We start from the raw sequence: 131066 nt of genomic DNA on the forward strand, positions 1-131066 counted from the left end.
TATAATCCTGACTTTTCTGCACCCCCTCCTAGCTTTGTCAACAAAACAAAACACTGGCTGTCGGGTAGACAGTAGCGCTGTTTCCCCCTACTGCAGATTCCATCTTTAATGTCTCTGTTCTCCTTTAATGCGATGGCCAAAGGTTCCAGGCCCAGAACCAACAGCAAGGGAGAGAAAAATCCCTGCCTCGTCCCCCTGTGGAGCCTGAAGCCATACCATTGGTTCTTTAGAAGCCATATCATTGGTGATGACTGTGGCAGTGGCCCCAGAGAACAGGGTGTTAATTACTCCTGTGAAATAGGGACAGCACCCATATGCCTCCAGGACTACTTGCTCTAACTGTCTTCTTCTCACCTCTCACCTCTCCTACTAGGACCATATCTCGGTGTGGTACGAGCAGACCAACTGCTATGCCACAGAGCTGCGGGAGTTCAAGCAGCAGATGGTTGCCCAGATTGAGACCCTGGACAAGGAGACCCTGAGGACAGACCTGGACCGTGTGGGGACGCATGTGGAGCTCGAGATGGACTACCTGGAGACACAGAACGGGGCGCAGCTCTGCGTGGACCTTGACGACAAGCTGGTGGAGCAACAGGTGACTGTGGTGAAGGAGAAGAGCAAGGCCAAGTGCGACAAGTTGAGATGTGGCAGACATGGTGGCAGATGTGGTGACATACTGAGGGGACAAAGACACATGATTACTTAATAAGAGGATCATAGCAAGCCTGGTAATTAATTGCACCCACCTGGCTTCCCAGGTCTAAATCCCTAGAGGGGAAGAATTCATTGATAAAAATCAGCAGTGGATCTAGCTTCGAGGTCCATATTTGTATTTTCCTGGCATAGGCCTACTGAAAGGACAGATATATGAAGTAAACTCAGCAGTAGCGGTAATGCAAGGCCTTGTTTCCTTAACAAGTCTTCTTCTACATGATGAGTGGAGATATAGTGGGCCACAGGTATGAGATGTTGAGAAACGTGTATGCAGGCCAAGTGTCTCAGCTGCTGTACTGTCATGTAACTAAGTTAGAAAATCAATCTACCCTCATATCAGGATTCTACTCTCAGAGGCCCTTATTAAATAATTTAAGTGGCTTTCATTCAATGTTGTGCTTAATATTCCTTGTTCTGCTCTAAAACATTAAGGTTAGGGTTGATAACATATAGAACACCATCTGGTTTTGTTGGCGGGCATAATTATAAATCTAGAGCAGGTATTCAGGAAACTATTTACACTTGGTTGTTGAAGTACAGGAAGTGGGAGGACAGTTACTGAGTTCCTGTATGAGAGCATGCTGATGAAGCACATACTGTAGATGAAGGACTGACTGAAGATGAGATGCTGATTTAAATATCATTCTCTAAATTATGCACCACTTTAATTGTAATATCTGGTTTCAGTTGCACTAGAGCAAAAATGTGTAGGCAGTGACTAATTAGATTTAATAGCCTGTGATCTTTATAAACGTTGCCATGAAATAGTTTTTTAATTTAGCCAGTAATGAAATCAGATGAGTGCTGTTGCCTACTAAGTAGGCAGTTTCTTCTGACACAATCAGGTTGAACATCTGAACATACTTCAGATCATTTGAAAGGTGTGAAAATTTGCTAAAACATTTTTCTTTAAACGTAACTATCCCTTGAACTTTACTTAGTCCCTTAGTATCACTTTTGTTTGATTTATCAATATGGTATGCTGTAGTTTGTCTCATGATATTGGTATAATAGATATCACAGTTGGACTGTAACAATGTCTACATTGTAATTACACTGAACCTGCTGTGTAATGTTAACTACCATGTAAAAAACATGATACTAAACTAAATTTAAAGTGGGACCAGGAAGGGTCATGTACCTCTCTTCTCCCCTCGCAGACTGCAGGGACATGATATCCAGCATCAAATCCATAAAGATTTTTAAGTGAGTTGGAGGCCCAAAGACGTGGGCAGCAGCTTGGGAAAGGTTTACGTCTTCAACGGCACAGATGAGGGCACCCTCTATGAGATTGGCTCCATCAGGGACTTCACCGTCTCCTTGGGCACATCTATGGCCAAGACCATGAAGCTGCCATCCCCTTGGCAAGGTAGCGGCCACACCGTTTACAACAACCACACGTACTACCTGAAGGAGGGCAAGGAGCCACGGCTGGTCAAGTACGACCTGTGGCAGACAACGCTGTCTTCCCTGTCCAGGACCACGTTCCCGTATATGGCCTAACCCTGGAGACGGTCATTGACCTGGAGGCAGACGAGGAGGGCCTCTGGGCCATGTAAGTGCATGCCACCAAGGAGACTGAGAGGCACATCTCTCTGGACAAAATGGATGACAACACGCTGGACATCGAACAGATGTGGGACACGCCGTGTCCGAGGGAGCCTTCATCTGGGGCACGGTGTACATGGTCTACAACACTGCGGAGCCCAGACGCTCGCGTGTCCAGTGCGTATTTGATGTCAGTAATATGGTGACCAACGACGACGCACCGCTAGTGTACTTTCCCAAGTACAATCTACTGGAGCTGCGGATCTACGCCTGGGGATGGCTACCAGATCCTTTAGAAGCTGGCCATGAAGAAGAAACTGGAGGTATGAGCTCAGCAACGCTGCCTAGTGTTGAGATTTCATCATCTGTACTGAGTAAAAGCCCAGAAAAGTCTGTGTAGATGAAAATAAAACATTTTCATCATCATATTCAGGTTTGTTCAACTACAGATGCCGTGTCTGCATTTGATCATGCTGTTGCAGGAATTTGCCTGCACTACAAGAAATGCAATCTTGAGGTTAGAAAGGCTTCCAATTTCCACTTTAAACTTGATTTGCCTGAACACATTTACCAACCCCTACAAATTTGTAAATGTATTATAATCCACATGTCCTGTTGTTGCAGGATAATTTTTATGCTGTAGCAAACTGGCTCAAATTAAGATCCTACATCTGCAGTTACGATTTTGAACAGTCCTAAATGTAATCAGATCATTGTCATAGTCTTTCCTGTCTTACTAACAGAAAAACAGTTCAGTAACAAAACCATCAATTTACTTTAGATATTGCTTGTTATTAAATATTTATATGATAATAAAGATCTAGGAGCACGTGGACGGAGAATCTGAAGTGAAAACAGTACAGTTGTATAATATTTTTGTTTTCTGTTTAGCACTTTTGAAAACCACATTTTACCTTTCACTGGCTATGCCTTGATGTTGAATAAAAACATAGTTGGATGAAAGTGTGTAAGTTATTTTTCTTCCATGTTACATTAAAAGAGGAACATATATCTGCACTCAATTTGGAATGTTAGAACCAGAATAAACAACTTTATTGTAATTTCTTTAAAATACAAGGGATGCCTGGAAACAGTTGTTACAAATACAAATGTTCAATAGAAAAGTGGAAAGTTACTCTAAATTGCTTGGAAAAAACAGGAGAGTCCTTATTTTAAACACTTATCACAAGGCTGATGATGCAAATGAGTCATGGATCAAGCCAAGTCCCTCCAGGTACATGACATTGCCTGAACAGGAGACTATTGGAAAATACTTCACAGGTAATAGGAAAACAGAGCAGTGAAGCTGTAGTCACTGTGAAATTGAAACAGAAAAGTAAATTCAGGGAGATAGTCATGTGGATAATATAATAAATATGTGATTCTAAATTCAGTGCTATTATTGATGTCAGTATCAAAGGGCATTATATACATATACTGTTGTACATTAAGTCCATACCTACAGTGTAATTTTAACAGTACCGCCACAAACCAAACAACATTGTTTGCAATGATGCTAGCTACCTATTTAGCACGTAATGCAGCTACACTTAAGACGTAAAAAGTATATGATAGCCAGGTATGGTGTATGTTGTGTACATGAAACAAATAGAAATAAAGTAGAGGGATGAAACACTTGTCATCCTGGAACATCTACTGTAGTAAACCAACAATTATTTAAGTAACAATACAAATGTGTATAAAATGGTTCACTTCATAATACCCTGTTGATTGTTTTGGACTTGCTGTAAGAGGGAACTTACTGTAAGTCGTAGGGTACTTCAAGAACATCCTGCACTCAACAGCAGCAACTATAACATTTGACCTATTTAATATGATGTTGTATCGTATGTTCACAAGACTGCCATTATGCCCTGACCACACTTCAGACAGATACACATAGATGTTAACCTCAGATGTATAAAAACACCAGGCTAAGCTCAACTGCAAAAATATTGTTGCAATAATACTGATCCCACCAGACCCAGTACACACTATACATTCCATGACAAAGTGGCTGTCCAAGAGGGCACAAGAGAAGTGTGTGAGTGTTTGTCTGTATTTCTGTGTCTGTGTGCTGGGGAGATAATGTCCAGTGTAAACCGACTGTTCTTCCAGAATAACTTACTGCACTTTACTTATTTTGAGCCACAGAATTTATGGGTCTGGGACACTCCAATATTTCAGGCCTTGCTGCAGGGCAGGCTTCGTAGAGTAGTGTAGTATAAATTCTGGCTCCTCCCTCATGGACTAGACAGAAGTTTTGGAGAGGGGCAGGAGCCTTGGCTGTCAAAGCTTGCATTGCGGGTTTTCCACTGTAGGAGACATTTCACATGGTAAGATTAGTGTACCAACATGGAAATTGCTGTCACTTAAGAGTTTACCTACCATCAGAAATCCTAAACATAGATGGATATATATATATACAGTGCATTGGGAAGGTATTCAGAACCCTTGACATTTTCCACATTTTGTTACTTTACAGCCTTATTCTAAAATGGATTAAATTGTCCCTCCCCCCATCAATCTACAGACAATACCCCATAATGACAAAGCAAAAACACTTAGACATTTTTTCAAATATGTATTAAAAATAAACAACTTAAATATTAAATTCATAGACACTTTACTCAGTACTTTGTTGAAGCACCTTTGGCAGCAATTACAGTCTCAAGTCTTCAAGCCATCGCCGATCCACTTTTCATTTTCCATTTGTTTTGTCTTTGTTTTACACACCTGGTTTCAATTCCCCAATTACATGTTCATTATTTAACCCTCTGTTTTACCCATGGTTTTTGTGCGTGATTGTTTTATGTATATTCGGTCTGTTATTGTGGGCTCGGTATTAAGAAATGTTATTGGAATATTTGAGTAAAGTTACTTGTGTTACTCATCTCTGCTGTCCTCTGCACCAGCTACACCCAGACCATTACAGGTGGAGTGCTGCAGAGATTGTTGTCCTTCTGGAAGGTTCTCCCATCTCCACAGAGGAACTCTAGAGCTCTGTCAGAGTGACCATAGGGTTCTTGGTCACCTCCCTGACCAAGACCCTTCACCCCCGATTGCGCAGTTTGGCTGGGCGGCCAGCTCTAGCAACAATCTTGATGGTTCCAAACTTTTTCCATTTATGAATTATGGAGGCCACTGTGTTCTTGGGGACCTTCAATGCTGCAGAAATATTTTGGTACCCTTCCCCAAATCTTTGCTTTGGCACAATTCTTTCAACCTCATGGCTTGGTTTATGCTCTGACATGCACTGTAAACCTTATATAGACAGGTGTGTGCCTTTCAAAATCATGTCCAATCAACTGAATTTACCACAGGTGGACTCCAATCAAATTGTAGAAAAATCTCAAGAATGATCAATGGAAACAGGAGGCACCTGAGCTCAATTTTGAGTCTCATAGCAAAGGGTAAGAATACTTATGTAAATAAGGTATTTCTGTTTTTTTTATTTTTAATACATTTGCAAAGATTTCTACCATTATGGGTTATTGTGTGTAAATTGATTGTCACGCCCTGGTCGAAGTATTTTGTGTTTATCTTTATTTATTTGGTCAGGGTGTGGCATGGGTTTTGTATGTGGTGTGTATGTATGGGGATTGTAGCTAGTGGGGTGTTCTAGTTAAGTCTATGGCTGTCTGAAGTGGTTCTCAATCAGAGGCAGGTGTTTATCGTTGTCTCTGATTGGGAACCATATTTAGGCAGCCATATTCTTTGAGTTTGTCGTGGGTGATTGTCCTTAGTGTCAGTTTGCACCAGTTTAGGCTGTTTCGGTTTTCACATTACGTTTATTGTTTTTTTTTTGTAAAGTTCGTGTTTCTTTATTATTAAATAAACATGGATTGCAATAGCCACGCTGCATTTTGGTCCGATCCTTGCTACACCTCCTCGTCCGAGGAGGAGATAGAAGAAAGCCGTTACATTGATGAGGATTTTTCATTTTATTTAATCCATTGTAGAATAATGCTGTAACATAACAAAATGTGGAAAAAGGGAAATGGTCTTAATACTTTCCAATGCGCTGTATATACTGAACAAGATAGAAATGCAACAAGCAACAATTTTAAAGATTTTACTGAGTTACAGTTCATATAAGGAAATCAGTCAATTGAAAAAATTAAATAGGCCCTAATCTATGGATGTCACATGACTGGAAATACAGTCAGGTGGTCACAGATACCAGGTTGGGGCGTGGATCAGAAAACCAGTCAGTATCTGGTGTGACCATCATTTTGCCTCATGCAAAAAAACACAACTGCTTCCCGTAGAGTTGATCAGGCTGTTGATTGTGGCCTGTGGAATGTTGTCCCACTGCTCTTCAATGGCTGTGCGAAGTTGTTGCATATTTTGGTGGGAACTGGAACATGCTGTCGTACACGTCAATCCAGAGCATCCCAAACATGCTCAATGGGTGACATGTCTGGTGAGTATACAGGCCATGGATGAACGGGGACATTTTCAGCTTCCAGGAATTGTGTACATAATTTGCAATATGATGGAGGTGGATAAATGGCACTCTAATGGGCCTTAGGATCTCATCACGGTATCTCTGTGCATTCAAATTGCCATTGTGTTCATTGTCCATACCATAACCCCACCGCCACCATGGGGCACTCTGTTCACAACCGCTCACTCACACTGCGCCATACACGTGGTCTCCGGTTGTGAAGCCTTTTGGAGGTACAGGAAAATGATCTAAAAGGATGTTGGAGGTGGCTTATGGTAGAGAAACTAACATAAAATTCTCTGGCAACAGCTTTGGTGGACATTCCTGCAGTCAGCATGCCAATTGCACGCTCCCTCAACTTGTGCCATTGTGTTGTGACAAAACTGCACATTCTAGAGTAGCCTTTTATTGTCCCCTGCACAAGGTTCACCTGTGTAATGATCATGCTGTTTAATCAACTTCTTGATATGCCACACCTGTCAGGTGGATGGATTATCTTGACAAAAGAGAAATGCTCACTAACAGGGATGTAAACAAATTTGTGTACAACATTTGAGAGAAAGAAGCTTTTTATGCGTATGAAACATTTCTGGGATCTTTTATTTGAGCTCATGAAACATGGGACCAACGCTCTACATGTTGCATTGATATTTTTGTTCCGTGTACATACATTTACATTTTGATAATTTGGCAGATTCTCTTATCCAAAGCGACACACAGTCAGTGCATCCAACTAAGGTAGGTAAGAGAACCACATCACAGTCATTGCAAGTTATACCTTCCTTAATAAAGCAGCTATCAGGGAAACAGAGTAACCGACCTACCTCTTTCTGAGACTCGGTGGCCTCCAGTAGAGGGTGCCAGTGAGCGATGGGCTTGCGGGGATAGGCCAACATCTCGTTCCAGTGGTCTCTACCCAGTCCCTCTGCATGACTGCCGACTCTGTTCACACCTATGATCTCATTGTGTCCCACCCTGTGTATAAAAAAAGGTAAAAGGCACCCATTAACACTTCAGCCACATCTGGCATGTAACTTCACATTTTCTCTTCTACTATTAGCAGAACCGACAGTATTAGTTGGAATCTCATGGTTGTAGCATAAACAAACCAGACCTAGGTTCAAACACTATTTCCAATATCAAAATTACTTTCACCTACATTCTGTAGTAAGTATTCAGATAACCTTTATTTGAAAGCAAAGTAGTTGAATATTGGAATGCATTTGGAAATACAATAACAATATGAATATACACGGACTCAAATACATTCCCATATTTAACCCAGGTATTTGAAAATAGTATTTCACATAAGTATTTGAAAATACTTCCAAATACAATTTGGAAGACTATTTGGTTTTTACAAATAACCGTTCAAATACTCAAATAAAGGTACTTGTTTTGGGCTGCGTATTTGAAAATACTGAAATACACAGAAACAGTATTTCAAAATCATAAATAAAAGCCCAGGTCTAACACAAACAGATCAATAACAATAATTTACTGATTATTCTTGATAATAATAAGGGCAAATATAACAATTGATATGGCAATACAAACAACTATATATATATTATGATAATGGCATACAAGTCATAGTCCATGACGGATATATGCAGGCTGACTTGGTCCATGTTCTCAGGGGGGATGTCGAAGATGATAGCTTCGTTATAGGTGGGGTTCAAAGTGTTCCTCTTGATGGTGGTTTTCCTCTTTTTTAAGCGCCGTCCGTCACTCTCCAGGGAGACTTTGACATATGGGTCTGCCAATAAACAAGAAAAAAATATGATTTGATTTCTTTAAAATTAAAAGTGCTTAGCTACTTAAAGGATCAAGCTGACCTGGCTCTAGCTACATTATGTGATATGTAAATGAGCTAAGTATGGCTCTTGTGTTACGAAACCAGATATATGATACCAAATCAGATGACATTTTTGTCTTGTAATTTAGCATAGGCCTACACTCTTTTACCATAGAGATGGCCAAATCAATGCGTAGAACAAGAGTGAACAACCGTGTTTAAGGTAAAACAAGCACAACACCTTTTAAAGTGAACCCACTGACTCAACTATACCTGAGTATCCTGTGATGTCCATGGCCTTGAGGTTCCTGCACTTGATGATGGTCATGGTGAGTCGGCCTGCGGTCGGCAGGTAACAGAGAGAGAACATGATCTCCCCCAGGTCTACACTCTCCTGTGTTCAAGGCCACAGACAAAACACATCAGAACAGAAGGAAACAGTTATCACACATTACAATGCCACTAATATTGTTAAAAGTATAGTTGAATGATTTACATGTTTAGATATTTGTTTCATTACTTTGAAAGCAGTCTATGTACAATGTCTGATGTAAAAAGGGCTTTATCAAAAACATTTGATTGGATAATTGATTGACTTACAGAGGTGGCGTACTGAATGTCCTTCCAGATGGCCGTCTCGCGAGAGAGGTCCGACACCTCAAACAGGTTCTCTAGGATGACCTCGCCGATCATGTCGTGGCTGGAGAAGCGGTCAAAGTCAAAGATGCTCAGGTGCAGCTTCCTGCTGCCCAGCTCCTCATAGGGCACTGTGAACTGGAAGGACTCGTCAAACATGGGGTTGAGAGTCTTGCGATGGACGCGGGTCTGGAACTTGCGCTTGCGGTCAGGCAAGAGGTAGATTTTGACGTAGGGGTCGGAGCTGCCGCATAAGTCCTTGGCAGGCAGGTCGAAGGCCTTGAGGATGTTGACGAGGAGAGCCTCGGACTCATAGTCGTACTTGAGGGAGAAGTTGATCTTGCCACAGGTCTTGGAGGACTCGTCGGCCTCCAGGGGGCTCTGTTTGTAGAGCTCTGGCTGGATGCGACCCAAACTGGCCAGGCTGGTGGGTTGGTCCTCTGCATAGGGGAAGTCGCTGCCTCGGTCAAGGCTGGTGACATGGTGAATTTGTCGGGGGAGGTGCTTCTTAAAGGAGCTGTGCCTGGAGACATGGAGACATGGAGACGCGGAGACGCGGAGACATGGAGACATGGAGACATGGAGACACGGAGACACGGAGACACGGAGACACGGAAACACGGAGACATGGAGACATGGAAACATGGAGACATGGAGACATGGAGACATGGAGACATTTTTGCCAGTTGAATCATTGTCTTGGACAATTTACACACTCAAGCAGTGAAATAATGCTAGTACCATATGGCATGCCTGGGAAATCTGTGCCCTCGCATCCCTTCAGAATAATGTCAGATTCCAATTTAGAGTAAATGGAATCACTTTTTCTTTCTGATATTAGATGATTTTGTTTTTTCTTCATTTAGCGCAATAGGAGCGACACGGCAGTAGGGGCATTCAACTGACAACCTCATTGCTTTTTTTTATCTATCTCATCTTAAAGGTCGCAAACGGAGATATTACAGGGGTGGATATGATGCGTAATGAATCATATCTCTGTACCACTATGATACACTATAAATAGCCACTTCCTGACAACATCACATACTATTACCTCAATACTAAAACATGGCCTTGGCATAAACTGGACCTCAGAGGAGCCCTGTCTAACCTATTTAAGTAGGATGCCCATAGACACGGATATTAGGTCAGTTTTGTGTTACTCCACCCAAATGGTTAGGATTTGGGAAGGATATACTAATAAGCTGATACTAGGGATGCCTCCTAAATGGCACCCTATTACCTGTACAGTATATTGTACTAGTTTTGAAAAAGGCCCAAGTCAAAAGTAGTGCACTATGTAAGGAATAGGGTGCTGTTTGGGACACAGCCTAGGTCTGTGTTTAAGGGCAACTTCCTCCCGGAGCCTGACCTATTGGAGGAGGCAGGCTCGGTGGTCTGCCTGGCCATGCGCGTGCGGCGTAGGAAGTGGTCTTTCATGGACAGCTGCACCTCGGCAGGGATGTTAGGTGACGTGTGGCTGATCTTCACCGCAGCCTCCAGGAAACTCGCCGGATCCGAAGGATTCAGCTTGTCAGATGCCATGGCGTGCACGTGCGTGTGTGCGCGTACGAGTGTAGGCCTGTGGGCATGTGCTGAGAAGGCTCTGTCGTAGGGTCTGTCAGAGGCAGAGGAGGGGGGGGCGGCGGCGGGGGCAAGGGCGGTGGCACTGGAGGAGAGGTCCTTGGTGCGCCAGGGCAGCCAGCACAGCTTCCAGGAGGCAAAGACGATGACGCCCAGCAGGGCCAGGCCACAGGCCACGAACCCCAGGAGCAGGAAGCTGAAGGAGAGATCTGGAGGAGGCAATAGAGGGATGGAAGAAGGGATGGAGGTGGAAGAGAAGAAAGAAAAGGGGAGGGGATAGGTCAAATAAGCTATTTGTTTTGCCAAGTCTGTGCTCACCTAAAGGGCAGGGCCCTAAATTGGTGCTAATTCAGGTGTCATGCTCTGGCACGATTTAGCTTGAACCCTGAATAATACAAGTCTGGAATGAGTTACATGTCTTTGACTACAAATAATCCATGCAGGAATTTAAAGTAATGAGAAACAAGCCCTCTCTCTCTCTCTTTCTCTCTCTCTCTCTCTCTCTCTCTATGTCACTCTCACACACACAGATGCAGAGTGCAAGTGCTCACTGTTTGACTTGCAAATGAGCTAAATGTAATTTCAGTTTTATCCAGAAACAGTCCCACAATACATTTGACCAAGGAGCAAAGCCCCACTCATAACCAGACAATTTTTCTATAAACCTAGTTGAACAAATAATATCTCAAATTATTGTTTGACCATAATCTCAGAAGTGAGATTTTAAATTAAGATTTTTTTTTCCTGAGGCAGAGATAAAGCAAGTAGCACAAAGGGTGGAGCTTTAACGCTGAATCTTGGTCTGATGGTGGTTTAATAAGCTCTGTTCATCATAAGGGAGTGTGCTGAGCCTGCTGCTGTGGCACAGGATCTGGGCTGTGTCCCAAATGGTACCCCCATTCTCTGCATAGTGCACTAGTGTACTCATAGGGAATAGGGTGCCATTTGGGACTCAAGCCTGGATTTGGGAGACACATTTTCCCTCAACAGTCCACTCAGCACATGTATTTATTTATTTATTTTTTTATTTCACCTTTATTTAACCAGGTAGACCAGATCACCTTTATTTAACCAGGTAGACCAGATCACCTTTATTTAACCAGGTAGACCAGATCACCTTTATTTAACCAGGTAGACCAGTTGAGAACAAGTTCTCATTTACAACTGCGACCTGGCCAAGATAAAGCAAAGCAACAACAACACAGAGTTACACATGGGATAAACAAACGTACAGTCAATAACACAATAGAAAAATCTGTATACAGTGTGTGCAAATAAAGTAAGGAGGTAAGGCAATAAATAGGCCAATAGTGGCGAAGTAATTACAATTTAGCAATTTACATTGGAGTGATATATGTGCATCCTCCTGGTGGAGAGAATTTAGGACAACTGGTAATCCCTGTATACTCGAAAATAAAAAGTTGGAATTTCACAGTCACTCAAAATTCTGTGGCTTACTTACACCCTGATTATCTTTTGGGATATTGAAATGATCTGAGTGGGTGGTTGGGTGACTAACCCACTATGAAGTTTAATGTACCTTCAATAAGTGATATAGCTAAGTGCTTCTAAGTATCACCTCCCGCCGCCGGTGCTCAAAAGCCTAAACAAAAACCATCAGAACAATTTTGCCCTTTGAGTGTATTTATGTTTAGTGTTTTTTTTTCTGTAATACAGAGTTGTATTGCTGTAATACATTTTTAAGTACCAGCAGTTTATTGAGATGTACGTTAATTGGTCTCCTAGGCACACACACACAGACTTCAAATCAAATATTGATGTGAGAGCAATGCAAGCTTGTACAATTACTACACATCTCACACCTTTGACATCTCAGCCTAATGCAAAACCCAAAGCCAAGAGATGGTAATAGGTGGTATTCAGTGTTCATACAGTCATTTAATCTAGCGTGTGTCTTTTTAAATCAGTAGATGTCAGAGAGTAAGCCTACTGTGTTCATGATATTGTACTTGCAGTTTTTATTCATCATAAAATTGTTGAAACTTATGTATAAAAAAGAACAAATGTATTTAGTGAAAAATGACTGGACATAAAGGCATGATGCAGTACAATTGGATCTTACTGTCTGTAAAATGGGGGAAACGACCACATTTAATGTATCTGCTGCACTGCTCTGGCTGAAAGAACATGCAGTGAGACCAGACCAGTAGAGCTTTTTCAGGTACTCATACATCTAATTAAACCTTTCTTTGAAGCAGAGACACAGAGAGAAACCAAAGCCCCAGGGTTTGTTCTCTTTGTCAAGTGCCCTCATATACAACCTGGTCTCAAAAGAATCCTTGCCATTCGACATTTCCACTCCCACTCTCCCCAACCCCTTAATTCTGAGAGTCTCAAACACAACATGCCAGGTAAACAGTCAGGTCCAACATTATTGGCACTCTTGATAAAGATGACCAGAAAAGACTGTAGAAAATAAATAATACAAATACTGAGCTATATTGTACGCAATAAAAAAAAGGAAACATTTGTCTCTGGACTAATTGAAAACTTGTAGTTTGAATTGAAGAGGGCAGTCCATAAGCACAGACAAAGGATATCAAGGATCTGGAAAGATTCTGTATGTAGGAATGGTCTATGATCCCTCCCAATGTGTTCTCCAATCTCATAAACATTTTAGAAAAAGGCTCAGTGCTGTTATCCTCACAAGGTGAGCTATTGAAAGGTGTTGAAAACAGGGGTGTCAATCATTTTGAGAGAAAAAAAAGTAGTACTTGTTAAACATAATAGATTTGTTTTTAAAATTGTGTTAGAATATCATATTTAATTTCCCCCCTTATCTCAGCTCGCTGGTCACCATAGCATCTCCCACCTGTAGCACACGCTCCAGCAGGTATATCTCTCTAGTCACCCCCAAAACCAATTCTTTCTTTGGCCGCCTCTCCTTCCAGTTCTCTGCTGCCAATGACTGGAACGAACTACAAAAATCTCTGAAACTGGAAACACTTATTTCCCTCACTAGCTTTAAGCACCAACTGTCAGAGCAGCTCACAGATTACTGCACCTGTACATAGCCCACCTATAATTTAGCCCAAACAACTACCTCTTTCCCTACTGTATTTAATTAATTTATTTATTTTGCTCCTTTTTATTTCTAATTTGCACATTCTTCCATTGCAAATCTACCATTCCAGTGTTTTCTTGCTATATTGTATTTACTTTGCCACCATGGCCTTATTTTGCCTTTACCTCCCTTATCTCACCTCATTTGCTCACATCGTATATAGACTTGTTTATACTGTATTATTGACTGTATGTTTGTTTTACTCCATGTGTAACTCTGTGTCGTTGTATGTGTCGAACTGCTTTGCTTTATCTTGGCCAGGTCGCAATTGTAAATGAGAACTTGTTCTCAACTTGCCTACCTGGTTAAATAAAGGTGAAATAAATAAATAAAAATTATTTGTATTCTTTATTTTTTCTCATCTTTATGAAGGGTGCCAATAACTTGGGACCTGACTGTATGTAAGCAATCGAGAACATTCATTATTTTTTCTTTTTTTAACCAGGCAAGTCAGTTAAGAACAAATTCTTATTTACAATGACAGCCTAAGAACTACCTTGGTCAGGGGTAGAATGACAGATTTTTACTTTGTCAGCTCAGGGATTTCATCTAGCAACCTTTAGCTTACTGGCCCAATGCTCTAACCACTAGGCAACCTGCCACCCCAACTTCCCAGTTCTTACACTAATTCTCTATGTCTTGGTGGATGATGTGCGATAAAAAGCTCAAAAATAACAACTAATCACCCTTGACTGGGACGATTGTCTCATCAGGAGTCAAGTGGCAGCAAGATGGCTCCTCTTAAATAATCTTTAAGCAATTTCCCCAGCAGCCTCCTCGGCTAGTTATAGGCCTCAGCCGTCTCACACATTGGCCACTTTATCATTCTCCCCACTCAATCCTTTGCACCTGGGATTTACCCACAGAGATTATATTTATGAGGGATCGGCCAGTTAACTAATTTATTATTGGACAAAAATGTAATCGGTATGGGATCATCCCTTCATCTGCAATGACCACATGATTAGGGCTGACAATACACAGGAAATGGGCTACCTGTCTGAAAAAGAAATATACATTATCCAGCTGGTTATAGTGGTTCTGTTGGAGAAAACACAGCCCATCAAAAGGCAAGACAAGAGCACAGAAACATTATTTTCCCATTGCATTGTCAAGTAAAGGGTATAACAATATTATATATAATGTATGTCATTAAAGGGATACTTTGGAATTTTGGCAATGAGGCCCTTTACTTCCTCAGAGTAACTTTTTTTTATTTAACTAGGCAAATCAGTTAAGAACAAATTCTTATTTAAAATGACAGCCTAGGAACAGTGGGTAAACTGCCTTGTTCAGGAACAGAACAACATATTTTTACCTTGTCAACTTGGGGATTTGATCTTCCAACCTTTCGGTTACTGGACCAACACGCTAACCATTAGGCTACCTGCCACCCCCTATGGATACCATTTTTTTGTTTCTGTGTCCAGGAAGTAAGGGAGTTAGATGTAGTTTTGCAAGCCAATGCTAACTAGCATTAGTGCAATGACTGTAAGTTTATGGGTATCTGATAGCATGCTAACAGTTACCATAGATGTCCAGTCATTGCGCTAACGCTAGTTAGCAATTGCGCTAACACTTGTTAGCAACTTCCTTCAAACTGCACGCAGAGACACAACAATGGTATCCACGAGTTCATCTGACTCTGGGGAATGTTATCGGTTTTGGTTTTCCATTTATATTTCGAGGTAGCATGTTAGCACAAAGGGCGCACCAATTGGTGTCACCTCGTTAGTAAGTATGTGGTATATCTGTGCTGGCTTGTCCATCTCAGTAGTCAGAAGTGTTTGTTTTGCTCCATATTCTTTTACTCTCAATCCTAAATTGTGGATTTTTCTTTTTGTTTGTCTTTTCGGAGGCAAACCTAGTGGGAATCCATGGTGGGTGTCTTTCAGAACCCCTTTTGAACCCCTTTCTGTTTTGTTTTCATTGTCAGAGATTTTTTGCTTTGTTAGTTCCCTTTGTTGTGAGCAATATTTTGAGTTTGTCAGGTGGGAAAGTAACAGGAAGTAGATAAAAGGTCTCATTGCCAAATCCTGAAGTATTTCTTTAAGCAGATCTGCATATACACTGAGTGTACAAAACATCAAGGACACCTGCTCTTTCCATGACGTACACTGACCAGTTGAAAGCTATGATCCCTTATTGATGTCACTTGTTAAATCCACTAAAATCAGTATAGATGAAGGGGTGTGCGAAGAGTTAAAGAAAGATTTTTGTGGGTGCCATTCAGAGGGTGAATGGGTAAGAAAACATCGGTTTGGGTCAAGAACTGAAACACTGCTGGGTTTTTCACGCACAACAGTTTCCAGTGTGTATCAAAAATGGTCCATCACCCAAAGGACATCGAGCCAATTTGACACAACTGTGGGTGGGAAACATGGGCCAGCATCCCTGTTGAATGCTTTTGACACCTTATAGAGTCCATGCACTGACAAATTGAGGCTGTTCTGAGAACAAAAAAGGTAGGAGGTGCAACTCAATGTTAGGAAGTTGTTCTTAATGTTTTGGAGACTCAAGTTATTTTATGTATGGGTGGTCCTGGGAATCAAACCCACTACCCTGGCATTACAAAATCCATGCTCTACCAACTGAGCTACAAAGGATGACAAAACAAAATAAATATGTTTTACTGTTATAGTATAGCCTCCATCCTATAGCTCCTCCCAACTGTGCAGCGCAGCCTCCACATAAACTGACATTTAGGTTAAGTGCATCAGAAAAATTGCAGGCAACATTTTCCCTAAGCTGCAGCCCTGGTGACCCTGTGTACAGTATAGTATGGAGGAAAGAAAGGCACACTTCTTCAGTGTGAGGATATTTACAGACAAGCAATTACTGGGATTGCCATGTGGAAACTCACCACAACCCTTGAGGTATAGGCCTACCTACTCCCAACAATCCCCTATTTAAAAGGGGCTATTACTGAACTGTTGCCAAACGAAAAACATTAAAATAGCCCTATTGTAAACAAAGCAAGGTTATTACAAATAATCAGTTTAGTTTCAGTTAGTTTTCAGACTTATTTGGTTTCAGTTTGATGAAAACATTTCTATTTCGTTTTTATATTATTTAGTTTCAGTTTTAGTTGTAGTGTTAGGGACAGAAAGTAGCCAATGTGTGGGAGGCTAGGAGCCATTTTTGTGTTGTAGGCCTATAGTTTGTTCACTTCTTGCCACTAGGGGGCTGGCTGTAAGGTGATAGGCCAGGACCATAGACTTGGATAGACATAACATATCTACATCTCTGTCATGTGTGTGTCTGTGAGAGCAAGGGCAGCGCCATTGAGGCCATCTCCATCTTCAAATCATCAATTTTCTTCTTCACAAGTAAAATTCATTGGCTGATGCCTCCTGATGACCCCGGCTGTCACGACTCCAACCGGGTCATCAGGTCATGCCAACTGGGTCATCAGGAGAGATCAGCCAATAAAGTTGACTAAATCAAAATGGAAAAAGTCCTCAATGGTGCTGCACGTTCTAACACAGGCTTTAGGGCACTAGAGGACTCCATACAACGGACATGCTGTAGGTTTGGTTAGGTTTAAAATATAAATAAACCCTAATGTGACTGGTGCAATAAATATGAAACTCTCTTGCCCATGTTTTTTACTTCAGTAGTAGATGTAAGAAGAGTCAAGTACCTTTACAGTACCTTTTTCTGACAGAAAGAGAGAGAGGAAAAAACTACAAATGAAGTCATGACACATTTGGCGTGTTATGTTTATGTAATTGTAACAGTTTAGCTTTCGTCCGTCCCTTTGCCCTGACCCGGGCTCGAACCAGGGACACTGCACACACAGACAACTGACACCCACGAAGCATCGTTACCCATCGCGCCACAAAAGCCGGGGAACAACTACTTCAGGTCTCAGAGCGAGTGACGTCACCGATTGAAACGCTATTAGCGCACACCACCGCTAACTAGCTAGCCATTTCACATCGGTTACATAATATTAAACATGTATCACTGACTAACCCCTTCAAATAGGGTTAATAAAAACAGCTGCAACAACAGCAAAAACATAAGCAATACAACACTTCCTCATTTTCTGGTTTATCTTCTCGTTCCAGAGAGGTGGCCGTTCTGTTTCTCCATGAATACTTGGGATGCAGGGCAGAAACCAGATCCAGTACCACAGTGCACAGCTTTGGACAAACAGCCATCCTTGCCTGCCAAAACTGGTGAGGGGACTCTGTGAACATGCCCCCATTTACTTCTTCTAGGTATTTCTGCAGCACGGGGCACTTAATGCCCTGCCAGGTTGACCCTCTGGCTTGACAGTGACTTCAGACACAATCTTCAAAGCGAGGAAGCTATATTTCTAAAGCACTGTGGTTGAGATTCTTGCTAGATTTATTGTGCTGGCATCTTCCTGGGGTCCTGCTGCTTCATGGCTGTACTCTGATTTGCTGAAGTACAAAATACTTTGATTCCCTCATCAGGGGCTCCATCTCAGTTGAGCGAAGTGCCAGAGACACACTTGGATCCATCAGACAAGCTGCTGCAGGGATTGGATCGAAGTTGGCTGCAAAGGATTCAGTATGCGTAAGAAGTGCTCACGCAGTGACTTCAGGAGGACCTGTGCCAACTGTTTTGCAACAGTAGTTGACTTCAAGTTTGCCTCAAGGTTGAGAAGACACGGCACCACATCAGACAGCGACTGGCTGTCAGTTTGAAGTTGGTCGGTGTGGATTCTGAACTGCTGCAGCAACTTCACAAGCTGTTCTAGCTTGGCACAGTCACACTCCATGCTTCCCTGTTAGCTAGTAATAGCTAGAGATAGTGAGAAAGAGAGAGACAGACACAGAGAGAGAGAGAGAGAGAGTGAGAGAGAGAGCGATCCTCAAAAAGTGTGTGGATTCCGAACTACTGCAGCATCTTCACAAGCTGTTCTAGCTTGGTCCAGTCACACTCCATGCTTCCCTGTTAGCTAGTAAGAGCTAGGGATAGTGAGAGAGAGAGAGAGAGAGAGAGAGAGAGAGAGAGAGAGAGAGAGAGAGCGAGCGCGAGAGATGAACCTGGAGATGAACTACAGAGAGATGAACCTGGAGAAGAGTCCCCTAAGCAAGCTGGTCCTGGGGCTCTGTTCACAAACAGACCCCACAGAGCCCCAGGACAGCCACACAATTAGACCCAACCAAATCATGAGAAAACAAAAAGATAATTACTTGACACATTGGATAGAATTAACAAAAAAACAGAGCAAACTAGAATGCTATTTGGCCCTAAACAGAGAGTACACAGTGGCAGAATGCCTGACCACTGTGAATGACCCAAACTTAAAGAAAGCTTTGACGATGTACAGACTCAGTGAGCATAGCCCTGCTATTGAGAAAGGCCACCATGACTCTCAAGAGAAGACAGGCTATGTGCACACATATTTCCCTCAGATTACACAGATCCACAAAGAAATCGAAAACATACCCAATTTTGAGAAACTCCCATATCTACTGGGTGAAATTCCACAGTGTGCCATCACAGCAGCAAGATTTGTGACCTGTTGCCACAAGAAAAGAGCATCCAGTGAAGAACAAACACCATTGTAAATACAACCCACATTTACAGTGCCTTGCAAAAGTATTCGGCCCCCTTAAACTTTGCGACCTTTTGCCACATTTCAGGCTTCAAACATAAAGATATAAAACTGTATTTTTTTGTGAAGAATCAACAACAAGTGGGACACAATCATGAAGTGGAACGACATTTATTGGATATTTCAAACTTTTTTAACAAATCAAAAACTGAAAAATTGGGAGTGCAAAATTATTCAGCCCCCTTAAGTTAATACTTTGTAGCGCCACCTATTGCTGCGATTATAGCTGTAAGTCGCTTGGGGTATGTCTCTATCAGTTTTGCACATCGAGAGACTGACATTTTTTCCCATTCCTCCTTGCAAAACAGCTCGAGCTCAGTGAGGTTGGATGGAGAGCATTTGTGAACAGCAGTTTTCAGTTCTTTCCACAGATTCTCGATTGGATTCAGGTCTGGACTTTGACTTGGCCATTCTAACACCTGGATATGTTTATTTTTGAACCATTCCATTGTAGATTTTGCTTTATGTTTTGGATCATTGTCTTGTTGGAAGACAAATCTCCGTCCCAGTCTCAGGTCTTTTGCAGACTCCATCAGGTTTTCTTCCAGAATGGTCCTGTATTTGGCTCCATCCATCTTCCCATCAATTTTAACCATCTTCCCTGTCCCTGCTGAAGAAAAGCAGGCCCAAACCATGATGCTGCCACCACCATGTTTGACAGTGGGGATGGTGTGTTCAGCTGTGTTGCTTTTACGCCAAACATAACATTTTGCATTGTTGCCAAAAAGTTTAATTTTGGTTTCATCTGACCAGAGCACCTTCTTCCACATGTTTGGTGTGTCTCCCAGGTGGCTTGTGGCAAACTTTAAACGACACTTTTTATGGATATCTTTAAGAAATGGCTTTCTTCTTGCCACTCTTCCATAAAGGCCAGATTTGTGCAATATACGACTGATTGTTGTCCTATGGACAGAGTCTCCCACCTCAGCTGTAGATCTCTGCAGTTCATCCAGAGTGATCATGGGCCTCTTGGCTGCATCTCTGATCAGTCTTCTCCTTGTATGAGCTGAAAGTTTAGAGGGACGGCCAGGTCTTGGTAGATTTGCAGTGGTCTGATACTCCTTCCATTTCAATATTATCGCTTGCACAGTGCTCCTTGGGATGTTTAAAGCTTGGGAAATCTTTTTGTATCCAAATCCGGCTTTAAACTTCTTCACAACAGTATCTCGGACCTGCCTGGTGTGTTCCTTGTTCTTCATGATGCTCTCTGCGCTTTTAACGGACCTCTGAGACTATCACAGTGCAGGTGCATTTATACGGAGACTTGATTACACACAGGTGGATTGTATTTATCATCATTAGTCATTTAGGTCAACATTGGATCATTCAGAGATCCTCACTGAACTTCTGGAGAGAGTTTGCTGCACTGAAAGTAAAGGGGCTGAATAATTTTGCACGCCCAATTTTTCAGTTTTTGATTTGTTAAAAAAGTTTGAAATATCCAATAAATGTCGTTCCACTTCATGATTGTGTCCCACTTGTTGTTGATTCTTCACAAAAAAATACAGTTTTATATCTTTATGTTTAAAGACTGAAATGTGGCAAAAGGTCGCAAAGTTCAAGGGGGCTGAATACTTTCGCAAGGCACTGTATGCTTATTTATTTTCCCTTGTGTACTTTAACCATTTGTACATTGTTACAATACTGTATATATACATAATATGACATTTGTAATTGATGACATTTGTAATGATAACAAGTTCAAACAGGTGCCATTAATACAGGTAACGAGTGGAGGACAGAGGAGCCAGTTACAGGTCTGTGAGAGCCAGAAATCTTGCTTGTTTGTAGGTGACCAAATACTTATTTTCTACCATAATTTGCAAATGAATTCATTAAAAATCCTACAATGTGATTTTCTGGATTTTTTTCTTCTCATTTTGTCTGTCATAGTTGAAGTGTACCTATGATGAAAATTACAGGCCTCTCTCATCTTTTTAAGTGGGAGAACTTGCACAATAGGTGGCTGACTAAATACTTTTTTGCCCCACTTTATATATATATATATATATATATAACAATTTTACAAATATTAAAATTGCATTGTTGGTTAAGTGCTTGTAAGTAAGCATTTCACTGTAAGGTCGACATCTGTTGTATTCGGCACATGTGACAAATACAATTAGATTTGATTTGACTTGACAGAGAGAGAGAGAGCGACAAGGAGAGACAGACAGAGAGAGTGAGAAATAGAGAGCTCCACTTCACTATCACTTTGATAGGACTCAACAAAATAACAAGGTAGAAAATGGACATTATTTTCCAATGTCTAGACACAATGCTGAATTGTTATGTATCAGAGAGAGAAATGTTATGTCTGCCTATTGATTTAGTCAATTCCATGAAACATCTGGTACAAAAACAAAACGTATCATCATTATAATAGAGACCAAACAGAACAAAATATATTATCATATGAATAAACAAAACAGTAAACTCAAAAGGGCACTTTTGAGAGTGCCAATGTTATATACTTTCATGCAATACAATTACAATTACATTTGAATTTGACATTTGTCTCAAGATAATAACAATGCTAAGAAATAATGTGGCGTTTAGTTGAATTTTTTAAAGATTTGTGTGAATAAAACATTTAATAAAAATTAAACACGCCAAAAAAGCAGTTTACAGCAGGGAATATAAATTGAACTCCAGAGTTGGTGTTCAGCAATTAATTTCCATAATTGGTCTAGCCACCCAGAGGATGATAATGTGGGACTGAGTTGTTGAGGCTAGTAATTAAACAAGGCTGAGAATCCTACAGCGTGATTCGTGAACACATTATTAGCATGTTTCTCGACAAGAACGCTCCCCCAAACCAAATGAGAGCTCAGTCGGTAGGATTCGAGCAGGAAATGCACACCGGATCCTTTTACAAATACAGCTCATTATGTGAAAACCTACAGCAACCTACATTTGATTTGATTTGATATACAGAAGAATATACATAACTGTCTTATGATTTATATTATCTTGGTTGATGTTGTACATTTAATTGTCACCAACCCCTGGGTTATATAAATAAGAAGTATCATTGAGGCACACACACACACACACACACACACACACACACACAACAGACAAGTGTCCTTGCAGATAAAGCAGAGGGGCAGGGGGATGACGCAAGTATCCTGTCCCTTTCCTGTCCCTTTCCTGTCCCTTTCCTGTCCCTTTCCTGTCCCTTTCTTATGTGTGTGAAAGTGGGTTAGATTAGTATTTGTTGGGCTGGAGACTGAGGAGAGTGTGGACGGGAGATAAGAGAGAGAAAGGCCAGGCTTGCAGGTTTTGATGGACATAGCCGGTCATTCTGAAGAGAAGCTGCCGAGAGGTAGCCAATAAGAGCGCTTGGCTGAGCAAATGTCCCTAAACCTGACCAAGACTGTTATAAAAAAACAAAAAAAGTCATTATCAAGTTATTCAAAACTGTCTGTTGGGGGGTGAGTGTTGGAGAATGAAACCATGTGATTTTAACCAAGAATGGACTCTGAAACATTGCCTTAGGCTAGCCTTGTCTCACTTACCAAGCTGGAAAGCAAAGACTATTAAACTAGTAGAGCCCAAACAATGGTATGCTACCTGATGAATGTCCTGTCCAACCAACCAGGGAAAGATCCTGAAGTCAACACTGTGACTCTGCAGACTTGTCTCTGGGTCCTAAAGCGCCTTATGCAAATTCCAAACCCAACTCCAACAGCCTACACAACATATGCCAGGCAAAGTCAAAAATAGAGCATTATAAAAATAAAGCTTTTAACAGTAGCCTGGATAAAAAGTGACTACTCTCACATTATGCTCTTGTGAAAAGTAATGGAGAGATCAGTTTTGGATGAATTGTAATGTGTTTTTTATTTATTGTCAAACTCTACTACACCTTAAAAAAAATTGCATGCTACAGAACTCACGATAACATATTGAGTGGTGAGTTACTGTTTGAAAGAAATGATGTACTATACAATACTATACTATAAAAAATCTTGTGTTTTAGGTGGCTGAGAGCTAAACGTGGCCAATCCTGTTCATGGAGCTCTTACTCCATCTCCTCCATAGATTAATCAGCCATAAACATCTAATTCGTCAACACCTGGACCCTTGGGGGGACTGACTTCCAAATTAATCATTCAAATCAATACAAATCAATTTGGGTGCTGCTTTTTTATAAAGTCATTCATCATGTGAGGCTAGACAAAAGACCACGACCCAACCTTCCCTTTCAGAGGAACAAGAAAAGGGCAACAGTGGCAAAGAAAATCTCCCAAGAGTGACAGATTGAGGGTGAGCACCAGATAGCGAGTTATCTTCTGCTCGGCACAATGCAGGAGTTTGCATGACCGTCACAGCTGGTCAGTTATGGCCAATCTCCTGTCAAAAAGGCTTTGGTTGATCAAATGCTGACTTGAATAAAGGGTAAACCCATTTGAATTCAATCACTTCTTGACAGCACCCATTTTGAAGCAGTCATACATATTTGCCCATGGTAAAAGTGCTCAGAAAGTGACTTTATGGATCTGAATGCCAAAACATTCAAAAGATAGAGATGCTCAAGGTTGACCCATTTTGCATACCCCACCATACCATGAGACATCATGTCTTCATCACTGGAAAATATAAACGGTTGAGTTTGATATCATTTATGGTCCAAAAAAAGTCACTTTCTGACCTCTTCTTCCATGGACAAACATGTATGTAAAGTTTTGTTTAAATCAAAAGTGATTGAGTTCAAATGGATTTGCTTGGATGACTGGATCCTGAATGTGAAGACGTCCATGGCTCACATGATCAAGGCTCAGGCTTGAGATTTTGATGCAGAATAGATCCAGTCCTACAGTGCACCCATCGGGCCCTGTTCAAAATCAGTGCTCTATATAGGGAATAGGGTGCCATTTGGGATGCAGACTTACTCTGTGTGGTTCTGTCCAGTACCTGGGGGATGATAGAGGCACACTGTATAACAGGCCCAATCTCCGCACTGACCAATGGGTGCTCACACTCACCTCCTGACACATTGCTATTCATGCCCTGATGGGTTGAATGAATGGTTGCCTGGTATTGGTTGATGCTGTCCAGATTCCCCTTCATTGCACCTTAAGAATTTTCACGTGCATGGGCAAATTCTGTTACACTTTGTTAATGCACTTACGTGCCCATCGTAAATACCCAAAGTGCACAAAAAGAAATCACCAATGAAATCCTAATTACATTACATTGACCACAATGTTGAATGAATCAGACGTTACCGGGGCCTTATCTGGAGTGGTAGCTGTCACCAGTCATACAGGTCCAAAGGAGACTCACGAGTCACTGCACACCATATCAACATGCTGTCATGGTAACAGTTGCAGGAGCCCTTCAAATAAGTATGCATAAAACATAATGAGGAGTCTTCCAAAATGTTACACCACAAAGCACTATATACAGTGCATTCAGAAAGTATTTTTCCACATTTTGTTACATTACAGCCTTATTCTAAAATTGATTAAATTACTTTTTTCCTCATCAGTCTACACACAACACCCCATAATGACAAAGCGAAAACAGGTTTTTAGAAATGTTAAAGATAAAAAAAACAGAAATACCTTATTTACATAAGTATTCAGACCCTTTGCGATGAGACTCGAAATTGAACTCCGGTGCATCCTGTTTCCCTTGATCATCCTTGAGATGTTTCTACAACTTGATTGGAGTCCATCTGTGATAAATTAAAATGATTGGACATGATTTGGAAAGGCACACACCTGTCTATTTAAGATCCCACTGTTGACATTGCATGTCAGAGCATAAACCAAGCCATGAGGTCAAAGGAATTGTCCGTAGAGGTCCGAGACAGGATTGCGTCGAGGCCCAGACCTGGGGAAGCGTACCAAAACATTTCTGCAGCATTGAAGGTCCCAAAAAACACAGTGGCCTCCATCTTTCTTAAATGGTTTGGAACCACCAAGACTCTTCCTAGAGTTGTCTGCCCGGCCAAACTGAGCAATCGGGGGAGAAGGGCCTTGGTCTGGGGGGTGATCAAGAACCCGATGGTCACTCTGACAGAGCTCCAGAGTTCCACTGTGGAGATGGGAGAACCTTCCAGAAGGACAACCATCTCTGCAGCATGCCACCAATCAGGCCTTTATGGTAGAGTGGCCAGATGGAAGCCACTCCTCAGTAAAAGGCACATGACAGCCCACTTGGAGTTTGCCAAAAGGCACCTGAAACACTCTCAGACCATGAGAAACAAGATTCTCTGGTCTGATGAAACCAAGATTGAACTCTTTGGCCTCAATGCCAAGCGTCACGTCTGGAGGACGTGAAGCATGGTGGTGGCTGCATCATGCTGTGGGGATGTTTTTAGGCAGCATGGACTGAGAAAGGATAGATGAATGGAGTAAAGTACAGAGAGATCCTTGATGAAAACCTGCTCTAGAGAGCTCAGGACCTCAGACTGGAGCGAAGGTTCACCTTCCAACAGGACAACGACCCTAAGCACACAGCCAAGACAACGCAGGAGTGGCTTCAGGACAAGTCTCTGAATGTCCTTGAGTGGCCCAGCCAGAGCCTGGACTTGAACCTGATCGAACATCTCTGGAGAGCAATAGCTGTGCAGCAACGCACCCCATCCAACCTGACAGAGATTGAGAGGATCTGCAGAGAAGAATGGGATAAACTACCCAAATACAGGTGTGCCAAGCTTATAGCATCATACCCAAGAGGACACGAGGCTGTAATCACTGCCAAATGTGCTTCAACAAAGTACTGATTAAACGGTCTGAATTCTTATACTTAAATCTGCTTTTTTTTGTATCATAATTATACATTTGCAAACATTTCTTAAAACATGTTTTAGCCTTGTAATGATGGGTTATTGTGTGTAGATTGATGAGTGGCAAAACTGTTTAATTCATTTTAAAATAAGGCTGTAATGTAACAAAATGTGGAAAACATCAAGAAGTCTGAATCCTTTCCAAATGCACTGTACTAATTCACTCTGCTTTTTGTCTGTCTCTTTCTTTAAGTATTCCTCTTGTCCATGAGGCACTCTCTCTGGTCTGAGACAATAGTTACTATTATATCCCTTTCTAACATGGTATTGGTGTATCTTTCTGTGTTCTTTGGGTTGGATCCCATTCTTCCACAGTGTCTACAGGAAACAACAGGCCATCTAAGCTAGTTAGCGAACCAACTCTCTCTCATCTTATCTATACCCGCCTGCCCTTAGCTTCCCATTTCAGTGAAACCTTTCCCTTAGAACTGCCCTCCAGTACATCGCCAGTATACTAACCACAGGTCCTGGGATCGGGGTGAAAACAGAACCACGGCCCAAACGGCCATGTCAGTCACCACCATTGGATCCCGGCCAGCAACATGTCACAGGGCCAGCCTTATTAATCAGACCGTGTGGCCTGAGTGCCTCAAAAACACTCACACACTCCTGCAAGTAGAGCTGCGGTCACTGAGAATGTGGATTTTTCTTGTGGGTTTGTTTGCGATAGTGTATTCACAGCACATAGATCCCACTGGGGCTGAGGCTTTTATCTGGAGGTTCATTCGTGAGTGGGTTGGAACCAGACCCATGCAGACTGACTGCAATCCTGTAATTGTGAATGAACTAGGCACAAACACAAACGCACACACAAACATGAAATGCAATTGTCTCGTTCTAAACAGCCCTTGAGAAGGAATGTAAGAATTGCTCATCTGACTGCAATATGTTTAATGCACTTGAAGGGTAATGGATTGAGACACAGCTCAGTACAGTGAGATCAATACTAACACAGTATGCAAGATAATATCAAATGGACTTCTTACAGTACACTACACCAATAAGGCTTTGCTTAGAGATGTTTCAAAGCAAAACACCAAAGAGCTTCGGAGGAACATTGAAAAATCAATGCCTTACCCTATTTCTTTATCTAGGTTTTCACATTTCAAGTAAAAAAAAGAAAAGTTAGAAAGATCTGAGATAAGATTGATTAAGGGCTCTGACTCCCACAGGTGCGACACACGACAGGCAACAGTGGAAAAGGGCAGATTAACTCTGCATTTCTTCTAAGTCACAAATTGTCCTGTTTCCATTTGAAATTAGATTTTGAACCAGTCGTACTACTATATGCCCCCAATTTATCAACATTGTTATAATATTACATCAACAAGCAGCTAATATCATTCAAAGTGATAGCACTCACCGGTGACCAACACTCTCCTCTCTCTTCCCTTTGTGAATCTCTGTACAAGTGCTCTCTCTTTCTCTTTTTCTAGCTCTCTTTCTTTTATCACTCTCACTCTGTTTCTCTCTCTTTTTCTCTGCCACTCTTACTTTCTCTTTCTCTCTCATTCAGAGGATGCTCTCCTTACCCTTCCTCCACACCGAATGAGCTTTCAACTGGGACCCCGTTTCTATGGAGCTGTGAGCCATACAGTCAGTCAGCCAACCAACCAGCCAGTCATCCAGACAGTGTGCAGTACTAAATGCTGTATAACCTACTGCAACTGTCCAGGGGAAGGTACTTCAGCCAAGCCTGGAGAGCAGTTACCAACCTTTTATAAATAAGACCTACAGCTGATCCATAATGCCATTAAATATGGACCGGCTCCCTTTATTTATAATAATAATAATAATAATATTAACTGCCAGTGTGCAGCGCTAGCAGTTATTAGCCCTCTTAATTAGCCTATTGAGGTTCTCCATCTCTCCTCCTGTTCCTTTTTTGTGGCGAGCAGAGAAAACACATTTTCATTCCTTTTATGTCCTAAAGAGAAAGAGGCTAACAGAGGAGGAGGGTGAACATGTTGGACTGCATGCATATTAATGAAATAATCTTATGAATATCAGACACATGTGTGAGAGGGTGCCTTGGATATTACACCAGGACTGATAAAAAAGACTGGGAGGAGGAATAATCAAATACAGAAATAGGGAGCAACTTGGAGGAGAGCAGGAGAGATAACCTTATCAATTGTATACAAAGGCTTATATAATCAGTAATGGGCAGATGGACCAATGGGGACAATGTGTGCGCGGTCCATGTACTGTATGTAGTCTGGTCTGTGAAGCGTGTATCTGATGATGGACATGATTTGTGTCATATACCTCTACCGGTGCCCAGCCCAAATGGGCTTACAAGACACTACAGAACAAAAAAAATGTTTCACAAATGATACCCATACAATAAGCATTGCAAGTACAGCTACCATCTAGCCACACAACACAAACAGTACATTTCTCCTTCTCCAGGCGTTGTGAACAAACTGAGCAATTTCAAACACGCTCTGTCTGAAACAAAATTCAAGCCTCTGCTAGAACACATCAGGTTTATCACCAAAAACAAAGGTCTCAGATTGTCATACAGAGGGCAATAAAACACAAAATGGATTTGATTTCGATTTCCCCAAGATCACACAGAAGGCAAAATCTCTCCTCTTGACACTGTTGAATCTACCCATCTCTATAGCCAGAGGAAGGGTGCCGGACCTGAGTTGTGTACAAGCTGACCTTTAGCTTTTTGTTAGGTTCAAGCGAACATATGGTTCAGGGCTGTAGTTCTCTTTGATGAGAGTGTTTAGGTTTAAACCAAACATCAACTGTCCATTATTCCTTGTGGTTCAGAAAAAGTGTGTCGTTGATTTGGTTAACACCACATGGTAATTTGTTCCTGAATATATACTGCAAATCAGTTTCACAAAAAATAAATAACAATTATTTTGCCCACAGATAGTTATGACCAGGGTTGGGTACAGTAGGTTACTTTCTAAATGTAATCAGTTACTAGTTAATTGTCCAAAATTGTAGTCAGTAATGTACCTTTTGGATTACCCAAACTCAGTAACGTAATCAGATTACATTCTGTTACTTTTAGATTACTTTCCCCTTAAGAGGCACTAGAAGAAGACAAGAATGTATGTTACCAATTGAACCACATCTATTGCAGGACGAATCAATGTTAAAGTTTACATAGCTGGCCATATATGGATGTCAAATGTTACTTTACGGGTTGGTTATGTAGAATTCTTCTAACCAACTGCTTTCTACTGAATGTAATAATACCATTAAATTATAATTTTACATTAAAAAACCAAGTCTATCAGAATTCCAGTCATTCCAACAAATGATATACCCCTTGATCTTCAAAAATAGGACTTGGAAATATGGAAGTACAGATTAGCCAAATTGTTTTACCTGAGCATGACCCCAAAACTAAGGAGTTATTAGCCAGCCCTACTCTGTTGTTTCTGATTTTGTTGTCATGGAGGACTGATTAGGCTCATTCATTCGAGTTGAAAAATAAATGCTGTGCTCATGGAATGTTATGCCTTGAGCACTAATGAAAAGTGCTATTTACGTGTGAAAAATGAATGCCATATGCTGCATTTGCTATAGGCCTATTGTTTACCTTTTTGTTGGTGACACTTTGATATCTTGATAATAATATGCAGCTGTTTAAAGGGAAAATTCACAGATGACACAATAACAAAACGGTCGACCCACCTCTGTTTTGGTAAAAAGCTGTGGGACGGGCCTGGAGAAATGTACCCACTCTCAGATTAATAGAAAGAGCTATGGATGCAAGGACTGACCATCCATGATGTAATAATATTGTTTTAACCATGTAATGAGGCTATACGGTGATTGTTTACATTTACAATGTTTACAAACACTGGAGAAAAACAAGCTTATATTTTGGGTTGTCATGGATTGTGACAGTTGAACTGAGCTCATGAGGCATTTACAAGTTAAATTCTTCAAGAATTGATGGAGTACCAGTCAAAAGTTTGGACACACCTAGTCATTCAAGGGTTTTTCTTTATTTTTACTATTTTCTACATTGTAGAATAATAGTGAAGACATCAAAACTATGAAATAACACCTATGGAATCATGTCGTAACCCAAAAAGTACATTTGATATTTTTCAAAGTAGCCACCCATAGCCTTTTATTTAACTAGGCAAGTCAGTTAAGAACAAATTCTTATTTTCAATGACAGCCTAGGAACAGTGGGTTAACTGCCTTGTTCAGGGGCAGAACAACAGATTTTTACCTTGTCAGCTCGAGGATTTAGATCTTGCAACCTTTCGGTTACTAGTCCAACGCTCTAACCGTTGCAAACTCTTGGCATTGTCTCAACCAGCTTCATGAGGTAGTCACCTGGAATGCATTTCAATTAACAGGTGTTCCTAGTTAAAAGTTCATTTGTGGAATTTCTTTCCTTCTTAGTGCTTTTGAACTTATCTGTCACACCCTGACCATAGTTTGCTTTGTAGGTTTCTATGTTTTGGTTGGTCAGGGTGTGAGCTGGGTGGGCATTCTATGTTACATGTCTAGTTTGTCTAGTTCTATGTTTGGCCTGATATGGTTCTCAATCAGAGGCAGGTGTTCGTCATTGTCTCTGATTGGGAACCATATTTAGGTAGCCTGTTTGGTGTTGGGTTTTGTGGGTGATTGTCCTTGTAACTGTCTTGTGTTAGTTTGCACCAGTTTAGGCTGTTTTTGGTTTTCAAGTTCCGTTTATTGTTTTTGTATTGATTCGTGTTTACGTTATTTTATTAAACATGAATCACGCCGCATTTTGGTCCGACTCTCTTTCCCATACAGAAAACCGTGACACTATCATTAGTGATGTGACAATGTAGGGGTGGTGTACAGATAGCCCTAATTGGTAAAAGACCAAGTACATATTACGGCGAGGACAGCTCAGATAAGCAAAGAGAAATGATACTCCATCATTACTTTAAGACACGAAGGTCAGTCAATCTGGAACATTTCAAGAACTTTTAAAGTTTGTCAAGTGCAGTTGCAAAAAACATCAAGTGCTATGATGAAACTGGCTCTCATGAGGACAGTCACAGGAAAGGAAGACCTAGAGTTACCTCTGCTGCAGAGGATAAGTTTATTAGAGTTATCAGCCTCAGAAATTGCAGTCCAAATAAATTCTTTACAGAGTTCAAGTAACAGACACATCTCAACATCAACTGTTCAGAGGAGACTGCATGAATCAGACCTTCATGGTCAAATTCCTGCTAAAGGACAAAAATAATAATAAGATGAGACTGGTAACACTGTCAGTGATTTATTTAGAATTCAAGGCACACTTAACCAGCATGTTTATCATAGCATTCTGCAGCGATACGCCATCCCATCTGGTTTGCGTTATGGTGATTTTTCAGTAGTATATTGTGAAAAATTAATGTAATTGTCACGACTTCCGCCGAAGTCGGCCCTTCTCCTTGTTCGGGTGGTGTTCGGTGGTCGACGTCACCGGCTTTCTAGTCACCACTGATCCATGTTTCAGTTTAGTTTTGTTTTGTCTGTATTACACACACCTGGTTTCAATTCCCATATCATGTTCCTTATTTAACCCTCTGGCATACATTTCTGTTCTGTCCATGATTGTTGGTGTCTTTAGTGGTTGTTGTATGTGCTAGTGTGTATGTATGTTCCTATTTGGAATTTTTGCTTGGCTTTTTGAGTAAACTCTGTTGTGTTGCTCAAAACCTGTGTCCTGTGCCGGACTCCGCTACATATCTGCACCCAATCGCTGACAGTAATAAAACATAATCATTAAAAGCTTTAATGGAACCTGTAGCCACACCTGTATAGCATTAGATGTACAAAATGTACAAAATAAATAGACAAATATTGTAATCCAGTTGCATGCCTGGATAAGAAATGTCATAATCAATGTAATGAATGTACTTATGACTATAGCCTGGTGGGTGCTGATATAATCTATACAATGAATGTACTTGTGACTGCAGCCTGGTAGGGGCCCCTATTATTTTTTAACCAAACTGTCGCAGTTGAGCCACCAATATAATCGGTTCAGTGATTTGTAGAGGGTTAAATGATTTGTAGAGGCGGGGAAAAGCCTGCCTCAAAGAAAGAACTTAGGGTGGGAAACAATAGTGGCGCAAAGCCAAAAACAGTTGATCATTTACATAGAGAGGAGTGACTCTGTATGTGATGTAAAGATGAAACTGTATAAAAGGAGTGTGCTGAGGCTGGGAAAAACAGTTGGTCTATGGACCAGCTCGGCTTGTTACTTTGTAATAAAGTTTATTTGAATTCACAAGTTCCGGTTTCTGAGAAATATTATTGGACCAATATTTCTACGACAGCGCTTAGCAGGATTATCATTTGTTTTGTCTCCTCGTTGTCGGTGATGAGGTCAACCACTGTTGTGTCATCGGCAAACTTGATAATGGTGTTGGAGTCGTGCCTGGCCATGCAGTCATGAGTGAACAGGGAGTACAGGAGGGGACAGTGCACACACCCCTGAGGGGTTGAGAGAATGCTGGTTGAGAGAATGCCAAGAGCGTACAAAGCTATTATCAAGGCAAAGGGTGGATACTTTGAAGAATCTAAAATATAACATATATTTTGATTTCTTTAACACTTTTTTGGTTACTACATGATTCCTTATGTGTTATTTCATAGTTTTGATGTCTTCACTGTTATTCTAAAACATAGAAAATAGTAAAACTAAAGAATTACCCTTGAATGAGGTGTGTCCAAACTATATATACATATAATTTATAAGTCCAAAAATGGATGTAGCAACTACAGATTGCCCCTTTAAGTCTATCAAAGTGTGCATTAGGCTTGTGGATTTTTTTTTTATCAGCATGATTTCGATTGAGCAATAAAAGCCCTACTTTTATTCCATAGGCTTGGATCCACACTGTGCAGCTGTTGAAAGAACACATTTTTCACTGGCTGTCCACTGGTTTCAAAAACAAGGATGAATAGGCAGCTTATATGTATTGAATTCAACCATTATTGTGTTCAAATACACATTTTGATTTGTCAACAGACATCCACAACAACCACAATCTGAAAGGGGCAAATAGCTAAATGAGAGAGCAGCAGTGTGATTCAATGCGCTATGTAGATATCAATAATAAGTGATATCCATATCGCTGTAGACTACACCACTGCTCTCATCCTTACCCCCAAGAGTTTATTCAAGTCAGATAATCTTTGGATGCCGACAGCAGTCACACCATTGGAAGACAACTTGGATTGTAGCCTACAAAAGCCTATCCCTGCTCTTTTCCCACGATCCATCAAAGACATTTGGTGTGTGATCATAGTGGTCTCTGACTTGTGGTCAGACTCGCTCAGGTGGAACAAATTTTAACTTTTGCCTTTTTTCAATGCTGATTTGAATGTCATTGAGAAAACATAGAAGTGTCAAAGATTTGTTTTCGCAAACATCCTTTCTGAATTTGAAAGGAATCCTCAAAGTAATCATCTAGTTTTTCAAAAGTATCTGTAATCTAATTACAATATCTTTGCTGGTAACGTAACGGATTACAGTTACGTTTTTTTGTAATCTGTTACTCTCCAACCCTGGTTATGAGTAACTATCAATCTCTCCCTTGTCCAGTCTGCTGACCCCATTTGTTTCAAGAAAGCAAAGGTAATTGAATTAAATGACTAGTAGCACTCACTTCTGTTACCATGAAATGCTTTGAGAGGGTAGTTAAGGATCATATCACCTCTACCTGACACCCTAGACCCACTTCAATTTGCTTACCGCCCTAATAGATCTGCAAATGATGCCATCTCCAGCGCACTGCACACACTGGAACGAACTGCAAAAATCACAGAAGCTGGAGACTCATACCCCCCCCACTAGCTTTAAGCACCAGCTGTCAGAGCTGCTCACAGATCACTGCACCTGTACATAGCCCATCTGTAAACAACCCATCCATCTACCTCATCCCCATACTGTATATATTTATTTATCTTGCTCCTTTGCACCCCAGTATCTCTATTTGTACATTCATCTTCTGCACATCTACCATTCCAGTGTTTAATTGCTATACTGCAATTACTTCGCCACCATGGCCTATTTATTGCCTAAACTCCCTTATCTTACCTCATTTGCATTCACTGTATATAGACTTTTTGTTTTATTTTTTCAACTGTATTATAAACTGTATGTTTTGTTTATTCCATGTGTAACTCTGTGTTGTTGTATGTGTTCGCAGTTGCAAATGAGAACTTGTTCACAAATTGCCTACCTGGTTAAATAAAGGTTAAATAAATAAAAACTGCCCTATCCCATATGGACAAGAGGAATACCTATGTAAGAATGCTGTTCATTGACTACAGCTCAGCGTTCAATACCATAGTACCCTCCAAGCTTAACATTAAGCTCGGGCCCTGGGTCTGAACCCCCGTCCTGTGCAACTGGGTCCTGGACTTCTCAACAGGAAGGTGATGAAGGTAGTAAACAACACCTCCACTTCGCTGCTCCTCAACACAGGGGCCCCACAACGGTGTGTGCTCAGCCCCCTTCTGTACTCTCTGTTCACCCATGACTGCGTGGCCACGCATGCCTCCAACTCAATCATCAAGTTTGCAGACAACACAATGGTAGCAGGCCTGAATACCAACAATGATGAGGCAGCCTACAGGGAGGAGGTGGCAGGAAAATAACCTCTCACTCACCGTCAACAAAACGAAGGAACTGATCGTGGACTTCAGGAAACAGCAGAGGGTACACTCCCCTATCCACGTTGACGGGACCTTAGTGGAGAAGGTGGAAAGCTTCAATGGAGCAACAGTGCCTCTTCAACATCAGGAGGCTGAAGAAATTTGGCTTGGCCCCTAAAATCCTCACAAACTTTTACAGACGCACAATTGAGAGCATCCTGTCGGCCTGTATAACTACACCGCCCACAGGACACCTACAGTACCTGATGTCACAGGAAGGCCAAAAAGATCATCAAGAACATCAACCACTCGAGCCACGGCCTATTCACCCTGCTATCATCAGGAAGGCGAGGTCAGTACAGGTGCATCAAAGCGGGGACCGAGAGACTGAAAAACAGCTTCTATCTCAAGGCCATCAGACTGTTAAATAGCCATCACTAGACAGCTACCACCCAGTTACGCAACTCTGCATCTTAGTGGCTGCTGCCCTATATACATAGACTTGGAATCACTGGCCACTTTAATAATGGAACACTCGTCACTTTAATAATGTTTAAAATGATGTTTACATACTGCTTTACTCATCTCATATGTATATACTGTATTCTATTCTACTGTATTTTAGTCAAAGCCACTCTGACATTGCTCAAGCTAATATTTATATATTGATTAATTATATTATTTTACTTTTGTGTATATTTGTGTATATTGTTGTGAATTGTTAGATACTACTGCACTGTTGGAGCTAGGAACAAAAGCATTTAGCTACATCCGCAATAATACCTGCTAAATATGTGTATGTGACCAATAACATTTGATTTGATTTTAATTTGATTGTTAAGGTCCCAGTCAAATTTTTTGGGGGGGTGATTCTGTGTTCTGGCATTTTTATCAGTCTGTTCCACAGACGTCACCTTTTTGCCTAACCACACATGGTTCCCAACCCATATTTCCACAGATGGCCAGTTTTGAAGTCAGTTTGCGCACACCAAGAAAGCAGGGGATTGCTCTGTTTTGAACAATATTACAATTGTGTATCATTGCATTGATATGCCTCTGAGCAGCTGCCTTCATCCTCAGTCTTCTGAAGTTATTGTTATGTATAGTAGTAGATTCCACTGCCATGCGATGTTCCTGCTTTGCCTCTGCCTGCCTTTCTCTGTGTAGTGGAGATGTAGCTGTCCCTTGTAGACTACTTCTGGACAGATTAGCATCAGTGTGCATTAAAGATGGGGAAGTGCCCAGTGTTGGGGGAAGGGAAGCCTCCAAGTCCCCTCTCTGCCTTCTCAAGAGCCACAGTGTAATTTGTGGTAAATTTATACAGTTCACCGACTTGGGGTAGCCAGCTGTCGACCCACAGCAGTTATTGGGGTGATTAGTGAGATTGGAAGGGGGAAAGAGAGTCATGATTCATTGGAATTCGTAATAGATGAACTGATGGTGTCAGAAATGTTTGTTTAAAATCATCTTTTTGCATCAGCACGCAGGGAGACACATGGTTGGAAGACTTCATCTCCTGCTCTCTCAACGCATTTGGAACATTTCACTTCAGAAGTGTATAACTGTAATGAAACACTGTCTGATTACGTGTGACTATACCCTGAGGAAAATGATCAAAAAGTATTCACCTTATGCTTCACTATTTTCTTCCCAGCTGTGGCTGTTAGTTTCTCATGTCAAGCCTGAGCCTTAATCTCACAAAGATCTGGAGGTGAGACACATGATAGCTGCTGTGATGTGACTAATATCTGCCTGGCAGAGTGAAAGAGTGATGCATTGCACCTAAAGCCAAGCTCACGGTCTCACAGAGAGAGAAGCCTAACTACAGTATCTAGCTATCTGCCAGATGAAGGTCATGGCTCGTGCTGAGCTGTAGTTGTACCTCCCAGAGAGGATCTTGTACAACAAGGCTTATTTTGATGTAAATCAATGTGTAATTATGCATGTACTCATTTACATATTCCAGGCTTTCCTATGCTGGGTTGATCCAGATGGCTGTTAGTAGAATAGTATGAAAGAATATACTGCTATGGGATTTACATTTTTAAGCAGTGTCACTTGGCCTTGGGCCTGAACATGTCCACAGAATACTGATCGATCGGATGAGAGGAGGAAGTACCTTTGAATTGGCACCCAGAGATCTCGCATTGTTACTGTGATCTTTGTTTCTGAGGAGCACTGTCTATGTTATAAAGTAAATCTCTCCCGCAGAGATGGGAGGTAGTGCAGAGATACAGTATTTGGAGGGTATCGACTACCCCACAGGAGAAGATTATTTTCATTTCTCCAACACTCCTCAGTTTCCAATATTCTTTATTTCTACTGTCTTTACTTTTATTCTATCATTCAGTCGGTTGGACATCTCCCCATCTTCCGTTTGCCCTTGCCTCTATGATTTCCAGTAATGGAAATTCCATGGTAACAGAATGATCCTGAGACTCAGATTTTTCACTTTAAAATGTATGCCAAACAAAACCCAATGATTGCAAAGTTAAACAAACCATCCCAGCTAGCACATTTTGTTCCTTGGAAGTTGTGGGAACGTATGTTTTTGGTTTCACATTCACAATTATTCCTGCACAATAACGTAATATACAATTGAACAATAATTCATGCTTCAGGAATTATTTTCTTGTCCATCCACCCACCTTTAACCCCACCACTCACCCAATTTCCAATATACCCTCTCCCTCCCTCCCTCACCCTCCCTCCCACCAACCCATATCTTCCCATGGAGGGAAAAAAAGCAGACAAATCATAACAGCAAGTGATAAACATAAATAATAATAACACAAGAAACCAAGCAAAACCAAACAAATAATTATAATAAAAGCAAACAAAGAAGATAGAAGTTCAAGTATTCAAACATTGGTATTAAATAAGTTGAAGTACATTTAGTGGTACATTTCAATGTATTTATTTATGTTATTTATCATGATCCTTTCCTAAGTAATTCCATCTGAAAGACATCATCGTCTTATTTCCTCACCTGCAGAGTTATTTATTAATCCGAGCCCCCCGTCCCACTCCACATACCGATCCAACCCGACACCAGCACAACAGACCACGCAGGTCAAAGTCTTTCTGGTTCAATAGTTGGATCTGGTGTGTTAGAGCCAGAACGGACCAAGCACGAAAAATCTCTGGGACACTGCAGTGTCCACTCATTCAGAGTGGTCTTACTCTCTCATTTTTCAGAATACAAGCCTGAGACAATTTCTAAAGACTGTTGACATCTAGCGGAAGCCATAGGAATTGCAATTTGAGTCCTAAGTCAATGGATACTGTAATGGCATTCAATAGAAAACTACAAACATGAAAAAATCCCACTTCCTGGATGGATTTTTCTCAGGTTTTCGCCTGCCAAATCAGTTCTGTTATACTCCCAGACATTATTTTAACAGTTTTGGAAACTTTGGAGTGTTTTCGATCCAAATCGACTAATTATATGCATATCCTAGCTTCTGTGCCTGAGTAGCAGACAGTTTACTTTGGGAAGGCTTGTTTACTTTGGGCAGGTGTGGCCAATTAGGGTGCACGGGTGCACGGCCGACATACCTGAACACACTTAACAAGATAGAGAAGTTTTGTTGATGCTGAGAAAGGAATGTATACGTTTTTCTCTGACCACTACTAAAGTGTTCTTGTGTTTTTTATGGAAAGTTTTCTTAAAGTTCTCAGAAGAATTTGAGAACATGACTTTAAATATAACCACGAGGAAACCTTTAGGAAACGTTATACCGAAGTACTGAAATTCCCACAGAAGAACATTGTTTAAAGCTGCAATATGTAACTTTTTTGACGACCCGACCAAAGTCACATAGAAATGTGAATAATAGATCTATCCTTCTCATTGAAAGCAAGTCTAAGAAATGGGAGATCTGTTCTTTCTGCCTTATTCTATGCTTCCCGTTCTTAAGTTTCATTTTCCATAAATATATTTCACAGAGGTTTAGATGGTACATTGATTCTCTACACAATAAGTGCTTGTTTTGTCACATAAACAGAAATTAGGCAAACCATTCGAGTTTTAGCAACCAGGAATGTCAGAGCAATTTCTGCAAAGTGCAGCTTTAACCTTCTCTGAACTATTTGAGAACATTCCCAATGTCAAATCAGTTGGATACATTTCCTAGAGCATGATCAACTTTTAGGAAACGTTTTGTTCAAGTAATGAAATACCAAGTTCCTTAAATGTGCTGAGAATGTTCCAAAGCCATGCAACTATACTGTACCATTCCCTGAAAGTTGTGGCAAGGTTGTGTACAAAATATAACCTTAGGACAACCATGCTCTCACCAAGCTCTAAGAAACATATCATTCTCAGAACTTTAAGTGCTAGCTGGGATCCAACTACAGTGCATTCGGGCTCAGGTGCATCTTGTTTCCATTGATCCTCCTTGAGATGTTTCTACAACTTAACCTGTGGTAAATTAAATTGATTGGACATGATTTGGAAAGGCGCACACCTGTCTATATAAGGTCCCACAGTTGAAAGTGCATGTCAGAGCAAATACCAGGGCATGAGGTCGAAGGAATTGTCCATAGAGCTCCGAGACAACGCAGGAGTGGCTTCGGGGGACTGAATGTCCTTGAGTGGCCCAGCCAGAGCCCGGTTTGAACCTGATTGAACATCTCTGGAGAGACCTGAAAGTAGCTGTGCGGCGACACTCCCCATCCAACCTGACAGAGCTTGAGAGGATCTGCAGAGAGGAATGGGAGAATCTCCCCAAATACAGCTGTGCCAAGCTTGTAGAATCATACCCAAGAAGACTTGAGGCTGTAATCGCTGCCAAAGGTGCTTCAACAAAGTACTGAGTAAAGGGTCTGAATACTTATATAAATGTGATTTCAGTTTTCTATTTTTTATACATTTGCAAAAATTTATAAAAACCTGTTTTTGCTTTGTCATTGTGGGGTATTTATTGTGTGTAGATTGGTGAGGGGAAAAAACTACTGAATCTATTTTAGAATAAGGCTGTAACGTAGCAAAATGTGGAAAAAGTCAAGGGGTCTGAATACTTTACGAATGCACTGTATATGCACAGATGACTTTTAACATTTACAAAAACAGATTTCCTTGTTAAATGTAATCATTGATTTTTGTGAAAGTGAAAGATCTGAGTCTTAGAATCATTCTGTGAGCTTGGAATTGCACTAATTTATACTTAACAAAAACATAAATGCAACATGTAAAGTGTCTGTCCCATGTTTCATGAGTCAAAATAAAAGATCCAAGAAATGTTACATACACAGAAAAAGCTGATTTCTCTCAATTTTGTGCACAAATTTCTTTACATCCCTGTTAGTAAGCATTTCTCCTTTGCCAAGATAATCCATCCACCTGACAGGTGTGGCATATCAAGAAGCTGATGAAACAGCATCATCATTACACAGGTGCACCTTGTGCTGTTGACAATAAAAGGCCACTCTAAAATGTGCAGTTTTGTCACACAATGTCACAGATGTCTCAAGTTTTGAGGGAGTGTCTAATTGCCATGCTGATTGCAGGAATGTCCACCAGAGCTTTTGCCAGATAATTGAATGTTCATTTCTCTACCATAAGCCGAGAATTTGGCAGTTTGTTCAACCGGCCTCACAACCAGATTATGTGTAACCGCGCCAGCCCAGGACCTCCACATCCGTCTTTTTTACCTGTGGGATCATCTGAGACCAGCCACCCGAACAGCTGATGAAACCGAGGAGTATTTCTGTCTGTAATAAAGCCCCTTTGTGAAGAAATGATCATTTTGATTGGCTAGGCCCGGCTCCCAAGTGGGTGGGCCTATTCCCTCACAGGCCTACCCATGGCTGCGCCCTTGCACAGTCATGTGAAATCCATAGATTAGGGTCTAATGAATTTATTTCAATTGATTGAGTTCCTTGTATGAACTGTACATCAGTAAAATTGTGGAAATTGTTCCATGTTGTGTTTATATTTATGTTCAGTATAATTACTGACAAGGTGTTCGCATGACAACGAGGAATAAAACACATGGCTCCTTTCAGGATCAGAATACACACACATATCATTGAGGATCACTTTGATAGAGAATAAGGGAAGTTGCCTAATGTCACATTTATATTAATAATCAGGGTTGGGTAGGTTACTTTCTAAATGTAATCCGTTACAGTTAATAGTTACCTGTCCAAAATTGTAATCAGTAATGTACTTTTGGACTACCCAAACTCAGTAACATAATCAGATTACATTAAGTTACTTTTAGATGACTTCTTCCTTTAAGAGGTATTAGAAGAAGACAAAACCTATTGAACAACATCTATTGCAGGATAAATCAATGTTAATGTTTACATAGCTGGCCATAAATAGATGTAAAATTTCACTTTATGGGTTGGTAATGTAGGCTTCTTCTAACCCATTGCTTTCTACTATATATAATAATAATAATACCATTCAATTATATCTTTACATTAAAAAGCAAAGTCTATCAGAATTCCAGTCATTCTAATACATGTTATACCCCTTGATCTTCAAAAATAGGACTTGGAAATATGGAAGTATAGATTAGCCAAATTGTTTTACCTGAGCATGACCCCAAAACTAAGGAGTTATTAGCCAGCCCTACTCTGTTGTTTCTGATTTTGTTGTCATGGAGGACTGATTAGGCTCATTTATTCGAGTTGAAAAATAAATGCTGTGCTCATGGAATGGCATGATTTGAGCACTAATGAAAAGTGCTATTTACATGTGAAAAATGAATGCCATATGCTGCATTTGCTATAGGCCTATTGTTTACCTTTTTGTTGCTGACACTTTGATATCTTGATAATAATATGCAGCCGTTTAAAGGGCAAATTCACAGATGAAACAATAACAAAACGGTCGCCCCGCCTCTGTTTTAGTAAAAAACTGTGGGACTGGCCTGGAGAAATGTACCCACTCTCAGATTAATAGACAGAGCTATGGATGCAAGGACTGACCATCCATGATGTAAAAATTATTGTTTTAAACAAACTCAAAAAAGTTCTGGGACACTGTAAAGTCCATGGAGAATAAGAACACCTCCTCCCAGCTGCCCACTGCACTGAGGATAGGAAACACTGTCACCACCGATTAATCCACTATAATTGAGAATTTCAATAAGCATTTTTCTACTGCTGGCCATGCTTTCCACCTGGCTACCCCTACCCCGGTCAACAGTACTGCACCCCCCACAGCAACTCGCCCAAGTCTTCCCCATTTCTCCTTCTCCTAAATCCAGTCAGCTGATGTTCTGAAAGCGCTCCAAAATCAGGATCCCTACAAATGCTGGACAATCTGGACTCTTTCTTTCTAAAATTATCTGCCGAAATTGTTGCAACCCCTATTACTAGCCTGTTCAACCTCTCTTTCGTGTCGTCTGAGATTCCCAAAGATTGGAATGCAGCTGCGGTCATCCCCCTCTTCAAAGGGAGGGACACTCTTGACCCAAACTGCTACAGACCTATATCTATCCTACCATGCCTTTCTAAGGTCTTCAAAAGCCAAGTCAACAAACAGATTACCGACCATTTCGAATCCCACCATACCTTCTCCGCTATGCAATCTGGTTTCAGAGCTGGTCATGGGTGCACCTCAGCCATGCTCAAGGTCCTAAATATTATCATAACCGCCATCGATAAGAAACAATACTGTGCAGCCGTATTCATTGACCTGGCCAAGGCTTTCGACTCTGTCAATCACCACATCCTCATCGGCAGACTCGATGGCCTTGGTTTCTCAAATGATTGCCTCGCCTGGTTCACCAACTACTTCTCTGATAGAGTTCAGTGTGTCAAATCGGAGGGCCTGTTGTCTGGGCCTCTGGCAGTCTCTATGGGGGTGCCACAGGGTTCAAATATTGGACCGACTCTATTCTCTGTATACATCAATGATGTCGCTCCTGCTGCTGGTGAGTCTCTGATCCACCTCTACGCAGACGACACCATTCTGTATACTTCTGGCCCTTCTTTGGACACTGTGTTAACAACCCTCCAGACGAGCTTCAATGCGAAAGTATTCGGCCCCCTTGAACTTTGCGACCTTTTGCCACATTTCAGGCTTCAAACATAAAGATATAAAACTGTATTTTTTTGTGAAGAATCAACAACAAGTGGGACACAATCATGAAGTGGAACGACATTTATCGGATATTTCAAACTTTTTTAACAAATCAAAAACTGAGAAATTGGGCGTGCAAAATTATTTCTGCCCCCTTAAGTTAATACTTTGTAGCGCCACCTTTTGCTGCGATTACAGCTGTAAGTCGCTTGGGGTATGTCTCTATCAGTTTTGCACATCGAGAGACTGAAATTTTTTCCCATTCCTCCTTGCAAAACAGCTCGAGCTCAGTGAGGTTGGATGGAGAGCATTTGTGAACAGCAGTTTTCAGTTCTTTCCACAGATTCTCGATTGGATTCAGGTCTGGACTTTGACTTGGCCATTCTAACACCTGGATATGTTTATTTTTGAACCATTCCATTGTAGATTTTGCTTTATGTTTTGGATCATTGTCTTATTGGAAGACAAATCTCCGTCCCAGTCTCAGGTCTTTTGCAGACTCCATCAGGTTTTCTTCCAGAATGGTCCTGTATTTGGCTCCATCCATCTTCCCATCAATTTTAACCATCTTCCCTGTCCCTGCTGAAGAAAAGCAGGCCCAAACCATGATGCTGCCACCACCATGTTTGACAGTGGGGATGGTGTGTTCAGTGTGATGAGCTGTGTTGCTTTTACGCCAAACATAACGTTTTGCATTGTTGCCAAAAAGTTCAATTTTGGTTTCATCTGACCAGAGCACCTTCTTCCACATGTTTGGTGTGTCTCCCAGGTGGCTTGAGGCAAACTTTAAACAACACTTTTTAAGGATATCTTTAAGAAATGGCTTTCTTCTTGCCACTCTTCCATAAAGGCCAGATTTGTGCAATATACGACTGATTGTTGTCCTATGGACAGAGTCTCCCACCTCAGCTGTAGATCTCTGCAGTTCATCCAGAGTGATCATGGGCCTCTTGGCTGCATCTCTGATCAGTCTTCTCCTTGTATGAGTTGAAAGTTTAGAGGGACGGCCAGGTCTTGGTAGATTTGCAGTGGTCTGATACTCTTTCCATTTCAATATTATCGCTTGCACAGTGCTCCTTGGGATGTTTAAAGCTTGGGAAATCTTTTTGTATCCAAATCCGGCTTTAAACTTCTTCACAACAGTATCTCGGACCTGCCTGGTGTGTTCCTTGTTCTTCATGATGCTCTCTGCGCTTTTAACGGACCTCTGAGACTATCACAGTGCAGGTGCATTTATACGGAGACTTGATTACACACAGGTGGATTGTATTTATCATCATTATTCATTTAGGTCAACATTGGATCATTCAGAGATCCTCACTGAACTTCTGGAGAGAGTTTGCTGCACTGAAAGTAAAGGGGCTGAATAATTTTGCACGCCCAATTTTTCAGTTTTTGTTTTGTTGAAAAAGTTTGAAATATCCAATAAATGTCGTTCCACTTCATGATTGTGTCCCACTTGTTGTTGATTCTTCTAAAAAAAATACAGTTTTATATCTTTATGTTTTAAGCCTGAAATGTGGCAAAAGGTTGCAAAGTTCAAGGGGGCCGAATACTTTCGCAAGGCACTGTATGTCCGGTCTAAATTTTATTTGTACTGTGTGGAAAGGCATCTCCATTGTCCAGAAAATACTTCCGGGGCCGACAGAGATGGCCGCCTCGCTTCGCGTTCCAAGCTAAGCGTCAGTATAGAGACAAAATAGAGTCGCTATTCAACGGCTCAGACACGAGAGGTATGTGGCAGGGTCTACAGTCAATCACGGACTACAAAAGAAAAACCAGCCCCGCCGCGGACCACGATGTCTTGCTCCCAGACAGACTAAACAACTTCTTTGCTTGCTTTGAGGACAATACAGTGCCACTGACACGGCCCGCTACCAAAACCTGTGGGCTCTCCTTCACTGCAGCCAACGTGAGTAAAACATTTAAACGTGTTAACCCTCGCAAGGCTGCAGGCCCAGACGGCATCCTCAGAGCATGCGCAGACCAGCTGGCTGGTGTGTTTACGGACATATTCAATCAATCCTTATCCCAGTCTGCTATTCCCACATGCTTCAAGAGGGACACCATTGTTCCTGTTCCCAAGAAATCTAAGGTAACTGAGCTAAATGACTATCGCCCCGTAGCACTCAATTCCGTCATCATGAAGTGCTTTGAGAGACTAGTCAAGGACCATATCACCTTCACCCTACCTGACACCCTAGACCCACTCCAATTTGCTTACCGCCCCAATAGGTCCACAGACGACGCAATCACAATCACACTGCACACTGCCCTAACCCATCTGGACAAGAGGAATACCTATGTAAGAATGCTGTTCATTGACTACAGCTCAGCATCTAACACTATAGTACCCTCCAAAATCATCATTAAGCTCGAGACCCTGGGTCTCGACACCGCCCTGTGCAACTGGGTCCTGGACTTCCTGACGGGCCGCCCCCAGGTGGTGAGGGTAGGTAACAACATCTCCACCCCGCTGATCCTCAACACTGGGGCCCCACAAGGGTGTGTTCTCAGCCCTCTCCTGTACTCCCTGTTCACCCACGACTGCGTGGCCACACACGCCTCCAATTCAATCATCAAGTTTGCAGACGACACTACAGTGGTAGGCTTGATTACCAACAACGACGAGGCGGCCTACAGGGAGGAGGTGAGGGCCCTCGGAGTGTGGTGTCAGGAAAATAACCTCACACTCAATGTTAACAAAACAAAGGAGATGATCGTGTACTTCAGGAAAGAGGCAGAGGGAGCAGTCCCCTATCCACATCGACGAGACAGTAGTGGAGAGGTTGGAAAGTTTTAAGTTTCTCGGCGTACACATCACAGAAAAACTGAAATGGTCCATCCACACAGACAGCGTGGTGAAGAAGGTGCAGCAGCGCCTCTTCAACCTCAGGAGCCTGAAGAAATTAGGCTTGTCACCAAAAACACTCACAAACCTTTACAGATGCACAATCGAGAGCATCCTGTCGGGCTGTATCACCGTCTGATACGGCAACTGCTCTGCCCATAACCGTAAGGCTCTCCAGAGGGTAGTGAGGTCTGCACTATCACTGGGGGCAAACTACCTGCTCTCCAGGACACCTACACCACCTGATGTCACAGGAAGGCCAAAAAGATCATCAAGGACAACAACCACCCGACCCACTGCCTGTTTACCCTGCTATCATCCAGAAGGCGAGGTCAGTACAGGTGCATCAAAGCGGGGACCGAGAGACTGAAAAACAGCTTCTATCTCAAGGCCATCAGACTGTTAAACAGCCATCACTAACATTGAGTGGCTGCTGCCAACATACTGACTCAACTCTAGCCACTTTAATACTGGAAAAATTGATGTAATAAATGTATCGCTAGCCACTTTAAACAATGGCACTTTATATAATGTTTACATACCCTATATTACTCATCTCATATGTATATACTGTACTCTATACCATTTACTGCATCTTGACTGTGTCGTTAGGCCATCACTTATTCATATATTTTTATGTACATATTCTTATTCATTCCTTTACACTTGTGTGTATAAGGTAGTTGTTGTGAAATTGTTAGGTTAGATTACTTGTTAGATATTACTGCATGGTCGGAACTAGAAGCACAAGCATTTCGCTACACTCGCATTAACATCTGCTAACCATGTATGTGTATGTGACAAATAACATTTGATTTGATTTGATTTACATATTAATACATTAATACATTACATAACTAAAACATATAACAATACAATACAACAACATGATCCAGCCTAAAAAAATTATTTACACTCCTATTACAGGTCTCGTCCCATATAATGTTATTACGGGTCTCGTCTCACTCTTTGTTTGGGTTACAGCCCAGTGTTATATATATACGTGTTTGTTTTGGGCTTCGTCACCGTCATGTTCATGACGTACGCTATTTTGGGTAGAGAAATAAACAAAAAAATGTTGTATTCCTGCGCCTGTCTCCTATCACTATACAACGTGACAACGTTGCTCCATACACACTCAGTAGTTGATGAAAACACTGGGAAATATTTTCTCTCTTATTGAGCTGACTGGCTTTCGAGGCAATAAAAGTGTCACAATTCCCATCTCCTCCACAGGCTTGTCAATGTCTATGATCCTTGTTAACCTCTGTCTGTTGCAGTTTAGTTTAGCAGAGGAGAAATGTTAGGCATTTGCCAGGCAGCCCTTGGCTGAAAATTAGATTTCGGGAATCAGCCAATGTGGGTGTACCTCCTCCACCCTGCTGTACCCCCGTTCCTCTCATCTTCTGTCCCCTCCCTAGTCATTCCCCCCTTGTCTCCCCTCCTTCCCTTGCTCCATCCATCCCTCGCCTTACATCAGGAAAGGCTTATTATTGAATTTTCAATTGTCCTTTTGCTTGTTTCCCCAGGATAACCTCAGGCCTTAAGTGGTGTTTTTGAAAAACAAAGCACAATATTTTACTGGAAATTGGAGTGAGGTACAATTTAACGGTCATCAGGGGCTAATGTTCTTGTGCTAAGATGCTTCAAGGCTCGCCTGTGAATACTGAGCGCTGTTGTCTCATTCTCATCACTGATTTGTCTGTGAGACATAATGCTTTCACAATGACCCAGAACTCCCTGGCCGGTCTGGGTATCTGAACAGAGGCCTGTCTAATATCTGACGTATTTATTTATGACATTACACATCCCCATCCCTTCCTCTAAGCATTACACATCCCCATCCCTTCATATGAGCATTACACATCCCCATCCCTTCATATGAGCATTACACATCCCTATCCCTTCATATGAACATTACACATCCCCATCCCTTCATATGAACATTACAAATCCCCATCCCTTCATATGAACATTACACATCCCCATCCCTTCATATGAGCATTACACATCCCCATCCCTTCATATGAACATTACACATCCCCATCCCTTCATATGAACATTACACATCCCCATCCCTTCATATGAACATTACACATCCCCATCCCTTCCTCTAAGCATTACACATCCCCATCCCTTCCTCTAAGCATTACACATCCCCATCCCTTCATATGAACATTACACATCCCCATCCCTTCATATGAGCATTACACATCCCCATCCCTTCATATGAGCATTACACATCCCCATAACTTCCTCTAAGCATTACACATCCCCATCCCTTCATATGAGCATTACACATCCCCATCCCTTCATATGAGCATTACACATCCCCATCCCTTCCTCTGAGCATTACACATCCCCATCCCTTCCTCTAAGCATTACACATCCCCATCCCTTCCTCTGAGCATTACACATCCCCATCCCTTCCTCTGAGCATTACACATCCCCATCCCTTCCTCTAAGCATTACACATCCCCATCCCTTCCTATGAACATTACACATCCCCATCACATCCTCTAAGCATTGCACATCCCCATCCCATCCTCTAAGCATTACACATCCCCATCCCTTCCTCTAAGCATTACACATCCCCATCCCTTCATATGAACATTACACATCCCCATCCCTTCATATGAGCATTACACATCCCCATCCCTTCCTCTGAGCATTACACATCCCCATCCCTTCATATGAGCATTACACATCCCCATCCCTTCCTCTAAGCATTACACATCCCCATCCCTTCCTCTAAGCATTACACATCCCCATCCCTTCATATGAACATTACACATCCCCAACCCTTCATATGAGCATTACACATCCCCATCCCTTCATATGAGCATTACACATCCCCATCCCTTCCTCTGAGCATTACACATCCCATCCCTTCATATGAGCATTACACATCCCCATCCCTTCCTCTAAGCATTACACATCCCCATCCCTTCCTCTAAGCAATACACATCCCCATCCCTTCCTCTAAGCATTGCACATCCCCATCCCTTCATATGAGCATTACACATCCCCATCCCTTCCTCTGAGCATTACACATCCCCATCCCTTCATATGATCATTACACATCCCCATCCCTTCATATGAGCATTACACATCCCCATCCCTTCCTCTAAGCATTACACATCCCCATCCCTTCCTCTAAGCAATACACATCCCCATCCCTTCCTCTAAGCATTACACATCCCCATCCCTTCATATGAGCATTACACATCCCCATCCCTTCCTCTGAGCATTACACATCCCCATCCCTTCATATGAGCATTACACATCCCCATCCCTTCCTCTAAGCATTACACATCCCCATCCCTTCCTCTGAGCATTACACATCCCCATCCCTTCATATGAATATTACACATCCCCATCCCTTCCTATGAACATTACACATCCCCATCCCATCCTCTAAGCATTGCACATCCCCATCCCATCCTCTAAGCATTACACATCCCCATCCCTTCCTATGAACATTACACATCCCCATCCCTTCCTCTAAGCATTACACATCCCCATCCCTTCCTCTAAGCATTACACATCCCCATCCCTTCATATGAACATTACACATCCCCATCCCTTCATATGAACATTACACATCCCCATCCCTTCATATGAGCATTACACATCCCCAACACTTCATATGAGCATTACAAATCCCCATCCCTTCCTCTAAGCATTACACATCCCCATCCCTTCATATGAACATTACACATCCCCATCCCTTCATATGAGCATTACACATCCCCATCCCTTCCTCTAAGCATTACACATCCCCATCCCTTCCTATGAACATTACACATCCCCATCCCTTCATATGAGCATTACACATCCCCATCCCTTCCTCTAAGCATTACACATCCCCATCCCTTCCTCTAAGCATTACACATCCCCATCCCATCATATGAACATTACACATCCCCATCCCTTCAAATGAACATTACACATCCCCATCCCTTCATATGAGCATTACACATCCCCAACACTTCATATGAGCATTACAAATCCCCATCCCTTCCTCTAAGCATTACACATCCCCATCCCTTCATATGAACATTACACATCCCCATCCCTTCATATGAGCATTACACATCCCCATCCCTTCCTCTAAGCATTACACATCCCCATCCCTTCCTCTAAGCATTACACATCCCCATCCCTTCCTATGAACATTACACATCCCCATCCCTTCATATGAGCATTACACATCCCCATCCCTTCCTCTAAGCGTTACACATCCCCATCCCTTCCTCTAAGCATTACACATCCCCATCCCTTCATATGAGCATTACACATCCCCATCCCTTCCTCTAAAGATTACACATCCACATCCCTTCCTATGAACATTACACATTCCCATCCCTTCATATGAGCATTACACATCCCCATCCCTTCATATGAGCATTACACATCCCCATCCCTTCCTCTGAGCATTACACATCCCCATCCCTTCATATGAGCATTACACATCCCCATCCCTTCCTCTAAGCATTACACATCCCCATCCCTTCCTATGAACATTACACATCCCCATCCCTTCATATGAGCATTACACATCCCCATCCCTTCCTCTAAGCATTACACATCCCCATCCCTTCATATGAGCATTACACATCCCCATCCGTTCCTCTAAGCATTACACATCCCCATCCCTTCCTATGAACATTACACATCCCCATCCCTTCCTCTAAGCATTACACATCCCCATCCATTCATATGAGCATTACACATCCCCATCCCTTCATATGAACATTACACATCCCCATCCCTTCCTCTAAGCATTACACATCCCCATCCCTTCCTATGAACATTACACATCCCCATCCCTTCATATGAGCATTACACATCCCCATCCCTTCCTCTAAGCATTACACATCCCATCCCTTCCTCTAAGCATTACACATCCCCATCCCATCCTCTAAGCATTACACATCCCCATCCCTTCATATGAGCATTACACATCCCCATCCCTTCCTCTAAGCATTACACATCCCCATCCCTTCCTCTAAGCATTACACATCCCATCCCTTCCTCTAAGCATTACACATCCCCATCCCTTCCTCTAAGCATTACACATCCCCATCCCTTCATATGAACATGACACATCCCCATCCCTTCATATGAACATTACACATCCCCATCCCTTCATATGAGCATTACACATCCCCATCCCTTCATATGAGCATTACACATCCCCATCCCTTCATATGAGCATTACACATCCCCATCCCTTCCTCTAAGCATTACACATCCCCATCCCTTCATATGAACATTACACATCCCCATCCCTTCATATGAGCATTACACATCCCCATCCCTTCCTCTAAGCATTACACATCCCCATCCCTTCCTCTAAGCATTACACATCCCCATCCCTTCATATGAACATTACACATCCCCATCCCTTCCTATGAACATTACACATCCCCATCCCTTCATATGAGCATTACACATCCCCATCCCTTCATATGAGCATTACACATCCCCATCCCTTCCTCTAAGCATTACACATCCCCATCCCTTCCTATGAACATTACACATCCCCATCCCTTCATATGAGCATTACACATCCCCATCCCTTCCTCTAAGCATTACACATCCCATCCCTTCCTCTAAGCATTACACATCCCCATCCCATCCTCTAAGCATTACACATCCCCAACACTTCATATGAGCATTACAAATCCCCATCCCTTCCTCTAAGCATTACACAGCCCCATCCCTTCCTCTAAGCATTACACATCCCCATCCCATCCTCTAAGCATTACACATCCCCATCCCTTCATATGAGCATTACACATCCCCATCCCTTCCTCTAAGCATTACACATCCCCATCCCTTCCTATGAGCATTACACATCCCCACCCCTTCCTCTGAGCATTACACATCCCCATCCCTTCATATGAGCATTACACATCCCCATCCCTTCCTCTGAGCATTACACATCCCCATCCCTTCCTATGAGCATTACACATCCCCATCTTTTCCTCTGAGCAGTACACATCCCCATCCCTTCCTCTGAGCATTACACATCCCCATCCCTTCCTATGAGCATTACACATCCCCACCCCTTCCTCTGAGCATTACACATCCCCATCCCTTCATATGAGCATTACACATCCCCATCCCTTCATATGAGCATTACACATCCCCATCCCTTCATATGAGCATTACACATCCCCATCCCTTCATATGAGCATTATACATCCCCATCCCTTCATATGAGCATTACACATCCCCAACACTTCATATGAGCATTACACATCCCCATCCCTTCCTCTGTAAGGATTCAGCATTTCCTTTTATAATCCAATTCACAACACAAGGTATCATATGATATCAAAGCCTAGAAGTTTGGGCACCTGCCAGCAACAATAAAGCATTCATTGTGGCACTCCACACACACCTCTAGTCTCTGGGTTTTAGAACAACATCAGATACATGTTTTACATAACTGGGCTTTTACCCACTGGGATTTTGTGTCAACTCAGTCAAAGCCCCTCTGAAATCCATACCTGGCTTACAAAAGTAGCTAACCATCAGCTTAGAGAGCCCAACCTGGTGCGAGCCTTAAGTCTACAATCCATGCTATTGACATTGCTGGAAAACAGTGCAACAGTCAGCTGAATTATTTACATGTGGCTCAATAGGACTGCTGCCTAACATCGCTGTAATAATCCCCCATAGGTTACAGAGACTAGACAACTCCACAACACTCTCCCACGACCTGTACATGCTGTATTAATGCTATTTTCTCAGCCCCACTCCTTTATTTATTCATGTTCACATATTGCAGCAGCAGACGCAGCGTGGTGGTGGTGGTGGGCAGCACGCTGCACAGTTCTGCTGCTATTCCTCTAGATGACAAAGATAAGACTTCAGCCTTATGTAATATTTGCTGTTTCCAGATGAGGTTTACAACCAAAATTGGAAAACTAACAGTAAGAGGTGACTGTGGCAGTGCAGAGATGTCCTGATAAGAGTGCTGGTGTTTGTTTTTAGTTTCCTCTCGTTGTCCATAACAATTTTCATATAAACCCAGGCCTATTTTCTCCTCCTCAATTTCCCTCCTTCTCCACTCTTGGTTATCCCTCCTCAGTGACATGAAGTGAATGATCTAATGCTCATAACGCTGGATAAAACCATGCCCTAATTTCACTGCCTGCACACACTCAAGTAATGATGCAACCTCAGGACCTTTATTCAATCAAGAGTAGTTATGGTAAACCCTACCATATCCATACAATAACAGCTAATGCAATAGAACAAAATACAGATACCCCTGAAGATATCGTGAAGCATCATTGAATTATTGAACAATCTCAATTATTGAGAAGACGTGCTGTAGCGGGAATTCGATTTGATCTGCACCAAGATATACGTCTATTCATCCAAACTGGCACAAAATCGAATACATTCAAAACAAGGAGAGAGAGAGAGAGAGCGAGAGAGAGAACAGCCTGGGTCCTCATGGTAACTTTTTGGTAAGAAGAGACAGACAACTCCATGAAAGAATTTCTATAAACCTAAACATTTCCGCTTCACATAGCAGTAATCGAAAATGAGAATAGACAAAGGCTGTCTATCTTTTAGTTGTACAGAGCTATTCGGCATCATAGCACTACTTGTACTGCACCTACAACAACTACCTATACCAACACTACACCATGAGCTACAAAAACTACCTATACTAACACTACACTATGAGCTACAAAAACTACCTATACTAACACTACACTATGAGCTAAAACAACTACCTATACTAACACTACGGAGTGAGCTACAACAACTACAGTACCTATACTAACACAACACAATGAGCTACAACAACTACCAATACTAACACTACACAATGAGCTACAATAACTACAGTACTTATACCAACACTACACTATGAGAACAACAACTACCTATACTAAAACTACACAATGAGCTACAACAACTACAGTACTTATACTAACACTACACTATGAGAACAACAACTACCTATACTAACACTCCACTATGAGAACAACAACTACCTTTACTAACACTACACCATGAGAACAACAACTACCTATACGAACACTACTCAATGAGCTACAATAACTACAGTACTTATACTAACACTACACTATGAGAACAACAACTACCTATACTAACACTACACCATGAGAACAACAACTACCTATACTAACACTACACATTGAGCTACAACAACTACCTATACAAAAACTACACAATGAGCTACAATAACTACAGTACTTATACTAACAATAAATTATGAGAACAACAACTACCTATATAAACACTACACAATGAGCTACAACAACAACCTGTACTAACACTACACAGTGAGCTACAACAACTACAATACCTATACTAACACTACACAATGAGCCACAACTACCTATACTAACACACTATGAGCCACAACAACTACCTATACTAACACTACACAGTGAGCTTCAACAACTACAGTACCTATACTAACACCACACAATGAGCCACAACAACTACCTATACTAACACTACACAGTGAGCTACAACAACTACAGTACCTATACTAACACTACACAGTGAGCTACAACAACTACAGTACCTATACTAACACTACACAGTGAGCTACAACAACTACAGTACCTATACTAACACTACACAATGAGCTACAACAACAACCTATACTAACACTACACTATGAGCTACAACAACTACCTATATTAACACTACACTATGAGCTACAATAACTACAGCACCTATACCAACACCACACAATGAGCCACAACAACTACCTCTACTAACACTACACAGTGAGCTACAACAACTACAGTACCTATACTAACACTACACAATGAGCTACAACAACAACCTATACTAACACTACACAATGAGCTACAACAGCTACAGTACCTATACTAACACTACACAATGAGCTACAACAACAACCTATACTAACACTACACTATGAGCTACAACAACTACAGTACCTATACTAACACCAAACATGGAATTGTTGTTCAATTAAATGTTTGAATATGAAATTATTTGTGATGGGATGTAATGTGATTTTAGCTTCTAAAATGTGACATTTGGGTTTTCAAAAGATAGGGCTCTGCTCAATCAGTGTCCCGCCCGTGTGAAGGGACATGGGCTATAAAACTTTTCAAACACGCCCTCCTCCCCCTTCCTATATACGCCCTTGACGACAATATAACCTCCTGTTCCGAGGACGTGAGGACGACGGTCCAATGTCAGAATAGTTCAGATAATAACTACAGAACGAAGCCAACATCAGCGTGAGCTTTGGTTGCGAATGGTATGAACTTTGAACTCTTATTCACTACAGAAGTGATACCTCCTAGCCGTTGAGTTAGCAACAGCTGCTACAAACGAGGGTTAGGAAGGAACAGACAGAGTATCCCGTTTACCACACAACGACGTTACTACAAAGTATTCAATTTACCAGCAGAGACATTCTTCAAAGGACGAAGGACGAGGTTCAGAGTAAGCGCAGCTCAGAGTAAATATTTATTGCATTTTCCTTTTCCAAATGGGCGGTAATTTAGAATGCTTAAGATACTGTATTTACGGTAGCACAGCTTCGCCCTTTGTTCCTCAGTCTTCCCGCTCTTTCACTCAAACCCAGCCCCTTTTCTTTTGTGTAACAAGCTGTCATATCTGTTCCACCGGCTAGGGACGTTTTCCTTTATGACGTAATTTGTAATCAAGTTATGATTTAATTATGTATATGTGTAATTCTGTGTGATTAGTTAGGTATTTAGTAAATAAATAATTAAACCCAATTTTGTATTGCTGGTTCAACTTGTTAGCCAGGGTTCGTGCAGATAACCAAGAATTTACAACTTTCAGATGAGACTGAATTAAGATGACGATTAATATTGACTGCTATTGATGTAAAATATTACTAGGTCTTTAAGAGTTTATTCGGAAGATAACAGCTCTATAAATATTGTTTTGTGTTGCCCGACTCTCTAGTTAATTACATTTACATGATTAGCTCAATCGGGTAATATTAATTACGGAGAAATTATTTTATAGAATAGCATGTCACTTAATCCGGCATAGCCAAAGACACAACACTACACTATCAGCAACAACAACTACCTATACTAACACTACACAATGAGCTACAACAATTACCTATACTAACATTACACAATGAGCTACAACAATTACCTATACTAACACTACACGATGAGATACAACAAGTAACTACACTAACACTACACTATGAACTACAACAACTACCTATACTAACACTACACTATGAGCTACAACAATTACCTATACTAACACTACACTATCAACTACTACAACTACCTATACTAACATTACACTATGAGATACAACAACTACCTATACTAACACTACGCTATGAACTACAACAACTACCTATACTAACACTACACTATCAACTACTACAACTACCTATACTAACATTACACTATGAGATACAACAACTACCTATACTAACACTACACTATGAACTACAACAACTACCTATACTAACACTACACTATCAACTACTACAACTACCTATACTAACATTACACTATGAGATACAACAACTACCTATACTAACATTACACTATGAGATACAACAACTACCTATACTAACACTACACTATGAGCTACAACAATTACCTATACTAACACTACACTATCAACTACTACAACTACCTATACTAACATTACACTATGAGATACAACAACTACCTATACTAACACTACACTATGAACTACAACAACTACCTATACTAACACTACACAATCAGCTACAACAAGTACAGTACCTAAACAAACACTACACTATGAGCTAAAACATCTACAGTACCTATACCAACACTACACAATGACTTTCAACAACTACAGTACCTATACTAACACCACACAATGAGCCACAACAACTACCTATACTAACACTACACAGTGAGCTACAACAACTACAGTACCTATACTAACACTACACAGTGAGCTACAACAACAACCTATACTAACACTACACTATGAGCTACAACAACTACCTATACTAACACTACACTATCAACTACAACAACTACCTATACTAACACTACACTATGAGATACAACAACTACCTATACTAACACTACACTATGAGATACAACAACTACCTATACTAACACTACACTATGAGATACAACAACTACCTATACTAACACTACACTATGAGATACAACAACTACCTATACTAACACTACACTATCAACTACTACAACTACCTATACTAACACTACACTATGAGAACAACAACTACCTATACTAACACTACACTATGAGATACAACAACTACCTATACTAACACTACACTATGAGATACAACAACTACCTATACTAACACTACGGAGTGAGCTACAACAACTACAGTACTAACATTACACTATGAGATACAACAACTACCTATACTAACACTACACTATGAGCTACAACAACTACAGTACCAAGACTAACACTACACAATGAGCTACAACAACTACCTATGCTAACACTACACTGTGAGCTACAACAACTACCTATACTAACACTACACTATCAGCTACAACAACTACCTATACTAACACTACACTATGAACTACAACAACTACCTATACTAACATTACACTATGAGATACAACAACTACCTATACTAACATTACACTATGAGATACAACAACTACCTATACTAACACTACACAATGAGCTACAACAGCTACAGTACCTATACTAACAATACACAATGAGCTACAACAACTACCTATACTAACACTACACAATGAGCTACAACAACTACAGTACCTATACTAGCACTACACTATGGCTACAACAACTACCTATACTAACACCACACAATGAGCTACAACAACTACAGTACCTATACTAACAATACACAATGAGCTACAACAACTACCTATACTAACACTACACAATGAGCTACAACAACTACAGTACCTATACTAGCACTACACTATGGCTACAACAACTACCTATACTAACACCACACAATGAGCTACAACAACTACATATACTAACACTACACTATGAGCTACAACAGCTACAGTACCTATACTAACACTACAATATGAGCTACAACAACTACAGTACCTATACTAACACTACAATATGAGCTACAACAACTACAGTACCTATACTAACACTACACAATGAGCTACAACAACAACCTATACTAACACTACACAGTGAGCTACAACAACTACAGTACCAATACTAACACCACACAATGTTCCACAACAACTACCTATACTAACACTACACAATGAGCTACATGTAACGGTCGTCGTTGGAATGAGGCGTAGCGCAGCGTAGTAAGTGTTCATCATATATTTATTAAACCGAGAACACTAAACAAAATAACAAAGGAGAAACGAAACGAAACAGTTCTGAAAGGTGACATACACATAACAGAAAATAATCACCCATGAAACACAAGTGGGAAAAGGCTGCCTAAGTATGATTCTCAATCAGAGACAACTAACGACAACTGCCTCTGATTGAGAACCATACCAGGCCAAACGCAAAACACAACATAGAAAAAGGAACATAGACAACCCACCCAACTCACCATAATAAAACAAAGACAAAACAAAAGGTCAGAACGTGACAGCAACCCCCCCCCCCCCCCCCCCCCCCCAAAGGTGAGGACTCCGGCCGCAAAACCTGAACCTATAGGGGAGGGTCTGGGTGGGTGTCTGTCCGCGGTGGCGGCTCTGGCGCGGGACGTGGACCCCACTCCACCATAGTCTTTGTCCGCCTCCTAACCTGCCTCCGTGGTCTCTTTAGAGCGGTGACCCTCGCCGCCGACCTCGGACTGGGGACCCTAGCTACGGGTCACGAATGAACGGGAGATTCCGGCAGCACCGGACAGGCGGGAGACTTCGGCGTGAAGGGCGATTCCGGCAGCTCCGGAGTGACGGGCGATTCCGGCAGCTCCGGCGTGAAGGGCGATTCTGGCCGCTCCTGACTGACGGGCGGTTCTGGCCGCTCCTGACTGACGGGCGGCTCTGGCCGCTACTGACTGACGGGAAGGCTCTGGCCGCTCCTGACTGACGGGAAGGCTCTGGCCGCTCCTGACTGACGGGCGGCTCTGGCCGCTCCTGACTGACGGGAAGGCTCTGGCCGCTCCTGACTGACGGGAAGGCTCTGGCCGCTCCTGACTGACGGGCGGCTCTGGCCGCTCCTGACTGACGGGAAGGCTCTGGCCGCTCCTGACTGACGGGCGGCTCTGGCTGCGCTGGACAGGAGGGAGACTGGCAGCTCTGGACAGGAGGGAGACTCTGGCAGCGCTGGACAGGAGGGAGACTGGCAGCGCTGGACAGGAGGGAGACTTTGGCAGCGCTGGACAGACGGGAGACTCTGGCAGCGCTGGACAGACGGGAGACTCTGGCAGCTCAGGACAGACGGGAGACTCTGGCAGCTCAGGACAGACGGGAGACTCTGGCAGCTCAGGACAGACGGGAGACTCTGGCAGCTCAGGACCGACGGGAGATTCTGGCAGCGCAGGACAGACGGGAGACTCTGGCAGCTCAGGACAGACGGGAGACTCTGGCAGCTCAGGACAGACGGGAGACTCTGGCAGCTCAGGACAGACGGGAGACTCTGGCAGTGCTGAGCAGGCGGGAGCACCTGTAGGGAGGAGACGACCGGACCGTGGAGGCGCACTGGAGCTCTCAAGCACCAAGCCTGAATAACCCTACCTGGCTGGATGCTCCCCGTAGCTACAACAACTACAGTACCTATACTAACAATACACAATGAGCCAAAACAACTACCTATACTAACACTAAACAGTGAGCTACAACAACTACAGTACCTATACTAACACTACACAATGAGCTTCAACAACTACAGTACCTATACTAACACTACACAATGAGCTACAACAACTACCTATACTAACACTACACAATGAGCTACAACAACTATAGTACCTATACTAACACTACACAATGAGCTACAACAACCTCCTATACTAACACTACACAATGAGCTACAACAACTACGGTATCTGCACTAACACTACACCATGAGATACAGCAACTACCTATACTAACACTACACAATGAGCTACAACAACTACAGTACCTATACTAACACTACACTATGAGCTACAACAACCACCAAATAATCATTGTTATTGCTAACCCTTCTACTACCAACTACACTCCCCTCCCATATGCTATCAGTGTGTGTGTGTGTGTGTGTGTGTGTGTGTGTGTGTGTGTGTGTGTGTGTGTGTGTGTCTGAAAGGCAGAACAAACCAATCCAGCCAGTTTGGTTTCGAGAAACTCATCCACAGCCAACTTTGACATTCGCCTCAGCACAAACGGTCGCCCAACCTGCCACTCCAAATCTGTGACCTTTGGTTTTTGGAAGCCGGTGTACAGCGCTCTGCAGGGGCGTATGCGTCCGCAGTGGCAGTCTTCTATTCATGTGGTATTACTGCCTGTGGACTGGTGCACACTGGTCTCTTCCTGGCCGTGCTGCGGGCGCTCCCTCTGACAGACACAGCACAGCTCTTTAATTGGAGCACAATCAGCGTGAGCTGATGCCACTTCAATTACCTGCCAATAAACCCCACGGTTAAGACAGCAGGTAGCCTACCGTTTTAGAGTAACTGGGCCAGTAACTGAAAGGTTTCTGGTTTGAATCCCCGAGCCGACTAGTGGGGAAAATCTGTCAATATGCCCTTGAGCAAGGCACTTAACCCTAATTGCTCCTGTAAGTCACTCTGGATAAGAGTGTCTGCGAAATGACTAAAATGTAAAGACGGAGCAGAGCTATGGAGCCCACACCTGACAGAAAGAGAGAAGAGAGTGACAGTGGATGTCTGTGTGAGACCAATGTAAAGTAATACAGTGTGATACTTTGAAAAGTGAAAGGCAAGGCCACCCCCATGATGACTAATGGGGTGTTGTCAGTCAGTCAGTTTCCCCTTGGCTGGCACATCATTAAAGGCTTCCTTGAGTTGAATAGGAGGAAAAGTGTGTTGTAAGGAGAAAGTGGCCCAAAGCTTAGTTCAGGGAAACATCTTCTTGTATGATACAGGATACAATTATGGCACAGAGGATTTCCAGATGACCTCCCTCACATATCTGAGAAACACACACAAGTGGGAGGAGAATATGGTAGAGAAAAACAGCATTTTTCCTTTGACTAACAGGGGTTTCTGTCATCAAAACTGCATCTGCAATCGAGGAATGTTCAACATTATGACAAGGGAGTCCTATTGAGAGCCAATAGTTAACACAATGATGTAAAAAACCTATTTCATCAGCTAAAATTCAATTTTATGTTATCTATTTCCCTGGGGAATACATTATCTATCAATCCACATATATTCTGCCACTACCCTGAAAACATTTTTCTCTCTCTCTCTTTTCATTCCAGGAACCAAGCCTATCGTTCAAGGCACCTATCTTTTTGATTTCAACAACTTTGCATTTTCTTTAAATAAATCACCCTAGCAACCGACATATTTGATTTTCTTTCTTGCCATGTTACAGAAATAAGTACTTAAGTCTAAGAAAGTACACTAGCTAAATTAGCCAAACAAGCCCACCATATTTTCCAGTGGTTAGATTGTTGTCCAGTATCCGAAAGGTTGCTATATCAAATCCCCGAGCTGACAAGGTAAAACTATGTGGTTCTGCCCCTGAACAAGACAGTTAACCCACTGTTTCTAGGCCGTCATTGTAAATAAGAATTTGTTCTTAACTTACTTGCCTAGGTAAATAAAGGTTAAATAAAAAAATATCCTATCTGGCAGGAATGATACATTACCTGTACTGGACCACTACAAAAAACATAGCAGTTAGCATGTTCAACACATCATGTGACCCCAGTCATTCACCACACAAACAAACAGTGGTGACCAGAGGGAGGCTGTTGGGCTGTGGAGCATACCTGACCATGCAGAGTTTGGGTTGGTGGCCAGCAGTGTGATGAAGTCCTGGCAGGTGTTGGGCTGCAACAGAGGGCTGTCGTCCAGACAGAGGTCAATGATGAGGGCCACCGCCTTCTCACAGTGCATGTCATGGTCCTTTCTCTCCTCCGCAGAACTCATCCTCCTTTGTGAGTCCCACACAGTCTCTAGCTTTCATCCAGGACTGGAGAAAGTGCAGGAGGGATGGTGGTGGTGCTGCATAAAAAAATGTATGCAACTTGCCGCTTTCCTCTTGTTATAACTCACTCTGGCTCTCTCTGCCTCTCAGGCTCCTGGATGTACAGCCAGTCAGTATCAATATGTGTGTCTGTGTGTGCATAAGACAGAATGTGTGGGAGGGGGTTTGATGAAGCAGTGGGACCCCCCAGGTATTCCTGGAGCAGGAGTGTTGCATCATGCCATATCCATGCTTAGAAAGAGAGAGACAGAAGGTGGAGACAGACAGAGGGTGGAGAGAGACAGAGGGTGGAGAGAGAGACAGAGGGTGGAGAGAGACAGAGGGTAGAGAGAGAGACAGAGGGTGGAGAGAGACAGAGGGTGGAGAGAGAGAGAGGATGGAGAGAGACAGAGGGTGGAGACAGAGGGTGGAGAGAGACAGAGGGTGGAGAGAGACAGAGAGAGAGAGGTCTTCCTACAGACTGAGTATATTTATCTTATGCACTCACTCGTGTGTACGTAAATGTGTATAATGTAGAAGACTGTACATGTTACTTTGACTAGGGATGATAGGAGTCGCTGTATTTCAAAAATTCAACTCAAATCTGTTTAAATACTCTACTCAAACACTGTACATGTATTTTTTTTTTACCATGCAGGTGTGACCCATGAAAATGAGTTCTACATTATTCCAAATGTTAAAAAAAATACATAAATGGAAGGTTCCCAAATGAAAAAAATGCCTTTGTTTACTATAGAATACTACAGTACATAGTATTGTAGTCCACTGTAGTATACTGTTGAATACTATACTACACACTGTAGTATCCCTTGATCATGTGTATTATTAACTATAAAATGGTGTAGTATATTGTAGAATACTATAGTAAACACTCAGTATACTACAGTCCGCAAAAACCCTACAGTAAATATTACAGTAATGTCCACAAAAACACTACAGTCCACAAAAAGTTTTTTAACTGTAGTTGTCATGTACTGTCATGTTGTGTCTTGTTTCTGTCCTTTCCTTTCACCCTGTCTCCCTCTGCTGGTCGTACTAGGTTACCGTTTCTGTCCCTCTTTCCCCCAGCTGTTCCTTGTCTTCTCTGACTACCTCATTCACCCCTTTTCCCACCTGTTCCCTTTTTTCCCTCTGATTAGGTCCCTATATCTCTCTCTGTTTCTGCTCCTGTCTTTGTCGGATTCTTGTTTGTGTGTCTCATGCCTGAACCAGACTATCATCGTGTTTGCTGCAACCTTGTCCTGTCCTGTCGGAATCTACCTGTCCATCTGAGCCCACGTGTGTTCATCATTAAAGAAACTCTGTTTGTTAATTCGCTTTTGGGTCCTCATTCACGCACCTGACAGAAGAATCCGACCAAGAATGGACCCAGCGACTTCGGATCCTCTCCACTCAGCCGTCGAGATCCAGGGAGCCATGCTAGGCAGACACAAGCAGGAATTGTCTGCTGCTCGACATGCCGTTGAGACCCTGGCCACCCAAGTCTCCAACCTCACAGAACAGGTTCACCATCTCCGCCTCGATCCACCGGCCACTTCCAGGGCTTTCGAATCTCCGGAGCCCAGAATCAATAACCCGCCGTGTTACTCTGGGGAGCCCACTGAATGCCGCTCGTTCCTCACCCAGTGTGATATTGTGTTTTCTCTCCAGGCCAACACTTACGCCAGGAGCACTGCTCGTGTCGCCTACGTCATATCTCTCCTTACTGGACGGGCTCGTGAGTGGGGCACGGCAATCTGGGAGGCAAGGGCTGAGTGTACTAACCAGTATCAGGACTTTAAGGAAGAGATGATACGGGTTTTTGATCGATCTGTTTTTGGGGAGGAGGCTTCCAGGGCCCTGTCTTCCCTATGTCAAGGTAATCGATCCATAACAGACTACTCTATTGAGTTTCGCACTCTTGCTGCCTCCAGTGGCTGGAACGAGCCGGCTTTGCTCGCTCGTTTTCTGGAGGGTCTCCGCGCAGAGGTAAAGGATGAGATTCTCTCCCGGGAGGTTCCTTCCAGCGTGGATTCCTTGATTGAACTCGCTATTCGCATTGAGCGACGGGTTGATCTTCGTCACCGAGCTCGTGGAAAGGAGCTCGCGTTCTCCGTTGCCCCCCTCTCCGCATCACTACCATCTTCCTCTGCCGGCTCGGGTGCTGAGCCTATGCAGCTGGGAGGTATCCGCATCTCGACTAAGGAGAGGGAACGGAGAATCACCAACCGCCTCTGTCTCTATTGCGGTTCTGCTGGTCATTTTGTCACTTCATGTCCAGTAAAAGCCAGAGCTCATCAGTAAGCGGAGGGCTACTGGTGAGCGCTACTACTCCTGTCTCTCCTTCAAGATCCTGCACTACCTTGTCGGTCCATCTACGCTGGACCGGTTCGTCAGCTTCCTGCAGTGCCTTAATAGACTCTGGGGCGGAGGGCTGTTTTATGGACGAGACCTGGGCTCGGGAACATGACATTCCTCTCAGACAGTTAAGGGAGTCCACGGCCTTGTTCGCCCTGGATGGTAGTCCTCTCCCCAGGATTCAGCGTGAGACGCTACCTTTAACCCTCACTGTTTCTGGTAATCATAGCGAAACCATTTCTTTTTTAATTTTTCGTTCACCTTTTACACCTGTTGTTTTGGGCCATCCCTGGCTAGTTTGTCATAATCCTTCCATTAATTGGTCTAGTAATTCTATCCTCTCCTGGAACGTCTCTTGTCATGTGAAATGTTTAATGTCTGCTATCCCTCCTGTTTCCTCTGTCTCTTCTTCACAGGAGGAGCCTGGTGATTTGACAGGGGTGCCGGAGGAATATCACGATCTGCGCACGGTGTTCAGTCGGTCCAGGGCCACCTCTCTTCCTCCACACCGGTCGTATGATTGTAGTATTGATCTCCTTCCGGGAACCACTCCCCCCCGGGGTAGACTATACTCTCTGTCGGCTCCCGAACGTAAGGCTCTCGAAGATTATTTGTCTGTAGCTCTTGCCGCCGGTACCATAGTCCCCTCCTCCTCTCCCGCCGGAGCGGGGTTTTTTTTTGTTAAGAAGAAGGACGGGTCCCTGCGCCCCTGCATAGATTATCGAGGGCTGAATGACATAACAGTGAAGAATCGTTATCCGCTTCCTCTTATGTCTTCAGCCTTCGAGATCCTGCAGGGAGCCAGGTTTTTCACTAAGTTGGACCTTCGTAACGCTTACCATCTCGTGCGCATCAGGGAGGGGGACGAGTGGAAGACGGCGTTTAACACTCCGTTAGGGCACTTTGAATACCGGGTTCTTCCTTTCGGCCTCGCTAACGCTCCAGCTGTCTTTCAGGCATTAGTCAATGATGTCCTGAGAGACATGCTGAACATCTTTGTTTTCGTTTACCTTGACGATATCCTGATTTTTTCACCGTCACTCCAGATTCATGTTCAGCACGTTCGACGTGTCCTCCAGCGCCTTTTAGAGAATTGTCTTTTTGTGAAGGCTGAGAAGTGCTCTTTTCATGCCTCCTCCGTCACATTTCTCGGTTCTGTTATTTCCGCTGAAGGCATTAAGATGGATCCCGCTAAGGTCCAAGCTGTCATTGATTGGCCCGTCCCTAAGTCACGCGTCGAGCTGCAGCGCTTTCTCGGCTTCGCGAACTTCTATCGTCGTTTCATCCGCAATTTCGGTCAGGTGGCAGCTCCTCTCACAGCCCTTACTTCTGTCAAGACGTGCTTTAAGTGGTCCGTTTCCGCCCAGGGAGCTTTTGATCTCCTCAAGAATCGTTTTACATCCGCACCTATCCTTGTTACACCTGACGTCACTAGACAGTTCGTTGTCGAGGTTGACGCGTCAGAGGTGGGCGTGGGAGCCATTCTTTCTCAGCGCTCCCTCTCTGACGACAAGGTCCACCCATGCGCGTATTTTTCTCATCGCCTGTCGCCGTCGGAACGTAACTATGATGTGGGAAACCGCGAACTGCTCGCCATCCGGTTAGCCCTAGGCGAATGGCGACAGTGGTTGGAGGGGGCGACCGTTCCTTTTGTCGTTTGGACTGACCATAGGAACCTTGAGTACATCCGTTCTGCCAAACGACTTAATGCGCGTCAGGCGCGTTGGGCGCTGTTTTTCGCTCGTTTCGAGTTGGTGATTTCTTATCGCCCGGGCTCTAAGAACACCAAGCCTGATGCTTTATCTCGTCTCTTCAGTTCTTCAGTAGCCTCCACTGACCCCGAGGGGATTCTCCCTGAGGGGCGTGTTGTCGGGTTGACTGTCTGGGGAATTGAGAGGCAGGTAAAGCAAGCGCTCACTCACACTCCGTCGCCGCGCGCTTGTCCTAGGAACCTTCTTTTCGTTCCCGTTCCTACTCGTCTGGCCGTTCTTCAGTGGGCTCACTCTGCCAAGTTAGCCGGCCACCCTGGCGTTCGGGGTACGCTTGCTTCCATTCGCCAGCGTTTTTGGTGGCCCACCCGGGAGCATGACACGCGTCGTTTCGTGGCTGCTTGTTCGGTCTGCGCGCAGACTAAGTCCGGTAACTCCCCTCCTGCCGGCCGTCTCAGGCCGCTTCCCATTCCCTCTCGACCGTGGTCTCACATCGCCTTAGATTTTGTCACCGGACTGCCTTCGTCAGCGGGGAAGACTGTTATTCTTACGGTTGTCGATAGGTTCTCTAAGGCGGCTCATTTCATTCCCCTTGCTAAGCTTCCTTCTGCTAAAGAGACGGCACAAATCATCATCGAGAATGTTTTCAGAATTCATGGCCTTCCGTCAGACGTCGTTTCGGACAGAGGTCCGCAATTCACGTCTCAATTTTGGAGGGAGTTTTGCCGTTTGATTGGGGCTTCCGTCAGTCTCTCTTCCGGCTTTCACCCCCAGTCTAACGGTCAAGCAGAACGGGCCAATCAGACTATTGGTCGCATCTTACGCAGTCTTTCTTTTCGCAACCCTGCGTCTTGGTCAGAACAGCTCCCCTGGGCAGAATACGCCCACAACTCGCTGCCTTCGTCTGCGACCGGGCTATCTCCTTTTCAGAGTAGCCTCGGGTACCAGCCTCCGCTGTTCTCATCTCAGTTCGCCGAGTCCAGCGTCCCCTCCGCTCAGGCTTTTGTCCAACGTTGCGAGCGCACCTGGAAGAGGGTCAGGTCTGCACTTTGCCGTTATAGGACGCAGACTGTGAGGGCTGCTAATAAGCGTAGAACTAAGAGTCCTAGATATTGTCGCGGTCAGAGAGTTTGGCTCTCCACTCAGAACCTTCCCCTTAAGACGGCTTCTCGCAAGTTGACCCCGCGGTTCATTGGTCCGTTCCGTATTTCTCGGGTCATTAATCCTGTCGCAGTTCGACTTCTTCTTCCGCGATACCTTCGTCGCGTCCACCCGGTCTTCCATGTCTCCTGTATCAAGCCCGTTCTTCGCGCCCCCGCTCGTCTTCCCCCCCCCCCCCCCCCCCATCCTTGTCGAGTGCGCACCCATCTACAGGGTCCGTAGGATTTTGGACATGCGTCCTCGGGGCCGTGGTCACCAGTACCTCGTAGATTGGGAGGGGTACGGTCCTGAGGAGAGGAGTTGGGTTCCCTCTCGGGACGTGCTGGACCGTGCGCTGATCGATGATTTCCTCCGTTGCCGCCAGGCTTCCTCCTCGAGTGCGCCAGGAGGCGCTCGGTGAGTGGGGGGGTACTGTCATGTACTGTCATGTTGTGTCTTGTTTCTGTCCTTTCCTTTCACCCTGTCTCCCTCTGCTGGTCGTACTAGGTTACCGTTTCTGTCCCTCTTTCCCCCAGCTGTTCCTTGTCTTCTCTGACTACCTCATTCACCCCTTTTCCCACCTGTTCCCTTTTTTCCCTCTGATTAGGTCCCTATATCTCTCTCTGTTTCTGCTCCTGTCTTTGTCGGATTCTTGTTTGTGTGTCTCATGCCTGAACCAGACTATCATCGTGTTTGCTGCAACCTTGTCCTGTCCTGTCGGAATCTACCTGTCCATCTGAGCCCACGTGTGTTCATCATTAAAGAAACTCTGTTTGTTAATTCGCTTTTGGGTCCTCATTCACGCACCTGACAGTAGTAATACTACAGCAATTCATTTGAATATACTTTGCCAATTGTCCTTCCCCTTATCCCAATTTGTGCCACCCATAAGTTAGAAACCTACATGCCAAGTATAGACCATATATTGTGTTCAATACAGGTTACAGAAAAGAGCAGAAGCTCTGAACTATCCACTCAGACTGTAGTATACTACTATAGTATACTATAGTAATATCTGAACAACACTGTAGTTAATTCTACAGTATACTACAAACACTGCCAGTTTTTTTAACTATAGTTTTACTACAGATTTTATACTATAGTAAACTATAGTATTTTTTTAATGTGGGTATTAATGGAAATAAGTATTTAAGTGTGAGAAATATGCATTTGAATGGTGGTACATGGGCTGAATCACATGTGATATATAAACAAATTAATCAATTTGGTGTTGCTTTATTACGTAATCTATTTATTTCCAAAACTGATAGTGATATCAAATACAGCTGCTAACCCACTCATGCTGCACCCTGCTGGTGACATAATACAGTGTGAAAGCAAAGAGAGAGAAAGAAAGAAAGAAAGAAAGAAAGAGAGAGAGAGAGAGAGAGAGAGAGAGAGAAAAAGAAAGAGAAATAGAGACAGAAAGAGAGGCTCCAGCCACAGAGGTTGGATTTTTAGTATTCCGTAATCTGAGCCAGGATTATGAAATCGGAGTCCAGATTAGGAATATATAGATTTATCGACAACTATCGCAAAGATGATCTTCACCACTCAGCAAAACATGCCCTCTGACATGGTAAAGTCACTTTACACACATTTTAATGAATTATTATATTCAATAGTATTGTTTATAAAACACTGTACATAGGAATCATCCATCTGTCTGAATTGAGAAGTCATACAGGAGAACTATCCAGGATCGATTTCCTCAGGAGGTATACAATTCAGTTATGACTGTCTAGTCTTGTGTTTTTCATGTTAAAGTCACGTTTCTGCTCAAATCTGTCTCCAAAGGTCTGTACGCTACCCATGTGCATAGATCTATACACTCTTAGAAAAAAGGTACCCTCTAGAACCTAAAAGGGTTCTTCGGCTGTCCCCATAGCAGAACCCTTTGAAGAACCCTTTCCACAGAGGGTTCTACCTGGGACCAAAAATGGGTTTACCTGGAACCAAAAAGGGCTCTCCTATGGGGACAGCAGAAGAACTCTTTTGGAACCTTTTTTTCTAAGCGTGTAGACAACAATACTTTATTTAAGTGTCTATGTGCTGCTGTTCCTTTCTTGTCTTCAGATATTGTGGTGATGTTGATCTTAACTTGTTGGCAGGCTTATGCATTTCTGGCATCCAAACAAATGTAAAAATAAAAAACCTGTCAAACTCATAACGTTTACGACTGACTACATGCTGTAGAAAAAGTTATCGTTCAAGAGAAAATTGCAATTTTAATGATCATTATAAGTTATCAATAAGGTGTTTCTCCTCTTTTAAACTCTCCTCCATCTCTGTAGCGTATAACTGTATTTTAATTAGTGAGAATTACTGTAACTTCCCAATGGGATCTGATCTATGTCAGTTCTTCCTTATCTACTATGACTGCCTTTATCCAAGGCAGGGTCTCAGGGTTATCCAGTGAAGCGTTACTTTGAATCACATTCATTGACATGGATGCTTTACTCAGCAGTGCTTCTAATTTGAACTATACCTAATGAAGTGCCACTGATAACTTTGTTCAAGTCCTTGATGACTTATTTTGTTGTCTATTGTGCTAATGACATCTATGGTGCAATCTCCACTTTATTTTGTAACTCGACCTACATACATCTGAAGTTAGAACCTAACTACTGTAGTGGGTGTGTGTGTGTTTGTGTGTGTGTGTATAAGTGAGTGCATGCGTGTGTGTGTGTGTGTGTGTGTGTGTGTGTGTGTGTGTGTGTGTGTGTGTGTGTGCGTGCGTGCTTGCCTGCGTGCGTGTGTGTGTGTAAGTTTGCATACTGGTATATGTGTTTTCTCCATCAGAATGGTGTGGCCTACCGTGGTCCTCCACGTAACTGGAGAGGCATTAGGAAAGTGTTGATGGTGATCCTGATGATCATAACACTGGTCATCCTGTCTGTCATCATGGTCACTTCTGGTAAAAGGAAAACAAGCTAGGCTCGGAGACAGATGCTAGACACATTTTGGGTGTTCAAAAATGATGAGACTACTGTCCCTCCCAATACCCCCACAAAAACATGCCTACTACTTAAAACAAAGCAATACATTTGGCATGCATTCTAAGTACGGAAGCAGATTCATGTAAAGTTTTTGGGGGTTTTGTTTGGCATGAATCTGCTTCCGTATCAGAGTGGTATACTGTAGTACTATGGACATTTGTACCATTTCCTCCTACATTTGTCCCTTTCCTCCTGCTACTCACCCCTCTCGGTCTCCATCTTTGTTGCAGATGAGTCTCTCCTGTTCCAGCGCTCCCGTCTCACTCTGAAGGACGTGGACAAAAAATGGTTTAAAGTTCATGACCCCTATGTGACCAGGCTCAACAGTCAGCGAGCCAGGTTTCCATGTCAGAGATTTAATTTACCAAACACGCATGTCAAGCCTTAGGCAGCCACCAATGCCTAGGCAGCCACCAATGCCTAGGCAGCCACCAATGCCTAGGCAGCCACCAATGCCTTAGGTAGCCACCAATGCCTAGGCAGCCACCAATGCCTGTTCAATAATAGAACAGTTTCCAATTCAAAACAAAACCATGTGAGGCATTGACAAAAGGTTGAAAAAATCTAGTCACATAAATCAAATACATGTATATTTGTCATAAGTTCAATGGCTTCTTATTACATTTGACAGTTTATTTGTTTAGCAGACACTCTTATGCTGACCGATTCTCAATAAGATAGTGTATATTTTCTTTTACTTCAGGAAAATCAGGATGCTTTCCTGGACCTAGATTAAGACTGGACCTCCATAACTGGATAAAACATAATTCTCAATAAAAAATCTTCAACAAAAGTGTTTTTTAAGTCCACATCTAGGCTTAATCTTAACCCAGCTTTTCATATATAAACCACAACATTGTTTTCTGTCTATTTTTTCTGTCTGTCTCACCACTACTTGGCTTCTACTCTATCTACTCTCTGTGGATGATGTGGTGGCCTTTCGCACCAGGGAAGGGTGCATCCTGAAACACAACCTGAGTTAAACATTAACCGTCTCTCTGCTGGATGGCAGCATCCTAGTGAGTACAGATGCCACAAACAAAAGGCCCGCTCTAGAGTGATTGATTGACAGACTGATGGATCTTGTAGCTTGGATGGCTTATATGCTTTATCATACATATCCATACCCCCAGTCTCCCACAGGTGTCATCTTGTATTTGAAAGAATAATCACTCCTACTGACGTTCTTTATTTTCATTTTAATCTTTTTTTGTTTTTAAAGAATCTGCAGGACACAAAGTTTCAGGTGTCACCAGACCAGAAGTATATTCTGCTGGGGTACAACGTGCATCCGGTTGCTAAAATTTAACATTCAGTGTATTTATTGAGGAATATTTAAAGAAAAATCTGGGAACATACTTCTGATTTGTATCCATACCTCCACCCCTTGTTGAATGGACTGATTTCATTCTGCTCTAAGAAATATATTTGATCTATTAACAGGATGTTTTAATTCAGATGGGACTGAGCTAAGCCAAACAAATCAAAACACTTATGCTCCTGAAGGGCATTTTCCACCCAATCTAAAATCTGGCACAGTTTCTCTTTAGGGTATGTGTGTTTTACTCTTAAATACTTGAAAACGCTACAATGCATCTCTTCTATTTAAAGAATATCAAATATGTGTCACCAGCCGCTAACTAACTGAGTTATCATTCTATCCATGCTAACTATAAATGGAAACTATTTGGACTGACATACTGCGTAGTGTCCTTTATTGTTGATTTGATTGCCCTTGACAGGTGTTCTCAAAATCCTTTTCAGCCTCCGATGCCATTTACAGTGAGGGGACGGGATAATTATTATTGATAGCATGGTAATATATTCCTATATCGTGAATATGAAGCCATCTGCTTTTCAGTACGCTGTCTGGGGTCCCCGTGGAAATCAACTGGTGAGGCCCTAAGGCAGGGGTGCACAACATACAGCCAACGGCCCAAATGCAGCCCAAAAAATGCAATTTTTTGGCCCATGGTTCAGTGGATCCTCTACTACTGTATATTAATAGGTGTATGTTGAATTCACATTGACTAACATAGGCACTGTTATTTTGGCAGATCTACATCTTTCAGAATAATCTCTACTACCAGGCGGGTGTGTACAGCGGTCCTGTACGTCTCACCACTACAGGCAGTGGACCTGTTATCAACGGGCTGTCAGACTGAACATATGAGGGTGAGAGAGACGCTGCCTCTGTAAAGTAAAATCATGCTTACTTACTTATAGGCCGCAACAATCTTCTACCAATGGAGTCTGTCTTTGGCCACAACTTGCACCCTATCCCATGAGAGACCCATCTCTTCCAGCTCAGCCACAACTGTTCGTCGCCATGTCATTTTTAGCCTGCCTCGTTTGTGCTTTCCTGTTGGTGTCTACCTGACAAAACAACAACATAGACATTGCTTATATATATTTTGTCATATACAGTGCCTTGCGAAAGTATTCGGCCCCCTTGAACTTTGCGACCTTTTGCCACATTTCAGGCTTCAAACATAAAGATATAAAACTGTATTTTTTTGTGAAGAATCAACAACAAGGGGGACACAATCATGAAGTGGAACGACATTTATTGGATATTTCAAACTTTTTTAACAAATCAAAAACTGAAAAATTGGGCGTGCAAAATGATTCAGCCCCTTTACTTTCAGTGCAGCAAACTCTCTCCAGAAGTTCAGTGAGGATCTCTGAATGATCCAATGTTGACCTAAATGACTAATGATGATAAATACAATCCACCTGTGTGTAATCAAGTCTCCGTATAAATGCACCTGCACTGTGATAGTCTCAGAGGTCCGTTAAAAGCGCAGAGAGCATCATGAAGAACAAGGAACACACCAGGCAGGTCCGAGATACTGTTGTGAAGAAGTTTAAAGCCGGATTTGGATACAAAAAGATTTCCCAAGCTTTAAACATCCCAAGGAGCACTGTGCAAGCGATAATATTGAAATGGAAAGAGTATCAGACCACTGCAAATCTACCAAGACCTGGCCGTCCCTCTAAACTTTCAGCTCATACAAGGAGAAGACTGATCAGAGATGCAGCCAAGAGGCCCATGATCCCTCTGGATGAACTGCAGAGATCTACAGCTGAGGTGGGAGACTCTGTCCATAGGACAACAATCAGTCGTATATTGCACAAATCTGGCCTTTATGGAAGAGTGGCAAGAAGAAAGCCATTTCTTAAAGATATCCATAAAAAGTGTCGTTTAAAGTTTGCCACAAGCCACCTGGGAGACACACCAAACATGTGGAAGAAGGTGCTCTGGTCAGATGAAACCAAAATTGAACTTTTTGGCAACAATGCAAAACGTTATGTTTGGCGTAAAAGCTACACAGCCCATCACCCTGAACACAGCATCCCCACTGTCAAACATGGTGGTGGCAGCATCATGGTTTGGGCCTGCTTTTCTTCAGCAAGGACAGGGAAGATGGTTAAAATTGATGGGAAGATGGATGGAGCCAAATACAGGACCATTCTGGAAGAAAACCTGATGGAGTCTGCAAAAGACCTGAGACTGGGACGGAGATTTGTCTTCCAACAAGACAATGATCCAAAACATAAAGCAAAATCTACAATGGAATGGTTCAAAAATAAACATATCCAGGTGTTAGAATGGCCAAGTCAAAGTCCAGACCTGAATCCAATCGAGAATCTGTGGAAAGAACTGAAAACTGCTGTTCACAAATGCTCTCCATCCAACCTCACTGAGCTCGAGCTGTTTTGCAAGGAGGAATGGGAAAACATTTCAGTCTCTCGATGTGCAAAACTGATAGAGACATACCCCAAGCGACTTACAGCTGTAATCGCAGCAAAAGGTGGCGCTACAAAGTATTAACTTAAGGGGGCTGAATAATTTTGCACGCCCAATTTTTCAGTTTTTGATTTGTTAAAAAAGTTTGAAATATCCAATAAATGTCGTTCCACTTCATGATTGTGTCCCACTTGTTGTTGATTCTTCACAAAAAAATACAGTTTTATATCTTTATGTTTGAAGCCTGAAATGTGGCAAAAGGTCGCAAAGTTCAAGGGGGCCGAATACTTTCGCAAGGCACTGTACTATACTACAACTCATAAATAATAATCAATCTATAATATGCAATGTAAATGAATGTGGTGTACTTGAAAGTGCCTGACATCACAAATGAAGTTCCCATGTAGAGACATGACATTCTTATCCCAATCTATACTAAGAACTGGTGTCTGTATACAACACAGATGGGCCCATTACACCTGGTACTGTATGTTAACTTGTTATGTCATGTGTTTCCAGAGGAGATCCTCCAGGCGTACCCTGCTTACTGGTGGTCATGTCTTTCACGAGGAGATCCTCCAGGCGTAACCTGCTTACTGGTGGTTGGACACGGGGTCCGTCTAGCGTACTTGTCCATCAACCACACACACCCACCCTATGTGGGGATCCCTCATTTCACTGGAGGGGCATACCACTCAGGAGCCTACTATCCATACCCCAAGGTGAAACTTACAATAATAATGTAAACAAAGACTACTTCTGTACACTTTAACTTTGATTTCAAGGACATCTCCTGTGCCATAAACCTCTTGACAGAGGCTACACTAAGATGAATTGAGGTCAATACAGAATGTCTTTGGACAATGTGATTATTTGAGATAATATCCCAGTAGTTACTCTTTACATGGTGAACGTCTTCAGCCCTACTCACACTCTGAGGATGACTAATCCAGTCTCACTCAAAAGCAGGTACTGTATGTACTAGTTTACATATGTGTGCTTTATCTCTCAATAGGTACAGCGTTTTTCAGACTTACATCTTTGTGTTTCTCGTCTGTCTGTCTGTCTGTCTGTCTGTCTGTCTGTCTGTCTGTCTGTCTGTCTGTTTGTTTGTAGTCTGTCTGTCTGACTGTGTTTTTGTCTGTCTGTCTGTCAGAGGTCCTTACGTCTCCATAGTGAAGTGGACCAGTTGGACCTGGCTGGCTGTGTGTTGGTTAAACCAGGTCCAGAACCATTCTATTGTCTCTGTGTGTGAGGCAACCACTGGAGTCTGCTCACAGGTGATACACTGATCCGTTATATAGGGATTAGATCCACATCAATTTCTAGCAGCTCTATGTGGATGCATGACTGTTTATTGGTTGTCACTGATATAAAGTGTATGAGTGAATAAATCAGCGATTCCCTTAAAATGTTGAATTAAGTTTTATTCATGGAGGACTGTAAGATGCAATGTAATTCTTTTTTTCTGTTGCAACCCCCACAGAAGTGCAAAATGACCATGGAGGTCTGGTAAACACAGCCACAAGTAAAGTCAGTCTACTGATTACTTTAACCAAGATCAACCAAAAGGCTGAATTTATTGACAGACATTTTATAAGAAATGTGAAAACTTCCTGTGTTTCAGCACAGTATGCAACCTTCATTATATGTAGAGACTTTAGTCTGTATAAAAGCATTGAGAACACTTCTCAATTCTCATCTCCTGGTTTTGGTTTCGCTGGACAAGTAAGAACCCTGAGGGGGAGAAATGGCCTATTCTAATCATTAAGTGATTATATTCAATTAAATGAATGTGGCTGAATGAAAACTGAATACATTTATTCCAATGGGACTTGGAGGGAGACAGGGGAGTACTGTACTGAACAAAAATATAAACGCATTAAACATTAAAAGTGTTGGTCCCATGTTTTATAAGCTGAAATAAAAGAAATGTCCATATGCACAAAAATATTATTTCTCTCAAATGTTGTGCACAAATCTGTTTACATTGCTGTTCGTGAGCATTTATCCTTTGCCAAGAGAATCCACCTGACAGGTGTGGCATATCAAGAATCTGATTAAACAGCATCATGATTACACAGGTGCTGGGGACAATAAAAGGTCACTCTTAAATGTGCAGTTTTGTCACACAACACAATGCCACAGATGTCTCAATTTTGAGGGAGCTTGCAATTGGAATGCTGACTGCAGGAATGTCCACCAGAGCTGTTGCCAGAGAATTGTATGTTAATTTCTCTACCATGAGCCGCCTCCAACTTCGTTTTCAAGAATTTGGCATTATGTTCAACCGGCCTGACAACCGCAGACCACGTGTAACCACCCCAGCCCAGGACCTCCACATCCGGCTTCTTCCCCTGTGGGATCATCTGAGACCAGCCACCCAGACAGTTGATGAAACTGAGGAGTATTTATGTCTGTAATAAAGCCCTTTTGTGGGGAAAAACCAATTCTGATTGGCAGGGCCTGGCTACCCAGTGAGTGGGCCTGGCTCCCAAGTGGGTGGTCCTATGCCCTCCCAGGCCCACCCAAGGTCCTATGCCCTCCCAGGCCCACCCAAGGCTGCGCCCCTGCCCAGTCATGTGAAATCCATAGATTACGCCTAATGAATGTATTTCAATTGACCGATTTCCTTATATGAACTGTAACTCAGTAAAACCGTTTAAATTGTTGTATGTTGCGTTTATAGATTTGTAAAATAGGTAGTGTTAAGTAATGGGAATGAGTCGAGATGATTAGGGTCCACAGTTTCTCTCCTGACCACGTGGCTTGACCAGGAAAACTCTGGGCCCCTTTGGGTGTGGTCAGGTCACGTTGACAAGAAAGCCGCTAGGCCCTATGACAAACAATAACTGTGAAAGTTACTCTTTCCGGCCAACAGGAGCTGCCTCTCTTCTCTAGAGCTGGTTCTGTGTTCTATGTCACTCTGCCGCAGTACAAGGGGGGTGCAGAGAGTATCAACACATAGCTGTCCTCCTTGCTCAGGTCAGAGTTGTTTCAACCTTATCTACCCTGCTTTATCTCCCATGGTCTCTGTGTCCTTGGCTTGTCCCCCCTTCTCTCTCTCTAACTCAATTTCCCTCTTCCTGAAGCCTTTGACTTCTCCCATATCTCCACGGTTCCTGACATCAGGGCACTGGGATTGATGTCACTTTGTGGATTAGATAAAGATGCAGAGAAAATGTAGGAGGAGTAAAGGGTTTTGCAAATCACTAACATCTGCTGGTGAGACTGCAGCTGGCATTTATGTATCCACAGCACATTGATTAATTAATTATACCACAATCCATAAATATATCCATATGTTTTTTCCTGAACATGAGACCTGACCAGGGAAAACTCTAGGCACAAGTCCAGAATGTATCCTGGTAAAGTCTCTTTTGGTCGGGAGCTGTGGCAACCCGTCATTCAGGGCTGGTGTATTTTTGTTGGGGGGGCATGCCTGTTTGCGTGCTATTTTGGCATTAATACTTGTCACATATCAGTTTGCAAACAATGTAAAAAAAATATATATATAGATAATTTAGTTAATAAAGCTGCATACAAACATGGTCTCTTTTTTGTTTTCTTGAGTAAGGCAGCTTCAAAATGCAGTTTTTTTCAGCCTAGTTCAGTGCTTTCTATGGTGGTGGGGCAGGCCAGCAGAAAATAAGAGCATTGCGCTGGGATTGGTTCAGTATTCTGTCACTCATGGGGACCTTGCGCAATCGCCAAGCTTAAATCCTTAGAAAGGGTAGACGTTCAACATTTCAGCACTTTGGATCCTGCCATAGAGTTATATTACAAGTGCCCTTCCAATAAAGCTCAAGGTCATTGGCCACAGAAATTACGTCAACTCACGTTATACTATGTACAGTAGCTTTGATTGGACTGATCATGTCAACATCTTATTTTCACAATCTTAGCTATCAGTCATCATCATGAAACAAGTCTACTGGCAAATCCTTTTTAATCCTTGTCATATGAAGAGAAAATATAGATAAAACGTATCGGTGCTTATCGGCCATAAACATTACACAACAATTTGGAGATCGCAAATTCAACAATGAGTGGTTTGTAAGGAATCGGTGACAGTGGCTTACTGCAAGCATTGCACCTGGGAATTCGGGAATAAACAGCTCAAACTGGGAAATATGTTTTGAACGGTTATTTAACTCGGAATTGTAAATCCGGCATCTTTCTCTTTGATTACAAATTTTGCCCACGAAGGACCGCCGCGCAACTTTCCTGTTAAAGCACATCACAGTCCAAAAATGTCTTAAGCTGCTTCATCAATTATGTAGGTAGATATGTCTCCTGTAGCTAAAAAGTAATACTTAGTGCATGTTGTGTAGTAAGCTGTTAGTAGCCCATGTGCCTCACCCTAATAACTTGGTCTATTTTCACCAACGCAGTATTGCAAACACATCGTTCCTGGCAGGTGTGTGCTTGTTTACTAACTTTATTTGTACATCTTTAACAGTGCTACTGACAGTAGTGGTGGCGCCTGGCTTGCACGTGAAAATTCAGCACACACATTCTAGAATTGAATTGTGTTATTTGACGTGTCAAATTAAAATCTTAATTAACGCGTAAAAAAAAAAAAAGCCAGCTGTAGCATTGACAAGGTTTTAGGAGTGCTGTTGGGATTCTGCTGTTGGGACAGCTTAATGTAGGCCCTAACAGTTTGTTGGCACCGTTTGTCACCATTATAGTGCAATTATTGTATTGTTTAGTGTTGTGGCTTTGCTGGCATGCCTCCCACATTTTTTATTTTGCACCACCAAGATTTACATGCTAAAATTGCCACTGGTGGGGAGTAACTCAGGTCCATAAGAAATGTTTACATAGTTCAGTCTAAATGCTTTCTATTCACTGTTCCTTTCCCTCAGTGTGAACGTCTGGGAATTCTCCCAAAGACACTGTCTTACCTGCACTCTCTCAGAGACCTACCGCTTCTACAGGCCACAGTTCAACCCCAGCCACATGCACTTTATTCTCCACCGCTTGGGTGAATCTCTTTCTCTCCATCTATCTCTTTTTCTCTTTCTTTAGTTTTTCTGTCAATCTTGATGTCTCTTTGTTGTTGGCCCTGGCATATCCAGAGTGACTGTCCACAGCACCATAGAACATTTCAGTGAGCACTGCTCAGGTTGTTTTTTTTATGTCTCAATATTTCCACTAGATGTCATCATTGAGCTATATATACATGCTTCCAAGATGTCCCGCCCCACATTCTATTTTTACTCAATTCATCTGAACAAATGGAATGGGCAGGTCTAGCTAGGAAGGAGTATATGTGTTTGTGGCAGATAACATTGAACACTGTTTGACTATAGTCTTCCTACTGTCCTTTACTCCATGTACAAAGGGAATTAGCTACTTGACAATATATTGTCTGAGCAAAGAGGTTGGGATTGAGCACAATCGAGTATGTGTAGATGTCTTACATTGTCGGCAGCTGTAGCCCTTGAACACTTGAATGGTTGTTAGTTCAGCCAGATGTTTCATGTTCAGTATTCAGTCATTGTGAAGATGCGTCCCAAACGGTACACTTTTCCCTATATAGTGCACCGTAAAGGGAATAAGGTGCCATGTGGGATGCAAACTGAGTGTTGTTCTCTCAGGGTACACAGCTCTGGAAGACAACAGGCCTCTGTCTCTGGCCCTGGTAGGCAAACAGCTCCCCATCATATGCTACAAAACCCTCACAGCTGACCACTGTGGTTCGGTAAACACTGGGGAAAACACCCTTTTCTTAGAAAACACATTATGACTTACCATAATATGAGAGCAGCTGTGGGATCCATGTTGCAGATGTGCATCTAAAGCTGGGTCTACCACAGGGGTATGAAGAAAGCCTACATCCTCTCCTCATCATCATGTAAAAACATTAAGCACTAATGTAAACTTTAAAGGGATAGTTCAAATTATGCCACATTGGTTTCCTTACCCTTTATGCACTGTATGGACAAGGTATGACAGCAATCGATGCATTGGTTTTGTTTCCTCGCCACTGTTTCCAAATGCTAACGTTTTATGATTTGAACATGATGCGTGAAAAATGCTGATATCGGTCGCATGACTTGAATGGGATTTGTCCCACAAACGCTAAATGCTAAATGGGATTTGTGCCACAAATACATTTTAAAACTGTGCCAGAGATACTAAACCAAAGCATGGATTGCTGTCCAAGATGACGTAGCAGTCATGTGTTGTGTTTGTCTTTGTCTTATCCGTGTCTTATTCCGTGTAAATAGACAGGTTTTTTTTTCTTCTCGTATACATTTTAATCTCACTTTCTATCTACGAACTAAATATACTTTCCTGCAATCCGCCTCACCCAAATGTGGTACGGATCTGCTATTTTTATTCCTTATAACTGGAACCTCCATCAGGAGCTAGCCAGCTAACTAGCTACTAGTCTTTGTTAGCCACAGCTAGCGGTCTTCACCTTTTAGCTCGGACAATGCATGCCAGTCTGCACAGCGTGATATCAACCCAGAGCATATCAGACTGCTTCTCCCTATCACCGGATTCCTGCCGCTCTGGATCATTACACCGGATCGGGTGGCTACTGTTAGCTAACGTCTCTTTCCCGAAGCAAGCACCAGTTAACCTTGAGCTAGCCACAAGCTAGCCCCATATACCAGCTAATTCTAGGGCTACAATACCTCTTTTGTCAATTGGCCTGGAACCTTTGTTGTCGACGCGGAGCCCCGCCAATCCATCACAACTGGTGGTCGCCCGATGTGGTCCCAACGGGCTTTTCCATTGCGATGTCGCCGAAGACCCATCTTCTTGCCCCGGCCCGCTAGCTTTTTAAGCGCTGTGTCTCCCACTCGCCTGGCGTAGTACTGACTACTGAACGGCTCTCTGACTCACCAATTGCTGTTCTTTGGACCCTGAGATCACTCGGCTACACAGCTGATGCACCCTGGACTTTTTAAAAACACGGTACCTCATTTTGTTTATCTGTCGGCCCCAGCCTCGAACTCTGGTCCTGTATGTACCTAACTGACCTGCTCTGCCCATTCCCCCACACATGCGGAGACCTCACCTGGCTTAACTGGTCCCACCAGAGACGAAACCTCTCTCATCGTCACCCAACGCCAAGGTTTACCTCCACTGCACTCACATCCTACCATACCCTTGTCTGTACATTATGCCCTGAATCTATTCTACCATGACCAGAAATCTGCTCCTTTAATTCTCTGTTCCAAACCAACTAGATGACAATTTCTTATAGTCATACCCTTATCCTACTCCTCCTCTGTTCCTCTGGTGATGTAAAGGTTAACCCAGGCCCTGTAGACCCCAGTACCACACCTATTCCCCAGGCGCTATCATTTGTTGACTTCTGTAACCGTAAATGCCATGGTTTAATGCATGTTAACATCAGAAGCCTCCTCCCTAAGCTTATTTTATTCACTGCTTTAGCACACTCCGCCAATCTTGATGTCCTAGCCGTGTCTGAATCCTGGCTTAGGAAGCACACCAAAAATTCTGAAATGTACATCACCAACTACAACATTTTCCGCACAGATAGAACTACCAAAGGGGGCATGGTCGCAATCTACTGCAGAGATAGTCTGCAGAGTTCTGTACCCAAACAGTTCGAGCTTCTACTTCTAAAACTCCACCTTTCCACCCCCCTCAGCCCCCAGTTGTACCCTGGACTCCATATGCGAATTGATTGCCCCCCATTTATCTTCAGAGTTCGTACTGTTAGGTGACCTAAACTGGTATATACTTAACACCCTGGCCGTCCTACAATCTAAGCTGGATGCCCTCAATCTCACACAAATTATCAAGGAACCTACCAGGTACAACACCAAATCCGTAAACACGGGCACCCTCATAGATATCATCCTGACCAACCTGCCCTCTAAATACACCTCTGCTGTCTTCAAAAAGTATCTCAGCAATCACTGCCTCATTGCCTGCGTCCGTAATGTGTCCGCGGTCAAACGACCAGCCCTGATCACTGTCAAACGCTCCCTAAAACACTTCAGCGAGCAGGCCTTTCTAATCAACCTGGCTCGGGTATCCTGGAAGGATATTGACCTCATCCCGTCAGTAGAGGATGCCTGGTTATTCTTTAAAAGTGCTTTCCTCACCATCTTAAATAAGCATAACCCATTCAAAAAATGTAGAACTCCAGACTTGACTGCCCTTGACCAGCACTTTCTAAAATTATCTTCCGCAATAGTTGCAATCAAATCAAATCAAATTTATTTATATAGCCCTTCGTACATCTGCTGATATCTCAAAGTGCTGTACAGAAACCCAGCCTAAAACCCCAAACAGCAAGCAATGCAGGTGTAGAAGCACGGTGGCCAAAACCTAGGAAGAAACCTAGTGAGGAACCAGGCTATGTGGGGTGGCCAGTCCTCTTCTGGCTGTGCCGGGTGGAGATTATAGCAGAACATGGCCAAGATGTTCAAATGTTCATAAATGACCAGCATGGTCGAATAATAATAAGGCAGAACAGTTGAAACTGGAGCAGCAGCACGGTCAGGTGGACTGGGGACAGCAAGGAGTCATCATGTCAGGTAGTCCTGGGGCATGGTCCTAGGGCTCAGGTCAGTTGAAACTGGAGCAGCAGCATGGTCAGGTGGACTGGGGACAGCAAGGAGTAATCAATTTAGGTAGTCCTGGGGCATGGTCCTAGGGCTCAGGTCCTCCGAGAGAGAGAAAGAGAGAAGGAGAGAATTAGAGAACGCACACTTAGATTCACACAGGACACCGATTAGGACAGGAGAAGTACTCCAGATATAACAAACTGACCCTAGCCCCCCGACACATAAACTACTGCAGCATAAATACTGGAGGCTGAGACAGGAGGGGTCAGGAGACACTGTGGCCCCATCCGAGGACACCCCCGGACAGGGCCAAACAGGAAGGATATAACCCCACCCACTTTGCCAAAGCACAGCCCCCACACCACTAGAGGGATATCTTCAACCACCAACTTACCATCCTGAGACAAGACTGAGTATAGCCCACAAAGTATTAACTTAAGGGGGCTGAATAATTTTGCACGCCCAATTTTTCAGTTTTTGATTTGTTAAAAAAGTTTGAAATATCCAATAAATGTCGTTCCACTTCATGATTGTGTCCCACTTGTTGTTGATTCTTCACAAAGAAATACAGTTTTATATCTTTATGTTTGAAGCCTGAAATGTGGCAAAAGGTCGCAAAGTTCAAGGGGGCCGAATACTTTCGCAAGGCACTGTAAATTGACAAGCTAATATTTCACAACAATGAGATCGATATCACAGGTGTCGTACAAATCATAATAATCATTAACACAAAAGCTCCATAACTCCCTAAATGTCTTCCTCAGTGTACTTACTTCTCCTCCACCTAACCTGATTCCACTTATTTTCTTCCCTTCTCTATCTGTGTGTCTTAGGGATGGAGCCCCTGACTCTTCTTTGTTTCTAGTAGTTGTTAGCGTTGCCCCACATTGACAACAGAAGGATTGCTTTGTATGGAAAGGTATAGGGTCGTATTTCCTGCTATATTGCTGCATTGATTCTAGAAAAAAAGTTGATCATCCATGTTAGATAAAACAGTATTCTGTCTATAGTCACTACTGCATGTGAATACCCCAGACATTTGGTGGACTTCTGACACTGAAGATGTTGGCAGCAGCCTCTCTCAAATGTACTAGAATTGTCCCTTTAGTCTTCCTTTGAACCAAAAACATGAGTCTTAATTAAACATGTATTTTCAGGCTGCATCTTTGTTGCATGATGTGGTAAATCTGAGGGACAAGAACTTCCTATTTTTACATGGAACTGCAGATGGTGAGAACCATTATGATCTATTCAACTATTGCGAGATTTAGGGGAATTCTTTCAGAAGTGCTACAAAAATAAAGGTATACCCCATATGAGATAATGGATTGATCTATTTGCACATATTTGTAAAGTAACACTTCCATCTTGCAATATTCTGTTTTAATTTATTTTCTCTTTCAGCACATGTCCACATCCAGCACACTGCCGAGCTAATAGATTGTCTGGTGGCAGCCAAGGCAAACTACTCTTTGCAGGTGTGAGAATTTTGCATGAGGAAAATTTGAAAAGGCATGTAAGTGGGAAGGGAAAGTATGCTCTGAAATGTCTCTTTTTGAGTAGTTTGCATACTTATATTTAAATGATGGATATTGCAGAACCTGATCATTTCAAAGATCCTTAAGAATGTTTTCTTGTTTCTGAAGTGAATTTGATATTGAATTACATATTTATTTGTTTGTTTACTGTTGATTACAGAGCACTCCTTCAGCAGTGGCCCTGTCCGAGAGGATCAAAACTGTAATGTATCACGGTTAAATTGTGACTGACTGACTGATCTACAAATAATAATGAGTCGTTATTTATGATGCAAGGTGATTTGTAAATCAGTCAGTACACTGTCGCCTGCAGTCGTTTTGGTGCTCTCAAACACGGCCAATGTATTATTCTATTCTGTGTATGTATTAACTATTCTGCCTTATTATTATTCGACCATGCTGGTTATTTATGAACATTTGAAGATCTTGACCATGTTTTGTTATAATCTCCACCCGGCACAGACAGAAGAGGACTGGCCACCCCACATAGCCTGGTTCCTCTCTAGGTTTCTTCCTAGGTTTTGGCCTTTCTAGGGAGTTTTTCCTAGCCACCGTGCTTCTTCACCTGCATTGCTTGCTGTTTGGGGTTTTAGGCTGGGTTTCTGTACAGCACTTTGAGATATCAGCTGATGTACGAAGGGCTATATAAAATAAATTTGATTGATTAAAAATTTGATGTACCGAGTTAAAGACAGTTTCAGGTTGGATATTTGACGGATATTTGTGCTTTCAAACCTCAATAGCTTTCAAACCACTTGAGCTACAGACTCCAAATATTTTCACGATATGGACATTAATTCGCTTTGCAAAGCTAATAAATGTGGAAATGTGAGCAGCATTTTGTATTCCTTGTTGAAATAGTTAGGGAGCGTAAACAAAGTACAAACTTTTTTTTACATTTGAATTTCATTAGCCCCTTGGTCATGTGACCTACTGACTTCAAACAAGGTTCAGAATGTACACTGATTACCCTTCTATATTCCACACCCTTTAGTTTGTCCATTTTCATCTCACATTACTTTATGTTAATTTGCCTGCTCTGCCCCCCTGAAGGACCGTGTCACTCACACACCTGGCTTCCAGGCAGACCCCCATTGACCTGGGGGCCTGGGTAGCATGCTAAGGTCAGATACCATCAGAGGCTTTTCTGTCTTACAAGCTGGACATCAGTTGCCACTACTAACCTTCAGCGTACTTTAACTGGGTTTTTACATCCAACATCAAGTGCCAGCGCAATACTTATAGGCTTGAGAACAGACAGAACCGTGGGAACCACCTTTACCAGCACTTCATCGATATTCCTCACTTTGACATGAGGGGGTCACAGTCACCCCAAGGGTAATTTGAGTGTGACCGTGACAGGTGGGTACACTCGTTTGTTGACATTCAGTGAGTTGACATTCAGTGATCCGTGCCCAGTGGGAACCTAGGATTCTTCCATCTATTTTATGGTTCCGCAGCTAATCATTGGGCGTGGATGGTACTACCCACATCAGATGTAGGCCTCCCTCCCCAGAGGAGCTGGAGATACCTCTCCCCACTTCGTAGGGCATGGTGCCGTACGATCCATGTAATGCCCTGTCACTGCGGGGCCAATGGGTTTATTCTCCGCCTCAAGTCTAGTGAGCGTAGACGAGACCTCCCCACCTACAATGTGTGGGGCCGGCGAGTGCCGTAACTGGGGAGATCTGCGAAAAGAGCCCGGCGCGCGTACAGAGTTTCCGCCGCGAACCGCCAGACCCAACCCCCCACTGGTCCGCCTTCGGCCCACCGACGGACACCACCCTGACAAACCACCGCACGCAACCCCTTGCGAAACCAGGTATGAGAGACTGCGAGATGGGCCGCACAACAAACCTCCAGTGGTGGCGAGAGGAGGGCGATGGAGCGACTGTTCCCACAGCCACGGCTCGAGCCCAGCCCTGCTTCGCACCCCAGCCTTACCGATCCAGACCTTAGAGCCAATCCTTATCCCAAAAATACAGGTCATTTTTGGCAACTTTCCTTACCTACGTTGTTTAACATGCCAGAGGCTGTTCACCTTGGAGACCTGCGGTGGATATGGGTATGGGTATGGACCAGCGTGAGAATTTCACCCTCTCCCCCGGATTTTCAAGTGCCAAGGAGAGCTCACCGGATGCCGTCAAAACCGCAACTCTTTCCATGGCATGGGCCCCTCTCTCGGGTGAACCCATTCCAGGGCCCTTCACAAAGAAAAGAGAACTTTCCCCGGGGCTCCCGCCAGCTTCTCCGGGATCAGCACGTTACTGCAATGGATGCATCGCGGCGCCCGTCTCTGCCAGCCCGTGGATATTCTGAAAGTAGTTTGAGGTCAGTAGGTCACATTAACAAGAAGCTATTGAAATGTGAAAGTTTGAAAAATTCATGTAAAATTGCGTGAGATGAAAATGGACAAACTAAAGGGTGTGCAATTGTAACCGATGTGAAATGGCTAGCTAGTTTGTGGTGGTGCGCGATAATAACATTTAAATCGGTGACGCGACTTTTGTGGCGCGATGGGTAATGATGCTTCATGGGTGTCAGTTGTCTGTGTTTGCAGAGGGTCCCTGGTTCGAGCCCGGGTTGGGGCGAGGGGACAGACGAAAGCTATACATTGATGCTGTTGACCCGGATCACTGGTTGCTGCGGAAAAGGAGGTCAAAAGGGGGATGAGTGTAACCGATGTGAAATGGCTAGCTAGTTAGCAGTGGTGCGGGCTAATAGCGTTTCAATCGGGTGACGTCACTCGCTCTGAGACCTGAAGTTGTTGTTCCCCTTGCAAGAGCCGTGGCTATTGTGGCACGATGGGTAACGATGCTTCGTGGGTGACTGTTGTCGGTGTGTGCAGAGGAGCCCATGAAAATGGACAAACTAAAGGTTGTGCAATATAGAAGTGTATTCAGTGGACATTCTGAACCTTGTTTGAGGTCAGTAGGTCACATGACCAAGGAGCTATTACATTTTTTAAAAGTAAATAAATTATTTAAAATATTGCGAGATGTAAATCGACAAAAAAAGTGTGTGCAATGTGTGTATGTTAGCTAGAACCGTTTTGAAAGTTAGGTAATGGTTAAAGAGCTATTGATTTTTGAAACATTTGATTTGTCACTATGTTGACGGTCCTTAACTGCTGTTGGTGGACGTAAGAAAAACTACAGGAGAATATCCAACCTGAATCTGGTTTTACCTCGGTGGCCAATGTATACTCGGTTCAGTTTGGAGAGTTTTGTCTAGATGGGATACAGCTGTTTTCAAAATGGACTTTTCATAGCAGGTTAGGAGAACTTAGGTAGTGAACGTTATTTATAATAAGGGTTACGTGGAGAAAATCGGACATCTGAAATTAAAATGGATGGCTCTCCCTGCAGCAAAATATATTTTACCTAAACCCACAATGAATGCTTGAAAAACAGCAAGTGACCCTCCCCTATATTCAAAATAAAGAAAGTGGATAGCAGAGAACGTCTACCCTCACTTTTAGGACAGACCAGAGCCTTAGATATGCAGTTTTAGTAAATGTTCTTCATTTTGCAAGCATATAATGCCAAAGTAGAAATGTTTATAGTGCACAGGGCTGCGGGCCAGAAGGTTGTGGTTGTGGGTTCGCAGTCCACCATAGGGCTGGAAAGAGCTCCTGTATAGTAAAACCATTAATTCCATGTTATTTTACAAATTAGCAGATTTGTTTTTAGACCACACAAATTATTGAAATGACAGGTTAAGAATAGACAGATAGATATGTCTTTGTTCATCTTATATTTCTCCAATGCCAAATCAGTGTCTTTGCAATGAAACTGTTCCTGTTTGCAAATAATTAAATCTGAGATGCCATTAGGAATCTGAGCATGGTATCTTCAAAAGTTAGGTCTACCTTTCCACCCCAGACAGAGCAGGCCTACCAAAGCAGACAAATGTAAGCATTAACTGCTGGCTACTCTTCTTCTGTGGCTTAACCCAACAAGAGAAAGTCATAAGTGTTTCCCTAAAATCTATTGTACAGAAAGTGAATAGCTTAATCAATTTCTAGTGACAGAATTAGATTACTTCCCAAGCAAAGTCTATTTTTTGTCTCCTCGGCTATAGAAGGTTATAGCTCAGCCTCTGAATGTCAAAGAAACGAAACAATGATATCCCCATATGAGTCACGTATTTTCTGGGTATTTCCAAAGCGTTATAGATAACTTTATATGATCAGATTTTAAAATAACAAGGGGTAGGCCTGTGCTTTTTGCCATTTTCTTGAATAAAAACGTAGGCCTATGGCATACCTTCTCATAACCCATCAATTGTAGTCTTGGTTTTAACTTAACACAGAGGTAGGCTATTTAAGGAGTGCACGGTGGAGGAATTGATCTATGGCTATAGAAATAGGAAGAAATAGGCCCCCAAACAAAGCCCTCCTTGTTAGTAAAGTCTAATTAAAATGAATTATGCCTACTCGAATTTGCCTAATTTCAGCACCATGTGCTTTTCATTTCTGATTGCTTGTGCCACGGCTGCTGTTTCAAGTTTCAGCACCACAATGTAAATGACTGGAATCGGGTTTATTGTGAGGTCAATAACTCTGATAAATACATAATGGCCAAGAAACACTGTTTTTAATAAAAATCAATTATTTTATTTTATTTTATTTCACCTTTATTTAACCAGGTAGGCAAGTTGAGAACAAGTTCTCATTTACAATTGCGACCTGGCCAAGATAAAGCAAAGCAGTTCGACACATACAACGACACAGAGTTACACATGGAGTAAAACAAACATACAGTCAATAATACAGTATAAACAAGTCTATATACGATGTGAGCAAATGAGGTGAGATAAGGGAGGTAAAGGCAAAAAGGCCATGGTGGCAAAGTAAATACAATATAGCAAGTAAAACACTGGAATGGTAGATTTGCAATGGGAGAATGTGCAAAGTAGAAATAAAAATAATGGGGTGCAAAGGAGCAAAATAAATAAATAAATAAAATACAGTAGGGAAAGAGGTAGTTGTTTGGGCTAAATTATAGGTGGGCTATGTACAGGTGCAGTAATCTGTGAGCTGCTCTGACAGTTGGTGCTTAAAGCTAGTGAGGGAGATAAGTGTTTCCAGTTTCAGAGATTTTTGTAGTTCGTTCCAGTCATTGGCAGCAGAGAACTGGAAGGAGAGGCGGCCAAAGAAAGAATTGGTTTTGGGGGTGACTAGAGAGATATACCTGCTGGAGCGTGTGCCACAGGTGGGAGATGCAATGGTGACCAGCGAGCTGAGATAAGGGGGGACTTTACCTAGCAGGGTCTTGTAGATGACATGGAGCCAGTGGGTTTGGCGACAAGTATGAAGCGAGGGCCAGCCAACGAGAGCGTACAGGTCGCAATGGTGGGTAGTATATGGGGCTTTGGTGACAAAACGGATTGCACTGTGATAGACTGCATCCAATTTGTTGAGTAGGGTATTGGAGGCTATTTTGTAAATGACATCGCCAAAGTCGAGGATTGGTAGGATGGTCAGTTTTACAAGGGTATGTTTGGCAGCATGAGTGAAGGATGCTTTGTTGCGAAATAGGAAGCCAATTCTAGATTTAACTTTGGATTGGAGATGTTTGATATGGGTCTGGAAGGAGAGTTTACAGTCTAACCAGACACCTAAGTATTTGTAGTTGTCCACGTATTCTAAGTCAGAGCCGTCCAGAGTAGTAATGTTGGACAGGCGGGTAGGTACAGGTAGCGATCGGTTGAAGAGCATGCATTTAGTTTTACTTGTATTTAAGAGCAATTGGAGGCCACGGAAGGAGAGTTGTATGGCATTGAAGCTTGCCTGGAGGGTTGTTAACACAGTGTCCAAAGAAGGGCCAGAAGTATACAGAATGGTGTCGTCTGCATAGAGGTGGATCAGAGACTCACCAGCAGCAAGAGCGACCTCATTGATGTATACAGAGAAGAGAGTCAGTCCAAGAATTGAACCCTGTGGCACCCCCATAGAGACGGCCAGAGGTCCGGACAGCAGACCCTCCGATTTGACACACTGAACTCTATCAGAGAAGTAGTTGGTGAACCAGGCGAGGCAATCATTTGAGAAACCAAGGCTGTCGAGTCTGCCGATGAGGATGTGGTGATTGACAGAGTCGAAAGCCTTGGCCAGATCAATGAATATGGCTGCACAGTAATGTTTCTTATCGATGGCGGTTAAGATATCATTTAGGACCTTGAGCGTAGCTGAGGTGCACCCATGACCAGCTCTGAAACCAGATTGCATAGCAGAGAAGGTATGGTGAGATTCGAAATGGTCGGTAATCTGTTTGTTGACTTGGCTTTCGAAGACCTTAGAAAGGCATGGTAAGATAGATATAGGTCTGTAGCAGTTTGGGTCAAGAGTGTCACCCCCTTTGAAGAGGGGGATGACCGCAGCTGCTTTCCAATCTTTGGGAATCTCAGACGACACGAAAGAGAGGTTGAACAGGCTAGTAATAGGGGTGGCAACAATTTTGGCAGATAATTTTAGAAAGAAAGGGTCCAGATTGTCTAGCCCGGCTGATTTGTAGGGGTCCAGATTTTGCAGCTCATTCAGAACATCAGCTGAGCAGATTTGGGTGAAGGAGAAATGGGGAAGGCTTGGGCGAGTTGTTGTGGGGGGTGCAGTGCTGTTGACCGGGGTAGGAGTAGCCAGGTGGAAAGCATGGCCAGCCGTAGAAAAATGCTTATTGAAATTCTCAATTATGGTGGATTTATCAGTGGTGACAGTGTTTCCTATCTTCAGTGCAGTGGGCAGCTAGGAGGAGGTGTTCTTATTCTCCATGGACTTTACAGTGTCCCAGAACTTTTTTGAGTTAGTGTTGCAGGAAGCAAATTTCTGCTTGAAAAAGCTAGCCTTGGCTTTTCTAACTGCCTGTGTATAATGGTTTCTAGCTTCCCTGAACAGCTGCATATCACGGGGGCTGTTCGATGCTAATGCAGAACGCCATAGGATGTTTTTGTGTTGGTTAAGGGCAGTCAGGTCTGGGGAGAACCAAGGGCTATATCTGTTCCTGGTTCTAAATTTCTTGAATGGGGCATGTTTATTTAAGATGGTTAGGAAGGCATTTAAAAAAAATATCCAGGCATCCTCTACTGACGGGATGAGATCAATATCCTTCCAGGATACCCCGGCCAGGTCGATTAGAAAGGCCTGCTCGCTGAAGTGTTTCAGGGAGCGTTTTACAGTGATGAGTGGAGGTCGTTTGACCGCTGACCCATTACGGATGCAGGCAATGAGGCAGTGATCGCTGAGATCTTGGTTGAAAACAGCAGAGGTGTATTTAGAGGGCAAGTTGGTTAGGATGATATCTATGAGGGTGCCCGTGTTTAAGGCTTTGGGGAGGTACCTGGTAGGTTCATTGATAATTTGTGTGAGGTTGAGGGCATCAAGTTTAGATTGTAGGATGGCTGGGGTGTTAAGCATGTTCCAGTTTAGGTCGCCTAGCAGCACAAGCTCTGAAGATAGATGGGGGGCAATCAGTTCACATATGGTGTCCAGAGCACAGCTGGAGGCAGAGGGTGGTCTATAGCAGGCGGCAACGGTGAGAGACTTGTTTTTAGAGAGGTGGATTTTTAAAAGTAGAAGTTCAAATTGTTTGGGTACAGACCTGGATAGTAGGACAGAACTCTGCAGGCTATCTTTGCAGTAGATTGCAACACCGCCCCCTTTGGCAGTTCTATCTTGTCTGAAAATGTTGTAGTTTGGAATTAAAATGTCTGAATTTTTGGTGGTCTTCCTAAGCCAGGATTCAGACACAGCTAGAACATCCGGGTTGGCAGAGTGTGCTAAAGCAGTGAATAGAACAAACTTAGGGAGGAGGCTTCTAATGTTAACATGCATGAAACCAAGGCTATTACGGTTACAGAAGTCGTCAAAAGAGAGCGCCTGGGGAATAGGAGTGGAGCTAGGCACTGCAGGGCCTGGATTCACCTCTACATCGCCAGAGGAACATAGGAGGAGTAGAATAAGGGTGCGGCTAAAAGCAATAAGAATTGGTCGTCTAGAACGTCTGGAACAGAGAGTAAAAGGAGGTTTCTGGGGGCGATAAAATAGCATCAAGGTATAATGTACAGACAAAGGTAAGGTAGGATGTGAATACAGTGGAGGTAAACCTAGGTATTGAGTGATGAAGAGAGAGATATTGTCTCTAGAAACATCATTGAAACCGGGAGATGTCATTGCATGTGTGGGTGGTGGAACTAATAGGTTGGATAAGGTATAATGAGCAGGACTAGAGGCTCTACAGTGAAATAAGCCAATAAACACTAACCAGAACAGCAATGGTCAAGGCATATTGACATTAAGGAGAGGCATGCTCAGTCGAGTGATCAAAAGGGTCCAGTGAGTGGAGAGGTTGGTTGGGGGTCACGGCGATTTAGATAGCTAAATCGGTAGCATAGGAGCAAGCTAGCATAGAATGGAGGTCTGTTATTAGCCAACTCTTGCGTTCCGTCAGTAGATTAGTGGGTTTCCGTGTGGTAGAGGGGATTAATCCAAATCACACAACAACAACAAAAATAAAAACAATAGATATAGTTATAGAGGCCCAAGAAGAAAAATAAATAAATAAAAATAAAGTTATAGTATAAATAAATTATAGTAGTAAAGTCAAATTTGACCTCAGGCCCTCCTCATCAAACTGAACAGAACATAGGCTAGTCTGCGCGCATTATTATGCCTCTCCTCCCGAACTGCCACCTGTTTACTTACACAGCACAGCGATTGGTTATGCAGCACACGAAATTGTTTTTGATCAGCAGGAGCAGTGCAGGTCGGGCTCAGGGTTGGAATATCCATTGCAGTGTGTAATGCAGTCTTGTTTTATTTACACCATTCCAGCAACTAACTTAGAAATATAACTTTGCTCTGTAATTCTCCTATCATGCACTTCACAGCCTATAGGCTAGGCTATGGTTCTTTTGATTGAGACCACACTCAAATAGCCTATAGGCGCACTTGATATTGCACCCCCAAAGAAGAATCAGATAGGGCCGGCATCAGGCACACATCGATATATAGCATAATAAGCAACTTATTCTAAAACACTGATAAATATAGACATTTCATCAATTACAAATGCTATGACCCTCCCCTGGACTATATTTCAAAGGCACACATCGATATATAGCACAATAAGCAACTTATTCTAAAATACTGATAAGTATAGACATTTCATCAATTACAAATGATATGAAATCTCCTCTGGACTTGATTTAAAAAATACTAAACCTTCCCCTTGACTGAAATTGAAAAAATAATTAACGGTTCACATTTTCTTCCAGGGACCCATTATGTAAATGTAGATTAATTCCTTGTTCAGCAGGTTAAGCTAATTAACGTAACTGGTTAGGAGAAGGGTTAGGTTTAGCAAAAAAATATATATACTTTTGACAATTTCACAAAATCTATATCCCGTCAAGACATGACCAGTTTGGCTTTCTTAACGCAAACTGGCGAAACGAAAGACAGCCGTGGACCATTGCACATTAGCGATTAGAATGCAATACACTTAACATTCTAAATAAAAAGTACGTTTCCCTGACTGTGATGCGTATGACTTTTTATATTAAAGACCGGTGGATATTTGCCATGAAATCGAATTATGTTTTCGGGTTTCTGATTACATTTGGTTTGGGTCCTAAGTGTCTCTGGCATAAACTTGGACACCTCTTGGTAGCGTCCCTGCCGTTGCCTACGTCACCAGTTTTTACCGAATGCGATGGAACAGCGTGGAATTAACATTTCCAAATCGTTGTAGCGGTGGCTGAAATTAACAAACAACAGGTAATTACTGATCATTAAATGTTACATTTTTGTCTTTACTACACGTCAGAGACGGTTCAGCACAGTAGCATGCACGAATGGTCAGTGAGTGTGATTTACCATTAATTTATTTTGATTTACATTAGCTAGCTATAGTCCCTGAACTTGAAAAAAAAAATGTTCCCGAACAATTCCCCTGAATGTAATAACAACTCATTGAGAAATGACTTGCATGTCTCCATAATATTGATAAAATTGTCTGTTTCTGTATATTTGTTGTGTTTTTTTCCCCCCCCAACTCTCTAATTTTGCTTAGATGAAGATGTGGCATCCCTTGCAATCACTTGCTCTGTGTGTGCTACTTGCTCTCTTTGTAAACCACTGCCAAGGAGTCAGGCAGGGCCAGGATCTCAAATGTGGAGGTAAGTCTTTGGATTTCTACCATTTTACTACACTAGATCCTGTTTAATGTCATAATATCATCCCAAACCCCTTATTTTCTACATTGTGCGTCCACTTTTGGTCCGCATACCTTCGTTAAACTACCTAACATTTCGCTATTGTCCATCAGCGTGTAGGGCCATGGTGGATGAGATGGAGTGGGCAATATCTCAGGTGGATCCTAACAAAATGATCCAGACCGGGTCCTTTAGAATCAACCCAGATGGTAGCCAGTCTATTAGAGAGGTAGGTGTACCTGAGGGCTACTGGCTCCTTCATTGGCCTTATTTTACACATTCAATGTTATTTATTTGTAGGCTGGGATTCTACAGCGTTGTTTTTAGAACATATTCATGCGTTTTCACAGTGTTTCCTATTATAGGGTGTCGCGGTAGGGGATTTTGCTATAAGACCGTTAAGGTACCCCCGTTGAGAGTGATACAAGTCGTCTCACTCAAGTTCTTATGTCACCCGGCTAACAGGTGACTCACAGGCCCGCCAGACTGGCCTGGTTATGTATCCTGCCCTTTTATTCTGAGATTAGCCTTTGTGGTGCCGTTTGCCGTTAGGCGTGTTTCGGGATCTTAGATACTATCAATCAGACTTAGAGTACCTCTCCCTTGTGGTACCTTTACCAGGCATCTTTAGTTCCCAAAGAGTAGACTCTTCAACTCTCCATTGCTCTATAGAATTCCCAAAGACTCTTGTATCTAGGCATAAACCATCAAATCGGTGGCCAGACGATTTACGATTTAATGCCTATTTACCTTTTATAGAGTAGACTCTTCAACTCGCCGTTGCTCTATAGGGTTCCCAATCACTTTTACTATCTAGACAAACGATTTACGATTTAATGCCTACACCCGTCGGTTAATACTGCTTGAATATTAATACAGAGTAACTTTGCTTTTTACAATATAAATGAGTTGGCTGTCCAATCCTTTAAATTGTCTTTTGTGTAGAAACTAGACTTGTTCCCCTAGAACGGGAGTGTCAGAGGCGTTCTCTCCCCTAGGGTTTTGGGTCTAGTTTCTACTTTTTATTCAATGTTTGCAAGTCACACAGTTGTACACGTTATTACAGTTTCCTTTTTGTCCTTAATATATAACATCAACAATCATCAAAACACTTACTACTATTAATGCCTTATATATATGTACTACAACAAGCAGTTAATTACCTTAGCGTAGAATGACCTGGTTGGTCCCCAAAGAGTATGTTCTTCCACTTACAATTGCTCTAGAGGCTTATCCAATCACTCTATCTGTTTCTCCTACTAGAAGTTTGTACAATGCTTTACTGATTAGTGAAGAGAACGGTTCGAGACAAAAAACCCTTATAACACCACTGTTGCTATTCACCCACCTCAGTTAGGAGGTGGATTTATTCAGCACGAGGAGCCGGTGGTGAGACGTTGTGTGCTGATCCAGCAAAGGAGGTCCTTCCTCAGAGCCCCTTTTTGTGCTACCGCATCAAGGGGTATCATCTTTCTCTCTGGTTGAGCTCACCAAAATTGTGTTCCCCCCCAGGTTCCTCTCGCCCGCTCTGAGGGTAACCTACTGGAGCTAATGGAGGAGGTATGTGAGAGGATGAAGGATTACGGGGAACGCTTGGAACCCACCACCAGCAGGGAGACCTATGAGAGGGTCACGTCTCGGAACGGCAAACCCATGGACCTCTCAGAGGCTAAACTGGATTCCAGAGTCACATCCAGCCTGAAATTTGCTGTGGGTAGCCATTTTGTTTTCATTTTCACATGGTAGGGACTAGGGATGATGACACGCTATAGCTCATCAGTGTGACATTCTAGAACCTCTAATGTAGTGAATGATAATGACTACAGTTGATTGCATCTTTGTTGCAACTTTCACACAAGCAGACCAATGCAGTGGAAACTGTCCACATTCATATGTTTGTACTGTAGGTTGAAGCCAGTGGCTCCAAGCTTCTGCCTCTCACTGAAATGTGTCCCCCACTACATCTTATTTAACCATTATCTTCTCTGTCTTACCCGTAGTGTGAGACCATCGTTGAACAATATGAAGACGAGATCATCGAATTCTTTACCCATGAAACAGACAACGTGAAAGACAAACTCTGCAGCAAGAGAACAGGTATACCACCATCTTACTTGATCCAATACATTATATTGACCACCAGAGACTACATGTATTGCTTTTGGGGGGGATACACCTTTTTACAAAATTGTGTTTGGAATGACTTGTAATACAATGTGAAAAGTGAAAAATCAATACCAAAATGTAACTCGTTGATGGGTTTTTTCTGCAGACCTTTGCGACCATGCTCTGCAACTCCCTCATGATGAGCTATGATTCCATCCTACAGTTCACACAGCTCAGCTTTATACACGACTACCTTCCACTGCATTAGTGGGGCTGCAGACAATCCAGAGCAGCTCCAGCACCAGGTGCTTACTGTCTGTAATACAGGAATGGGGGGAGTTGAAGATTGTAGAACTCGACACTAGCTCGTTCTGCTCTATCAATCACAAGATGCAAGGTATAACTTATTGGGCAACTACTGTTAAGAAAACTCATGACATCAACTATATTCTCACATTTGTGCTATTGTGCCTCAACCTATATTGTCCTTATGCAGGTGTGTATGATGTGGGTAGAACACTCTTGTAATGTGTATATTACTGCAATGAATTAAAATCAAGTGTATTGGTTGCATGCACATATTTAGAAGATGTAATTGCGGGTGCTATTTATAGTATTTCTAACAGACTGTTGTAGCAATGGGGGGGAAATGGTATCACTCTGGATGATTTCAGGAGTTTAAATGTTCAAGCTTACTCTTGAAGCAGATGGTGAATCAAATTCTGTAACAATAGTTAAGATAGTAAAATTGTTCAGCATGGTTGCTGTGCTTGTTGCTTTGTTTAATTGTATCCTGTGAATGATGGAAAGGTTTGATTTATACTTTCTTCAGCAACTCCCATTCCTCTTCTATTTTGTGTATTCATCTTTTGTCATGGTCATCTGTTTTTCATACTTTGTTGTAGAAATATATTTCCATCAATCTGGAGTTGTTTTCAGTGTGTTTTAGTGTTGCATTACACACAAGTGGGTTTGTATTAAGACATTAATAATAACGAATCAGACAAACTTTTTGGGCGACCCGACAATTCACATAAATGTGACACTTAGAGTTGTCATTGTAAGCAAAAGCAAGTCTCCAAGAAGCAGTAAATCTGGTCTGCTATGTCCATGTTTCCCGTTTTAAATTTAGGATTTTGTGTCCTATACTTTCGGTTTTGTACACCAGCTGAAAAATACAGTATTTTTTTAATTATGGAAAATATATTTTAAAGCTGTTCAGATGGTGCAATGATTCTCTACACTATACTTAGGGCCTACAGTTTGTTTTGTGACTGAAATGGGGCAATTAGAATTTTACTAACCGGGAAATGGCGGAGCAATTTCTTAAGTCTATCTTTAAGCCATTGTGTTTTATAACATTTGAATGTTACACTTACAATCTTATGTCGTTGAAGATCACACTTTCCGCAATTTAATTTAAAATCATTGATGCTAGATTCAGCCAGACACCCACCCACAGGCAGATTATGGGTATGTACGTCACCCAAACCATGCCTTTTCCGAGCCAATCTCATTTGTTGGCCTGTTCCTCTCTCAACCTTCACCTACCATCAAACTCAGGAGGGGCACCTTCAACGAGGTACTAGGGATTTTTACCAGCACAGTCAGAATTTACCAACACAAACTCGTCACATTCACCATGTCCCTACTGTCCGCCTACAGGTTTACCCCGAAGCTCTTAAATTCAACGAAGGTGAGAACGATAAAGGATATAAGCGCCGCATTGTCCCGCCCCATGCCATAACGTTAGCTAGCATGCTAAAACTTTGGTTAGCCACTTGCCAATAAGAACAAACGAAGTTAGCATTTAGCTATTGTAGCTAGCTAATTTAAGACTAGGCCTTAGCTAAGTGATGTGTAGTTAACTAATCAGCTATGTACCGTAGAATATAAAGTATATAGACTAAACTATGAAGCTAGCACGGTAATGTGTATAGTAGCTAACTTACCATCTTTGATAACACTAGCTAAATGTCTAGGCTTGATTTTCGTAGCTACCTAGCGAACTAGCACACTGTAGTTAGCTAGCTCGCCCCCTAGCCCCAGTTTTAGTTTGTAATGACAATCTGGGATAATTATAAAAAACAACGACATCTAGCTAGATGATACTGAATCGTACTTATGTGGGCCTTCACTGCCTTGATATTGTGCCACTGACTCAGAGTTGATTCAATCAGATACCGGCTGTCCAACGTCAGTTGCTTGTACACTACTGTAGGTTTTAGGCAAGTACTAGTAACCAACTATAAAGTAGGTTACCATATCTTGCAATGCAGCTTCATTCCCACAATGTTACTCACAGCAGGAGGCAAATTAGTCTTTCGTTGACTAACTCTTCTGGAAAAGGCATCTCTTGCATGTTAAGCAAAAGAGAACCAGCCATGTTTGATTAGCTGGAACACATAGCACATAACATTAGAAAAGTTGCATTTGAGTGAATTGTACAGGCTACATAACTTTTCCAATATTTCTTGATTGTGTGAAGGCATCTTGTTTCCAGTTGGGCAAAGCTCTATTTTTCTGTAAATCAAAGGTCAGATACATTCTGACTTGAGGTATAAAAAAAACATGTGGTTGTGTCCTTATGGCCCTAAAACACTTAGAACATGGATGATCTTTAGATACAGTGCTGTGAGCAATGCTTTGACTGAATCAGTTCTATGTTACAATACATAAATGCATTGGCATATGTAGGCCTATTTGCCACTGCACACGTCTAGCGTTCAGCAATTTTCTGTTTGTTATCCTTTGTCATGGAACTAACACTTCAGTTTCTCTCCTGCAGTGATTAGGTAGGCTAGGTCATCGTTAGTGGCACAGGCTAGGTCATCGTTAGTGATACAGGCTAGGTCATGGTTAGGGATGCAGCCTAGGTCATTGTTAGGGATGCAGCCTAGGTCATTGTTAGGGGATGCAGCCTAGGTCATTGTTAGGGATGCAGCCTAGGTCATTGTTGGGGATACCTTGCAGTGCATTGAGGCTTGCTGATGTTTTAAAGTGAGGACTAACACCCCTCTGATTTTTGAAACTTGAAGCCTTTCTCTGATGACTGCCTGTCTGTGATACATGTTGGCGATTCAACCTGTTTTGACTGATTGCCTCTCTCTTGACACCTTCTTGTGCCTCTCAGAGCACAGCATGTCTCTTCGCCGCTTCCAGAAATGCCACTACATCAACAGTAAGTACTCTGACTGGACCTCCTTCATTTTTCAATTTGATTTACACACATATGCCTTTTACCTAGCAGTGCTGTGATGTTTTGAACTGAGTGGCCCTCATAAATGAGTTGTCTTTTTAACTGTGACGTATTGTATTTTCTCTGTGCCGTTGCAGAACCTGAGAGATGTGCTTTTGGATCTTGTCCCTAAAGAACAGAGTAGGATTAAGAATTTCAAAACGCAGTATGGCAAGACCAACATCGGCTCAATCACTGTGGATATGGTACATTCAGTTCAACTGTCATTTGTAAACATTCTACATTATAGACGTACCCCTTTCAGTGCCAGTTGTCGTGTGAATATGGTAGCTATTGATGTTAAGTGTGTGTGCCCTTGTCTTTACAGATCTACGGTGGGATGAGAGGTATGAAGGGCCTGGTGTATGAGACCTCAGTGCTGGATGCAGATGAGGTGAGTTGGTCTGTGCAGGGAAAGGCCCTGGACAGAGAACTGAATGCAAGCTCAGTATCAGGTAGGGGGATAGATTGGGCATTTTAGCCATTTTCAGTTGCTTGTTGGCATCTTACATTGTTTACACTTAGGGGGGTAGGCAACTAGATTCAGCTGTAGACTGATTTGTTTGATTGGATGGTTGGAACACAATTATAATCATTTGTACACTGCAAATTGATGACAACTAAGCCCTTCATACCTTGATTACATTGAGACTCGATCACATAAGTCACTTTTTTTTAAAGAATTTGTGGGAAACTTGGGAACAGATTTCCTATATTAAACACATTTTTTGCTGAATTCGTAGTGATATTAGGATTTTTTTAAACCAAAAACGAACAAAAGAATTGCCTAGATGACACAACATTTAGGCATGCCCTTTAGTGATTAATTTCCCATGGCTGAGCTGAAGAGAATTGTTTTGAAAGATAATGATTTCCACACTTGCTTAGTACTCCCCTGAGGGAGATGGCAGAATGCAAATTAATTGGATAGTACTAAATGAAATGGAACTAAATAAAAACCATCCTGTGTCTGATGCTTGAAGCTAGACAACTAGCTACTTAAACAGTGACTTGACCTTAAGTCCCACCATTCTCATCAGCTTACATTAGCTGAGAATAAGGAAGGTGATATTTTGCAGCCTTTTCAGCACCACTTACGGATATTGGCTTAAAAGTCATAAGTCATGTGACATAGGGCCTATGGGTTATGTAATGTCAATGTGGGGTCAAAGGTATTTGAATAAAACAGACTGAGGGAGGTTTTTGGTGGTTGCATCCCTGTTCCACCCCTGTATATTAATGTATGCAAATGCACCCAGTGTATATATGCAAATGAGGCACATAACATTTATTATTTCGTCACAAATTATATATGTTTTAATCTGATATATATATATATATATATATATTATATTAATATATATATATATATATATATATATATATATATATATATATATATATATATATATATATATATATATATATATATTACATACACCTAAGCCAAATACATTTACACTTAAACATTTATTTAAGCTTTTATTTCTTTAAGCTTTTATTTCTTTCATCACATTCCCAGTGGGTCAGAAGTTTACATACACTCAATTAGTATTTGGTAGCATTGCTTTTTAAATTGTTTAACTTGGGTCAAACGTTTTGGGTAGCCTTCCAGATGCTTCCCACACACAATAAGTTGGGTGAATTTTGGCCCATTCCTCCTGACAGAGCTGGTGTAACTGAGTCAGGTTTGTTGGCCTCCTTGCTCGCACACGCCTTTTCAGTTCTGCCCACAACTTTTCTATAGGACTGGTGTCAGGGCTTTGATGGCCACTCCAATACCTTGACTTAGTTGTCCTTAAGCCATTTTGCCTCAACTTTGGAAGTATGCTTAGGGTCATTGTCCATTTGGAAGACCCATTTGCGACCAAGCTTTAACTTTCTGACTGATGTCTTGAGATGTTGCTTCAATATATCCACAATTTTCCTTTCCTCATGATGCCCTCTATTTTGTGAAGTGCACCAGTCCCTCCTGCAGCAAAGCACCCCCACAACATGATGCTGTCACCCCCGTACTTCACGGTTGGGATGGTGTTCTTCGGCTTGCAAGCCTCCCCCTTTTTCCTCCAAACATAACGATAGTCATTATGGCCAAACAGTTCTATTTTTGTTTCATCAGACCAGAGGAAATTTCTCCGAAAAGTACGGTCTTTGTGCCCATGTGCAGTTGCAAACCGTAGTCTGGCTTTTTTATGGCGGTTTTGGAGCAGTGGCTTCTTCCTTGCTGAGCAGCCTTTCAGGTTATGTCGATATAGGACTCGTTTTACTGTGGATATAGATACTTTTGTACCTGTTTACTCCAGCATCTTCACAAGGTCCTTTGCTGCTGTTCTGGGATTTATTTGCACTTTTTGCACCAAAGTACGTTCATCTCTAGGAGACGGAACGCGTCTCCTTCCTGAGCGGTATGACGGCTACGTGGGCCTATGGTGTTTATACTTGCGTACTATTGTTTGTACAGATGAACGTGGTACCTTCAGGCGTTTGGAAATTGCTCCCAAGGATGAACCAGACTTGTGGAAGTCTACATTTTTTTTCTGAGGTCGGCTGATTTTCTTTTGATTTTCCCATGATGTCAAGCAGAGGCACAGGGTTTGAAGGTAGGCCTTGAAATACATCCACAGGTATACCTCCAATTGACTCAAATGATGTCAATTAGCCTATCAGAAGTTTCTAAAGCCATGACATAATTTTCTGGAATTTTCCAAGCTGTTGAAAGGCACAGTCAACTTAGTGTATGTAAACTTCTGACCCACTGGAATTGTGATACAGTTAAATAATCTGTCTGTAAACAATTGTTGGAAAAATTACTTGTCATGCACAAAGTAGATGTTCTTACCGACTTGCCAAAGCTATAATTTGCTTAAAAGAAATTTGGAGTGGTTGAAAGAGTTTAAGACTCCAACCTAAGTGTATGGCAACTCCCGACTTCAACTGTAAGTGCATTATTAAAAAGATGCAAACATAAAAAATAAAAATAAAAACTTGTTGGCTGCGGTTTGTTTTGGATTATTTTTTCCCCCAATAGGAACTGAATTCTGTATTTTTGGTGTCACTTTTATTGTAAGTAAGAATAGATGTTTCTGTACACTTCTACATTCATGTGGATGCTACCAGGATTATGGATAATGAGTGAAGAATAGAGGCATAAAGATCATACCTCCTCTGTTATTGGTAATGGTGAGAGGTAAGCATGTTTTGCTGTAGCCTCTAACTTTCCTACTCATCATTGTTAATGATTTTTCTTAATCTTGGCATTATTAGGAATAATTTAGAAGTCTTTAGAAACATCTTATCTACTCACTTATAAGGAAGTTTGCTTCAGTTATCATTCAGTTACAAAACAAACTGCAAATGCATCCAATGAGTTTGTAGAGTCACAATCTTGATTTAGTCAATGCGTGCAAAGAATAATGGGACCAAATACTAATATTTGGACTACTTTGATACATAAGTGCTGTCATTTCTAAACGGTACTTTCTGTACTGTTGCCTCATGATGGGTATAGACCCCCCCCCCCCCCACACACACACACACACACACGCGCGCATATGGAGGGGAGTGTAGATATCATTTTTTCAAACTTTTTTTTTTTAGGGAATTCGTTTCCGTGGTTACAGCATTCCAGAGTGCCAGCAGCTGTTGCCCAAGGCTCCAGGAGGTGCCGAGCCACTGCCCGAAGGTCTGTTCTGGCTGCTGGTGACAGGCCAGGTGCCCACAGAGGAACAGGTGAGTGTTAGCTTGGTAACTCATTATGGAGAGAGAGTATGGCACATCAGCTTAACATGTTGTTACAACAACCCTTTGCATAATGGTACAGATCTCTTTTATTGACTATATACATAATGTGGTTGACTCGTATACCATAAACCACAACATAAAGCTTAACCACAGACAATAGATCTTATCTCTGGGACCTCTGGGAGAAGGTTTGCTTCCATGTTGGTTTAGTGACGGACTATATTTTGCATACAAAACTACATTACGTTTGGTGTGCATAGCTTGACCAATTAACCTATTGTCTGTCCCCAGGTGAACTGGCTGTCCAAGGAGTGGGCCAAGCGTGCAGCTCTTCCCTCCCACGTGGTCACCATGCTGGATAACTTCCCCACCAACCTCCACCCCATGTCTCAGTTCAGCGCCGCCATCACAGCTCTGAACAGTGAGAGTAGCTTCGCCCGAGCCTACTCCGAGGGAGTCAACAAGGCCATGTACTGGGAGGTGAGCTCAGGAAACATACCCTAAAGAATGTTGAACAGTTTACACTGTTGTGGGAAACCATGTTGTTCAATAGGACAAACCATTGTGAAATGTAGAAAAATGTCAATGCGCCACAGTTATAAGAAGTCAAGATGGTGGAATCTGAACAAATGTGTTAAAAATCTGTTGAAAGAGTGCCTTCTTTCCGATTACACTATTGACATGAAAATTATTCTCTTCTCTCAGTTTGTCTATGAAGACTCCATGGATCTGATTGCTAAACTGCCATGCGTTGCGGCCAAGATTTACCGCAACCTTTACCGTGAGGGCAGCAGCATCGGCGCCATCGACTCCAGTCTGGACTGGTCCCACAACTTCACCAACATGCTGGGCTACAGCGATGCCACGTTCACTGAGCTCATGCGACTGTACCTCACCATTCACAGGTCAGTTTTTTATTTTATAGAGAGTGCTACTTCATTCATAATCATTTTTTCTCAGTTTATCATCCATTAGTCTCTACCTTGGTAACTTTAGGGTGTGCATATTCAGCTCCTGCTCTGTCATTGCACAATGCAGTTATGTGGCTGCATCACTTATTCTTTCATTCACTCCCCTTTTCTCCTTTGCTATAGTGACCATGAGGGTGGTAATGTGAGTGCCCACACCAGCCACTTAGTGGGCAGTGCCCTGTCTGACCCCTACCTGTCCTTCAGCGCAGCTATGAACGGCTTGGCCGGACCTCTTCATGGACTGGCTAACCAGGTGTGTATGGATGCTAATGTCAAAGTTAACATGTGTGTAAATATTATGAAAACTGAGTGTACAAAACATTAGGAACACCTTCCTAATATTGAATTGCACCCCCTTTTGCCCTCAGAACGGCCTGAATTTGTCAGTGAATGGACTCAACAAGGTGTTGAAAGCATTCCACAGGGATGCTGGCCCATGTTGACTCCAATGCTTCCCACAGTTGTCAAATTGTCTGGATTCTTCATGCACACGGAAAACTATTGAGCGCGAACCCAGCAGCGTTACAGATCTTGACACACTCAAACTGGAGTGCCTGGCACTTATTATTACCATACCCCGTTCAAAGGCACTTACGTTTTTTTGTCTTGCCCATTCACCCTCGGAATGGCACACACACAATCCATGTCTCAATTGTCTGAATGCTTAAAAATCCTAATTTAACCTGTCTCCTCTCCATCTACACTGATTGAAGTGGATTTAATAATTAAGGGATCATAGCGTTCACCTGGTCACTCTCATGGAAAGAGCAGGTGTTCCTAATGTATTGTACACTTGGCACACACAGTACCAGTCAAAAGTTTGGAAACACCTACTCATTCCAGGGTTTCTTTATTTTGACTATTTTCTACATTGTATAATAATAGTGAAGACATCAAAACTATGAAATAACATATGGAATCATGTAGTAACCAAAACGGTGTTAACCTCTGGGGTACGTGGGATGGTAGCGTCCCACCTCGCCAACAGCCAGTCAAACTGCAGGGCACCAAATTCAAAACAGAAATCCCATAATTAAAATTCCTCAAACATACATGTATTTTACACCATTTTAAAGATACTTGTTGCAAATCCAGGCACAGTGTCCGATTTCAAAAAGGCTTTCCGACAAAAGCAAACCAAACGATTATGTTAAGTCAGAGCCAAGTCACAGAAAAACACAGCCATTTTTCCAGCCAAAGAGAGGAGTCACAAAAAGCAGAAATATAGATAAAATGAATCACTAACCTTTGATCTTCATCATAGGACTTCATGTTACACAATACATGTATATTTTGTTCGGTAAAGTTCATATTTATATAAAAAAATCTGAGTTTACATTGGCGGGTTACGTTCAGTAGTTCCAAAACATACAGTGATTTTGCAGAGAGCCACATCAGTTTACAGAAATACTCATAATAAACATTGCTAAAAGATACAACTGTTATGCACGGAATTATAGATACACTTCTCCTTAATGCAACCGCTGTGTCAGATTTCAAAAAAACTTTACGGAAAAAGCAGAAATAACAAATATTCACTTACCTTTGATGATCTTCATCAGAATACACTCCCAGGAATCCCAGTTCAACAAATGTTTGTTTTGTTCGATAATGTCCATTTATGTCCAAATACCTTCTTGTTGTTTGCGTGTTCAGTACACAATCCAAACTCATGACGCGCGTACAAGTCCAGCGGAAAGTATGGACGAAAAGTCCAAAAAGTTATTACAGTCCGTAGAAACATGTCAAACGAAGTATAGAATCAATCTTTAATAATGTTACATAAACATGAATCTTCAATAATGATCCAACAGGAGAATTCCATTGTCTGTAGATATGCAATGGAACAGAGCTCGCTCTCACGTGACAGCTCGTTCTCACGAGACAGCTCGTGGCTCTCTTGCAGACCTCTGACTCATTCCCCTCTCATTCTCCCCCACTTCACAGTAGAAGCATCAAACAAGGTTCTAAAGACTGTTGACATCTAGTGGAAGCCTTAGGAAGTGCAATATGACCCCATAGACCCTGCATTCGATAGGCCAAGAGTTAAATCTACAAACCTCAGATTTTCCACTTCCTGGTTGGATTTTTTCTCTGGTTTTTGCCTACCATATGAGTTCTGTTATACTCACGTCAGTCAAACAGATTTAGAAACTTCAGAGTTTTCTATCCAAATCTACTAATTATATGCATGTTCTAGCTTTTATGGCTGAGTAGCAGGCAGTTTAATTTGGGCACGCTTTTCATCCAAAATCCCCAATGCTGCCCCCTACCCTAGAGAAGTTAAACAAATCAAAATATATTTTATATTTGAGGTTCTTCAAAGTAGCCGCCCTTTGCCTTGATGACAACATTGTACACTCTTGGCATTCTCTCAACCAGCTTCATGAGGTAATGCATTTAAATTAACAGGTGTGCCTTGTTAAGTTAATTTGTGGAATTTCCTTAATGCATTTGAGCCAATCAGTTGTGTTGTGAAAAGGTAGGGCTGGTATACAGAACATGGCCCTATTTGGTAAAATACGAAGTCCATATTTTGGCAAGAACAGCTGAAATAAGCAAAGAGAAATGACAGTCTATTACTTTAATGCGGAAATTTAAGTTTCTTCAGGTGCAGTCACAAAAACCATCGATCGCTATGAAGAAATTGGCTCTCATGAGGACTGCCACAGAAAAGGAAGGCCCACAGTTACCTCTGCTGCAGCCTCAGAAATTGCATCCCAAACAAGATACATCAACATAAATTGTTAAGAGGAAAATGCGGCCTCCCGGGTGGCGCAGTGGTTAAGGGCTGCAGTGCAGAGACTCTGGGTTCGCGCCCAGGCTCTGCCGCGACCGGGAGGTCTGTGGGGCGACGCACAATTGGCCTAGCGTCGTCCGAGGGTTTGGCCGGTCCTTGTCTCATCGCGCACCAGAGACTCCTGTAGCGGGCCAGGAGCAGTGTGCTCTAACCAAGGTTGCCAGGTGCACGGTGTTTCCTCCGACACATTGGTGCGGCTGGCTTCCGGGATGGATGTGCGCTGTGTTAAGAAGCAGTGCGGCTGGTTGGGTTGTGTATCGGAGGACGCATGACTTTCATCTTTCCTGTACCGGAGTTGTAGCGATGAGACAAGATAGTAGCTACTAACAATTGGATACCATGAAATCGGGGAGAAAGGGGGAAAAAACAAAAGAGGAAAATGCGTGAATCAGGCCTTCATGGTCGAATTGCTGCAAAGAAACCACTGCTAAAAGGACACCAAGAAGAAACTTGCTTGGGCCAACAAATGTAAGCAATGGGCATAAGACCGGTGGAAATCTGTCCTTTGGTCTGATGAGTCCAATTTTGAGATTTTTGGTTCCAACCACCGTGTCTTTGAGACACAGAGTAGGTGAACGGATGATCTCCGCATTTTGTTCCCACCGGGAAGCATGGAGGTGGTGGTGTAAGGGTGTGGGGGTGCTTTGCTGGTGACACTGTCAGTGATTTATTTGGAATTCAAAGCACACTTAAGCTGCATGGCTACCACAGCATTCTGCAGCGATATGCCATCCCATCTGGTTTGCGCCTAGTGGGACTTTCGTTTGTTTTTCAACAGTGCAATGACCCAACACACCTCCAGGCTGTGTAAGGGCTATTTGACCAAGAAAGAGTGATGGAGTGCTGCATCAGATGACCTGGCCTCCACAATCACCCAACCTCAACCCAGCAAATGTGGGAACTCCTTCAAGACTGTTGGAAAACCATTCCAGGTGAAGCTGATTGTGTGTGCGCAAAGCTTTCATCAAGGCAAAGGGTGGCTACTTTGAAGAATATAAAATATACTCTATAAATATACTGGTTGTGTGTGTATACACTACTGTTGAAAAGTTTGGTCACTTAAATGTCCTTGTTTTCCATGAAAACATACATGAAATGAGTTGCAAAATGAATAGGAAATATATTCAAAATGTTGACATGGTTATAAATAATGATTTTTAAATTATGTTCTTCAAAGAATCCATTTGCAGCAATTACAGCCTTGCAGACCTTTGGCATTCTAGTTGTCAATTTGTTGATGTTTTCTGAAGAGATTTAACCATGCTTCCTGATTGGCTTGATGGGCACTTCTTACGTACTATACGGTCAAGCTGCTCCCACAACAGCTCAATAGGGTTGAGATCCAGTGACTGTGCTGGCCACTCCATTATAGACAGAATACCAGCTGACTGCTTCTTCGCTAAATAGTTATTGCATAGTTTGGAGCTGTGCTTTGGGTCATTGTCCTGTTGTAGGAGGAAATTGGCTTCTTAGGGCTAGGCGTCCCGTCAGCGGGACACCCGTCGACAACTTCCGGTGAAAGGAGGGCGCGCAATTCAAATAAACTCAAATAAACAATCATTAAAATTATGGATATTAAACATTTAGGTACATACAAGTGTCTTATATCGGTTAAAAGCTTAGTCTTGTTCATCGAACTGAATTGTCCGATTTACAATAGGCTTTACAGGGAAAGCATGCCATATGATTATTTGAGGACGGTGCCCCTCAAAATATTTTTCAACCAGCACAGGCTTCATAAAATCACAAATGGCGATTTAAAATATTCACTTTTTGAAAATCTTCCTCTGATTTGCAATCCAATGGGTCCCAGCTACAACATGCATGGTCGTTTTGTTAGATAAAATCCTTCTTTATATCCCAAAAAGTCAGTTTAGTTGGCACCGTTGATTTCAGTAATCCACTCGTTCAACATGCAGAGAAAGGAATCCAAAAAGCTACCGCCAAACTTTGTTAAAGTAATCAAAAATGTAATCAAACTATACTATTTCATACGGAAAGAAGTATTTTTAATTTGACCTTTATTTAACTAGGCAAGTCAGTTAAGAACAAATTCTTATTTTCAATGACGGCCTAGGAACAGTGGGTTAACTGCCTGTTCAGGGGCAGAACGACAGATTTGTACCTTGTCAGCTCGGGGATTCCGGTTACTAGTCCAACGCTCTAACCACTAGGCTACCCTGCCGCCCCGGGGGGCTATGGTTATGTTCAATAGAAATAGAAAAGCAAAATAAGCAGGTGCGCATCGTCGCACACGCACAGACTCCAACTCTAACTCCCAGTACCAAAACTCAAAATTCTTCCTTGTTTGGGAAGAAACTAGGCTGAAACCTTGAACACTGACGTGTAGTGGAAGCCATATGAATTGCAATCTGGGGGCTGGAATTGCAATGACTCATAGCTTTCCATTGTAAGAGCATGGGCTCAATTTTTTCTGGTTGGTTTTTCTTTGGATTTTCTCCCACCATATCAATTGTGTTATCGTGGCATACATTATTTTAACATTTCTTCAAAGTGTTTTCTATCCAGTGGTACCAATTATATCCATATCCTGGCTTCTGGGCTTGAGTAACAGGCAGTTTACTTGGGGCACGTCAGTCAGATAGGAAGTGGAGAAAAATAGACCCTAGCCTGAAGATTAAGCGCTGTCTACAGGGTATGGCATGCCTTTGCAAAATGGAGTGATAGCCTTCCTTCTTCAAGATCTCCTTTACCCTGTACAAATATCCCACTTTACCACCACCAAAGCACCCCCAGAACATCACATTGCCTCCACTATGCTTGACAGATGGCGTCAAGCACTCCTCCAGCTTTTCATTTTTTCTGTGTCTCACAAATGTTCTTTGATCACCTCAAATTTAGATTTGTCTGTCCAGAACACTTTTCCCCAATCTTCCTCTGTCCAGTGTCTTTTGCCCATCTTAATCATTTATTTATATTGGCCAGTCTGAGAGATGGCTTTTTCTTTGCAACTCTGCCTAAAAGGCCAGCATCCCAGATTCGCCTTTTCACTGTTGAGACGGGTGTTTTGCGGGTACTATTTAATGAAGCTGCCAGTTGAGGACTTGTGAGGCGTCTTTCTCAAACCAGACACTCATGTACTTGTCCAGGTCTTCCCACTCTTTTCTATTCTTGTTAGAACCAGTTTGCACTGTTCTGTGAAGGGAGTAGTACAGATTTGTACGAGATCTTCAGTTTCCTGGCAATTTCTCGCATGGAATAGCCTTAATTTCTCAGAACAAGGATAGCCTGACGAGTTTCAGAAGAAAGTTCTGTTTCTGGCCATTTTGTAATCAAACCCACAAATGCTGATGCTCCAGATACTCAACTAGTCTAAAGGCGGCAGGTTTTATTGCTTCTTTAATCAGAAGTTTTCAGCTATGCTAACATATTTGTAAAAGGGTTTTCTAATGATCACTTAGCTTTTTTAAAACGATAAACTTGGATTAGCTAACAACGTGCCAATTGGAACACAGGAGTGATGGTTGCTGATAAGTGGCCTCTGTACGCCTATGTAGATATTCCATTAAATCAGCCGTACAATTGTCATTTACAACGTCTACACTGTATTTCTGATCAAATAGATGTTATTTAAAAAAATTGACAAATTGCTTTTTTTTTCAAAAACAAGGACATTTCTAAGTGACTCCATGTTTGAATGGTAGTGTGTGTATTTATATGTATGTGTGCTATTTAGCAGACACCTTTATCCAAAGGTATCTGTTTTCATTCAAAGCAAGGCTTTCATCCTCCCTCTCCATTAACATAATGGAGAGAGAGGATGGCTATGGAACTATAATAAGCTCAGTAGTGAAAATGGAGAATGAAAGCAGTGATTTTGTTTTGGTTGGAGTGAGCCCCTGCCTTACCTCTGACCTATGCCCCTTGTAGGAGGTGCTGGTATGGCTGACGGCCCTGCAGAAGGAGATGGGAGGAGAGGTGTCTGACGAGGCCATGAGAGACTACATCTGGAACACCCTCAAGTCTGGAAGGGTAAGTGGTCTGGACTGGAGGGCATGTTAAGTTGGGTTAATGAGTCAAGGTCAGGAAACCAAAAGGAAACTTTTCCATCTACCTAAAAGTGTAGTGGACAGGTGTAAAAAAGAAAGGATGCATTTACGTTTTCATTTGAGGAATAAGCTGCAAGGGGAATGATATGTAACCTCAAAGATAGTAATCCTACCTTTTTGACCTTCTGTTTGCGTTCTCTCTCTCAGGTGGTTCCAGGTTACGGCCATGCCGTCCTGAGGAGGACAGACCCCAGGTACACCTGCCAGCAGGAGTTTGCCTTCAAGCACCTGCCCGATGACCCCATGTTCAAACTGGTGCACCAACTCTACAAGATCGTGCCCAACGTGCTGCTGGAGCAGGGCAAGGCCAAGAACCCTTGGCCTAATGTGGACGCCCACAGTGGAGTGCTGCTGCAGGTGAGTGGTGGGGTTACAGAAGGATGGAGCCAACTATTGCAGTACACTTTCAACTGATTGGGAGGGACACTGCATGAAGGTTACAAGAAAGTCCTCCATCTCTTGACGGGATGAAGGAAAATGTAAAGGTCTAATTTGAGCTTCTTTTCATAGTTTGTTCCATCTTAGTGAACAGTCAGACAAAAAAAAAAGTCTGGGCGCTCTTCTCCTCTACTTGAGCTGTCCCTCATCTTCCTGCAAAGCCATTATGTATCACATATAATTGGGAGCGCAATAATGAAATACCTTGTTCTGTGAAATTAACCCTCCATCCCCTCCCTCTCTCCTGTCCTAACAGTACTATGGGATGACAGAGATGAACTACTACACAGTGCTGTTCGGCGTGTCCCGAGCACTGGGGGTGCTGGCCCAGCTGATCTGGAGCCGAGCCCTGGGCTTCCCCCTGGAGCGCCCCAAGTCCATGAGCACGGACGGACTCATGAACCTAGTGGGGGCCAACAAATCCGGGTAAAGATGAAGAGGGAAGGAGTAGGATGAGGACGGAATAGGGGAGTTGGATGCAAAATATATAGTACACTTATGAAAACATTAAAGGGCCTTTGCTGGATTTAGCCGGTTCAAGTCAGTGACACCAAGGTAATTTTTTTCCTTTCGTTGAGCCACGGTAGTTGTCTTGAGATATTGAAGATGACTTGGTTTTGTAAAGAAATCATGTCCATTTTTTTGTTCTAAAATGTGGGGCACTCGCATTGTCTGACGGAATTATCCAAAATACCAAAACAAAAGACAACACTCCATGGCAAGCAAGGTCCTTCTGTAATGTAACCACTCTAATCTGGCCTAGCAGGTTAGAATATGTACAGTATGCAAATGACCAGGGTCGGTAGATTAGTAATAGGGTACTGCAGCCCCTTTCATCACTGACTGACGACACACAATTAAGGCAGAGTCCACTTATTACACCACCTCTTTCTGGCAGTATTCACCAACCCCATGGCACCTCTGGCAATCAGAATACTCTGCAAGTTGTACAGTGCTTCACAAATGGCGCTATCTGTTCTCTTGGGAAGGGAGGTTGTTTTGAAAAGTGACAGGGTAAGACAGCACTGTTTCCCAAGCTGAAAGGACTTTGACTGTTTTTAAATATTTTCTATCAGATTTGTGAATTCATCTTAGAGACTTTCTTCAAGACCTGAGGGCAACCTTAAAACATCAATTGAACATCAATTTTCTCTTATCAGCAAAATGAATGTAATTGAAGAGATGGCTAGCATTGACTAATGGCACACTTGACCTGTTGACAATGTACTTTTAGACTGTTTTGTAAATGTTTGCTGGTTTTACTATGTCCAACTGAAATGTCTCATGTTGCTCATGAAGCAAGCACACATCTGAAACACCATATGAAATAATCTAATGGTTGTGTTAAACTGGATTGTTAAGATACATATTTGCTTGGTTTAGTTTTAAGGTTGCCCTCCGGTCTAGTGGTGGGGGGCCTTATGTGTTTGTAATAGTCTGTTTCAATGCAGACCTTATCCAATACACTCCAATTGGGCACAGAGGGCCCAACACCACCCCCTGGGTATTAATTTAATTTGTTTTCAACAGCCCCCTACACTGTCTTTTCCCAGCTGATTCCTTCCCACATAGTATACATGTATTTTAGGTTTTACAAGTTTGTTCTGATCCTGTTTTAATCAAACCTCAGGTTATTCTGGTTTAACGAGAAATACATCTGATGTGAGATCATTGTAAAGTGAAGGAGGAATTTGAACTTTAATGTAGCAGAGTGGGATTGTACAGTGGATGTGGGAGAGAAAATGGAAAACAAAACAAAGTCCAATAAATGTTTTTATTAGCAATTACTTATTACTTGTTTATGTAACTGCAACAACTGCAACAACTCATTCTTTCCTACAATAGGCAGTTCATTGTGGATTTCTATCACAACATTTATGGGGATGTGGTTGTTTCACATTCCTTAGCTGAATGCATTTCTAGAAGGTGCATTGGATAAGTGTCAGCTAAAAGACAACACAGTAATGTGTGGTCATAATGGGGTACCGCAGAGTCTGATGTTATTCAGTGCAGGCTGTGTATAGTACATACTGTATTCTGAGGGCGTCTCAGTTATTAATAGTGTTCCAGACATTTCTCCACAGCACTCAAGTTTCTACTTCCCTTTGGCCTAATCAAGATTTCATGCACCTGTAGTACAGAGACTCTGGATTCTTCTGAAGTACAAATAAACAAACAGATCAATGTGCTTTAGTAAGGAAATACAAAATTGCTATGTGTAGCAACTGTGGGTACAAATGGGCTCACGAGGTGCCCTCACGAGGGCTGACTATATCGATGGCAAATTAGGAGAAATAACAATTACCACTGACATACAACCCTGATATTCACAAAAATACGGCAACAGTTGTACTATAGTAGTATATTGACTTTGGTTTTAAAGAGCCTAAAACACATAAAAGGGAAGCACTGACTAGTTGTAATGGCTGACAGGACCTTAGGAGCCCTGATTCCCACCAACAGTCGCCAACTATATTAACCCTTAACATTAGCCACCAAAATAAACATTTAATGCAAATCAGGGAAATGTTATAGGACCGTAATAAAGAAATCTCCCCTGCAATCTTTTAAATGTGAGGTAATAAGAATTTTACATGTAAACAAATATCAAATACCTCATACTACACTGAACAAAAATAAAAAAGCAACAATAAGATTTCTGAGTTACAGTTCATGCCAGTTGCATATAAGTCGAGCATTTGCCCATTAAGTCGGTTACAACGCCGAACTGCAGTCAGATCAAGACCCTTGGTGAGGACGACGAGCCGGTAGATGAGCTTCCCTGATATGGTTTCTGACAGTTTGTGCAGAAATTCTTCAGTTGGCTGGTCTCAAACAATTCCACAGGTGAAGAAGCCAGATGTGGTAGTCCTGGGCTGATGTGGTCTGCGGTTATGAGGCTGGTTGGACGTACTGCCAAATTCTCTAAAATGATGTTGGAGGCGGTTTCTGGTGGAGAAATTAATATTAAAATATCTGGCAACAGCTCTGGTGGACATTCCTGAAGTCAGCATGCCAATTGCATGATCCCTCAAATCTGTGGCAATGTGTTGTGATTTTTAGTGACTTTTTGTTTTCCCCAGAAAAGTGCACCTGTGTAAATGTTTTATCAGCTTCTTGATATGCCACACCTGTCAGGTGAATGGATTATCTTGGCAAAGGAGAAATGTTCACTAACAGGGACGTAAACAAATGATCTTTTATTTCAGCTCATGAAACATGGGACATACACTTTACATGTTGCATTTATATTTTTGTTCAGTGTAAATGTGGAATTTGCTTTGGTATTTATCCAGAACACTGCAGCCCGCCTGGTGTTCAACCTTCCCATATTCTCCCTTGGCACCCTGCTCCTCCTCAGACTCCTGGCTTCCAGTTGAATCTCACATCCACGACGAGACCGTGGTACTTGCCTAGAGGACAGCAAGAGGAACTACCCCACCCTACCTTCAGGCTCTGCTCAAACCTTACACCCCAACCTGAGTACTCTGCCACCTCTGGTCTCTTGGCTCTCCCACACCTACTGGAGGGCAGCTCCCGCTCAGCACAGTCCAAGGTCTTCTCTGTCCTGGCACCCCAATGGTGGAACTAGCTTCCCCCTGAAGCTAGGACAGCAGAGTTCCTGCCCATCTACCAAAACCTCTGAAACACCTACCTCTTCAAAGAGAATCTTAAATTATCCCATAGCCTCCTGTCCCCAAAAAAGCTAGCTACTTTGAGGAAAAATTTACTATGACTGATGTGGTTGTCCCACCTAGCTACTTAAGATGGAATGCATTAACTGCAAGTCACTTTGGATAAGAGTGTCTGCTAAATGAAATATCAGGCTCTGCATCAAATTGGCAATGTGGGACAATTCCCAAAGAATCCAGTACATGCGAAGGATGGTCCCAGTCTGAAATACTGCTCTTTACACATGCAAATAGTGCCGGTGGCATTCGAGCAGTCAAGATGGAGATTCATTCACTAAACTCCAACCGTGTCCAACAAGCAAGTTGACATTTGTCATGAATTTTGCCCTGACGGCAGAGTGATTACCGCTAATGGGCCAGCTGCAAAGTCTAAATGGTCAATTTCCTAAAAATTCACAAACATTTGTCTTCATTTAAGATTAGGGGTAGCAGTGTGGTTAAAATTGGGGATAGGTTTAACATCTGATTTTATGACTGGCTGTGCTAGCTGTGTCATTCCTATGCGGTGCCTTTTCTTTCCCCAGGAAATATCACTTCTTATTTAGTGTAAAATAATGTCATGTGGATTCCAAAAGGCTTTAAATATAAGGTCAGATGTCCTTTACCTTAAAAACAAATATGGCTCTTAAAGGGAATTGTATATATTTTGGACACTTTTTCAGCATTTTTGCCATGTCCCTGGATGTTATTAAATCAACTTCCATGAGAAATAGCCATAAGATATTTAATATTTCATTATTTGACAATCCTAGTTAAATTCTGCCATCAATAATGTTTATCATGATAAATTGTATTATATTTAAGATTTTCTGTGGCCATATATAGGCCGTTGGGAGTATGCAGAATTTGTTGGTTTAATAGCATGTGACATTTCAAAAATCTAGTATACTTTTAAATGTCAGGATGTCATACTCATTTAGGCTTTGACAACAGCTGATCAATTAGATATGGGGATGCGCTACCGAAATCAATGAATAGCGGGAAACAGCGCATGACGTATTTAGTATTTTAAAAGTCAATACTTTGTAGAGTCACCTTTTGCAGCAATTACAGCTACAAGTCTCTTGGGGGTATGGAACATTATTGAAGATTTATGTTAACATCCTAAAAATTGATTCTATACATCGTTTGACATGTTTCTACGGACTGTAATGAAACTTTGACTGTCTGCTCCTAGTAATTGCGGGTCATGAATTTGGATTACTGTACTAAATGCTTGAACAAAAAGGAGGTATTTGGACATAAATGGACATTATTGAACAAAACAAACAATTATTGTGGAACTGTGATTCCTGGGAGTGCATTCTGATGAAGATCTAAGGTAAGTGAATATTTATAATGCTATTTCTGACTTCTGTTGACTACACAACATGGTGGATATCTGTTTTGGTCTCTGAGCGCCGTACTCAGATTATAGCATGGTGTACTTTTTCCGTCAAGTTTTTTTGAAATCTGACAGTGGTTGCATTAAGGAGAAGTGTATCTATAATTCTGTGCATAATAGTTGTATCTTTTATCAATGTTTATTATGAGTATTTCTGTGGCTCTCTGCAAAATCACTGGATGTTTTGGAACTACTGAACGTAAACATATTTTTTTATCTGAATTCCTGAGTGTCATCTGATGAAGGTCAAAGGTTAGTGATTAATTTCTCTGTATTTCTGCTTTTTGTGACTTCTCTGTGACTTGGCTCTGACAACATAATCTTTTGGTTTGCTTTCGCTGTAAAGCCTTTTTGAAATCGGACACTATGTTGGGATTAACAAGTATCTTTAAAATTGTGTAAAATACTTGTATGTTTGAGGAATTTTAGTTATGGGAATTCTGTTTTGAATTTGGCGCCCTGCAGTTTCACTGGCTGTGATCCCTTTAGCGGGATCTCAGTCCAAAGAGGTTTTAAGTCATACCACAGATTCTCAATTGGATTGAGGTCTGGGTTTTGACTAGGCCATTCCAAGACATTTAAATGTTTCCCCTTAAACCACTTGAGTGTTGCTTTAGCAGTATGCTTAGGGTCATTGTCCTGCTGGAAGGTGAACCTCCGTCACAGTCTCAAATCTCTGGAAGACTGAAACAGGTTTTCCTCAAGAATTTCCCTGTATTTAGCGCCATCCATCATTCCTTCAATTCTGACCAGTTTCCCAGTCTCTGTAGATTAAAAACATCCTCACAGCATGATGCTGCCACCACCATGCTTCACTGTGGGGATGCTGTTCTCGGGGTGATGGGAGGTGTTGGGTTTGCGGCAGACATTTTCCTCGATGGCCAAAAAGCTACATTTTAGTCTCATCTAACCAGAGTACCTTCTTCCATATGTTTGGGGAGTCTCCCACATACCTTTTGGCGAACACCAAATGTGTTTGCTTATTTTCTTCTTTAAGCAATGGCTTTTTTTCTGGCCACTCTTCCGTAAAGCCCAGCTCTATGGCATGTACGGCTTAAAGTGGTCCTATGGACAGATACTCCAATCTCCTCTGTGGGGCATTGCAGCTCCTTCAGGGTTCCCTTTGTGGCGCCTCTGATTAATGCCCTCCTTGCCTGGTCCATGAGTTTTGGTGTGCGGCCCTCTTGGCAGATTTGTTGTGGTGCCATAGTCTTTCCATTTTTAAAATAATGGATTAAATGGTGCTCTGTGGGATGTTCAAAGTTTCAGATTTTTTTTTTTTGTATAACCCAACCCTGATCTGTACTTCTCCACAACTTTGTCCTTGACCTGTTTGGAGAGCATCTTCATGGTGCCCCTTGCTTAGTGGTCTTTCAGAACTGGTGTATATACTCAGATCATGTGACCCTTAGATTGCACACAGGTGGACTTTATTTAACTAATTATTTGACTTCTGAAGCAAAGGGGGTGAATAGATATGCATGCAACACTTTTCCGTACATTTTTGGAATAAGTAATTTTTAATTTCACTTCACCAATTTGGACTATTGTTTATGGCCATTACATGAAATCCAAATAAAAATCAATTTAAATTAGATTGTAATGCAACAAAATAGGAAAAACGCCAAGGAGGATGAATACTTTTGCAAGGCACTGTAAATGGGATACAATCTGCACAGACTCATCTGTCAGACTAGGCTGCGGTGCGTGCAGTGTGTCGCATGCGTCGGATTTTAGCAACTTGTACGTTGCTTTGCCGTGTGGTCTCAGAAACAGAAGTAGATTAAACCAGAAGGTGCTTATGTGTAGCTTTCAGCTATATGTTTATGGTATGGCAACAAGAGAGGACAAAAAGGCTAATATTGAGACGCTTGTCATTCAGGCAAAAGAGCTCATTCTTGGTTTCATCAGACCAGAGAATCTTGTTTGTCATGGTCTGAGTCCTTTAGGTGCTTTTTGGCAAACTCCAAGCTGGCTTTCGTGTGCCTTTCACTGAGGGGCTTCCGTCTGGACACTCTACCATAACGGCCTGATTAATGGAGTGCTGCAGAGATAGTTGTCCTTCTGGAAGGTTCTCCCATCCCCACAGAGGAACTCTGGAGCTCTATCAGAGTGACCATTGGGTTCCTGGTCACCTCCCTGACCAAGACCCTCCTCTCCCGATTGCTCAGTTTTGCCGGGGGGCCAGCTCTAGGAAAGTCTTGGTGGTTTCAAACTTTTTCCATTTGAGAATGATGGAGGCCACTGTGTTCTTGGGGACCTTCAATGCTGCAGACATTTTTTGGTATCCTTCCCCAGATCTGTCCCTCGACACAATCCTGTCTCGGAGCTCGACGTACAATTCCTTCGACTTCATGGCTTGGTTTTTGCTCTGACATGCACTGTCAACTGTGGGACCTTATATAGACAGGTGTGTGCCTTTCGAAATCATGTCCAATCAATTGAATTTACCACAGGTCAATCAAGTTGTAGAAATATCTCAAGGATGATTAATGGAAACAGAATGCACCTGAACTCAATTTCCAATCTCATAGCAAAGGGTCTGAATACTTACTTACATAAGGTATGTTTTTTTATTTATAATACATGATCAATTATAAATTGAGTAAATTGAGGGGCGGCAGGTAGCCTAGTGGGTAGAGTGTTGGGCCAGTAACCGAAAGGTTGCTGGATCGAATCAAAATCAGTCACTCTGCCCCTGAACAAGGCAGTTAACCCACCGGTAGGCTGTCATTGTAAATAAGGATTTGTTCTTAACTGACTTTCCTAGATAAAAAGGTTCAATAAAAAGTCTAAAAACCTGTTTTTGCTTTGTCATTATGTGGCATTGTGTGTAGATTGGAAAAAATGTAATTCAAACCATTTTAGAATAAGGCTGTAACGTAACAATGTGGAATAAGTCAAGGGGTTTACACTTTCCAAATGGACTGTATGTTTATTTAACAAAGTTATGCAACACCCAATTCTCCTGTGTGAAAAAGTAATTGCCTCCTTACACTCTGTGGTGTTGTGTTCTCTCTTGTCGATGTGTGTTGTCCTATAATTATATTGTGTTTTTTATTTTTAATCCCAGCCCCCGTCCCTGCAGGAGGCCTTTTGCCAGGCCGTCATTGTAAATAATTAGTTCTTAATTAACTGACTTGTGTAGTTAAATAAAGATTAAAGAAAATACAATTATATACACTTAACTGGTTGTGCCACCTTTTAGGTGCAATGACTGCAACCAAATGCTTCCTGTAGTTGATCAGTCTCTCACATCGCTGTGGAGGAATTTTGGCCCACTCTTGCATGCCACTTTAACTCAGCAACCTTTGTGGGTTTTCAAACAAAGTCCTGCCACATCTCAATTGGGATTAAGTCTGGACTTTGGCTAGGCCATTCCAAAACGTACGTATTGCTTTTTAGCCCTTTTCATGTACACTTGATTGTGTGTTTTTGGATCATTGTCTTGTTGCATGACCCAGCTGCACTACAGCTCACAGACAGATGGGCTGACATTCTCCTGTAGAATTCTCTGATACAGTTCATGGTTCCTTCTATTAAGGCAAGTCATCCAGGTCCTGAGGCAGCAAAGCATCCCCAAACCATCACACTTCCATCACTATGCTTGACCATTGGTATTTGTATTTATTAGGGATCCCCATTAGCTGCTGCCTTTGCAGCAGCTACTCTGCCTGGGGTCCACCCTATTAACGCGCTTACATGACATAAAAGCTAAAACAGTACATCACAACATTATTAAACCACTACATATTTAAATGTTTAATACAACAATATCACATGTGTGCGTATTCATGTGTCTGCACCTTTATGTGCTTCTCTTCACAGTCCCAGTTGTTCTATTTTTACCTTTAAAAATAAAATCAGATTCTGTTTCTTGCATCCGTTACCTGATGTAGAATAGAGTTCCATGTAGTCATGGCTCTATGTAGTACTGTGTGCCTCCCATAGTCTGTTCTGGACTTGGGGACTGTGAAGAGACCTCTGGTGGCATGTCTTGCTGGGTATGCATGGGTGTCCGAGCTGTGTGCTAGTATTTTAAACAGTCAGCTCGGTACATTCAGCATGTCAACACCTCTTACAAAAAGAAGTAGTGATGAAGTCAGTCTCGCTTCCACTTTGAGCTATTAGAGATAGACATGCATGTCATTGTTAGCTCTGTGTACTTTTAAGGGCCAGCCGGCTGCCCTGTTCTGAGTCAACTGCAATTTTCCCAAGTCCCTCTTTGTGGCACCTGACCACACAACTCAACAGTAGTCTAGGTGCAACAAAACTAGGGCCTGTAGAACCTGCCTTGTTGATAGTGTTGTTTAGAAGGCAGAGTAACACTATATTATGGACAGACTTCTCCCCATTTTAGCTACTGTTGTATCAATAGGTTTTGACTGACAGTTTACATTCCAGGGTTACTCCAAGCAGTTTAGTCACCTCAACTTGCTCAACATCCACAATCATTACGAGATGTAGTTGAGGTCTAGGGTTTAGTGAATGATTTTTCCCAAATACAATGCTTTTAGTTAACTCATCCGCATACATAAACACACGTGGCATGTCATTAGTAAAGATTGAAAAAAGTAAGGAGCCAAAACAGCTACCCTGGGGAATTCCTGATTCTACCTAGATTATGTTTGAGAGGCTTCCATTAAAGAACACCCTCTGTGTTCTGTTAGACAAGTAACTCTTTATCCACATTACAGCAGGGGCTGTAAAGCCATAACACATACACTACCATTCAAAAGTTTGGGGGTCACTTAGAAATGTCCTCATTTTTGAAAGAAAAGCTATTTTTTGGTCCATTAAAATAACATCAAATTGATTAGAAATACAGTGTAGCCATTGTTAATGTTGTAAATGACTATTGTAGCTGGAAACGGCAGATTTTTAATGGAATATCAACATAAGCGTCCAGAGGCCCATTATCAGCAACCATCACATCACTCCTGTGTTCCAATGGCATATTGTGTTAGATTAGCTAAGTTTATCATTTTAAAAAGGCTAAGTGATCTTTAGAAAACTGTTGTGCTAATTAAAGAAGGAATATGACTAGTTGAGTATCTGGAGCATTTGTGGTAGAGGTCGACCGATTTATGATTTTTCAACGCCGATACCGATTATTGGAGGACAAAAAAGCCGATGCAGATTTTAAAAAATGTATTTCTAATAATGACAATTACAACAATACTGAATGAACACTTATTTGAACTTAATAGAATACATCAATACAATCAATTTAGCCTCAAATAAATAATAACATGTTCAATTTGGTTTTAAATAATGCAAAAACAAAGTGTTGGAGAAGAAAGTAAAAGTGCAATATGTGCCATGTAAGAAAGCTAACGTTTAAGTTCCTTGCTCAGAACATATGAAAGCTAGTGGATTCTTTTAACATGCGTCTTCAATATTCCCAGGTAAGAAGTTTTAGGTTGTAGTTATTGTAGGAATTATAGGACTATTTCTCTCTATACCATTTGTATTTCATATACCTTTAACTATTGGATGTTCTTATAGGCACTTTAGTATTGCCAGTGTAACAGTATAGCTTCCGTCCCTCTCCTTGCTCCTACCTGGGCTCGAACCAGGAACACATCGACAACAGTCACCCTCGAAGCAGTGTTACCCATGCAGAGCAAGGGGAACAACTACTCCAAGTCTCAGAGCGAGTGACGTTTGAAAACGCTATTAGCGGGCACCCCGCTAACTAGCTAGCCATTTCACATCACATCGTTACACCAGCCTAATCTCGTGAGTTGATAGGCTTGAATTAATAAACAGCAGAGCTGCTGGCAAAACACACAAAAGTGCTGTTTGAATGAATGCTTATGAGCCTGCTGGTGCCAACCATTGCTCAGTCAGACTGCTCTATCAAATCATAGACTTAGTCATAACACACAGAAATACGAGCCTTAGGTTATTAATATGGTCAAATCCGGAAACTATCATCTCGAAAACAAAACATTATTCTTTCAGTGAAATATGGAACTGTTTGGTATTTTATCTAACGGGTGGCATCCATCAGTCTAAATATTCCTGTTACATTGCACAACCTTCAATGTTATGTCATAATTACAAAAAATTCTGGCAAATTAGTTCGCAACAAGCCAGGCGGCCCAAACTGTTGCATATATCCTGACTGCGTGCAATGAATGCAAGAGAAGTGACACAATTTCACCTGGTTAATATTGCCTGCTAACCTAGATTTCTTTTAGCTAAGTATGCAGGTTTCAAAATATATATTTCTGTGTATTGATTTTAAGAAAGGAGTTGATGTTTATGGTTAGGTACACGTTGGAGCAACGACAGTCCTTTCTGCATCGATTATATACAACGCAGGACACGCTAGATAAACTAGTAATATCATCAACCATGTGTAGTTATAACTAGTGATTATGATTGATGCTAGCTAGCAACTCACTTTGGCTTCTTACTGCATTCGCGTAACAGGCGGGCTCCTCGTGAGGCAGGTGGTTAGAGCGTTGGACTAGTTAACCGTGATGTTGCAAGACTGAATCCCTGAGCTGACAAGGTAAAAATCTGTCATTCTGCCCCTGAACAAGGCAGTTAACCCACTGTTCCTAGGCCATCATTGAAAATAAGAATGTGTTCTTAACTGACTTGCCTAGTTAAATAAAGGTGTTAATTTTTTTTTTTAAATACAGAGTTATGAAATCGGCCCTGATTAAATCGGTCGACCTCTAATTTGTGGGTTTGATTACAGGCTCAAAATGACCAGAAACAAAGACCTTTCTTTTGAAACTCGTCAGTCTATCCATGTTCTGAGAAATGAAGGCTATTCCATGTTAGAAGTTGCCAGGAAACTGAAGATCTTGTACAATGCTGTGTAGCACTCCCTTCACAGAACAGCGCAAACTGTCTCTAACCAGAATAGAAAGAGGAGTGGGAAGCCCCGGTGCACAACTGAGCAAGAGGACAAGTACATTGGAGTGTCTAGTTTGAGAAACCGATGCCTCACAAGTCCTCAACTAGCAGGTTCATTAAATTGTACACGCAAAACACCAGTTTCAACGTCAACGACGAAGAGGTGACCCCGGGATGCTGGCCTTCTAGGCAGAGTTGCAAAGAAAAAGCCATATCTCAGACTGGCCAATAAAAATAAAAGATGGGCAAAAGAACACAGACACTGGACAGAGGAAGATTGAAAAAAAGTGTTATGGACAGACGAATCTAAGTTTGAGATGTTCGGATCACAAAGAAGAACATTCGTGAGACGAAGAGAAGAAGCTGGAGGAGTGCTTGACACCATCTGTCAAGCATGGTGAAGGCAATGTGATGGTCTGGGGGTGCTTTGGTGGTGGTAAAGCGGGACATTTGTACAGGGTAAAAGAGATATTGAAGAAGGAAGGCCATCACTCCATTTAGCGTCGCCATGCCATACCCTGTGGACGGCCCTTAATTGGAGCCAATTTCCTCATACAACAGGATAATGACCCAAAGCACTGCTCCAAACTATGTAATAACTATTTAGGGAAGAAGCAGTCAGCTGGTATTCTGTCTATAAAGGAGTGGCCAGCACAGTCACCAGATCTCAACCCTATTGATGGAGCAGCTTGACCATATGGTACTTCTTACGCACATGAAGCAAGAGAAGTGCACATGAAGCCAATCCAACTTGTGGGAGGTGCTTCAGGAAGCATGGTTAAATCTCTTCAGAAAACATCAACAAATTGACAACTAGAATGCCAAAAGTCTGCAAGGCTGTAATTGCTGCAAATGGAGGATTCTTTAATGAAAGCAAAGTTAAGGACACAATTATTTCAATTAAAAAAAATATTTATAACCATGTCAACATATTGAATATATTTCCTATTCATTTTGCAACTCATTTCATGTATGTTTTCATGGAAAACAAGGATATTTCTAAGCGACCCCAAACTTTTGAACAGTAGTGTACGTTTTTCCAGCAGTAGACTATGATCGGTAAACGTCAAAAGCTGCACTGAAGTCTAACAAAACAGCCCCCACAATTTTATCATAAATTTCTCTCAGCCAATCATCAGTCATTTGTGTAAGTGCTGTGCTTGTGGAGTGTCCTTCCCTATAAGCGTGCTGAAAGTCTATTGTCAATTTGTTTACTGTGAAATAGCATTGTATCTGGTCACCAAAAAAAATCCATTTGTTTGCTAAGGGTTGGTAACAGGCTAATTGTTTGGCTATTTGAGCCAGTAAAGGGGGCTTTAATATTCTTGGGTAGCGGAATGACTTTTGCTTCCCTCCAGGCCTGAGGGCACACACTTTCTAGTAGGCTTAGATTGAAGAGGTTATTACTTTGGAATGCAGTGTTTGGTTTTCGCCAGGCATAATGGGACCCGTTGACTCAAGTTTGTCAAGAAGCACCTGGATGATCATCAAGACTTTGGAAAGATGGTTCTAGAAGAAGGTTTAGGTTGAAGATCTGATAATTCAGTAGAATTTTTTTTGCAAAAGTAGAGAAAATTAGAAAGGGGCCAAATACTTATTTCCAGCTGGTGCAGTCCCATGGCAGTATGATCTATCCTCCACAGTGCCACCCCAAGATTATATTTTAAGAGCCACCCACAGCTATTATAAAATGAGCAAAAATATTCCGTTAAAGTTGTATCTGTGTTTGTGTCAGTTAGGGATGGTGGAAAATGGGGGAGGGTCATGCTTTTAATATTTCAGTCAAGGGGGAGGGTTTAGTATTTAATAATTTGTATTTTTTTAACATAGTCCAGGGGGATCATGTAATTGATTACATTTCAACATTTCTCAATGTTTTAGAACGAGTTGCTTATTAGGCTATATATCGATGTGTGCCCAATGCCACCCCTCATCTCTGATCTTTGCTGGGCACGCAATATCAATTGGCCCTATAGGCTATTTAGTGTGGTCGCAATCAAATGATCTATAGGCTACGAAATGCATTCGTGAAGAAGCACAGAGCCAAGTTATATTTCTAAGATAGCTGCTGGAATGGTATAAATCAAACTAGGCTGCATTACACACTGCAGTGAATCTGCCAACCCTGAGCCCCGGCCTGCTCTGCTGATCAAATACTTTGTGTGCTGCTTAACCAATGGCTGTACTGTGTAGGGCTACGATGGCAGTTCAGGAGGAAAATCTAAGTTTGATTAGTCTTGGTCTTGCACGCAGACTAGCTAGCCTATGTTATTTTTAGTTTGAGAAGGAGAGTGTGAAGATGAGGACCAGAGGTAAACTTTGATAGCTTGCTACTACTATAATTGATTTTAATAAAAACAATATTTTTGTTGCCCATTATGTATTTATTAGAGTTAATGACCTCACAATAAGCCAAATTGGAGAAACTTACATTGTGGTGCTGAAACTGAAAGCAGCAGCCGGCACAATCAATCAGAAATGGACAGCTCGTGCTGAAAGTAGACAAATTAGAGTAGACATTCATTTCAACGTCTCCATTTTAATTAGACTTTACTAACAAGAAGAGGGAATTTTGTTGGAGTCTATTTGTTTAAGAAAGAGGTAGGCCTACCAGTTTGAAAGACGAAATTAGGCTATAAACTGCTATATCCATTGATGGCACAATTTAAATAGCCTACCTCTGCGAAGGGCTGTTAAGTTAAAAACAAGACTCGAATTGAGAGGGTATGCAATAGGCTTACCTTTAATTAAAGAAAATGTCAAAAAGCACTACCCCTTGTTAGTTAAAGATCTTGAAGAAAATAAAAACGGATCAGAATATGTAAAGTACTCTATAACAGAGTTTTGGTCCGTGATGCTTTAAGCTAGAAACAAGCTGTAAAATACCCGGGAAAGACGTAACTCCGATGCACATGGGGATATCATTATTTTGTTTCTTTGACATTCAGAGGCTGACTTTGCTTGGGAAGTAATCAAATTCACGGAAAAAGAGTAGCCAGCCGTTAAAGCTGACATTTTTCTTCATCGGTAGGCATACTCTGACTGGGGGGTGGAAAGGTAGGACTAACTTTCGAGAGTACCATGCTCAGATCCCTAATGATCTCACAGTTTTAATTATTCGCAAACAGGGCCAGTTTAGTTGCAAACAAGACATACTGATTTGGCAATGGAGAAATATGAAGAAATTAACACCCAAGGCCTACCTCTGTCTATTCTTAGCCTAGTAATTAGTAATTTGTGTTGTACTAAAAAAAAGATGAATATGTAAAATTACATGAAATGTGTATAAATGGCAATTTTTTTCCAGACCTGCAAATACAATGATAGATTCATGCAATGCTTTTACTATAAAGGAGATCTATCCACCCCTACTCTCGTCCACGGTGGTCTGCGAACCCTCAACCTTCTAACCCTCAGCACTTTGCTCTATCAAAAGTTACACGTTGCTATGTAATGCTTACAGAATGAAGAACAGTTTTTAAAACTGCATATCGTAGGCTCTGGTCTGTCCATGAAGTATGGGTAAACGATAGACATGTTCTGTGCTATCCACTTTAATTATTATTTTGGGTTTAGGGGAGGGTCACCTTTTTCAAGGGATTCAGGGAGGGTTTAGGTAAAATATATTTACTGAAAGGAGGGCCATCCATTTTCATTTCAGAGGTCTGATTTTCTCCATGTAACCCTTATTTTAAATAATGTTCCCTCACGTTTTCATCCTTTGCATGAATAGTGCACTTAAAGTGGAACTGACATTGTTTTAGCAACATGAAATCGTATTAAATGCTGTCCATATACACCCCCAGGAAGAATGACACCTTTTTTAGATTATGACAAGCAAGCACTTAAATAATGGTAGTTTTCATACATTTATAGAATGTTTGCGAATGATGTAGAGTAAGGCATTTGTGAAATTTCTATAGCAATAGAGTGGGAAAGCGGCAGTGTGTTTGGACAACTAATAGACACTGCAGTAAATAAAGCCTATAAAAAACATGTCTTGTCCAGGATCAGAGTCTACACAGACCGGTGCGCCATAGCCAATCAGAGCTACAGTAGGCCTTTATGCAAATAAGCCATTTGCCACACAGGCCTGCCATCATTAACCTTGATCTGGACTAGAGGTCGACCGATTAATCGGAATGGCCGCTTAATTAGGGACGATTCAAGTTTTCATAACAATTGGAAATCGGTATTTTTGGACACCAATTTGGCCAATTTTTTAAATGTATTTTACACCTTTATTTAACTAGGCAAGTCAGTTAAGAACACATTCTTATTTTCAATGACGGCCTATGACCGGTGGGTTAACTGCCTTGTTCAGGGGCAGAATGACCTTGTCAGCTCGGGGATTCAATCTTGCAACCTTACGGTTAACTAGTTAACTAGTAGTAACTAGTTAACGCGCTAACCACCTGATTACATTGCACTCCACGAGGAGCCTGCCTGTTACGGGAATGCAGTAAGCCAAGGTAAGTTGCTAGCTAGCATTAAACTTATCTTATAAAAAACAACCAATCATAATCACTAGTTAACTACACATGGTTGATGTTACTAGTTTATCTAGCGTGTCCTGCGTTGCATATAATCGATGCGGTGCGTATTCGTGAAAAAGGACTGCTGCTCCAACACAGAAGTATATATTTTTAAACCTGCATATTTAGCTAAAAGAAATCCAGGTTAGCAGGCCATATTAACCAGGTTAAATTATGTCACTTCTCTTGCGTTCATTGCACGCAGAGTCAGTGAATATGCAACAGTTTGGACTGCCTAATTTGCCAGAATTTTACGTAATTATGACATAACATTGAAGGTTGTGCAATGTAACAGGAATATTTAGACTTATGGATGCCACCCGTTAGATAAAATACGGAACGGTTCCGTATTTCACTGAAAGAATAAACGTCTTGTTTTTGAGATGATAGTTTCCGGATTCTACCATATTAATAACCTAAGGCTTGTATTTCTGTCTGTTATTATGTTATAACTAAGTCTGATTTGATAGAGCAGTCGGACTGAGCTGTGGTAGGCACCAGTAGGCTCGTAAGCATTCATTCAAACAGCACTTTCGTGCATTTTGCCAGCAGCTCTTCGCAATGCTTCGAGCATTGCGCTGTTTATGACTTCAAGCCTATCAACTCCCGAGATTAGGCTGGTGTAACCGATGTGAAATGGCTAGCTAGTTAGCGGGGTGCGCGCTAATAGCGTTTCAAACGTCACTCGCTCAGACTTGGAGGGGTTGTTCCCCTTGCTCTGCATGGGTAACGCTGCTTCGAGGGTGGCTGTTGTCGATGTGTTCCTGGTTTGAGCCCAGGTAGGAGTGAGGAGAGGGATGGAAGCTATACTGTTACACTGGCAATACTAAAGTGCCTATAAGGACATCCAATAGTCAAAGGTTAATAAAATACAAATGGTATAGAGAGAAATAGTCCTATAATTCCTATAACTACAACCTAAAACTTATTACCTGGGAATATTGAAGACTCATGTTAAAAGGAACCACCAGCTTTCATATGTTCTCATGTTCTGAGCAAGGAACTTAAACGTTAGCTTTCTTACATGGCACAAATTGCACTTTTACTTTCTTCTCCAACACTTTGTTTTTGCATTATTTAAACCAAATTGAACATGTTTCATTATTTATTTGAGGCTTAATTTATTGTATTGATGTATTATATTAAGTTAAAATAAGTGTTCATTCAGTATTGTTGTAATTGTCATTATTACAACAAAAAAAGTAAAGAAATTGGCCGATTAATGGGTATCGGCTTTTTGGTCCCCCAATAATCGGTATTGGTGTTGAAAAATCAGTCTAGATTAGAGGTCTACCGATTATGTTTACAGGCAGTGGCAACAGCGTGACTTTAGATCATTAGAAAGCATTCGCCAAAAGCCACAATACACCACAATGATTTCTGCAAATAGGTAACTACCACGGGAGTCCTCTTATATTTGGGAACTTTACAGTCCAATTGATCAAACAACCATTAAAAGGTATGCTCTCTCTCACTCAGTTGCCTATGCACATCAACAACTGTTAGCCAGAGTGAGATGATCTCAAATCTAATGAGGGAATAGTAAATAACAGTCAAACTTTTTCAGCTTGTAGTTGGCCATCAAAATTACACTGATACACAGACCTGCTCACCCTTCTCCAGCTTGCCTGCCAATGCATGCTTGTCTCAACCCACATTTTGACAACTGATTGAGGAACATACCTGCCCATTTGACCAATGCCAAATATACTGAACAAAAATATAAATGCAACATGTAAAGTGTTGGTCCCACGTTTCATGAGTTGAAATAAAAAATCCCAGAAAACTGTCATATGCACAAAAAGCTTATTTCTCTCCAATTTTGTGCACAAATTAGATTACATCCCTGTTAGTGAGCATTTCTCCATTGCCAAGACAATCCATCCACCTGACAGACGTGTCATATCAAGAAACTGACACACAGGTGCACATTGTGCTGGGGACAATAAAAGGCCAATAAAATGTGCAGTTTTGTGACAATACAATGCCACAGATGTGTGAGTGTGCAATTGGCATGCTGACTGCAGAAATGTCCACCAGAGCTGTTGCAAGATAATTTCATATTAATTTCTCTACCATAAACCACCACCAACATAATTTTCGAGAATCTGGTAGTATGTCCAACTGGCCTCACAACCCCAGACCGTGTAACAACACCAGCCTAGGACATCCACATCAGGCTTCTTCACCTGCAGGATAGACTGAGACCAGCCACCTGGACAGCTGATGAAACTGGGGGTTTTGTAAAACCTAAGAATTTATTCACAAACTGTCAGAAACTATATCAGGGAAGCTCAACTCGTTATCCTCACCAGGGTCTTGACCTGATTGCAGTTCGGCGTCGCTGGAGAAGTGTGCTTTTCACGGATGAATCCTGGCTTCAACTGTGGCAGATAGCGTGTATGGGGCGGTTTGCTGATGTCAACGTTGAGAACTGAGTGCCCCATGGTGGCGGTGGGGTTATGGTATGGGCCATTCCAGTATAGGTTGTGACTTACTTACAATTAAATACAAACTAAACGAAAAATGACTTTAGTGCCTTTGAATACATTTTAGAAACAGGACTTTGGACAGTCTGTGGCTTCAAGCTCATGCGTTGGTGTCAGAAGAGCAGGCCAGCGGCGAATATGCTCTCCACACTTGCAGAGCTGGGGATGCTAAACACCATTTTGGCCACTCTTACTAGGCTGAGCTTATAGGTAGGCATACATGTTTTTAGGCTAAATAACCCCATAAAAATGTAAAGCTCATTGAACGTGGGAATATACCAGGCCTATTGAGCCAAAATCAAGGCGAATCGCCGATTCCACTATTGTTGCTCAGCTAATGTTGCTCACAACACACACACACGTTCTGAAAAGCATGTGTGCTACCTAACTGCCTAATTCCATCAGAATTACATTTTTAATGTAATTTTAGTAACAGGATAATCAGCTTGCAAACTAACATTGCTCGACTCCTTGCCTAAATCGAATGAAATGCCATAACTCTTTAGCTGGTTACGTATTAAACAGTTTCGTCTGCCAGCTTCTTACCTTCTTCTTATTTTATATATATATTTAATTGTTTATTGAATATCCGAAACATACAGTATACTTGCAG

General features: G+C 42.2%; 3 protein-coding genes and 1 pseudogene across 6 annotated transcripts; 3 read left to right on the plus strand and 1 right to left on the minus strand.

Moving 5' to 3' along the window:
* Positions 1-247: 247 nt before the first annotated feature.
* On the plus strand, positions 248-2709 carry LOC110528999 (annotated as a pseudogene).
* A 584-nt stretch (positions 2710-3293) lies between these two features.
* LOC110528252 (synaptotagmin-6) lies at positions 3294-62148 on the minus strand. Of its 3 annotated transcripts, XR_002474223.2 has the most exons (8): positions 61646-62147; positions 10519-10939; positions 9111-9669; positions 8784-8904; positions 8300-8471; positions 7537-7687; positions 4391-4577; positions 3294-3577 (listed from the first exon to the last, which is right to left on the minus strand). XR_002474223.2 is itself a non-coding variant. In XM_021610149.2 (7 exons), the coding sequence occupies exons 1-7, from the start codon at positions 61803-61805 to the stop codon at positions 4506-4508; spliced, it is 1656 nt and encodes a 551-aa protein (XP_021465824.1). In that variant the 5' UTR covers positions 61806-62148; the 3' UTR covers positions 3294-4505. The 3 variants fall into 3 exon arrangements, 1 of the variants encoding a protein (XP_021465824.1); XM_021610149.2 differs by having other exon boundaries at positions 3294-4577; positions 61646-62148; XR_005052637.1 differs by lacking the exons at positions 7537-7687; positions 8300-8471; positions 8784-8904; ... (1 more) ...; positions 10519-10939; positions 61646-62147 and adding an exon at positions 4913-5272 and having other exon boundaries at positions 3294-4577.
* Positions 62149-93525: 31377 nt separating this feature from the next.
* Positions 93526-97147, plus strand: LOC110528254 (protein canopy homolog 2). Its single transcript, XM_021610151.2, has 6 exons — positions 93526-93676; positions 93972-94077; positions 94227-94342; positions 95626-95823; positions 96114-96210; positions 96386-97147. Exons 2-6 carry the CDS (start codon positions 93972-93974, stop codon positions 96427-96429), a joined length of 561 nt encoding a protein of 186 aa, XP_021465826.2. The 5' UTR covers positions 93526-93676; the 3' UTR covers positions 96430-97147.
* A 550-nt stretch (positions 97148-97697) lies between these two features.
* Positions 97698-113264, plus strand: LOC110528253 (citrate synthase, mitochondrial). 2 transcript variants are annotated; one of them, XM_021610150.2, is made up of 12 exons: positions 97698-97801; positions 97885-97915; positions 99353-99400; positions 99556-99663; positions 99786-99851; positions 103055-103186; positions 103490-103678; positions 103904-104103; positions 104293-104422; positions 110861-110962; positions 111187-111396; positions 111734-113264. In XM_021610150.2, the coding sequence occupies exons 1-12, from the start codon at positions 97713-97715 to the stop codon at positions 111905-111907; spliced, it is 1479 nt and encodes a 492-aa protein (XP_021465825.1). In that variant the 5' UTR covers positions 97698-97712; the 3' UTR covers positions 111908-113264. The 2 variants fall into 2 exon arrangements, with proteins under 2 accessions (XP_021465825.1, XP_036839732.1); XM_036983837.1 differs by lacking the exon at positions 97885-97915 and having other exon boundaries at positions 97755-97801.
* Positions 113265-131066: the final 17802 nt, after the last annotated feature.

Source organism: Oncorhynchus mykiss, chromosome 7 (genome assembly GCF_013265735.2).
Source record: "Oncorhynchus mykiss isolate Arlee chromosome 7, USDA_OmykA_1.1, whole genome shotgun sequence".
Classification (NCBI taxonomy): Eukaryota; Metazoa; Chordata; class Actinopteri; order Salmoniformes; family Salmonidae; genus Oncorhynchus; species Oncorhynchus mykiss.

Bases quoted from the DNA above. Each gene is read 5' to 3' on its own strand.
- LOC110528253 (XM_021610150.2), top strand. From the start codon at position 97,713: ATGCCTTTTCCGAGCCAATCTCATTTGTTGGCCTGTTCCTCTCTCAAC. The intron at 99,401-99,555 runs GTAAGTACTCTG...GTGCCGTTGCAG, and splicing joins GAAATGCCACTACATCAACA to AACCTGAGAGATGTGCTTTT. The intron at 99,852-103,054 runs GTGAGTTGGTCT...TTTTTTTTTTAG, and splicing joins CAGTGCTGGATGCAGATGAG to GGAATTCGTTTCCGTGGTTA.
- LOC110528254 (XM_021610151.2), top strand. From the start codon at position 93,972: ATGAAGATGTGGCATCCCTTGCAATCACTTGCTCTGTGTGTGCTACTT. The intron at 94,078-94,226 runs GTAAGTCTTTGG...ATTGTCCATCAG, and splicing joins CCAGGATCTCAAATGTGGAG to CGTGTAGGGCCATGGTGGAT. The intron at 94,343-95,625 runs GTAGGTGTACCT...GTTCCCCCCCAG, and splicing joins GTAGCCAGTCTATTAGAGAG to GTTCCTCTCGCCCGCTCTGA.
- LOC110528252 (XM_021610149.2), bottom strand. From the start codon at position 61,805: ATGAGTTCTGCGGAGGAGAGAAAGGACCATGACATGCACTGTGAGAAG. The intron at 8,905-9,110 runs GTAAGTCAATCA...CCTTGAACACAG, and splicing joins ACATTCAGTACGCCACCTCT to GAGAGTGTAGACCTGGGGGA. The intron at 8,472-8,783 runs GTATAGTTGAGT...GTTTATTGGCAG, and splicing joins GGACATCACAGGATACTCAG to ACCCATATGTCAAAGTCTCC.